Source organism: Melopsittacus undulatus, chromosome 1 (assembly GCF_012275295.1).
Source record: "Melopsittacus undulatus isolate bMelUnd1 chromosome 1, bMelUnd1.mat.Z, whole genome shotgun sequence".
Classification (NCBI taxonomy): domain Eukaryota; kingdom Metazoa; phylum Chordata; class Aves; order Psittaciformes; family Psittaculidae; genus Melopsittacus; species Melopsittacus undulatus.
The window spans coordinates 29,423,879-29,557,725 of NC_047527.1; the positions used below are offsets into that span (position 1 = coordinate 29,423,879).

At 41.5% G+C, this 133,847-nt stretch overlaps 1 protein-coding gene across 5 annotated transcripts; it reads left to right on the forward strand.

The window, feature by feature from the left end:
* The first annotated feature begins 1,187 nt into the window (after positions 1-1,187).
* Positions 1,188-114,276, forward strand: PAG1 (phosphoprotein membrane anchor with glycosphingolipid microdomains 1). Of its 5 annotated transcripts, none has more exons than XM_031050505.2 (8): positions 1,188-1,285; positions 69,035-69,099; positions 90,817-91,028; positions 93,360-93,411; positions 93,936-94,032; positions 97,266-97,852; positions 102,587-102,646; positions 104,255-114,276. In XM_031050505.2, the coding sequence occupies exons 3-8, from the start codon at positions 90,904-90,906 to the stop codon at positions 104,603-104,605; spliced, it is 1,272 nt and encodes a 423-aa protein (XP_030906365.2). In that variant the 5' UTR covers positions 1,188-1,285; positions 69,035-69,099; positions 90,817-90,903; the 3' UTR covers positions 104,606-114,276. The 5 variants fall into 5 exon arrangements, with proteins under 5 accessions (XP_030906365.2, XP_030906366.2, XP_005150881.2 ...); XM_031050506.2 differs by having other exon boundaries at positions 69,040-69,099; XM_031050507.2 differs by lacking the exon at positions 1,188-1,285 and adding an exon at positions 66,151-66,546 and having other exon boundaries at positions 69,040-69,099.
* The last annotated feature ends 19,571 nt before the right edge of the window (positions 114,277-133,847 follow it).

Here is a 133,847-nt window from a genome sequence, read left to right on the forward strand (position 1 = left end):
GTTGCCCCATGAGGACAGAAGTTGTTGAACAAATTGTTTAAAGAAGGCTCAGAAGGAAAAATAAAAAAGCAGAAAAAAAATAAACAGAGGAACCCAACAGCTGGTGATGCTGAAAGACGAGATGACGAAAGGATTGGCTCTAAGGATTCATTGGATGGATGTGTGCGGAGCCAATAAACGGAGCCAAAGATTAGGTGAAGATGAAAATGCTGACGGCACTGCTGTATTTGGATTATTAAAAACTCCAAAGAAACCTCTAGCACTTCCCTGCATAGGTAAACCTTTGCTTGGTAAACGTCAAATGCAGATTCAGACTCAAATCTTGAGCCAGCCATACATGTGACACCAGTGCTGCTGCAGAATGGAATATAGGGTTTGAACTTGTTCTCAGGAAGTAAGAAACTTACTGGGTGTTAGGTCAATCCTTACTTACATCTGGATGGAAATTTATAGTAATTGTGCAATTTCCCTAAATAATCCCCAGAGATCTAAGTTAGGCATTTTACCTTTGCAGCCTTTCCTGCCTTTGCTCCTACACTGCTTTTTACTCGAAGCCTCTGCACTTCCCTACACCATGTAAATATGACTACTTCTTTCACTTAAAGACCTCGGTACAACGGTTAAAGACCTCGGTTAAAATCTCACCAATAACTATGCGGAGGTCCCTTTTGTCATACTACCTGTCTTCATTAGTCACGGTCGCTTAAAGGGAGAACATAAAACAGAACGCTTGGATCCATCCCTTTATCCTCCTTCCCCACGCTGCTCACCGGAGCACCCTCAGCCGAGCAGCGGAGCCGCCCGTGTGCAACACCGGAGGGCGGCGGCCTCACCGAGCCGCTGCAGCCGCGGAGCGAGGAGATGCGGTACCAGCGCTGCCCGCGCAGCCTCCGCAGAGGCGCGCTGCGGTGCGCAGGGGCTGGCGGGCCCGCGCTGCCGCATCCTTCACCTCTCAGCGCCGCGCGGGGACATGCGCACTGCCGCGCGCCTGTCCGCGCAGCGCTCCGCGACCGCCCAGCTCCACCGCTTCCCTCCGACCCTCCTGCCGGGCGGAGGAGGGGAGGGATCGCGGTGGGGAGGAGGAGGAGGGAGGGGAGGGGAGAACTGGGCAGAGCAGAGGAGGGAAGAAGAGACGCGCCGCAACTTGCTGCTGCTCCTCCCTCCCTCCGTCCCCTCCTTCTCTCTCCGTGCCGGTGCCCGGCCCCTGCGGGCTGCACTCCCCGGGCAGCGCTCCGCGGGAGGCGGCATCCTCGGGCGCGCCCCTCCGCGGGGCTGGCGCCTCTCGGTGAGTTGGGGGCGGTGCGAGAAGTTGCTGTGCTTGTGTTTTGGAGGGTGGAGGGGGAAATGTGTGTGTGTGTATTGCGGGGTGCTGTCGCTGCGGGCGCGGGTCCCTGCGCGGCTGCGGGAGGGCGGTGGAGGAGCCGCCGCAGGGCTGCGAGGCTGTTCTGTCTGGCCGCGTTCTGTGCTGCGGGTTATGTGGTGACTGGGAAGGTAATTCGGCACGGTCACAGGTGCGGGGCAGGATCGTGTGAGACATCCCCCGGCGGTGGGATCCCCCGCGGGCGAGCCCCGCGTTTTCATTCACATGCTATTGCATGGTGACAGACTCCAGTTTGTTTGTCAGTGGCATCTGCTCTTGGTCTTGGAAACTCTTCTAAGAGGAAGGGATCACCAGAGGAGAGCAGAGGCTGTTTTGCAAAGCGAAGGGAGCTGAGCGCACAAATGAGTCCGGGCACCCCATTTGCCGGGTGTGCTGCTCGGTTTGGAGCATTCGCTTCCCTTAGTGCTTCTAGGATGGGAAAGGAAGAAAGCTGGCAAACGATCATACCAAGAAAGTTGTGTAGATTGAGATGTTACATACGCTAATGGAGCCTATTATCTAAATAAACAAACAGTGATTTATCGGTGTCTGAACGATAATGCTTTGAACGATAGAGCTCTTTAACCTTTCTTTCTAACCTGTCCCTTAGAGGTTTGGGTTTAAGGAGAGTAATGCATCATCTGTGATGATGAATGCTTGAGTTGATTACATTTATAAAAGGAAATAATGCCTTTGAAATGATACTGAGCCATTAAGTAATAAATGCAGAAAAAGAGTGAGAGCAAAGATAAGATTTTGGCAGAAAGTATTTCCTCACGTTCCTAGCAGCCATGCTCAATTGCCTTTTATCCAGCGTTCTTACTTTATTAAATTGTATGTCAAAAATATAAGTGTGCCTTGTGAAACCAGAAGCAAACCCTCCTCAGTCCTTTCAAAGTCTGCGTTGCAGTTAAATGGCTGGAGCAGTGCCTGTTAAGAGCATCTGCAAAAGTGAGCTCTGCTAAAGATACCCAGTAGGTAAATGGAAGTACATTTTCATTGTATTTGCTTCTCTTAGACAACACAGTAGCAGAAACTTCAAATTTCAGGGTTTCTTGTTTTACATCTTTAACAATTTTGCCCTGATAAATATACCTATATGTGAGGTGTGCAGCTTCATGATAGCAAAAGTGCCTCCCCTTAACTGGATAAGTGATTAATTCAGGTGTTAACTTATTCAACAAAGGCCAAATTCTGCAGAGTGTGAAGCATCTCATGTAAGGGGTGTCTCCTGCCCTCAGGGGAAGAGGAAACAGTGAGTACAGTATGGACAATATATTGCAGGCCTGAAGTACAGGAGCAATTTTATCTTTAAGCAGTGTCTCAATACAGGATTTTATTAACATAAAATCAGTATTCAGGTCAGCAGTGGGGATCTGCAACTTTTGAATGAGAAGCTGATCTAAAGGCAACTCATTGCTCATATGAGTAAAGGTTGTGGGATATGACACTGAGCAAGCTCACCTATCTTTTGTTCTGTTCCTTTTATGAAATGTCATTTAATGAGGAGAAGAAACAGGTAATGCATTGCATTTTAAGGCACAGTACTCCTGGTAAGCCTTACTGCCAGGCATTTGAACATGAATGTGGCTTTAGATCATGTATTGTATACAGATGACTGCTACTAGGTAACTTAAGCTTTAAGTTATTCTACTGTTAAAGTTATATTGATCAGAGAGTGGCAACTGGATTTCAAGTCCTAATAAGAAAATCTAGAGCTAATTTATATTTTAAGAAGCACTGTTCTGAGGAATTCACAAGAAATGTAGCTGCGTTCTTCTTACTGGCTGTACTGTGGCATTCAGTTAAGGAGCACTCTTTCCTGGGGCTTTGTGGACTTCGTGACACACAAAGGACTTAAATTTGTTTATCAGCTCGTTGATACCCCTGGTAAAATGCTGTAGAGTTCAGTAGCGGTAACAGAGGATGGTCTTTTTCTGTCTATTTAGGACAGGGATGGAGAATGGAGGGCCTTTTTCAAAGTGGTGCCAACGCTATTTCAGTTGTAACTGCAAAACATAATATAAGAATAAGATTAATAGACGAGAAAGGCTTGAAAACATTATTTAACGCTTGATTGAAACAATGAATCATTCAAATACTATTACCTAGGCTGCTGTAGTGATGCCTCTGCTTCTAGATGTTGAGAAAGGAACAGATTTTGAGTGCAGGCTACTAGGTAGCTCAGCCTAGGATGGTGGTGGGAGGGCAGAATTCCTGCCCTCATCTGCAGGTTTCCATAGTGGGACTGAGAGCCCCTTCCCGAGTTTGAGTGTATGCTGAATGAATGGCAGCTGCTGGCCTAAGCCCTGCCTGGAGCTACCAGGGAAGGTGTGTTGGATGGAGTCCTGGTTGTACAGCCTGTAGCTTGCAGACAGGCTACCTGGCTGCTTGCAGCCCATCTCTGCATCCCAAGGTTGCAGGTCTTAACTGTGTGTAACGATGCCAAAAAGCTTAAAGAAGTTCAGGATGGCTTCTTCCATAGGAAAATGGTGCATTTATAAATGTCTGTATGATCAGATACTGCTTACATGGAACATGGATAAAGGGTGAGCAGCGCACACTGTTGCATATACTACTGCTAGTAAAAATCTCTATAGACTTGAAACTACTGTGCACTCCTGTAGGCTTTTGGAGGCCCTGTAAAATCCAGATGAGGAAGCTGAAGCCTGCTGATCTGCCTGTGAGCTTAACTGAAAGGAATTAATATGTCCTTAGTTGCCGTTCCCCCATCTCCATCCTGGTATCCCTCATGCTCTGAATTGCTGTGCCATTCCATGAGTCCTCTGTAGGTGTCTCATGGGTATGTGCGCTGCATCCAGTTCATCTTCCCCCAGCCCCTCACCTCCCAGAAAACAGTTACCTGGGCTGGGGGGGCAAGCTGCAGGTGTTGGGACCTCCAAATGTTGCTCCTGCAAAGGTGCACCAAGCACAGCTGTCAGGTGAAGGTGATGAGAGGCATTCCCTCGCTTCCTGGATGTGATATAACCAAGTTGTAATCAAAGCGGTGGCGGTAGATTGTTAGGGAAGATAAATACTGCCTTGTTACAGCCCTCTTGGGTCATATGTAAGCAGTATTCGTTTAGAAAGGATGAATGAATAGTCAGTGTGAAGGATAAAGATCAGGGTTGTTAATCACTCTGGAAGTCTTCTGTGGGAAAGTGTAAACTCACAAGGAAAGATAGTGTCCGTAAACGTAATTTAAATATTTACATAATTCAAGGATAAAAATTTGATATTAAAAGCATGCAATTACCAAGTCATGTTTGGGTTCCTGTCGGAGATCCCTAGGACTTGTACTGCTGGTTGGTCGTGGGCTATACTTTTACATAACGCTTTGCTACCAGCAGCAAAGAGCTCTTCTTTACCACCACCTATGAAAAAAAATCTGATTGTTCTTGTTTAAGTGCAGGTATAAAAAAAAAAGCCAACCCACAGAAATTTCAGAGACTACGTTTGCTAAACTCTTGTGCTTCAGATTGGGTTAACTCCTCAGGCGTTCCTGCCTAAAGCAGCGTACCAGTGGCTGTAGGCTAGGGGCTTGGCGATTGGTCATTCACTTACAGTTTGGGGCTGTTGATACAGCTGCAGTTTGAAAAAGAATGACTCCAGGTAGGAAAGGGTGGTTTCCACTCCCGTAAATAACTGGGATTTATTGGAATTGTTTCTCTGCTGATCCTTGATTTCATAATTCTCACAGAAGTTTCTTTTGTCCTTTTCCAGCTCTCAGAATGTGATAAAACCCTTGAAAAAAAAGTGTGTGCTTTCATGTAAATATGAGGATCAGCCTTTGAAAACATATCTAAGCTGATGTTGATGAATAAACAAACGTGCCCAGAGTAAATCTTTTCATCCAACTTCAAGAGCCACACACTAATGAAGTAAATATAGATGTACTTAATGGGCTTCTTTCATCCCAACACATAAAAAACCCTCTAAAGTAATGCAAACACATCTAAAATGGATTTCTAAGTGGCTGGGTTTTGATTGGTTTTTGGTTTTGGTACTGAAGCAGTTTAGCCAGGCTAGGGTGGGAGTAGAGCTGTGGAAGTGCTGACGTGAGGGCTAGCCTAAATGGGAGGGGACAGAGTGTGTGAGAGACCTGACTCTTCTCCTGCAGTTCTGCAAAACAAGCAGAAAGTGCTCATTCCACATGTTTAGAACAAGTTATTTGAAGGGCTTCTCCCCAGACTTTTCTCTTTAAAAGGCAGCTTGCAGATGAGGCTTCGAGAGGCAGGGGCCTTGCTGTGCAGGGTATGTCCTGGCAGTGCTCTAGCCTGGTTTCCAGCTTCACAGTGTACCTGAATTTGGTGTTAAAGGTGGCCTCGGAACCATTGTACCACGTGCTATAACACAGTCATCGAAGTATAACTGCAGCAGCATCATCTTGTTGGTTGGAATCTGTGGAAAAAAGGATCTCAAAGAACAGTTCTGCAGATCTGGATGTTCACTGCATGACAGTAGACTTGGTTTCATTTCAAGACTTGCAGGATGGCTGATTTCAGTGATGGCATTTATAAATAGATTAACAACTTCTCGTGGAAAAAGTGCCTAGCAAATACAACTGTTTGGTCTTCCTGTCCTTGCTTTATGAAGACCAAGGTGTAATGTTTGCATTTCCTGTATGACAGAAAGAGTCTTCGGATCTTCTCTTTAAAAACACAGTTATGAAACAATTTTATTTTAAAGACAAGTGGTTTGTTTTGGAAAGGATAACCCTTGTGTTGAGGGGAAAAAAGCCAAAACCAAACCGTAACTTGGTCTTGTCTTAACAGGAAAAGTTCAGGTCCATTTTGTTCTGTGTGGAATAAAGTTTCATTCAAAGCTGGTCAGTATTAGACTACTTAGGCAACTGTGTCAGCATAATTACAGAAATTCTTTGATATGAGCTTTTTCTCTGCAGAGATCTTGATGAGTGGGAAATACTTTAAAAATAGTTTCTGTGAGTGTTGGAGGAATTTTGTGGAAGAGCTATAAATCCAGGAGACTGTTGTACTTTAAAAAAACATAACAGTGATTTACTAACACCCAGCTTCAACTCACTATTTGACTCCTCAAACAGTCAGACATCCAATTTAGCTCACATCTGGTTGTGTTGTGCCATGTGTATAGAAGTGAAACATATTAAAAACTGTTCAGCTTTGGATGTGTTCATGTGGGGATTTACTCATAAATAATTGATAACTCCCTGAAACAAACTCTCTTCATTACTTGGTGGATTGCTCACCTCTCCCCTCCCATGCTCATTGTTCTTGCAGGCAGGGGGAAGAAGGAGGCACTGCTTTAATGAAGGTGTATGTCAGCCTCTGCTGCTTCTTTCAAAAGGTCATCTACTAAACAGCAGCAATGAAATGCTTGACAAAAGATAAACATTTTATTTTCTTATGGAGATATGTGGCATTCCAGTGTTTTAGCAGAACCACTCAGCTGCTGTGTTTAAGACTTCTTTTCATCTTAGCACAGAAGCAGTGATGAATTGTTAGATCAATGAATGGTTGTGTCTGGTGCACTGCAGGACATGACGTCAAATTAAGGCTCATTTGATGTGCAGTACCAATTAGAACTGAAATATTTGGGTTTGATCTTTCAAGATTTTACCACTGTTAAGCAGCTCAGACTGTTGACTGCAATGGAACAAGTCTTTGTGAACACTGGTTTCCCATTTGAGCAAGGGTTTGCTTGGTTTGAGCTCCTGTTTACCAGACATTGAAGCATAGTGGCGGGTTTTCTTTCCTGGAAAAAACAAAAGGGTTGTTCTGCTATCCACTGACTTAATGTGTATTTGAGTTGATCTAACAAAATTTCATTTTAAGGGAAAAAGTCTTGATGAAACATCAGTTCATCTTACTGATGACTTGATTGCTGTAGTTAATAGCCAAGTTCTGTGATAGTCTTTAAAGGTGCTAACACTTGCTTGCAGTTTAATAGCCCTAACTATTGCTAATGTACAGGAAATGTTCAAATCACATCATTGAGAGAGCACCCTAACAAATCTTACAGCTATTTTAATGTGATGTTTCATATGTTGCTCTTTTTTAATTGAAAGGTGAATGCTATAAAGGCTTCGTCAATCTGCTATTTCCAGATGACAGCATTTTCTATGGAGTAACTGTAAGTCCCAGCGTGCTGATCCTAGCTTTCAGCTTCAGTGTCACAGCTCAAACTTTTTCACTTGGCAGAAGTGTGTATCTGTGGTGGTCTCCGGATTTGTGTCTTCCAAAAAAGAAAAAATTAAAAAAAAATACTGGTGTCAATCAAATAAAATGAGAATAAAATTCTGAAATAATAATAGCCCTCTGGCTGATACTGGAGAAAACAGGCCCTTCACTCTTCCTGCTAGAAACCAAAGATTAAGCTTGCTTATAGAGGATTAACAGAGCTCTCTTCTGTTAATTTGTAATGGTGTGGTCGAAATGCTTGATTCTACATCAGTGGAAAATCCATTCTCAGTCAATGGGAATTTTACAGCTGAAGCCAAAAGGATTAGAGACTCATCATTTGGAAATGACTGAAGGAAAGAAAGACCTGGATATGCTTTCTGTCACATGGCTGTGAGCCACCACCAGGCTGTGGCCATAGAAAATGGCACAGGAGAATCTTCAGTTGCCTCAGGCAAGCTATTTCCAGAGATGTATGAAAGGGCTGGTGCCACTTTGTGGAGAATCCTTACCTGGTGTCCTGCTGAGAGGGAGTTGTTACATGTGTCCAAGTAAAATTGCTTCAAAGGGGAAGAAATACACAGAGAAGGGTGACCTGGAGCCCTCTTCTAGAAATTGTACCATGGTAGGGGGGAGAGTTGGTGCGGAGGTCAGATGTGCAGTGGGAGCAGGAGTTAGGAAGAACAGTGGAAGAATGGTGCAGATTTGGGGTTGAGGGCTGCAGAGGAGCACTGGTGCCTACACCACACTGTCATACCTGCTGCCACACGAGCACATTGGTTCAGGGGACTGGAGCGTGAGGGAGATGCAGGAAGGATTTGCTAAAGAATTTGTTATTGATGGTATCTTAAGAACTGGACTTGTGCAAAGCTTTCGACACTGTCCGCATGACATCCTTGTCTCTAAAATGGAGGGACATCAATTTGATAGGTGGCCCACTCAGTGGATATAGAACTGGCTGGATGGGCGCATGCAAAGAGTTGTGTTCAATGGCTCAATGTCCACCTGGAGACCAGTAACAAGTGGTGTCCCTCAGGGATCGGTGTTGGGACCGGTCTTGTTACACATATTTGTCAGTGACATGGAAAGTGGGATTGAGTGCACCCTCAGCAAGTTTGCTGATGACACCAAGCTGTGCGGTTCAGTTGATACACTAGAGGGAAGGAATGCCATCCAGAGGGACTTTGACATGCTTGTGAGGTAGACTGATGCCAACCTCATGAAGTTTAACCATGACAAGTGCAAGGTCCTACACCTGGGTCAGAGCAATCCCAGGTACAGCTACAGGTTGGGCAGAGAAGAGATTCAGAGCAGCCCTGAGGAGAAGGACTTGGGGGTGGTGGTTGATGAGAAAATGAACATGAGCCAGCTTCAGTGTGCACTCACAGCCCAGAAAGCCAACTGTATCCTGGGCTGCATCAAAAGGAGTGTGACCAGCAGGTCGAAGGAGGTGATCCTGCCCCTCTACTCTGCTCTTGTGAGACCTCACTTGGAGTATTGTGTGCAGTTCTGGTGTCCTCAACATAAAAAGGACATGGAACTGTTGGAACAAGTCCAGAGGAGGGCCACGAGGATGATCAGGGGACAGGAGCACCTCCCATATGAAGAGAGGCTGAGAAAGTTGGGGCTGTTCAGCCTGGAGAAGGCTGCATGGAGACCTCATAGCAGCCTTCCAGTATCTGAAGAGGGCCTACAGGAATGCTGATGAGGGACTCTTCATTAGGGACTGTAGTGATAGGACAAGAGGTAACGGGTTAAAACTTAAACAGAGGAAGTATATATTGGGTATAAGGAAGAAATTCTTTACTATTAGGGTGGTGAGGTACTGGAATGAGTTGCCCAGGGAGATTGTGAATGCTCCATCCCTGGCAGTGTTCAAGGCTGGGTTGGATGAAGCCTTGGGAGACATGGTTTAGTGTGAGGTGTCACTGCCCATGGCAGGGTGGTTGGAACTAGATGATCTTAAGGTCCTTTCCAACCCTAACTATTCTATGATTCTATGATGTCCTAATGAATTGCATTGACTGCAGAAGTTTCTTCCTTTAATAAATACTAGCTACTTTTCCTTCTAGTACAGTGCAGAGACCAGCATTCAGACTGTTAGAGCCTACATACTGTAAGAAAACCTGGGGTTCCAGGCTTTCTTTGTGAGGAATATTCATCAAGCACATTCTGAAATATATATTTATTTTTTTTAGTGATGTCAGCTCAGCTTTAAGCTTAGCTTAAAAGTAGCTCTGGTCCAGAGCCTAGCTGTGGAGAAAAACATTATCTCCATGACCTCTGTTGCAGGATTTGGTAGGTACTTTTCCAGGGATGGAAGCTAATACATTGCAAAAAGCTATTCAGAGTAAAAATTACTTCTTACGATGATTTGGTAAATGTAAATGTGTTGTTTTGATCTGTTACAATAGGCAAGATTGGGTCATTTAGTTTGGTAATTACAAGGATGAAATTAATTTCATTTTCCTTTACTCTTGTTAAATGTGAAATAATTAAGCACAAATCATGGAAGGTTGGGCTCTCTTGTTTGTAGCTTCATCATTTATTAATCTAACACATTAGATGAGAGGCTTTATAGATTTGCTTGCCTAAGGAAGAAGAAGAAGAAAATACAGAAAGACCAAACTAGGTATCTATATTGTCTCACACTGGTACAGTCAGATACCATCTCATTTTCAGTTCAGTTTGTAACAAAGGACACTGCTTTTCCCCTCAGAAAGGTAAGTTATGACTTAATGCTTAAATAGTCTACGCAAGCTAATATTTGGATAGGCAAGGTCACTTGCATACTTCCTCCATCTCACGTCAGTCACATAGGGGTATAACGTTGTAATTGGGCAGGCAAAATAAATTGCATATGTGCATGCTGTAAAAATGTATGTCTTGGCCATCTTATTTGACTGTCCTGGTTACAGGAGGAACTGTGCCTTCCCCTAATTTAGCCTTTTCAGAAAATGATGTTGGTCTAATACAGGCAGTATTGCAGTAGCAGCCCAGTGGGGGTAGAAGCACTCTTTCTTACCTTTATGTAGCTGGAGGGGATTTGAAAATCGGGTGTTTCTCTCCATCTCTGCATCTCCAAGTAGCCCTGACACAGCCAGCCATGGATTAGTGAAATAAATCCTTCACATTCACAGTGAAGTGGAAAGCATAAAGAGCATTTTCTGCCCTTTCCCCCTCTTTTTAATGTGTCATTTGCTAGCTGGCACAGTGACCTCCATTTCATGACTCCTGTGACATAACATGTTGCAGAGCTCTTCTGTGTGGATTAATTAATCACTCAAGGGAATAGTAGCATGTGACACTATGCATGTGGACTTGAGGTAAACAATTACCTATAGACCACTTATAAATGAATCTGTACTTCAAATGTTGCCTGTTAATGCAGTTTGTTTTTTCCACTGTGATTTTTCTTTCCCTTTTGTTTTGTCTGTTTTCTCAGCTATGTCCCTGGGGGTCAAATAGGATGTACACAAAGTCACCTTCTGGTGTTGCCAGTGTAGCTGAATTTGGAAAAAAATATTCCTGGCAATTTAGTACATGAGATTTGCCAAGGCACTGAGAGGTGGTTTTATGCTAGTTATGTAGAGGTGCAACAGTTTTCCAGAGTATGTTGGTGGACAGTCTGTCAAATCTTTTAAATTGTTCCAGTCAATTATATTGACTGAAGTAAAAGCAAGAATTAATCTTTTTTTTTCCCCCATTCTTAACATGAAGATTTACTATCAAACTCTTGAGTTATGTTTCAGTATTAGTTGTGTATTTTAATTTGTGTAGTGAACCATGAAGCTCTTACTCACTTGTGACTCCATCTTTAATTTTGCCTAAGAAGTCCATCTCATTTCTGGAGAGCAAACACACCAGGAATTGATTAGCATTAACAGTCAGATAAATGGCAGGGAAAGAAGTGATGACTGGGTCTGGTGTGAGGTCTGACCAGTTACAGTGAATTGACAGATGCTAGTTCACAGGTGATCTTGTTATCTTCCTCAGCAGGTTTGGTGAAAATCAGCCCTAGAGAAGTACTGGAAAAAGCATGCTAGCTCAGAAGCAGAGGATTGATTTCCCACCAAAACTGAGGTCATTATTATGAGGAAATTACATAAATTATTAACTCAGCAAAGGGGCAGATAGCAAATAATTCGGCATTTGTGTATTTCCCATTTATGTGGAGCTCAGGCGTAGCATGCACATATAGCGTGGTGGGGTTGGTTCCAGACAGGCACATCAACACATGTTGCTAGCCTGGGAGGAAAAGCCTGGTCTGCAAAACAAATGGTGGGACCCCTGGGCTCCTACAGGGTGGTCTTGATGGACCCACCTGGCCATGCCGTGGTTTCCAGCACCTGCATAGATGCTGGCAGGGGAGGGCAGGGGCCAGACAGTGGAGTGGTGGGGGTCTACACTTAGGGAGCACTTAGGGGTTTTCTGGAGGCAGGCAACCTAGGGATTTCATCCACAGCTGTGGACCACAGAGCCTGGAAGTGCTGGAGTTACCTGGCACCATGGGATGTGGCCTCATGAAGAAATGAGGTGGCCTGAGGAGCTGTTTGTAGCTACTCCAGGATGCTAAAGCCCTGAAGGCTTGGACTTCATTGTTGACAGTCTGGGAACCTGGAAACCCTTGATTGATTTTTGTTATTTCTTAGCTCTCCCAGCTGTGGGAATTATTGAAATAGTAGCTCTTGGACAGTGGTAAAATTAGCACGAGTTATATGAACAGTAAGTAGTATTTTGTTCAGGAAACACAGTAACCAAGAAAACTTGTTTCACTTTGTTTTCGGAACTATGCAGAAGTGTTATGTTACAGCGCTATGTTTCCCTGAGAAGGAGAATTTCAGTTTGCAGTTTCTGTGTTCTAGCAGGCATGAAGTGTGCCCTGCTCCACAGAGCAGTTGTCTTTTCTATATCAAGTGTTAGCCTGTATCATCAATTACACTGATGCTTAAAAACAAACAAAAAAAAAAAAACAAAAGAAAGAAACAGCTTTAAACAGAAAAGGCTTCCTTTCACTGGAGTCAAGGAATAAAAAACCTTCAACAACAGAACCCCTCAGGAATTGCTGTGCTTAAGCTATCTGTCAGTAGGTAGTAATCGATGTTCTGAGGTATAACTCTGAAATGTTAGTGTTCATCATATAATAAAAGTCATGCTCCCTGCAGCTCATTGTCAGCTGGTACTTAGACTGAATTAATAAAAGAAGTGTGAAGATTGCTATAGGTAAATGACCACTATTGAGAGATTTAAACCCTTAGCTACCTGGTTTTATTACGCTCCAGTGCCTGTGGTGTGTATCTGTATCAGCCTGATTTTATGCAGAGAGGAGCAAGCTCTTGCAAAAATTAGTGCTACTGGGTCAGTCATATGCTGAAGAGCGAGGTTTTAGTGGCAGGGGGAAGTGCAGTGCTGGTTTCCCTTCCTGCAACTGCTGTTTCTGCTAAGCAGTGGAGAACTGCCTGAATTCGTACACTGCAAACTTGAACTTGCCTTTTCCTCACTTACCTGCGTGATCTTCTCTAGTGGATCTGAAAACAGGAGGTTCCCTCTGAACATCAGGAAACACATTTTCACTGTGAGGGTGACCCAGCACTGGCACAGGTTGCAAAGGGAGGTTGTGGAGTCTCTGTCTTTGGAAGTAACCCGAAACCATGTGGACATGTTCCTGGGCAAGTGGCTTTTGGTAGCCCTGTTTGAGCAGGGGGGATGGACCAGATGACCTCCAGAGGTCCCTTCCAACATCAGCCATCCTGTGGTGGTTGTTAGGAGCACCTCTGTGCCACCTTCTTTGCAGAGAGACTTCTTCTAAGAGAACCTATTCTAAACTAACAGCTTCCTAGTTTGTTCTTTAAAAGTTTGAAAAAGACTGTCCATCTCACTGCAGAAGAGGGATAGTGACATGTTCTTGGTACCTTATGTCTGCTTCTCAGGTCACTCCCCCTTTTTCACCTTCAGTTTTTAAAACAAAAAGTCTCTTACATGGTCTCCTGTAAAGCAGCAAAGCAGTATCGGTCATTGTCTCCTGTTCCTGCAGGGTGTATACAAAAAAGCAGTCATTTCATCTCTGTTCTGACCACTTGTCTGAAAAATAAGGAAAAATTTCATTCTTTGCAGTGACTTGAGCCTGTGAATACTGGACAAAAAGAGTTATTGTGCAAGCCTCCTGTCTTGCTTTTTTCTAGTATTTCCTTAAAAGCCTGGCTCTTGCTAGCTACATTTCTGAGCCATTTGTAGCTAGCGTTGTGTCCCATGTGCCTCTATGAAATAGCAGATCAGGTGCTGAGCTTAGCTGTTGTACTAATAGGCCTTAAGCGGTATCATGTCTAAAACTCAAAGCAGGGTACTTTTATCAACACAAGCCTACAGAGAGGGCTTTTGTTGTAAACCACAATGGTACGGTGTGCCACTGTGTGTTTCCTCCTCCTGGCGAGTTAACAGCTGCCTGGAAACAAACCCACCAAATGTGCTGCTTTTTATGCACATGGGAGCAGTGGAGCTGTTATCAGTGACCTTAGTCTTCTTACTTTGGCTTGGAAGCTAATTTTGTATTAATTACAGGCATGGCTTTAATCTTTGGCAACAAGACAGCAACAATAGAGTTACCCTTTGACTACTGATGTCCAATTTGCTTTTATTCCCTGACTCTGTTTGCAAACTAAGGACTGAAGCATTTTTCATATGAATTAATTTGCTATTCATGATTTTTAAAATTCACAAAGGGCCTGGTCTTAGATATACTGGTGCTGCCTTCTCAGTGTAAATACTATTGCTCTAATGCAATCCTTGGAGACTGTAAGAAGCTTTCCAGGACAGGGATAAAGTTTTTTCAGGAGAAAGAGGAGCAGTTTTAATGTAAGTTGTTTGATTTTCTCAAAGGAAGAGGAGGAGCGTTCACATTTTAGGACAGGATGAAAACTAAACCTTTATGCAGTTCCACCCCAGTTAAAGGCATACATGAGAGCTTAGGAACCCTTTAAGTTTTGAATATACTGGTAATATCAGAGACTTCAAAAGAGAAACAGCTGCATATGTGATAGAGTGGCCAAGACCTTACTGAGCTGCAAAATGGGTGAAAACTTCACTTAAAATCTGTCTTGGGAGGTGGGTGTAGACTTAGGAACATGTTCAGCCAAGAGAGATAATTGTTCCTACGAAAAGAGATTTTGTTCTTTGGGTTTGGTACCTAATGTATGTGGTGTGGGAAAGAAAAAATGCTTGGGGGAGTGGGGGGTGGAGGAGGTGGGAGTTCACATGGCATTCTAATTCATTTTAAAATGTTTAGGAAGGTTCAGAAACAAACCTTATTGTTAGCCAAAAGGTTGCGAAGGCTGATAGACCAGAGCGTACATGAATAATAGCTATGAAGAAGATTTCCATAATAACTAAAAAGGTAGATTTCTTATCACTTTGGAATTTGCATGGTCATACCCTGTTATGGCTCTAGAGCCATATACATTATACATTCAAACTGCTGGTGCAGAGAGGTGACTGCATAGATAAAGTGACAGTTGGTGGTACATTTGCTCTTTATTATAGTAGAAGTACATTTAATTTTACTTGTGTTCCTGTAAAAAACACAATACTCAAAAAACTGAGGAAAACTATTCTGTTATTACCTTTTTTTATTGCAGCTAAATGATATGAGACAGTGATGCTAATATCTGTAGCTGATAAGAAAAGAATTCAGAGGGATTTTTTTTGTCCTGTCATATATTTTGTTTGTCCTGCACTGCACATGTGGCATGGGCAGTGAACTCAAGAATTACACTCCTGTTGCAATTAGGCAGACGTACCACTTGTCATACAAAGAAAATACACACCAAGACTTGAAAGAATTTTAGAAAAAGTCTGAATCACGTGTGTATTTATCTTTTCACTTCTAGGGCTTTTTAGACACTAAAATACCTTTCCCACACCCGAACAAGGGATAAATTTAATATCCTCAGGCTTGGCATGGGAGGCTGCTTAAACATGTTGTAAAAGTCACATAAGGCATCTGCATCTGTCTGTAAGCAAGCAGAAACAGGGGTCTGCTGAAAGCATGAGTGTTAGGAGTTACTCAGAATATAAAAATGTTCTCAAACATATGGGTATCTGCCCCTAATGATTTCAACAAAAAACCCAGCCAGACTGTTGAATCAAATGCAAACTGAGCATGAAGATCTCAAAAGGACTTTGAAGACCAAAGAGTCTGCAACATAAAAGTCAACGATGAACTGTGTATGTATCTATCAAAAGGTGGATACCTGCAAGAGCACTGGTGGGCATACAAGGGTCATCAGGCAGGACATTAGAAAAATGAGAAGTTAGTTGAATTGGTCACAGGGGAATTTGAGCAGGTGTTTTGCGTAACAAAGATGAGAAGGTGTCAGGCTGCTGACATATCGCAATAGAAGTGCTGAGAGAAGCTGGAGAGTTGAGTACGGAGGTGTCACTGTGTTGCACACAGCATAGCCAGAGCTCAGAAGAGGCTCTGCTGACAGAAAACACACCACGCACGTGGATGTCCAGAAATCACAAATCAGATTCATGAATCACGCCAGCTGTGATTTGTGGATCCGAGCACTGAATCACACTTGAAAAGCTCTAAAGTTTTTAGCAGAAAGCCAGTGATGATTTTGAGCAGGCTGGCAGGGACAGGGAGGGTCTGAGCTCCCAGGGCAACAGTTTCTCTCCACAAGCCCACTGCAGCTTCCTCCTTTTGACTGCTACTGCTTTGCTCCAGGTGGATGGGCACAGCAGTCCTGCTGCATTCAGTTACTGGCCATCCTGCTTGCAAGCCCCTTAACTACTAACTTTACTGTCTAAGTCCATCTTCCTCCCCCAAAATGAGCTCATTCTTGATAAGATACTCCTCTTCGTCTTCCCTGTGACTTGTAAGTGGAGAAAAATAATGGGAAAAATGGGTGCCTGGCCTTTTGGATATTTCATGAGAAGGCTGTATTATTTATAAGTATTTTATGACCTTGAAGCTACATACTTTCTCCCCAGGTTATGTGTCTTGTATAACTGAACTGTGTGATTTACCTTAAATTGCCTATTTGCCATGCATTGTGAATCTCCGTACAGCACTGTTTCTCCTCTCCTGTACATCCCTCACTCATGGATAAGAGATTTGCATAAAATGATTTATTAACGTTAATGTGATGGGGCTGCGGCTCCAGCATCTTGTTGTAACTTATGTACCAATCCCCTGGAATTGGGCTAGCGTCTACCTTGGTAATTGAATCTATCTGTTGCTGTAGCTTTGGGAATTGGTATGGAGCAGGATGCATGCACTGATGTGCTTCTACTGCAGCCTTTGTAGCCATACCTTATCCAAAAGCTTCTTTGAAAAGAACAACAGGCAAGGATTGAGATGGGGGTTGGCGGTGCTGCAGCTCAGGCAGGGGCTGGGGCCTGAAGGGGGCTCCCCAGGGACACTCCAGTTATCTGCGCTGGTCCTGAGCCAGGCAGCCAGCCCCCATGGGGACAACCTGCCCAGGGCCCTGACAACTGCCGTAATTAAAATGGTATATAAGCCAGAGAGATAAGGAGCCTTTTCAGCTGGCATCACTCAGGATATGATGTGAGGCTTGCTGGGGGTCCAAGAAATGCTGGGGTGTGTGAAGTCCCTGCAGAGCAGCCAGAGCACCTCACAGACCTTTCCTGCACTCTGCTCCCAGCACTCTCAGCCTTGCCTTTATATGTTGGGGTTTCTTTTTAATCCCTGACCACTGTTTTTGGCTGAACCTCTTTATTGACGGTCTCTCTTCCATGGCCTCACTTTCCTTGCTCTGTTTGATTTCTCTTTCTATTCTTCCAGCTCCTTTTGTCGCCATCTTGTCCCAGCTTCTGTGATCTTCCTGGCACCTCCTAGCCTTCTCTTTACCTGAAGCATGTATAAATGAGATTATAAGACACAGACCAGTGGTCCCAATTACTTTGTATACGTATGCATATGTATGCCTTCAGCCACCACCTTGTCTCTCATCTTTCTGTCCTTTTCTACAGCAGTCTCTGGAGGATGAGATTATCTTTTGGTGCTGCCACAGTATGAATAATGGTATACATATTTTGAAGAACTAAGCTGTACTGTAGCGTTCATTTGGGCTAGTAATGCCTAACAAATTACCAAGTAGCCTTGCTTGTCATCAGCATCAATAAAATGTTTTCCGGCATTCAGGTTATCATTGCACAGGTTTATATTTTTGAAGCTGGAAGGGAAGATAAAATACAGTTGGTACAGCCTCTAATAATTATTTAATACATTTTATGCTAATGCTAATGTGTTCTGAATAATGGTTTATGGGAAAGATCTGCGAATTTAGCTTAAAGTGTTGATAGTATTTTCATCAGGTGTGTAGTAAATGCAGAAGTTGGAGGGAATTTTTTTAAGGCTTTTCCATCTTTCTGTAATTACCAGATAGATAATACAAACTTGCCAGATCCAACTTGCTAATGATTGCCTTCCAGCTTCTAGAGAGACAGAAATTACACACTAGCAGTGTCTGAACAAGATTCTGCTTTGGTAGTGTAATGAAACATACAATACCATGCTCTCTTGCCATTGCGTAAACATTCATGAATATACCTCCGGTCTTTCAATACAGAAAATAATGAAGATGAAGCTAAATTTACTTTAGGAGGACACAAATGGCTATTGATGGCTGGGGAATGCTGGGTTATCAATAGTAGATGAACTGCTTTGCTGCTGTCTGACACTTTGTAGGAGTGTCTCATGAATAATTTTCAGATAAAAGGTAAATGCTCTTGCTGTCCAATTCTGCTCCTTTTAAATTGCTGCATTTTTCAGTGTTGTCTGCAGATTTCCTGAAGCAAGCTCTTTGTGGCTGTGATGCAGGGTATTTTCTTAGTGAGATACATTTTTTGAGCTGGCTCTGAACTGTGCTGCCTGATTAAAGGCAAGTCTGTGAAGACCGTAGCATGCAATGACTGTCATCTGTGCTCTCTGTTCCATGGGCAGCTTAAGCACTGGCCTGTGCAGGGCCATTAGGAGGAAGGTGAAGAGAACTATGTTTGAGCAAATTTTAAAATATATCACATGACCTTGGTTCCTTGCAGCTGGGTCTGGACTAATTGGGAAGAGAACACTTTGGCTGTTGTGCTGTTAGCCATTCTGTTAGTTGTATCTTGCTGTACCTCACTTTTAAAGGAATAACTTGCATCCCTCTGAGATCTCTGAGATGAAGGGAGTTCTTTCTAGTATTTGTTTACCTTTAAGATACAGTCAGTATGGGAGATTACTACAGAGGAGCATGGAGACCTTTACTCTTTCATGCATATTTTAATCACATTGTGACTTTGTAGGCAAAGGAGCAGTCTGAGGTAGCAGATCAGCCTGTGGATGAGGAAGGAAAAAAAAGGCAAAAAGTGGTAGGAGGCACAGAAACAATATTCCTGAATCTGCAGGAAATCATCTAATCCCTAGTTAATATAAAACACTCCTAAAATTACCAGAACTTTTGAAATTGGTTTCTTTGTTTCAGAAGTAAATGGTGCAGTGTCAAAGCAAGGAGTGGCACGGATTCACTGGGATATTACTACAGGAAGGTCTCTGAAGACAATACCCTCACCTCTTAGTTTTGGCTCAAGAGCTGTGAACCAGATCACACACTGTTTTAGGGTACTCTGCAGGGTATGGGGAAATTCTGGGACAATATTTTTATAAGCTTATTCTGTTTGATTTAATTTGAAATCAGTAAATTAGATACCTCTATTAATAGTGGTCAGTGTTAGGATTAAAAGATGAGGCTGAAGTTCTCCTGCATTTCTTTCAAGGTGCATATAGTAAACTCTTGCTGGATACCTTCCTTTAGTGGAAGTTTCAGTATCTCTGACACTGACAGACTGAAGAAAACACTGCCGAAGGCATTAAGGGTGATTTGGGCACAGGACTGTGGGTAGGTGGAATATCAGGAAATCGACTTTTATGGTTTTGGATGCCTACTGCTTATTCTCTTGCCTTTCTTATCTCTCCTCCACCCAGTACCTTCCCTTGAACTTGCTCTAGCCAAATACATGAAATTAGACTTTATTGGAATAACTGCATCAGGCACATCACACACACGCTTTTTCCCAGTGGCAAAGAGGCTGCTGTTGACATCTAAGTTTATTGCTGAGTTGCTTTAAAAACTACTTCCATACTGGCTCATGGGAAAGGTTTTCAACACACTATTTCACACTGATGCATCTCTAACTCCAGCAGCAGCCTTCTTCAGCAGCATCAGTTCTGCAGCTTTTTCAATAGAGAAATAAATCTCACTGTCATCTTTCCTGGGCTCTGCACACCAGTTCCATAAATTAAAATGCACAAAGAGAATATGGCATAAGGGGAGTGGTTGTGTACCTACCAGTTACTATGGAAATAATTAAGGGCATGCTTAGAATAGAGGACCCACGAGCACTCGGATCTGGGTATACAGTGCATTTGACACACCAGGGTGACACTGGGGCATGTGTGTCCCCCACCTTCCTGTCTCTGTCCCTCCTTTGCAGTGTGGCTTCTGCAGGAGCAGCAGCTGGGTATGGGGTTCAAAGGCAGCCCCCCCCCCCAACCCCTGCTTCACTTGCCAGGCTCCAGAAACCTAGGCAGACCTGTAGTGACAACAGTGCCTGAGTGTTTCTAGCAGGGGTTAGACCTTTATTTATTTAGATGGGTGGTTTTTCTCCGTTCGTCACAAGTACCCAAAGGATCTGGCCACCCGTCTTGCTTTGTAGTTTGCCAGTCTTTTCCCTATCTTTTCCAGCAGATGCTGAGGGTCATTTATCCCACTGCTGTGGTTGTAACTGGAGAACAGTAGCTGTGCTGGAGGCAATGCAAGGATGAGACCTGTCAACACCCTGCAGAGCTGTAGCTGACTCCTCACAGCCTTCTGCAGACCCTGGGTGTGAAAGATTACAGGACAGGCCAGTCTGGTTTTCTGTGGGCGTAAGAATTCCCAGTGGCAGACCCTCCAGCCATTGGTGTGTCTAAAGACAGTTTGAACAAAATCCACAGCTCACATAAATTGGTATCATATCCTTAACAGGCACAGTGTTATTGCTTCATATTTTGAAAGAACTATCCTGTGATATCAGTCAATTTTATTGCTCTTCTGCTTTGTTCTATTAGTGTTAGCAGAGCTGGGAAACAAGGTAAAGCAAAAGATATATTCTGGCCCAGTTGTCCCCAAAGTCTGTATTTTCCTGTGGCTGCATACCTGCAGTCCTGCATGAACTTGGCTCTGGAGGGGAATGTGCTTTAGCGGTACAGACTTTTCTGTATAGTTCTGCCAAAAGATGGTCTCTTCTGACTTTCTGTTTTTGAGCAGACCTGTTTCTTTCTACCTCTATGTTGCTTGTTCTTTCCTTGGTTTTTTTACTCAGTCTCGGCTCCTCTAGGCATATTTCCCTCTGCAGCCACTCTTCCATGTTGGCAATCTGTGTTTGCTCTCTTTTGCCCAAAAGGACCTACATTACTTTCCTGTCATTTGCCTGACTCCCCATTGTTGCCAGTCTCCCACCCAACCTCTTAGGTCTGTGCTGCTCTCTCCTTAGCTCTGTCTCCTCCTGTCTCTGCCAAGCCAGTGCCACTTTCCCCTTGTACCAGTTCTTGTCCAAGAATTTCCTGATCTCACTTTCCTTTTTCACACATTTTTGTCTCCTTATCTTTTGCCTAAATTGACTGACTCTCACACCCTTCTTTCTCTCTACTCTTTTGCACTCCTTTATCCTGCTTTTCTACCAGACTCCTGAGCCAAATTTCTTTGCCTATTTTTATCCCTCATCTTCCCCATGTATCTTTTGGTCCCAGTTTTCCCCACTTTCCCTTACTTACTCCTGGAGTTTCCTCACTCTTGTTCCTGGGTTGTATACCTTTCCCATTTCAGAAGGCAGTAAAAAGAACTTCTCTCTGACAAAGCTTTTTCCTATGTCATGCCAAGTTCCTGTTTCAAAAAGTAGAGATACTTGGGCTTCTAGAAGAAAAAAGATGCCAAATTATTTTCACTCGGGCAGTGAAAAGTACTTTTCTTTGGCTTTATTTTCAGAAACATGTGTGTCGTTTTAGTGGAGATACACAAATTACTTTTAGTATGAGGCTGTGTTTTGTAACAGTTGAGAATGGCTCTGAAAAGGGGGGAATGCTGGGCAGCTTTAATAAGCAATGCTGCTGCCAGCTTCACCTCTGGTACTTACCATCAGGAAATGCTATTACAGTCTTCAAAGTCCTTTTTTCTCTCCATGTGTTGGCAGATACGTAGTCTTGGAAAGATTTAACGAGGTTTTTACAAGGCTGCCAGTAGAGTCAGTTGTCCAAAGAGGAGATGCATGAGCAGTGAACTGCTGCCAGCCTTGCTGGGTTGTAAGAGTTAGCTGAGGAGTGAGAGCCCACTTTGGAGTTGGGCATTGTTTGGGAGTCCCTTGATGGTAGCACTGCACTGATGGTAGATGTGCATGTGTAGCTCCTGATCATCCTTGTTCCAAGGTTGGTTCTCTATACATATATCAAAAAATTAAAGACACCTCTCAAATTACAGAAGCCTGTATCACTGTAGCCTTCCCATTTTATGGAAGAGTCTCACTGGGATGCTGATATCCAGAAGGTTGGTGATACTGAAGAAAATTCACAACTGTTGAAATAGATTTTTTGATTTTTAATGGATAAATTCAGACAGCAGTTCTGACAGCCTTATATTGTACAAGGTCTGTCTGTCATGTTGTACTTTTTCTCAGATAGTAAAAGGAAGACATGATCCCCAGTGAGTTAGTAAGAATAATTCTTTCACGCCAAGAAAAAAAAGTGAAAGGAAAAATGAGCTGCATAAGATTTGCTTGTGACATTTGAAGTCTAAATCTGAGTTAGTCTGAGTAATTTATCTTTGGGTATTTGCAGGAGAGAGAACAGGAATATGAATGAGTGCATCTCAGTTGTGTCTAAGCTTTCTGATAGATTAAGAGAATTTTTGGTGACTCCATCTGGCTGAAAGGTCTATCTGTGTGATCTCTTTTCTGGCAGATGGAAGATAACACTAGGAGAAGTCCTTTGATTATTAAAGCATGGGAATTACTCCAGTACAGTATCACCCTGGGACACTGCTTTCTTTCAGAGTGACAGGTGATGTTTCTGGGATGTTAGAGAGAGCTCATTTACCCCTGCTGCACTGAACATGTGTACACCAGATTTTCTGTAGTGATATTAAACCTATTCACCTTCTGTATCTGTTGCTAGTGAGGAAAGAAATGAAAATACGGAGTATCCATGTAGAGAACATAGCAAGTACAAAGGGAGCAAAATAAAAAGATACATTTATCAACTTCATTAATACTTCTTTTACAATCTGCTTGGGTTCTTGGAGATTCTGTGAACTACTTTTTGAAACACATAAAAGATTACCAGGCTGACATTAATTGGCATCATTCTTCGAGTGTAAAGGTACTTTCTCAGAGTGTCGCAATTTGTACTTCCTGCTGCTGTTGGCTTTCTGCTTGCACACATTTGCAGTATCCCATTGAGCAACCTCACACTTCTGTCAAGACTTCTCTTTGCAACATGCAGTGCTGCATGTGAACCTATCAGCAGTCCTTCATCCAGACTTTTATTTATAAAATAAAAGGAATAACATTCAGTTTATTCTTGTCAGTATCAGGAATTAAACACTGGAGTCAGTCAGCCTTCCATGAATTCCCTACCACTTCAGTATGTAACCTCTATGTACCTGTAGGAAGGCAGCTATGAGTGTCAGTCCTTGCTTGGAGGAATGACAAGAAACAACTGTGTAACCATGGGAGTTGTGATTCCTCTGCTGCCTTGGGAAGTGTGTGCTGTTCCTCTGGTGCCTGGGGAAGTGTGTGCTGGGAAAGACAGTCTTTGCCTTCTTCTGCACTGGAACATATTCTGGTCCATAGGATGAAGGTCCAGCTGCCACATGGTACTTTTAGGGGATTGCTATATTTCCAGCAGGTGAGACTGGAGCACTGTTTATTCTTCAGCCTGTGCTTGGTTCTCATCTGCTCTTCCCCACAGTTGCACATCATGTAGAGTCACTTGGAAGTAGAGCTGTTTTCACCAGCTGTTTGGTGGTTAAAGAGCTGGAAGGAACGTCCCATGAGGAATGTCTAGGGACTTTGGTCTTGTCTAGTTTGGAGAAAAAGAGACTGAGGGGTGACTGCATTGCTCTCTACAGCTTCCTGAGGAGGTGAGGTGGAGCGGAGGGTCCTGATCTCTTCTGGTATCCAATGACAGGATGTGTGGGAATGGCTTGAAGCTGTGTCAGAGGAGGTTCAGATGTGACATTAGGAAGCTCTTCATAGAGGGGTTGGCCAAACACTGGAGCAGGTTTCCCAGAGGGGTGGTCAATGCTCCAAGCTTGTCAATGTTTTGGACAATGCCCTTAGTAACATAACTTAGCTTGTGGTCAGCCCTGAAGCTGTCAGGCAGTTGGACTAGGTGTTCAGTTTAGGTCCTTTCCGACTGAAGTAGTCTATTCTATTCTGATGTTTTACAGTCTGGACACTGGCTGTGCAGTGGAATACACCTGTGCTAATGATACACAAAGACCATGAGGTTAACAAAAGCTGTACCTGTGAGAGCAGCTCTCAGTCTCCCCTTTGCTCTGGAGGAGGTTAGGAGGAAGTGCATTGGTGTAGCCTTTTCCTGTGTGCAGAGTGCCTTTCCCAGTTTATCCATACTTATCCATGCAGGTCAGGGTGAGGAGTTAATGTCTGAGTCACACCTTTGTCCAGATTCATAAAGATGTGTAGAGGTCATCTTTGTTCATAGGAAATACTCTTGTAAAGTGTCTCACTGTCTGTCCATGTGGGTTGGGTGTATGAACTTCCCCCTTTCACCACATAGCTACTATAGCTGCATCTGTGACATGAACTTACGTTTGTACAAGCATTCAGTGCTTTGTTCCTAGAAACTTGGCACAGATAGAGAACAGTCAGGTTTGGGGCAGGGCTTCTGAAGTAAAATGAAGAATTACTTGCTCTGTAGCTTCCCTGTGTAATTCACAGGTACATTTAGCTATCCGTCTGATCACTGTCTGTTTCATTTCATGACGTTCTTAATCACAGCTCATGTCCTATCTTCAGGAAATGCCATTATAGTTATCTCATTGTTGGCCTTGCACTGTCTTTCGGTGCTCACCGGCACCAAACAATACAGAGGGACAGTGTAAATATCCGAGGTTCCAAATGTCAAAACCTCAGGATGCTGTTACAAAGAAGTTTGGACAGCAGCTGGGTTACTCTACAAGCTTTGATTAAAATGAGATGTTTACCACGTCTTAAATATTTTCTTTGTTTTATTTTAATATTTATAAATATTTTTATGCCTTAAGTAACTTTTTTAAACTTATTTTCCTATTAATATCCTAAATGGCTTTATGCAATTGGCATGTGATTAATACATGTAATGGAGTTTTGGTCATCAACATGATTCTCTTGGAATTCTTTCTGATTTTTGTCTCTTTGCTATTCATGTTAGCCACCTGAGATGCTTTCTGATTTTTTTTTTGGTATAACATTCCTTTTTATTTCATAGTTGATAGTATCATTATTTTATCAAATAATCTGATAAATTGTTACAGCGAGACTGCAGCAGCAGCAGCCAAAGCACTGATGCTTTCTAATGGTGCACTTTACCTCTGCTCTATTATCACTGCCCATTTCATTATTTGCAAGTTGATTACAGCTGTATTTCTCAGGGGCTATGAAATATTCAGCAGCCTCCACTCGTCTGGGGAGAATCACAGTCCTTGCAGCTGAACACCTGCCCTCAAAGAGGAACCAAAAACTTCTTGTGATTAAAACTGATGGGGAAATTCCTTCTTTGTTTTAACTTTCCCACAATGCCAACTGATTGAAAATTGCTGCTCTGCTTATACTTGTAATTGGGTGAGGGGAAGAATAAGAATAAATACATGACTACTGCATTTCTGCCACACTTGCCTAGCTACAGCAAAGAAGGAAAAAAATGTTGGCATAATTGGTTGCCTGTGTGTCAGTGCAAGGCAGTTGGCATTCTGGGTGGAGTTAGGAAAAAAGCTCCCCGTTAAGGGCAAAAATTAACACTACTGGTTTTGTTCTCACACTTTGTCTCTCTGGAGGAGTAGCCAGCAATGATTGACTGAAATGTGCAATATTTTACCAAGTAGGAAACAGATAAGGTTTTTATAAACAGGATACTTCATCATTAAAGTAATGAAACAATTGCTTTGACCTTGACACTGAATGAGTAAGGCCAGCATTGTGATAATTGAGAATGTAGCTAAGCAACAGTTCTCCAGGAGCTTGTGCTGCTTTATTTTTAGTAGACTACACCAGTAAGGGAGGGGAGAGTGTGTGTGTGGTGTGAATGAGCAAAGCAACTGGTTAATGCTTACAAAAAAGGAATTATTTCTGTCTTTGTGCAAAAACTTTGAGTGGTAATGTGTGCTTATACTGATTTTAATTTGGGTCTGTGTCTAAAGAAAGTAATTGAATCAGTATATCCTTCTGTGGTCTGAACAAGCAGATAGTCTGACAGCATGTCTGATTTCTTAAGCTGCTTTAAAGACTTGAGCATCTTCTGAAAATTAATGGTGTAGAAGAAATGGCGTATTACTGCAGAAATAGTCTATTTTATATCTATTTCTGCTTACTTTGTCAGTAATTGCATTTCCTAACCATATTACAGTTAGCACTGTACCGCCTGAAATATTTATTGCTTTAGCTTTAGTCATACAATACTATAGCAAGCTAGTTCCCTATGAAGTTAACAGTGTTAAGACCTTTTAAATCCGAAATAAACATCCAAGGAAAGGAAGGTACTTTCTTCTAGCTAATTCAGTTTACAAACTAAGTTATTTTAATTTTTCATGTAGACAATGGAAAGAAAATCAGTCTGACAAGTTTGACATTTTTATCACGTAGACATTGCAGGAATGATTGCAACCACATGGCCACTCTGTCCTCCCCTAACTTAAAGTATTCCAAGGCTGCTGCTAGTGGAAAGTTTGCAGCCTTATTACCTTTCTCTGTTCCTAGTAAATCTCTCATCACTGAACTGGTTGTGCTTTCTTTAAACACCAAACAAATACAATTACTAAGTAAAGATGAATTTCTGCTCATAAAACCCAAGCAATTGCAGAAATCGCTCTGAAGATACTGTCCATGCATGGATATAAACTGCCCTGACTTTACATACAGGAGCCTTTAATTCTGATTTTGTCTATGAAATCCATATTTATTAGCAACATGATGTTGGTGAGAGAATAAAAGTATCTTAATTCTCAGCCTAACTTCTTTATCACATCTTTGAAAGTCAGATAGTAAACAGACAAAAATAATAAAAAGGAACTTAAAAACTGTATTAGTTATCTGTGGGTATTTTAAATACAGGAAAGAAACTTTTTTGAAAGTACTTTTCTCTGGAAACGATTTTAAATTTATAGAAACAGGATAATGAATATTGTCTTTTATTTTCTCATAGTGTGGCAATGTTGGATTCAAAAGTGTGATTTATTTTTTTTCTTCTCTTTATTTTTGTTTTGTTGTGGGTTTTTTTTGCCTAGGAGGAAACATTTGTCAAGACTGTATATCACTTCAACATCAAGCTCTACAGAGCTCCAGAGTAATTATTTATGCAACTGCTTTTTGTTTCCTGTGGTGATCAGATTGGCTTTAGTTCAGTTTTCTGGAAGACCCCTGTAATTTATGAAGGTGCCAGTGCTCAGCAATTAAACTGGGTAGCAGCAACAGCTTTTACAGAAGCTGTTGCATACAGCTTTATGATCCATGATGTGCTCTGTGAGAGATTGCTAGTGTGTGTGTATAAAATAAAGATGTGATACATTTTGAAAATACAGTTGTTGTTTTCATGTCTTAAAAAGCAGCAGTATCAGCTAAAAGGTAACATAGCTGGATATGGGTTTGTATATGGTCATTAAGAAAGTCTTTGCTTACCCCTCGGTATCCTGGTTTTCTAGCTGGTTGTCTTCTGGGAGCTGTGCAAGAGGCACCATGTGCTCTATAGCACTGACACAGGCTTTACTGGCCCAGGTGATGGGAGTTTTGGTCAGTTGATATGTTTTGGTCAAGCAGAGCACTGACTACCTCATTGGAAATCACCACCTTTACTCACTTTGTTTGCTAAGTTCTTAAAAGCTGTTTCTGCTGTTGCAACTGCTGTGGGTGCTGCAGATCTGTACATCACATTTGCTCATTTCAAAGACTGTTTTTGAGACCATAGCTCGTGAGGTCTCCATGGGTATGGTCAGAACTTAGATAACAAAATAGACAGCTGGGAGTTCATATTTCATGTTCAAGTTATACAACTATCCCACTGTGGCAGGTATGGGAAAGAATACTGTGGTTAGGAAGCTGGTCTGGGCATGCAGTCTGCAAAGCAAATTTGGTACCTTTGCATGGAGACCAGTGAGATCCTGTCTGCAGTGTGTAGGCTGGTGTTGCTTGCATTCATTTATTGGTTGTATTCATTTACTGGAGGTCTGATGAGATTTGAGCAGCATCTGATTTATACTGGGTTGCCACTTAAATAATTAACATTTCCCAGCACCTGGCAGATGGTGAATTTTCAAACACTGTAGTTATTTTTTTATCCCAGGTATCCCTGGGTGGCTGTTACTAATAAGTAATGTTATGGTACCAGACTGGATTTGCTTGTATGCAATGCACACAGTTTGCATCTGAGTTGTGAAACTCTGGGAAGATTTCAAGTCTCTTTCTTAGCACAATAATAGCTTTGAATCTTTCTGGGGAGCCAGTGCTTGCTACTGCATGCCAAACAGGTAGTGTTTACTTACAGTGTATTGATAATACCACAAGTAAAAAAACTTCCAAGGTAACCACATTGCACTAACTGAAGTGGTGCATGTTCCTAACTTCCTAAAGGAAGGATGGTTGTTCAGACAAGTTTACTGGTTTAGCTTTTCCTTTGTAGAAACAGAGAGCACATGTCTAGTAATGTACTCAGTTACCACAACTTGTCTGACCAGGCACCTCCTGAGCTACAGTGCTGGTTGTATGGGTTTGTGTGGACCTGCTGTGAGTTTTTCTCTCAGCCTCTTTTTGTTACCTGTACATAGTGCAGAGATGCTTCAATCCCAGATCTTGGCCCCATGAGAAATGCATAAATATAACTGACATATGGGTCATAGAAACATTGCTTCTTTGTAGTATTTGTTTTTAAAATAAACATAGAAATCCAAGAGGTTGAGCAGACACCTTAGAGATAAAGTTAATGTAAAATCAGTTTAATACCGCTCGTGCTTCTGGAGTCTTACCTTGTGGAAGTCAGAGGACTGTGATAGTTGGCTTCAAATCTGTCAAAGATGACGCGGTTTAGGTTTGAACTCTCATTCTCTGTGAAAGATTCTTGGATCTGGAAATGAAACACCTCTGAAAGGTGAGGGGGTTTTCTCTCTCTTCCCTGTTGACTAGCTCATCATTTTGGAAATTCTGTTTCCAATAAAAATGTGTTGATGACTCTGTGTGTGTAAAGGGCTTGGATAACCTGAACTCTTGACTCTTGCACAGGAAATCAGAAAATGTAAACGTGTTGTCATGCCATGTAATCCTCCATCGGCATTAAATGGTGACACAGGGCCATCTGAACATAGCTGTAGGTCCAGTGAATTATCCTTCTAGTTCAAGAAGGTTGGGAATCCTACAGCTGGGGGAAGGAGGGAGGAAGGAAGGTTGTTTTATTGGGGTTCCATGTTCTTTAAAAAATCCGTATATATTTCTCTTATTCTGTTCATAGTACAGCCTAGTAACAGCAGTTTGGCCTTGGGTGATGCTGGAAAGTGAGGACAGGATCCTTTCAACTAACAGTGTTGGTATCAGACTTGAGCCTGGCAGCACGGGTTTTTTGTCTCTGTGAAGAAACAAACCATCCCTCCATGGGTGATTTGACAGGTATGGTTTAGAGAGTGACCAAAGGAAGTACCTACAGATGGAGGTGGGAAGGCAGGTGTGGCCAGTGATAAAGGAAGTGGGTGAATTGAGGGCTTTCTTTAGCCAGTCAGGCTGCTGAGGGTCTCTCAGTCTCTCTCATGTCTTCAGGCACTACATGTACAGACAGGTCTGGGTATTTCACTAAGGGTTTCCTCCCCCAGGCTGGTATGGCTCTATTACATCAAAGGTCTATGATTCTGTGATTCTAAGGGGTGAAAAGCCTTTTTTCTCAGAGTGCCCTCAGTGCACAGGACACGTGGTTTGGCACTTAAAATTTACAGCTTGCCTGTGTTGGAAGTTACTCAGGTATAGCTGCTTTGCTTTCTGTTTATATCCTGCCCGTTTTGCTAATAACATTCACATGCAAATAGTCCACCACTGCACCCAGGGGTTGGAGTTTGTATATATTCAATATAAATAAACCATATAAACTTCAGCTTGAACCCTCTCCTTTTTACTTGCATGAGTTTTGGGGGGGGGGGGGGGGGGTTGAGGTTGGTTGTTTTATTTGAGGGGTTGTGGGTTTTTTAGTTTCTTCTGGAAAGCCCCCTCTCCTTGCCTTTAGCATTTCCCTTTCTTTGAGTTGATAAAAGCCTTTTCTGCCTGTGTCGATGCTAATGGGCTCCACCATGTTGGCTAGGACAGAGCCTCAAGACATCTCTTATTTTTGCTGCTGTCAGTGGTAGTTTCTGCATGTCTGTGGGTGTCCTTCCCTGAGATGTCAGGTTTTCTCTCCGTTTTCTTTAGATTGCCCTTCCAGATGGCCTGCTCTCCTGCAGGAGTAAGCACCCCCAGGCAAGGGCACTTAGCTGCAGCTCCTCAATCTGAAAGGGTCATAAATACATGAAGTTTGGGCTTTTCATTACACTGAATGAAACAGGAGGAGCTGCCTTGTCAGCATGCTCCCAAGGGGAGGATCTGCACTAAAAGGTCTGCATAACAGCAGGGGAGGCAAAAAAACACCCTTGGAGAGCAATGTCCCTGGGCTGGATGTTGGCGACTTGGAATCAGTGATCTCAGAGGTCATCCATAGGTCTGACTATAGCTTGCTGTCTCACCTTTGCCTCTTCATTTTATTTCCTCCTTTGCCATTTGTGTGACTGTGCTGCTATGCGTGGATGCCTGTGGCTGTTGGGAAGGCCGCTGGCTGTGAGCACCAGCAGCTTGCTCCCTGCCCAAAATTAACTTGAACATTTCCTCATGGTTCTTCAGCATGAGGCTGATGTATGCAAGGAACATGGTTCAAAGATGATGTTTCTGGGGAAGTGAGGATCCATGATACGTCAGCCCTGCTGGCCATCAGTGAGCCAGGAAGGGACATCAGTGAGAACTGACTGCTGTAAGCTGTTACAGGCCAAGCTTTCGTGGTGCTGGAGGACACATAGGTGGAAGGAAGGAAGTGCAGGAGTCAAGCTTGTGCAGATCTGCCTTCAACAAGGTGTGGGAAAGCAAGCAAACAGAGATTCCTACAATTCTGCTCACTATATGGTGCATTTAACATAACCCGCCCTTCTTGGATGTAATGTAAAGGAATTAAGGAACTGCCTCGCAACAGGAGTTAATGTTATTTTATTTAGGTCTGTCCTACAGAAGTGGAGTGATTCAAATATTCCTGTGATGGGTTTGCATCCCTGGGACTTCAGTGGTGGGTGTCTGAACTGCGTCGACTGCAAAAATAGGCTTACGCAGCAGGAATGACTAAGGCGATTACGGAGCTGCATGAATGATTAATTTAACCTGCTTTTGTTTCACTTCTGATCCCAGGCCCTCTGCAAAAGAAAAAAAAAAAAAGGCAGTTTTGGAAGATGTTTTTAAAATAAACCAATGTCAGTTGTAATAACAGCTTTACTACATAAATGGGCACCAAAACTACTCCAAGAGGAGCAGAGTAAAAAATCAGTTGCTACCATATCTCTGTAACATGAATATTTGGAATTTGTAGACAAGTAACCTCCAAATACTTTGCAACCAGAATATCTATTCACATTTTAGGAGGCTAATTGTTTTTCTTCAAATAGGATATGCAGTGACATAGTGGTAGTGCTTTCTTAATAACCCTCCTTTAAGCTCGGTTTAGAAAGCATTTGTCTTGTTCTTAAAATTACTCCACATATTTGAGACAGACTTCAGCTCAACAACTGCCTAACACGTGCTAGATGCGTATTGATTTTTATTTTGTCTTAGCCCAACATTTCCCCTGGGCATCGTATTATTTATTCATAAAGCAGGAATGATGTCTGACAGGCAGTTAGAGGGGTGTAGAGCTGTAGCCCAGAAACAATGTGAAGAGATTTGCAAGGACCCCAAGAAATCAATGTGCTGATGCTAAAGAGTAGCCTTTAAATTCTGAGCACACATTCTTGCAATCATTCAGTGTGGAAAAGGAAATTTAAATAACAAATAGTTACTATTAAAACTGCAGGCCTAAATTTTCATTCATCTTTATTCCAATTATCTGAGCCAAGGTGGAAGTAGGCACTGAAGGCAGCTAGCCAAGCCCAGACATCTCTCAGTCATAAAGCAGGGCTTGCTGCTCTAGCACTCATTTGCCCTTTTGTATGTAGATTTCTGTTGGAAGTAAGATATTTTTATCAATAAAGATTTAAAACCCAAATGTTGTTTAGACAGACAAGATATTTCCTAAAATGTGCATGATTCACAGCCACTTACTCTAATTGAGTGTTAGACTGATGTCTGTACAGCAGATTAAAATAATAAATAGCTGGTAATCTTAGAATGTGAGTTGAAATATTTTGATAAGCTAATCATCGTGATAGACCTGTTTGGAAAAAAAAAAGCAGGGAAAAAGAGATTTGTTCTGGTTTTGTTCTTTCAGAATTAGATCATAGAATACTCTCAAGCAGTATTTGCTGGTAGATGATATATTTTATTACAAAAATGCTTTCTTTACTGAAAAAAAATCACACTCACAGGTAATCTAAAGAAATTTCTTTATCTGATGAACTTTTCTGAGCAAGATAACTTCAATGATTGAAGTATTATATTTAAAATGAGATAGACATCTGAATATCTGGTAAAATCAGGCCAGTACAGAATTTGTTTCTTGTTATTTAAAACACAGATAATGCTATCGAAAAAATAGAATGTCATCAGGTAATTAGATATTTCATCTTAGTATATAAACACGAAGGAACTGAAATAAATTTGTTCTGGCACTTCTTGATTTTCTAGTACTTGACTTTGAACCTGAATGTTCTTTGATATATAGAGTTGTGAATTTCAACATTTGCTTTGCATATTTTAAGGGGGAGGGGGAAATGTGAGAAAATAATTCATTTCTACTCTATAAACATGAGGGTTACTGTCTTTCTCTTGGTTAATAAGGTCATGTTACTTACAAATGAAACCAAGGCACACATTAACCTCGTGGAGCTAAGAAGTTAACATATATTCCTTAAGTTGGTCTGCAAAACACCTTGTTGTTGTTTTCCTGGAAGAAGTCTTTGACCTCTTCAATCATGAAACATCACAATAAATGCAGTTTTAAATCACTGAGCTGGGGCAGTGTAATCTGCGCCCATCCAGAAAACGTAAGAGTGCCTGAAGCATGCACACACTTTTATTTTTTTTATTTTTTTTTTTTCCCCTCAGGAAGCAGGTTGGCTTTAAAAAGAAGGGGAAAATGTGATACCTCACTGCTGTCTTCTAGGACATCAAATGAACTTTCACATTTGGTGTTGTGACATGTAAAGATGGCATTGGGGAAGCACTACAGTGTTTTTATATGCCTACCTTTCAGGCATATAAATCAATGGATTTGAAAATCTTACTTTGTTTGACTCAATCTGAAGAAAATGTAGCAAAATGACATTTTTCTGGGCTATTGTACCTCTTGCAATGGCACATTTTTTTATGGTTGCTATCTGATGAGAACATGAAGTCATGAAAATACTTTTGTTTCGCAAAAATCGATGCATCTTGATTTGTTCTTGCAGATACATTCAAATGCTGCCCTTAACTTGCAAGAGTTGCCTTGTATTTCCAAGTATGTTTTAAATAACAAATTTACTGTCTGAATGTTAAGTAGTGTTTTTAAATGTCACTTTTCCAAATTGTTAAACTACAGCTGTAGTAATAATTCCTTTAATCTATTTAGATAGCTAGTAGCCAGCCAGTTAATGAGGTTTACTCATCCAAAGCTCAACTGCAACTCTCTGCCTCTCTGAACTCTGTTTTCTTAATTTAGTTCTGTCATTACTGTTGTCAAGAGCACAGCTCTTTGCTTTTGACAGCAGAATAATACCCACCCCCAGATAATGCGCTAAACCATGAATACATGCATTTTCTGCTTCACCAAACTGGAGTGCTCTTCAGGTCATTCAAATGGAGGATTTCTGCACCATAACTGGTCACCCAAGACGTCCTTCTAGTTAAGGGAAGGAAGTAGCTGTTTTTAGGACATGGTCCATTTAATGTATTCTGGGAGGCTGATTTTATTGTGTGGTAAATTGTATCTTATAAGGATGCTGTATTCTGAAGAGACTGTAGGTACCTAGTTGTGGGGTAGATTCAGCTTCAGGCTGACACACTCATGTTATGTTACTTCTGCCCAGTTGGGTTCTCGTGTGAGCACCACATCCCCCTTTGAATCAGTGGAGATGTTGTCCCTGTGGCTGGTGGCCAGGCACTGCACTGTGGGATTGCTCCCTATGGGCAATTTAGGAGGCTGAGCAGGGCACAGTGTTCTTGTCAGCAGGATGCTGGGACTTACTGTGCTCTTCCAACCTACAGTTATTTAGGACAGTGGTACATTAGAAAGCTAGCATGTTACCAATGGGCTTTACTTTGGGTGTTGATTCTTACAAGCTTTTAAAGGATATAACGAAGGACACTAAGCAAAAAAATGGAAGGTAAGCCATATTTTTAACAGGCATTTTGTTGTTCAGGTTTACCTGAATACAGTACAGCAAAAAGTTACCTTAGTTTTGTGATGTTGTGTTCCTGAAATTGCTTTCTTCTGATGCTTTGCTGGAATTTTCAATGGAAAGTGGTTGATTTGGAAACCAACATTAAAAGGGTTGCATATGGGAAGAGACCTGTTGCGTTTTGTATTTTTACCTTTTTTTTTCCCTAAGGAATAACTTACCATATGTAACATGTCTTTGTTTATATACCCTGCCTTGCCAAACAACAGATATTTCCAGTGGCTTAGTAAGAGGTTGGCAGATACTAGCCCATCTCACATGTTAGTTGGACAAAAGGAAGCAATGCTGTTGAGACTGTCAGCTACTGAAAGGCAAATATATTTTAAGGCCAAGGTTTGCTACTGAGCTGAAACGGACCTCAGATGCCTCTGGTCTGTTAACTTTGCAAAATGGCTGAGCTAAGGAAAAATGACAGATAAACTAGTATCTGAAATATTTTCTAACAGAATTAAACAGCAAGTACATAGGTAAATCAATTTATAAAAGACCAAATTAGTTGTGGAACACTGAAGTTTCCAACTGGTACATACAGATATTTTACAAGTCAGAAGATAGTAACTTACAAGAACAACCAGCTTAGCTAATGATGTCCTGGACTTAAGAAAGCAGCTGTGAAGGATATTGAATAAGGCATGTTCCTTTCTCCAGAGATGTCTGTGGACTGAAAGGTGTTTAGGAGCCAGCCCTAGAGGGATGCCTTGGTCATGAAGTAGTGCCACCCTTCAGTCCACTGTCAAGCATGGTCCACATACAGCTTGTGTAGCTTTTACCTTGTTTAAATCTGCTGTAAAAAGCAGCTTGTTTTCCCGTGAGCATTTCTGTAATATTCATCATTCTTTCTTATCACAATGGTAGTACAAAGCAGCCTGATGTCGTATTCAAAGTCCTTCGGGCCCATCCGTCCACATATGCCTCCAGTTCACCTGTAATATCAGATTCACTGCTGTCCTGCCGTGTATTCAAACCATCTGTGGGCTTTATTCATTGCTACTGCTGAAGTTAAGGATGAGCTGTGGGCAGACATAAGCACACTTAACCTCATTTTCTCCTTTTAAATCCCTTCTTAAAACATCCTCTGTGATAATCCCTGAACGAAACAAAAGTAGGTTAGCGATAGGTTATGGCCACTGCCTCTTGTGCTGGCTGGTGCTGTCCCTTTTTTCCTCCTGCTTCCTGGTCAACCATCCATGTGCACCTGCTGGACTTTTTTTCTTTTTTTAATGTTTCAAGGCAGGATCCATCTTTTTTTGTACTCTCTGAGTTTCCAATGTTCCTCTTGCCTGGCCTGAGACTCCACAACACAAGGAAGAGAAAATAACTGATGGCTCAGTGCTTCACAACTTTCAAAAGGTTTTTTCACAGCACCAAACAAGTAAAATGGGTGTTTTTGTCATATGACTAAAGTGACAAATGAAGGCTTATGTCCTTAATGAGGAATGTTCTATAAATACTTATGTTAATTTTGAAGGTCTGAGCTGAAGTACAGATATTTTAAGGGCTTGTGGCATTCTTAGTGTTTTAATATCAGAATCATAGAATAGTTAGGGTTGGAAAGGACCTTAAGGTCATTTAGTTCCAACCCCCCTGACATCAGCAGGGACACCTCACACTAAACCATATCACCCAAGGCTTCGTCCAACCTGGCCTTAAACACTGCCAGGGATGGAGCATTCACAATCTCCCTGAGCAACCCATTACAATGCCTCACCACCCTAACAGTAAAGAACTTCCTCCTTATATCCAATCTAAACTTCCCCTGTTTAAGTTTTAACATGTAACCCCTTGTCCTATCACTACAGTCCCTAACGAAGAGTCCCTCCCCAGCATCCCTGTAGTCCCCCTTCAGATACTGGGGCTGTCTCCATGCAGCCTTCTCCAGGCTAAACAGCCCCAACTTTCTCAGCCTGTCTTCATATGGAGGTGCTCCAGTCCCCTGATCATCCTCGTGGCCTCCTCTGGACTTGTTCCAACAGTTCCATGTCCTTTTTATGTTGAGGACACCAGAACTGCACACAATACTCCAAGCGAGTTCTCACAAGAGCAGAGTAGAGGGGCAGGATCACCTCCTTTGACCTGCTGGTCACGCTCCTTTTGGTGCAGCCCAGAATACAGTTGGCTTTCTGGGCTGCAAGTGCACACTAAAGCTGGCTCATGTTCATTTTCTCATCAACCAACACCCCCAAGTCCTTCTCTGCAGGGCTGCTCTGAATCTCTTCTCTGCCCAACCTGTAGCTGTGCCTGGGATTGCTCTGACCCACGTGTAGGACCTTGCACTTGTCATGGTTAAACTTCATGAGGTTGTCATCAGCCCACCTCACAAGTGTGTCAAGGTCCCTCTGGATGGCATTCCTTCCCTCCAGTGTATCAACCGAACCACACAGCTTGGTGTCATCGGCAAACTTGCTGAGGGCGCACTCAATCCCACTGTCCATGTCTCCAACAAACATGTTAAACAAGAGCGGTCCCAACACCGATCCGTGAAGGACACCGCTTGTTACTGGTCTCCAGGTGGACATTGAGCCATTGACCACAACTCTGCATGCGCCCATCCAGCCAGTTCTTTATCCACCGAGTGATCCACCTATCAAACTGATGTCTCTCCAATTTAGAGACAAGGATATCGTGTGGGACAGTGTCGAACACTTTGCACAAGTCCAGGTAGATGGCGTCAGCTGCTCCACCCCTGTCCCTCAGTTCTGTAGCCCCATCATAGAAGGCCACCAAATTGGTCAGGCGGGATTTCCTCTTAGTGAAGCCATGCTGGCCACACAGGCAGAGGCAGGACCACAGGATTAGGAGCTGTGGGGCAGCATGTGTTTTGCCACAGACAGGCGTGTGGCAGAGTCACAGGCTCCAGACACTGCTGCAATGCTCAGCTGAGCCTGGGGCCTGCTGCTATTGGGAGAGCATCAGCCTGGGAAGATTTTGGGGATTTATACTGGGACAGTGGTTCCTCCATACCTGCAACATGTATGGAGGTTTCTTACACTAGACTATCAAAATATAATACTACAAGAAATACAAATATCAAAGACATTTTTCAACATAAAATACATTAGTGCTGTTACTATTCAGTTGTTTTCTTAAAATTTAAGTTAAGCTTCAGTAGATTTTATCGTTGCAGTAAGGGTAGTGTTAATTGGAATAGCACGTTTAGTCAACAAACATTTACTGAGGGACAGTAGTCTTCCTGTAGATTGCATATCTCATAAAAAAACTCTCCAGTGTGCTTTTAAAAGCATTTGCTTCCTTTCATTGAAATATAGGGCCTACACACAATACATGGCAATGTGGGATAAAGTTTTTAGCTACTGTTTGGGATAGGAGTATTGTAAATGCCATTGAATCTATTTTTTAATGTCTCTGATGGCAAAGCTGGGCATTGTACTTTTATTATACAGGGTTTGATGGTGTTCCCTTCCTGAAATCATGCTAAATCTTAATATATTGCTTTTTTTTTTTTTGGTGTATAGGAACATAATGATTTAAAATATCACTTTGTGACACTTTTGAGACAAGTAGCATATACCAGGGAGAAACTAAACTTCTTTTTCAGTGATATAAATCCTCTTGGTGATGTCTGTAGGTGAACCATTGTTCTCTGTCATTAAAGCTGATAGTCTTCGAGGTCCAGGTACTTGGTGTCTTTTGCACGAAGATTCTCTCCATTTTGTGTGCTAGATAAGAGGAATGCTTCTATGGCAGGTTGACTCGTTTTATGATGGTGGATTGAGGTTGCTGGCATACGCTGCCAGAAGACTTAGTGAATAGGAGAAGTGTATAAACATTATTTAAATATTTTCTGTATTTGTGGAATATCTGTCTGTATGCGCACGCATAATGCATTTCTAATTCATGCTTGAACAAACATAACTACATCGCTTTTCATTGTCTGAAAGAGGTTCTAGAGTGAAAGTATAAGATATAACACTTAAGGCATAATAATACACTTCTTGCTTGTTGAGAAAGTCATACAATGGATCTAGAAATGGAAATAATCTAAAACCACAAAATCAGAAGTATTAGATCAGGCTTTTCCAAGCTGAATTAAAACATATTTGAAAGGAAGATCTCTCAGATGCAGCAAAGTTAGTTTATTTTTGTTACTCTGGAGAGTTTAAACTAGGTATTCATGTTCAGGGTTGAAGAGGTGGTCAGTACCTGTGGGACTTCTGCTGCAGGGACTTGCCTCCCTGTGGACACTGTCCACAAAGCTGCCTGTTACAATGACACTTCTGGTAGTGCAGACGCTAGGATACTTTCTATCATGCATAGGGATCCATATGCATCCATATTCAGTTTAAGCAACCATCAAATCATAGCAGCTTGGCTCAGTAGTGGTTTGGCTCCTCAACTGTATTTAGTACTGTGACTAAAACCTACTGTATTCTCTTCCAGTTATTTTATACAAGGCATAACTTAGCTGCTACTTGGGAATTTAGACTGACTATTGTTAATCAGTTTAATCAATGAAATATCCATGTAATGCTAATTCTTCTAAAGAAAAAATTGAGCACTCTCTGCCTTGACACCACAAGCAATGGATGTGGGCTTGGGCTTTCAGACTTACCTCTGCATGTTCTTATGTCTGTATATTAAAATGCTGTATATTGTCTGAAGCCATCAAAACCATTTTATGACCCATCCATTAAACAGAGCAAGCTGCAAACATCCCTTTGAATATAACCTTTCTTCAGAGCTATTGATGGACTTCTTTTCAGAGCTAGTGAAGCTGGAGTCTGCAACTTGCTTTGAGGTAATTGAAAAAGAAAATGGGAAGAATCAGTCCTGTCAATATACCATTGCTATGTTTCTATTTAGAGGCCTTTTAAACATGCCTTTGCAATTGATTGCCTTAAAGCTTTTAACGTTCTTGCACTGTAAGAAGCTGAGTAACATTGTCAGTGCTTATCCACAGCGTACTCTTGGCATATATTCCTGCAGTCCCCATCAGGCAAAAATCCCCCTCGAATTAAATGGGCTTTTTGCCTGACACAGTCTCTCATTCTAACTAAATTACTAGTAATATTTTTTGCTCTGAGCACATTCCCTAATAATTGTCCTCCACTAGTAAATACTTCACTCTATCAGTGTGATACAAGAGCTTTTAATTCTTTAAACCCAGCAACCATCTTTTATTTCAGGACTGGTTCTGTGGGAAGAGGAGGTTGGGGTTTTCTGTATTGTGCAAGAGATCACTCCTAAAAACAAACCTGCACAATTAGGATATTGCCTTCTAAAATTACTACTTTAGAATATGTGAAATTTGAAGTTCTTCCTCAGTGAGCACCTTCTGCATTAGGGATTGGGGTGGCCAGGTCTAGGACGGCTGTGTTCTTTTTTTTAATGCTTTTATTTTCCAGGTATGCATTAATATTGACAAGAGGCTGATTCATGCTAGACTACATTTTCAGTGTGGATTTAATTCCACTAGGAATCGGGGTAGTGAAACGTGCTGCATGGCAGCTGGCACAACAGCATTTTTAATCAAATAATAGATTCCAGCTGGTGGGGAGTCAACGGGGTTCTGAAGCAGACATGACTTAATGCAGATCTTCCTTATTTCTTTAATAAAGCACATTACCTTTCCATATTAAGCAAAGGTAAATGGAGGAGGGGAAGTGAAGGAAAGCAAATTTGCTAGGTTTGCTAGAAGTAAAACTAATCATTGTAACCTCATGAAGTGAGTTAAACAAGGGAGAATATGGGGGTCTGTGTTCTGAGGGCTACATTAACTTGGACTCTTCTCACGTATCATGAAATGATCTCTGGTTTGCAGGTGTGCTTGTGATTGCAAGGCTCATTTTCTACACTCTGTCCTTGAATACTGCATGGGTTGCTCTTTGGCTACCTACTACTGTTACCAGGAGTCATCCACACAGTACTTACCTGGCTAGGTTACAGTGTGGTGAACGGTTAACCCCAGCAGCCATGTGGGAGTCTTTCTGGTATCACTGAACCGAACATCATTTCAGACACACCTGTTTCAGTAATGCCTTTTTTTTTTGGCTCTCACTAAAAGTGTAAAGATTTTGATAGGATCAGATAATGAGGATCTTACTGATATGTACAGCTAAAACAATGTATTTGTGCTGCAAAGCTAAATCTAATGGTGCTGGAAAGGTCAGTGCATATTAGAAAATGCCTACAGTTGCTGCCTTTTCAATGATCTTTCTTGTTAGCTTATATCCCACGATCTAAGCTCGGTACTTATCCAGGACAAGCAACTCACTCATTGCATCTTGTTTAACGGGGCTTAGTTCATGCTGTTGAAAGAAATGGCAAATGCTACAAACCTCCCAGTACATTGGCTAAGGCTTTTTCTTCTCCTGGTTTTCTCCCTGTCTGGAAACTCTAAGCGATATATGCTTGCTAGTTGTCTTTCTGTTATTTCACTGTTTGGTGTTCTTCGCACAACTGAGGTGAAGTTCAGCATCATACCACCAGAATTAGCAGGGTCTTTGTGGGAGCAGGTATTCTGTTGTCTTGTTTGCAGCTGAGGAGCATGAACCTTTGTGGAGCTGATAACTCCCATCCCTTTAGCTCGGGCTGCAGAGATTTGGTATTTCACACAACCCAGACGGAAAGTAAATAGAGTACAAAAAACCATACCTGATGTGAGAAGACCATTTCTGAGCTGAGTGATCCTCATTCCCTCCCAGTCCCTCTGAGGTCACTTGTTTCAACCAGGAGCTGCTGCATGATAGCAAGATGAAAGGTGTTAGAAGCAATCAGACCTCTTCAGGACACCTGCTGAAAGTGTGTTGGAAGGTGAGGTTTTTCTTAAAAAACCCAAAAGCTTTTATTTTTACTTTTATTTGTGTTTTTATTTGTTTGTTTATTCAGAACTTCATCCTCAGTAGAGTCCTGTGGAAGAGTAATAAGGAATATTTTTATGTAGATGGCTGCATTTAATATAAATCTATCAATCCAAACTAGCAAGAAAGTATTGATTACAGTGGTTTTTGCACTGACAAGATGGAAAAGTGGTGAAAGAAAAACAAAGCCAAATTGATCTCATAATTTCAGGAGTTGTCTTGATAATAAAAATAAATATTCACATAGCTTTGATTTATTGCCTATTTTTAATATGATGTTTCTGTAGTTATTGTCTGTTTCTGACATTACAGTATACAGTAGAGACCTTTTGTGTCAGTTTTGGTTTTGCCATGTCAGTTGCCCCATTCCTTATGTAGCTTATTGTTATCATAAGTAAGTTTTAAAATGGTTTTGAATGTGGAAAATGCACAGAAAAAATAATCCAAAATATAGCCAGTACTGATAGGAGTTTGAAGGAGATGCTTAGGTAAGTTTTTGTATTGAGTGTTATAAAAAAAAATCATATTAATCTTCTGTTGTGCATTGGTAATTCATATGCGCTGGAAGCCTGGTTGCTTGCGTCTGTGGTCAAACCTAAATGCTAGATTTGATGCTTACTTTTTTCATACAGAAGCAATACTGGGCCTTTTTGAAATGTTAATGAAACAACATGGAGAAAAAAAATAATCCTAGAGCAGCCAAGTTTGTTTTGGACAGGGACTTTCCTGTACATCAAGAACTCAGCCTCAGGTCTCTCGTCTAACACAACCTGAACAAATGCTGTTTAATGCAGATAGTCAATGGCTTTTGGTCAGTAACAGTTATCTCCTGTTTTCTCCTGCTCTCTTTATTCATCTGGAAATCTTAATCCACATCTGGGAAATACTTCTAATATCCGCTTCCTTGGAGCCAGCTTTGGTAATTTAAACTAACCTGGCTGAGCAGTGGATATGTACACATTTTCAGAGGGACCTTTATGTTCTCTAAGGTCTATGCTGATGTACGTCCAACAGTTGAGGTTGTGATGACCAGGTTAAAGGTAAGGGTTTATCTACAGCCTTGTTGACTGGATTGGCAGTGGACAGGTTTTCATTTGGGTGTATTGAGTTTCATGTGCCACCTGCAAAGATTTGAACAGCAGTTGTTGGGTTTACTGAAGTTGTGTCAGATTTGCAGGATTCATTTCAATGAAAACTGATAAATGAAGGGTAAAAGATTACATATTGGTTTAAGAAAGAAGCTATTTCAGAACTAATTAGTCTATTTATTAAATAATCTAATAAATATTTAATTATTTGCTTGATTCTTATAAACAAATACTTGTGCTTGTAGATGCTAATTACTTAAGCAGAGCTCTTCACTTTGCATGGGCAGAGTTATATTTGTGTTGAAGTGTTTGTTGTGTTCATGCCAAAAAAAGACCAAAAACCCTCATTAGGATCTGATCCTTCAAATGTGCATGTGCTTAACTTGACTGCTCAAATAATGTTGCTTTGACAGTGTTGATTTCAATACTTTGATCATGAAAATACCTCATGTACAGGGGGGAATTAATACAGCAGTGGTGTTGATCTGTATAAACAGTCATTAATGACTACACCTTGCACCTTTCCCCGGAGGCAGAAAACCATGTTTCTGCTGAGTTGATGAATTTAATGAAGTTGCTCACCAGAGATATTTACTGACTTGAGATCCATTTTGCTGCTGCTATCTTAGCCTGAACTCTGACTTCAGAGTGACTCTTCCTGTATTTTGCTGTGCGTGGTGCTTTCCAGTGTTCAGGCTCTTACTCCTGTTCACAATGTATTGCCTGCAATATCTTTGTCTCAGTTCCGTGAGCTAGACTAGGGATAGCACAAAGACATTTACAAAGGTAAACAAGAATATTACTGGAGTGATTTTACAACTAACAGGAGATAATTTGTTTGCCCAGTGGAAGAAGAATGTTTACTATCTAGCAAGGAAGAAGTACTTTCCCTTTAGGCTTTTACTAAGTGGAAAAAATTACTGCATCTTAATGCTGAGTGGAGACCCTGAACCTCTCATGTAGATACCAGCTGAGGTTTTTGGGGATAGAAGAGTGTTGGGACCTAGTAGGGGATGGGCTAAGGCATGATTAAGAAAGAAGTATAGGAATAAAAATGAAAAGCCATGTAAAATTCATGAAGGGTGGGGAAAGGATATCAACAAGAAGATGACAAGGGTGGATTTCTGTGATGGTTGCTCCTGAAGGATGGCTGGCAGGCACTCCAGCTGACAGCATTTCATATGCATTTCTGCCTGGCCAAGATCTCATTTATAAATCTAAGAAGGTATTTGAATTTCTTCTGTGCTACTCCTGTGTGGGGTTCTTCCTGTGTTGGTTTCTGTGTTTATTTTCTCAAAGGAGAAAAAAAATTGCAGACTCCCCAAATATTCTAAGAAGAAAAGCCAGCCCTTTATTTAAGCTGGCTCTCAATATGCAGAAAGTTGCCTCCAAAGGAAAATGCTAATGTTTGGCTTTGGGCTTTCCTGGGAACACAAATAAACTCCTGTTTATTTTTCGTCTTTGGAGATTTTGTAGGTGTTTTTATTTCTTCCTTGTTCTTTGAAGCCTTTTTTGCTACTTATCTAGCATCTCACATATCTTTGATATTTATCTTTGCAATAGAGTAATTTACATGCAGGGGCTTGAGAATGTTTTCTTAACCAGTAGACAGAATAGGAAGTTAAAAATCATCTGTTTTCCATTTGGTGTCTATTTTGCAGTGCATGTTGAAAGAGACATATGCTGCTGCATGTGTGATGAGGCTAATTCTGTCTTTGCCTTAGTGGAGTCGTTGACACTGAGCTTCTATTCTGATGAATTAAATGAGGAATTACGAATTTAGGTTCACAGTAGGCTCTCTGGAGATAGCTTTGTTATTTGCTTGTTCAGAGCCCTGTGAAACTCACTCAGCCCCAGGTCCACCCCTGCCACTGTGCTCTATTTCTTGAGGGTCATCCAAAGGAAGCTAGGAGTGATTGAAGGCTTCAGGAAGCTGCTGTGCTCCTTTGGGTCCAGCCTTGCTGTGAAACTAAAATCAGTTTTACCTGGTGAAGTGACAAAACCCCATGTAGGTCAGACTATCCCAGTGTTCCCAGAGTTTTGTTTGCTGAGGCCACTGATGGCACTCCCAATACCTTTGAGCATCAGAGACTCATGGAAATGGAGTACTGTAAAGGTGAATTTGTGTGTGGATAAATTTGTCCTTGACTCCATGGCATTTGCAGATTGTCTAAGTCAAGGATACTGCAGAGGATTGGCCTGTGGCCAACCACATGGTCATTTTGACTATGCACATCTGAGCCTCCATGACTGGCATTGAAGGATTTCTTTTTAATGGGCATGTTAAACATGGGCAAATTTAATTTTAATATTGTCATTTAAAGTAATTTCTGATACAGATGATTTGCTGGCAAATGAGACATTAGGTCCACCCTAATTTGGGGCTCATCCAAGTTTCTGCTCCTCTAAATGCAACTGAACCAAATGATGATTCAGCTGTGCATAGTACTTTAATGGAGATGAGTTGTTCTGACTGTGATGATAAATGCAATAGATAAACTCCCTCTGCATTAATAACAGAAACGTACCTGCCGTCACCTCCTTAAAAAAACCTGAAACCTCAGTGTGGTTGGCTGTTACTGTCATCCACTGCAAGTGGAAACTGTTTTAAACACACAAATACCTCAAATATCCCCATGGGTATTTTTGGTGCAAGATATAGTGTTACTATTGAGTATCTGAAAATGTAATAAAAAATTTATATATAAGAATATTGAAAAATTGGCAAAACAATCTAAGTTGGTATCAAAGAAAAGAAACTAAAGCTTAGAATAAAACCCTCTATTATGAGGTATGTAATATTTTATACAGTAGTCACACTGTATAAAATATTCTGTCAAAATGTCCCAATTCAGGCAAAATTTCACTGTGCACTGGTATGTTCACAAGGATACTCATCCCAGCTTTACTAAAGTAAGGACAGTAAAATTCTTGTAGAACCTAAATGTGTTGTGCGTGTATAGTAGAAATGGCTATCATGAGATTTCATTGCATTTAGGCTCATGATGGCCTGTCTTTTTCTTTTTACTTTGATTTTCCCCCTGACTTGTAGTTACTGATGTCCCTAAAGATTACAGGGCAGAATGCCTGAAAGTGCTCTTTAATGCTTGACAGTAAGGCTCTGACAGTGTTATACACACATTTTAAGCATGCAGACAATTGAAGGATAGTGCAGTATGCAGTATAGAGGGCTTACTGAAGAGGTACATGGGATTTTGTGGCTTATGATGGACAGTCTTTGATAGAACAGTTTCAAAAATTAGATTAGGGTGTATATCATTTAAAATTCTTCCAGTTGTGCTGTAAATTTAATGGCAAGGTTTTGTTGAAATAAGCTCTTGTGGTCTGTAAGGAAGAAAATCAATCCATGTGCACCTTATCATTTTTCTGTATCCTTGGTAGGGATACAATTAAATTCAGTCTGAGAGGTCACAGTGTGGGGTATGCATTAACCTCCCACTAACCCTGTATATGATATTGCCAGTGAGAATGAGTTAATAAAGGTATCAGTTGGAGCTGTACGTTTGTTCTCTTTTTTACAAATCTATCTGTGTTCACACACACTTCTAATTACATCTTTGTGCATAATATTAGCAGATATCTAGGGTATTCGCAGTGCTGCTAATTAGGCTTTGGGCTAGTGTACAGTGGAATATACAGCAAAGTTCCACAGTTGGTAGCTGAAAACACTTAAACTCATTTGCTGAAGTTGATGTTAATGCAGGGATGTGTCAATGAGACAAAGCTTTGTTTCATTTCCAGACTCTGATGATATTTAAAACAGCAGCTGCAAAAGGCGCATTTAATTCCAAAATGCAGTAGTTTCTGAATGCCATTTGCATTATACACATTTGCTCCAGATGGAAGAAATTAAATATCTCATTGAGAATTGGACAAGTACTTTGGTGGTGAAGAGACTCTTGACCTTTTTAACCTTTAAATTAAGTTATGGGGAGGTACTTGATTTTAGGTTTGGTTTGGAAGGCCTCTTTAAAGAAGAACCACATGTTTCCCATAACAGCTATTAAAAAAGCCCAGTACAGAGAGACATTAAGAATGTCAGTGCAGTTTCAGAGACAAGTTAGAGAAACATATCCAGCGTGTCTTTTCCAGAGGCTAACAGTGAGAGGTCATCAAATTTTACTTCTAAAACATTTCTGCTCCTCCCCAGAAAGACATTTATTGTTACATGAGATTTCAGAATTTCTAATTAATATATTGAACAACGGGGCATGAGAATGAGAAATGCAAAATTCATACACCAAATTATGAGATAGATCCAGGGGAAGTGGATATGGGCAAACAGCAGCCTGTTAGGCCAATCTTTAGAGTATGTAATATTTTAGAGCAAATTTTGAACAAGATAGTAAAGTCAGGGAAGCAAACAGAGAGTGGGAGTAAATAAAAAGTTGTTAATAAATTTTTTGTGCCAAGGGCAGCCGTTTCATCTTCAGTTCTGTTGCTGAACAAAAGCAATAGATGTAATCCATCTCAATTTTGATAAAGAATTTGAATATGGTTCCCACATGGAGATTTATCAGTGTGGTAAGAAAAGAAGGAGATTTATAGAATGAATTTTAAATAGGTAGAGAATTTAATAAAGACGAGATGGCAACATTAGTCTTGAAACAGGAGTGTTGGGCCAAAAGGAGACTGCTAATTAAGTTTCTCAAAGGAGATTAAACATGTTTAATATCTTCCTATCACTGTCACAAATAAGTAGTAGTACACTTATGAATATATAGATGACTCAAAGGTAAGAGTCACTGACATTTCAGAAGAGTTTCATAGCATCATGCAAGAAGAATAAGGTTTTCTTCCAAGTTGATGTAATAGATAGGGCATGAAATGTAATTGTGACAGGTGCAAGGCTGTGCTTTCAGGGAATAAGCATCTGAATTCAGTCTGTAGCTTGGAACTCATCAGCTGAAAATCAGGAAAAAATAAATATGGCTAATGAGGTCATCTAGGACCATGATCTTAGATCTGTGGCCTATTGTAGATCCAGGATCCTAGGACCTATCCTATCTAGGATTAAGCTACCAGTATGATGCTACTGTAATAGGATAAATGAATGCTGATAGGATAAGGGATGAGGTATTTCTAGCAGGGAAAGAAAGTATTAACAACATATTTTGAAATGTTGACAGTGCACAGTGAGAATAGTGTGTACCATTCACATTAAAGAAAGACAGAGCCTTGGGTGACATGGTTTAGTGTGAGGTGTCCCTGCCCATGGCAGGGGGTTGGAAGTAGATGATCTTAATGGCAGGGGGTTGGAAGTAGATGATCTTAAGGTCCTTTCCAACCTTAACTATTTTATGATTCTATGAGTTCAGGCCAGAGCAGGCTCACAGAAGGGCTTTCAGGATAACCAGGGAGACAATGGATCATGTGTTATACCAGAAGGCACTGTAAAAAACTTGTCTTGTTCAGGTAATAAAGCAGATGAGATACCACTGTCTTCAGGAGGGTAAATACACAGGAGGAAAGTAAACACCAGGGGGTGAAAGGAGCTGAATTTTAGGTGAAATGATAGAGCAGGCATAAGGAAAGTAAACAGACCATGGGTGAAGTGAGGCCAGACAATAGAAAACGGTCCCTGGTTATCTCTGAAGTTTGTGACCAGCCTTTTCCTGGGTGTAGCAGAGGTAAAATACAAAGAGCAGCTTGAGAATGGAGTTTCTTCAGTTGATAAGAGGGACTCAGGAGCTGTCTTGCAGTCCTGTGCTCCTGTATATATTTAAGGTGTTTCTCTCGAGGAGTGGGTTGTGCATGTGCCTCTCTGTGCGTGAATGTTTTAATTAACTTGCTAGCTGCTTCCATGTGTTTGAAGCATTCCCCTGTGGTGCACGTGTCTGTGCACTGTGAGCAGCATGAACGAAGATGTGTTCTTGTGCATGCAGCTGCAGCACGGCAGAAAAAGGGAACACTTAAGAGACAGCAGACTCTGCATCTCCTGTAGGGGCAGTTGTCAGTCACATCCACTCACCTGGAGCCTTTTGCTGTTGTGGGAATGTGCTGAGTTCCTGTTCCTCTTTGGATGGCCAGTGATCACTGTTTATGAGCACAACATGAATATTGCTCTGCCTGCAGAGAAATAGCAAATCTTTCTTTCTACAGCACTTTGATTTCCCTCTTGGAAGATGTCGTAGGTTTAAACCAAGTCCCCCAACTCCCGGAGAGTTAGGAAGGAAAATCCAAAGAATGTAGCCCCCACGGATTGAGATAAGAACGGTTTAATTGCTAAGGCATAACACAAAACCCCTACTGCCATTTACTACTACAAATAATAATGATACAGCAAACAGCAAGTGAAAAGAATACAACACCCCACCAGCCACCGACCCATAACTCACTCCACCCTGCCCGGCCAAGCACCATGTGCTCCCTCCTCCATTTTCCTCCACAGCTCTACCCCTCCAGCCTTCTCTTTCCCAGTATCCATCCTGGGCATCACGTGCTATGGTATGGAATACCTCATTGCCTAGCCTGGGTCAGGTGTCCTGTCTCTCCTTCCTCCCGGCCTCCCCTCCTCCACCTGGCTGGAAAAAACCTTGAACAAAAACACCCTCAAAACATGCTCAAACCATGACATTATCCACCCCTTAATCCATACCATTCACGTCATGCCCAGATCCCACATTTTCAATACACCATCACTCTTAAGTCCACCCCTCGATCATGAGACATCTCTATGTTGCATCTCTGGAACGATGGCCTGAAGTATCTGGGTCCACCAGGCTCAAAATCATTCACTGTCCCCTTCAGCAGTTCTACAGCTTGCTGCTGGGGACTCCATACAGCTGCCTTCCACTTCCAATGCTTCCAAAGCACTGGAGGGGCCCAGTGGATCAGATACTTGGCCATATTGTCCCACATGCCCTGCCACTCATGACTGTCCAGCCTTGGGAACAGTCTACTGGTGCTCCTATATCCTGGTCTAACCCTAGACAAGACCCAGACCTGACTCTGCTTAACTTTTGGGATCAGACAAAATGGCCGTGGGTAGAACACACTCTGTGTGTGTGCCAACATGCCAATCACCATTACAATCAGCAGGCAGGTCCCAAGGGCACCCAAAAGCCATTCATAACCATCAGAACTCTCAGATGATGCTGCTGCACTTGTCACTGGGGCTGATGTAGCTGCCCTGCTTGCCAGCTCTCCCACCACCAGCTTCTCTTCTCCTGAGTCCGGATCTTCCTTCTCTGCCTTGCTGGGAAATGCTGCGTGGTCTCCTGCATCCTGCTGGGGCTCAGCGGGCGACTTCCGGGGGACACTCTCGGCCGTTGGAGGGTCGGGAATGGCCACGGGACTCACCTCCCCCGCTGCCTGATCCTGCTGCTCAGCTACCGCCCTGCTCCGCTCCTCCCCCGCCTGCTCCCGCTGCTCTGCCACAGCCGTTTGGCTCCCCGTGCCGCTCTCCCTGGCAGCCTCAGCTGCCGGCAGCTCCCGGGGCCGCTCCTTCCTGGCTTCACGCAGCTCCACGCAGACGACGACGAGGATAAGGACAAGGACAGCGAAGAGCAGCGGGACGGCCTGGTACAAGTCCAAGTCCACGGTCACGTCCATCCCCCCCTGCTGCCGGAGCCCCATCGTATTACAAGCCTCCGACACAAAGTACAGTGAAACAAAAGCTTTAGCCCAAGCCTCAAACACATCCAATCCATACACAAAGTACCCGGCAAAATCCCGAAACCGTGAGATCCAGAGGAAAACCTCTAAGAGCCAATAAATCAGCATTGTGACAAGGGACCATAAATCCGCTCAGATCTGTTCTTATCTCAAACCCTCGGGCCCCACGTTGGGCGCCAAAAATGTCGTGGTTTAAACCAAGTCCCCCAACTCCCGGAGAGTTAGGAAGGAAAATCCAAAGAATGTAGCCCCCACGGATTGAGATAAGAACGGTTTAATTGCTAAGGCATAACACAAAACCCCTACTGCCATTTACTACTACAAATAATAATGATACAGCAAACAGCAAGTGAAAAGAATACAACACCCCACCAGCCACCGACCCATAACTCACTCCACCCTGCCCGGCCAAGCACCATGTGCTCCCTCCTCCATTTTCCTCCACAGCTCTACCCCTCCAGCCTTCTCTTTCCCAGTATCCATCCTGGGCATCACGTGCTATGGTATGGAATACCTCATTGCCTAGCCTGGGTCAGGTGTCCTGTCTCTCCTTCCTCCCGGCCTCCCCTCCTCCACCTGGCTGGAAAAAACCTTGAACAAAAACACCCTCAAAACATGCTCAAACCATGACAGAAGACTACTTCTGCTGTGAGGGAAACTTCAGCAGTTTTACAGTATCTTAGGAGAGTTGCGGTGGGAACGGGCCTCTGGAGGTCCTCTGGTCCAAACCCTTGCTCAAACAGAGCCACCTAGAGCCCATTGCCCAGGTTTTTTAATATCTCCAAGGATGGAGATTCCACTGCCTGTGGACGTTTTTCTGTGGAAGTGGGTTGACATCACACAGACAGGCATTAGATGGGAAAATTCCTGACAGTTGGCAGGGAGGATTGGAGTTGGAGTGAGGTTTAGGTAGCTAAGATGCAGGAGATAAGAGAGAGACAAATCCTGATTGTGTGGTGAGTGCCACATCCTGCATTCACATAGTTCCCAAATGCAATCTGGAGCTCTTAAATTGGTTCATTGGTAAGGTTGACTCTCCATGCCAGGTACACCACGGATAACTACCAGCTGTGCTGTGCCACATTCCAGCAGCATGTGCTGCCAAAAGTAGACATATAGGTACCCTTAGATGTTGTAGTTGTGCCATCTATGCTCTGAGCAAAGCATGGCTTCTCTGATGCTTGCATACTGCCACTGGGAGAGGAACTTAGACGTGTGAACAAGAGAGATCCAGCATGAGAGGAGGATGTAGCAGGTGGTTTACTGGGGCTTAGAGGGTCAACCTACAGCCATACAGGCAGGACTAGGGGGCGGCAGCTCTGCGCCAGGGCTGTGCTTGTGATGCTCGGACCAGAGCAGGTGCCACTTCTCCACTCTTGTCACTGCTCATATTCCCTCCTTGCACTGGTCCTCTGAGGTTCGTAGGGCTCTGTGGGTTTCAGGAGAAAGCATGTGTCACGATTTCTGTTCTCCCTCATCTTGAAAAAGCAGAACTTAAGATTTCATAGGAAATCCAGCCATTTGTTTCATTAATTCATATGCTAATGCTTGTCTTTCTTTAACTGCCACAAAAGGAAAGAGCGGGGATGACAGTTTATTCCACTTAGGGCATACTACACAATGGTTATCAGTAGTGGGGCTGTATTCTGAAATATCTGCATCTTTTTTTTTTTCTTAAGATTATTCTCACCTAGTTTCCATGCTTACATTGTTTACCCTTGACATGAATTATTATTTCTTCCAAATATATTAAACACATTAATCGAGTTTTCATGGCTGAAGCAGGTTTAATATGCGTTTTTAGGAAAGTATTGGACAGATTTCACTGATTTTGTTCCAAGAATTTTACGTGCTGATTTACTCTGCTTTGAGAGTGAGATTGTCTTTTGTGTCAGACGGGCAGCTTGGCAAGCCAACAAACGTGAGAATCGAGAGTGACTTGATGCTGCAAACAAGAATGTGTGATTTTCTTTCCTTCCTCTAGCTCTGTTTCATACCAACAGAAATGGCACATCTCCCACCTTTGTGTGGGTACAACTTCTGCATTCCGCAGTGAATCCACAGTAGTTTGATCAGGGCTTTCCCCAGGGGGACTGAGGAAGCTGTGGCACTGTCCACTGAACCCACCACTTCTCTAAGAGAAAGCGGTTTCACAGTCCGAAGGAGCAAATAGATGTAACTGTGTATTTCATGGCACAAAAACCTATGAACATTCTCACAAACCGTGCACTTCACTGTATAATTTCCTGGTTGATGATGGCTTAAAATTGTAAAGCAGTTGTGTTAATTTTTATATGGCAGTATGATGAGGGATCAAGAATACTACTTAACCAGTACTGAACTTAAATTTGGACACGAGGTCCATAGGTTTATTCACTTAATGCCTCTTGAATTTAGTACAGGTGATAATTGCTGCCAACCTTAACATTGCCTGCTCTTGAGGAAAGCGGAAATACAAACTTGCTTGTTCAGACATGAGAGGTGATTTGACAATGGTTGTCATAAGCTCATCACACAAAATGAAGAAAATTATCCCAGAAGTTCACATCCTAATTATTGTTGCAGTTCAGATGTAGTGTGGAAACTACTGGGTTTCAGGGAGTAAGGGAATACTAGCTCTTTCAGTCAGAAGCCTTATTATTTTTGTATTATTACTGTCAGCATCATGATTCTGCCAAATGAAAATATGTATCCAGACATTACGTGGTCTTCTGCTTTTCACAGCCCATTTTTTGTCTGTTGATGAGTGCAAGTTCTTTCACCATGATTTGAAACTTCTTAATGGTGTCAGCAAAGAAATGTCCATTCCCACACTGTTAAATGAGAAATATGGGGCTGTTCTTACCCTTGGGATGGGAGAGGATCTAAGAAGATTGTATTACAGAAGATTGATTTCTGCTCTTAATGTAAAAGAAAAATCTGTTTCTAATCTGGTTTGAGATAAGAATTCGTAGTGACCATCTGTGTGAAGTTTTACTCATGATAATTTTAAAGAAAAAAAAAAGAAATCTGGCTCAAAATCTCAGCGCCTTTTGTTTTGTTTTGGGGCTTTTTGTTGTTTTTTTTTTTATATCCCTGAATAAAGTTTCCTTGTCTGGCATCTGAGGGAAGAGCATCTGCTTGAAAGATGTCTTTGGAGATTCTGGGTTACTACTCTTCACCTTTTTAAACAAGTTTTTCTATCATGCTGCCTTGTGCAGCCAGTGAGAAGTCTCCAGCTGTTGTGGACAAACTCCATACTATATAGACATTACCTAGTCTCATCTGACTTAATTAGAGAGAGAAACACACTTCACTCCTTAATATGAATGTCTTTGTTCATCTTGTCCCTAAAAAAATAAATTTGACACTGTGATTTGCTTTTGTTAGTCACAATTTTGAAAGATCTATTAAAAATTATCATGCCTCACATTTCATCCTATTAAAAAGAAAATTACAACAGAATCAGAGGGCTGATAATACTTAGAAAGTCCAGTCTGTGCTTAAATTTTTTATCGTCTTGACAGCCTGTTTAGAAAGTCTGTATAAATTCCAACATGGATTTTCAGTAGGTTTCAATTAATATATTTATTGGGATTTGCAAATACTTCATACTTAGGTTGCATTCTATTCCCACAGGAACTTTATGCCTTTGGACATTCAAATAATTATCCTTTATTCACAGAAATACTTACACTAATATTTAACATTTACTTTACATTAAATAATGTACTTACATTAATGTAATATATTGACATTAATCTCAATACAAATGTAAAATGTTAATTACGTTTGCTTGAACTCTATTAGGTTAAGGATGCTACGGGGTATCATAGGGGAGCAGTGTTCCCAAAATTCCTTGACCTGCTTCACTGCAGGAAAGCAGTTAAAAGCTAAATGAGGAGATGAAAATATCTTTCACAGCTGTGACAGCACAACATATGTTACTACGTTGTGTGAAAATGCACAGAGACAATTTAAACTCTGCATTTGGCTGATTAGTCTTATGGTGTCTTTTCTTTGACAATAAAGATGCCCTTGGCAAAACCTATCCAGAAAGGACAGAGTGGGTATTCCTGCAGAGGCTGCCTAGTACATTGGGATGTTTCTGGCATACAGATATTTGTAGCAGATGCTTCCAATTAACTGTAATAATTCTGAAAAATAAATGAACTTTCTTCAGGATCTCCTCAATGAATATCAATGTGGCAGCCATCTCCTCAGCCTGGAAGGCTTGCAGTCTTGGTGCTGGGGGTGGAGATGATAAAGAACTGAAAAACGACAATCTGACAGGTCCTTGTATAGGGGGAGAATGGGAATAAAACTTTTGTCTTAGTTTCTCTGTCTTTCCTGGTTTTTCCTCTTCCAGCAAGCCCTCCCTTGCGGTCATCGCCAAGTGCCTGCCAAGGAAGGCAGCCAGGCAGCCAGGGCAGTGCCTGGGGACAGGGCAATTCCACCACCTCTCCACGATGTACACCAGGGTGTCGTGTCCGGAGAGACATTCATTTCTGCAGGCCAGTGTAGATGGCTGTGTTAAGACCCTAGGGTGTGCATAGTGCCAAAATTAAAGGATGTTTTTCTTGGGCACTCCAGAAGAGTGTTCTGTCCATGGAGACTTATGAGCTCTTCCAGGCTCCAGCAGCTCAGAAACATTTCAGTGATGTATGGAGAGTTGAACTTGGTGTGGTTGTGCTGTGGAACACCAGAGTGAGTGTCAAGGTTTCTGGTATGGATCTCTTCAAGGCCCCAGGACTCTTCATGTCTGCTGTTCACCGGCAGATGGGAAGCTGTACTATTAAAGAGAAATAAAAGGCAAAGAGTCTTTCTGAGCTTGCACACAATTTTATATGGCTTTATTTTAGCTTAGTTACATTTCTGATTGAGTCTATATTGCTTTATTTTCTTCCTTATAGATGTATTTTTTTTCATACCTTTAGCTAGGTCTAAGTAGTATTGGTTTGAACTTGATGATTTAAATATTTTTTCTCTTTGTATTTTCTTGTAGTGCACCAGTACTTTTGTCAGTTTTAATTATTACTCTTTTCATAGCCTTGTTGCAAGACACATCTTTGCTCTGGTTTCACCTAGTTCTTCCTATACTCTTAAACTCTTACGGTTTTAATTTTTCAGCTCATATGGTAGATTCCACTCTTTAGCAGTGATTGCAAGCATCACCAGTGTCATTTATTTGCTTTTAATTTTGCTCCTTTAAAAAAATTAAAGCCATGAAGCAGATTATTTGCTTAGGCATGCTCTGTTTTAAGATTACAAGACAGGCTTCATGAAAAAATGTGAAAGCTTTGGCTTTCAAGGAAACTGGTGTAAGGTTTTGTGAAGGTTTCTGAAGCTTTGCTCAATGGAAAGATATTAGATCTTGTTTCAGGGTACTTTTCTTAAACTTTATCTGCAAAGCCACCAGACAGAAAGCTTCAGGCTGGTGAATCTCTGGTGGCCATCCAGCCTAGCCACTAAGCTCACTGATCTCTCTGTGTCTTGTTTTAGCACAAATACCCATCTAACCTGCTTATCCTGAGTTGCCTCTATCTTTCCAGGGGCTTGAAAATCTATCTTTTGCCTTTCTAGCTGCCAGACCCTCTTGCAGTGCATCAAGGAGTCTTCGCACTGATGGTACAGAAATGATGGGCTGTCCCAATGGCCAGAATCAGGTATTCTCAAGCAACAGGGAGAGTGCTGTACCCTTATATATTTTCCCCATTCAGCTCTCCAAAGACTCCTCATCTGTAGTGTTTGCAAGGTGTCCTGCTTATGATGCTGCAAAGTCAAGGTCCCAGTTTGGAGCTGGGGCCAAGCTAGCCATGGAGAACAAAACTTCCTGGCTGGTGTTGCTGCCCTGATGGTATAGCTCTTAGATATGAAAGCTACCAGGAATTAATCTTCCTTTTCATTCCCATTTATCATTCTGTCCTTTTTATGCGACAAGGGTATTAGTGCAGTTGCAATGCAGACCTGTTTTGCAGAACCCTGCCTGCTGCTGTCCTTTGACTTGAGCCTCCATGCTGCTTCTTTTAGCTTCTAAAAACTCAGCTTCATGAGCCGCAAAGGGCCCGTGTAATGTTTCTTTAGAGAAAGCCCAACTCACTGTGAGTAATCTTAAGCCACTTCATTTTCTGGTAGTTTAGTTCACTTATCTGCTTTCAGTAGAAAATTACATGTTAAAAGACAAAAAGGTTAACACTACCAAATAGTTCCTTGCAAGACTTTTTTAAGGGCATTTTTTGCTAGTTTTCACCATTTGGGAGTGTCTCTAACTTAAATGCAGTCAGGAAAACACAGAATATAAGGTCTCTGCAGTGATAGGAATCCTTCATGTTGCACATGTGCAGCTCTGTTTTGTTTTCACAGGTATACCTACCATTTGATGCTATTATTAAGAATGTAACATTATGTGGAGGAGTAGGGGTTTTGCTTTTATCTTTTTTACATACAGAGTTGAGGATAGCAAGATTATGCTGAGTAAAAATAATCATATCTGTGACTCTTTTAGGGCTAGCACCAAAATAAGAATGAGATGTGACAAGGGGTCATGAACAAATGGAATTGATAAATCTGAAAACACAAATGTGGAAGAGAAACAATTCCTGTGAACTCCATCTGTACTGAAAAAGCCCATGTCAAGAACAGGGTTTGAATTTTTTTGGCTGCGCACTTGCATGGCACAGAATGTAGTTAAAACAATTCTTGTAAAAGCTTCTTCCTAAGCAGGCGGATGTCTGGAGGAATAAATGACTGATACGGCACTGCAGGTTCATGGCAGGCAAAGCAGTGATGCTCCTGCATGCTGTATCAGGTTCAGGACTTTTCCACCTGCACAAAGCTAAATGTTTCTAATGATTTCAGCAGGGCAGTATTGAACAAAGATTTATATAGGAAAAAAAAATGTTTTAAAGTGGTAAACATAACAGGAATGCAGTCCTTCAGATTATTTGCAGTGGTTATCCCCATCCGTTTTAACCACTTCCTGGCCAGAGTTGAGTGAGAACAAAGCCACAGTTGTCTGAAATTATTTTCTAGGAGTTTTGAGAGATGCTCTTGCAGGACAGACAAAGCATTAATGTAGTGCTGCTTTGGCATGCCTGGGGGATTTATGTTGTGTTGATTCAGTGTTGAATCAAGTAGACAATATCCCGTGGTTTGAGTGGTACTGCTAATGCTGAAAGGGCTGGAGTAGCCAGCAGGGGAAAGACAGGGATGTGGCTGCAGCAAAGAATGGCTGAAGAATGGGAGTGCAGAGCAGAAGTAGGAGATGGTAGGTCACAGGTAACAGCAGAGCTTAACTGTCTCGTCTTTGCATCTGTTAACAGTGGGTTTGCACAGACATGTACGCTGGGTGATAAATACGTACTTTGTCTGGAGGTGTGACTTCAGTCACTTACCGTTTTGTGCCCTCTTCCACATTTAATATTGTTATAAAAAATCTAGGTAGCACTGTGAGAGTTTTACTTTTTGAAAAAGGAGCCATTGGCAGTTGTTACTGTGTCAGTAAGAACCAACGCACAGGACAAAGCATCTGACACCTCCTGTGCTTACTGACAAGGTTAAATTAATGTGAAAAAAGGCCTCCTATTTAAATGAGCAAATATCTAAATGACTGCCTAACATATTAATGTTTGTTCGTGTGAAGCTTTTCTTGGTCATAAGCTCGTAAAATACAAGCAAATAAGTTTTGCTTTGTCAGGATTTGGAATTAATGGAAAGATTGAACATAAAAAAATAAAACTAACCAACCAAACAGACAAAGCTGCCTCATAAAGAGAGGCAAGGAGATTTCTCTGTGTCTGCAAGACCTGTAACTTTTGGAAGCATATCTGCCAGCCAAGTTATATCTCTGTGCTAATAGCATTTCTTGGAGAAGATCTGTATATGGCTGCTATTTCACATTCTTAAAGTCTGTGGTTTAGTTTTGAAGGGGCTGCACATGTGGGGTAACCCACCCTTCTTTGAGTTTATTTTCACTATTAGCAAAGTAAAAACATCAAGAGACCCGCATTAGTTGGCCTGATTATTGGGATTGCTGGCTGTGATGCTTCAAGCAGCAGAGAATAGGAGTTCATTTCCCAGGGCATGCTTTCCAAGCTGATATTCCTAGGAGACTTGTTTGAGCAAAGATTTAAGGTTTGACTCACTGTGACTTCTGGTGTCTAATACAGAGAGTATGGTAGCAGCTACCCCAAAAATCTGATTTTTAAAATGACGGGAAACAAGAACTAATATTTTGTCTTTGGGGAGTGTGCAGATTGAACATTATTCCTGAAACACTTAAGAGAAGGTGAGGTTTTCCTAAACATACTGCATGATTAATTTGATTTCTCATAGTGTGTAAGGCACACTCTCTTGTTAACAGTGTTTTGCTGCCTGAGTCCCACAGCAGCAGCAAGTGATCTTATCTGAAGTTAAGATGCTCTCCGTCATCGTGGGACTGTCACTGATATCTCAGCAGCAGCAGTAAGGGTCCCCACTGGGGACTTCACAGCTGGCTGCAGCTGCTCTGATGCCTTCCTCGCAGAGGGAGGACAGTGCATGGAAAAGGAGAAAAAAACATAAGGAAATCCATTAACAACTGTTAGGAAGGAAACGAGCTATGGTTGATAAATTTTAGTACAACAGAAACTATTTCTACAAAGCCACCTTCTGTATTGCTATGACTGCTGGCTGTGAAACTGGGTGACACCTCTTCCTGGGACTGTGCTGGGTGGCAGGGCAATGGAGATGGGGAGCCCCAGGCTTGTTTTCTGCTCTGACAAATGCTTCCTGGCTGTGATAGAGGTGCTGGCAGGGGTACTGCCCCCAGCCACTGCTTTCTCTGTAGTCAAGGGAAGGCAGCTCTGTGAAAGCCAGGCTGTCAGTATGGAGGGGGGGAATGCTTTGGATGGGGGGAAGCACATGAGAGCTTTTTTACTTGTTCATCTCCCCTCAGGCTTAACAGAAAATGTTTTTTTCACATCCCTGTCTGCCCATCTGGCTGCTTTGGTGTGGGAGAAAACACATGCTGAAGCCTATACAATTCCCATGGATTTAATGCAAATAGTGAAGAAGGATTTCAGAACTTGGTTAAGTGTGCGTTTTTTTTTCTAAAAGTAGTCTTAAGTGATCCTCTGTCGTGTGCAATTACATCTTCTGGCAAAGCTTCCTTGATTAACAAATATGGTTTCTGATCTCTGGCTTAGGATTTTATTCTAGCATCTGTCCCAGTTCTGTAAATCGGCATAGGCAATACTGTTTAGTGCCTTATCTAGTGTATTTTGTCCAGCACAGAGACTGGAGGTAGTGAATAGGCTTCTGCTAACTCACTGGCTACCTCAGCAACTTCTGTAAAAATGACAGGGGCCACATTCAAAGATTAAAAAGAAAAAAAATCTTCGTCATCCACAAGTTATTGCAGGATTCCTTAAGCATCCTGTTCTGTTCCCACTGACAGTGATTTAAAAGGCTATTTTCCAAAGACAAGAGGCATAGAAATGTTCTGGGAAGTCCTTCTTCTCCAGGCACTGGTCAGAGCAGGGATGCTTTGTGCCCTCTGTCCATCAGTTCACTCCATCTGCCACATCCCATACGTGGGATGAAGGTGGTTGCTGGTGACACACAGACAGCAGGTGCCTGCAGAACACATCCACTGGAATGAAGGCATCAATGGTAGATGAAGGCCTGGTGATGGTGATTTGTCTCAGCCTCTTCCCTTTGGCTTTGCCTGCTCTATTGAGCCATAGTCCTGTAGTGGACCTAAAAATCACAGGATGAAGTCTCCATTGCAGATACTGGCTTTCCTGTATGGCTAATGGAGTAGAAGCATGTCAAAGGCCGAGTCTCTGCTGGCTCTTACTGATTCCTGATGAACAAGAGGTTTGGAGGTTTTGGTTTGGTTTTTAATAGCTAATAACAATGTCATAAAAACTAAACTAAAGCTTCTGTTACCACCATGGTGTGTGATGGGGGCAAAAACTTTATGGACAGATACTTTCAGAGGTTTTAGAGAGCTCCCCAGGTTGTCAGACACTGGCTTACTGGGCTACTTCACTCTCAGAAATGTTTGTTGAAGATATACTTGAAAATCCAGGCAGGGTCCAGTTTCTCGGCACACTTATGCAAGCCTGGCTTTATCAGGTACTAGAGAGATTGCCTATTTTAAGATTCCTTTTTAATTACTCTCTGAATTCTTTCAGTCCAGCCTTGTGAACAAGGTTTGGGTGAGGCTTTCAGATATGTGCCAATCCATCCATGGTGAGTATGTCCAAGTGAGAACAAAGTATCAAAGGACAATATAGTATCAGATACAAAATCAGGTCTGGTCCCTCACAAGTACTGTGGAGTTCAGGTAAAAATCACAAAATCCCAAGACAGCAGTAGCAGAAAGGAGCTGTAAATGCTTTCTCATACTGATCATCTGCTTCAGGAGCTCTATGAATTTGAGGTGACAGCAGATATTTAGGCCATTCTGTCTGGGTTTTTTGTTGGGTTTTTTCTTGTTGGCATAGGTCAAACTTCGGGCATTATTGCTAGATTTCAATCTAGTGCCATATGAAGCAGGTGCATGGGCAGCCAGGTCTCTGCTCTGTCCTGTAATCCCTTAGGAGGACAGCACAAACAGCCTGGGTTGCATTAAGAAATGTTTGATATAATTCACCAACTCTGTATTTATGGTTTGAGGGGGATTGAGGTTGTCCATCTTGCTTTTCCTGACTTTTAAACCAGATTTCACTGTGAAAGGCACAGTTATAAGCAAAGAGACCAGGAACTGTTACAATAATCAGAGACCAGGACAGTCTACATTCTGTTTTTCCTGAAATTAATCTTCCAGTATTAAACACTATTTCAATTCACTGTGGTTAAACAAAAGTTTCTAAGAGTGATTTCTTTTTCTTTTATTATATATTCCTTGTTTTATTAGTAAATAAATGCTACAGACATCTTTAGCACCAATTCAATACGTAAATGTGCTTCCACCAGTTCTTACAGAGAAGTAGCTCTGGTAGAAGGACTTGTATAGTTTGTGCAAATGCTTGTTCAGAGAAAATGACATCTTAATAATGACTTTCCACATAATGCAATTTTCTGAATACAGTTTTATCTGGTATGTTTTTGCTGAGTATGATACCAGAACTCCAGGCAGCAAAACTAGGATAATTCAGACAGGTCTAACAGGATCAGGATATGGAAATGTAAGTCAGCTGTAGGAGGCAGGATGCAGAGCAGTTATGGCTGGTGATGAAGTAGTGACACGGGTGTCCTTGTTCTCAGCTGCCCTAATGAAGCTTCTCTTTAAATAACAGGAGGATCTTATTCTTTGTCTTTTGTATTTGTAATCTCAAAAAGAAATTCTTGAATCACAACTAGATTTGTATTTTCTGGTGGCTGTTTTGCCAACTAGCATTGTGTCATTTCCATTTCCAGAACCGCTGCCCACTACTACCCTATAGTCTGGCCAATTATTTTGAGCACACTTTCATCAGATTTGATATTTTTTAAAATATATTTCTATTCTCTTGTGCATTACAGTTTAGCAATTTCATTTAAATAATTAGAACTTGTCCATATATCCAAATAATTCAGGAGTTTTTCCTGGTTAGCTGTGACAATGTAAGATAATGGATTTGCAAGACTTTTTAACCAAATCTGAAAAACATTTGAATGTTGTGAGTCAGAAAGCATTAACCTGAAATTTAATTAAGGAGTGGAAAATAGGAAAAGTGGGAGGATGCATGAGAGGATTCAACAAAAAAATAAGATCCCTGGGTCACTTAAGACTTTGCTCCTGTTAAATGGTCTAAAAAGCTCTTGTCATAGTTGGGCCTTATAAATGGAATAAATTTGAAAATTAGGAAGGGTGGAAAATGAAAACTTAGTAATGTGATTTCTTTCTTCATTTTTAATAAAAATGAGCAAGCTGAGGTTGAAGGAAGCACATTTGTAGCCAACCATGTCCTAATGAGTAGCATTAGGAAACCATATGTAAGTATTTAGTCTTGACTGTAGCAGATTGAATACTTTTGGTCTTGTCTGGAAAGCAAGCCCAAATCTATGGAGTATTTGGATGAAAACAACAGTTGGAAGTTCTTGTTACTGCAAATGGAAACTGAAGAGCTATGCTCAAATGCTTGATAAGTACTGGAAGCAGATGAGGTGAAAGTCCGAGTTCCATTATCAGTGCTAATCAAAGAGATGGAAAGGCAAGAAATAAATTTGTTTTTAAGAACATCAGATATTCTTAAAAATGTTTTACTGAATATGGAGTAGTTCATAATTACTGTAATGCTGCAAACCAACTTCCATCAGAAAAAAAGACTTAGAAAAATTATTTGCATTATTGTAACACATTAATACTGAACTTAGATTGTAATGGTAGACTTTAAATCTGTGTAGATGTGGTGCTTAGGGACATGGGTTAGTGGTATACCTGGCAGTGTTGGGTTAATGGCTGGGACTCGATGGTCATAAAGGACTTTTCCAAACTAAATGATTCTCATTCTATGACTTGACTGCTCTAAGAAGGGGCTTTAGACACATGCTAATTTGACAAAATAAAATCCACAAGGCCGAAAGTCTTACTTAACTTGTATAGATGATGTGTTCACCTGAGTTAGTCAAGAGCTGTTAGCAGAGAACAGACAATGTCCAAGTGAAATACTTCAGGAAGATAACTCAAAATGAAATATGGCTCTCGGCAATGGAGGCAGTCCAGCATATGTATGTCTTTCAGCAGATATAGGAGATACACAGTTACTTCCCAGAACAGATGAACTCCCAGCCAGAGCAAAAGGTGATGCTCAATTACATGTAATTATCTGTTTAACCTATGGATCTCCTGTAGTTGTAGAGAACCTAGTACATGCCAGCACTGTGATCAGGCTGGTTGAAGGACCTGATGAGGTGCACGTACTGATGCTGTGCAGTGCTACAAATAAAACTGTCACTAGAAGTAATGCTCTCAGAAATTTAATGCAGGAAGGAACAGTAGTGACAAGTTTGACTGAAAAAAAAATAAGGGAAATCTAGAATAAGCAATGTTATCAAATTGGTTTTCATCGACAGCTAATTTAAATTTAACTAAGATCTCTAGGGTTAAGGCTTCATTATCACTTTACGCAGGCTGAACACATTTGTCTTCTACTAGATGAAGATTTGATGTAACACCTATTTAGAGAAGTAATTTACAACAGTAACCCTTATCTGTATGGATAAAGATGTTCATAATTTGCTTAATGATGTTTGCTTTGTATTTGTAAAGGTTGAATTTAATATCAGGGTATTAGTGCAGCAGTGACAAAGCCTTGGCATCCTTCACTGCCGAAACTCCTGGTCTTGTGTTTTTGGAAAACTGAATGCTATATCCCACACGCTCTTGGTTGTAGATGTAAAATGAGAGTGTGACCATGTGTGTGTTACAAAAGTCTGAGAGCAGACCAGATTTTTTTTCAGAGTAGCAGTGAACTAAGAAATGTAATAATCTTTCTGCAACTCCAAAGACACATACTGCACCTCGGTGTCCTTGACAGTGCAGTGTGCTCCTTCATCTTGCATGGTTTTATGGAAAAGATCTTCTCTGAAACTTTCGTTCTGTGCTTCCTTAATTCATCCCTCCACTGAATGACAAACCTCTTTTGCTACCTAAACTGCCCTGAGCAATATCTTTGTGATTTTATATCCTTTGAGAGCTAAGGATGTGTGAGAGAGAGATGAGGGACATCTCAGATGGTGTAGTTCGAAAGATACTGGAAGTTAATGGAATTACTGTGGGGTTACACCAGTGAAAATTAGGTCATGTTCTGTACTTTTAAAATAATTGTGAGAATAGTCTGAAAGTACTCTTTTTTCCTGTAAAGCTAAAAGGTAATGGTCTTTACATGCCATAGATGGGTTTGAGGGGGAAGACAATAAGGCCTTTAAAATATCAAATAGAACATTAGACAGCCAATTGATGCTGTGTTGTGGTTCCCAAATGTTATGTAGCTAAGGAGGAAAATTGTATGAGAAGAGTGATGCTGAGGGCCACTGATTATTGTGGACTAAAAACTTAGGAGAAGCAGAAAAGGGAGGAGGAATAAAGTTGGCCTGTAGGACTTTGTTCTTAATTATACTTGACCTGTTTTAGCTGAAGTAATTCTACTTGCCTCTAGCAACACACATTTCCTAATGTATTTTACCTGTAGTTGTTTACTAGTTATTGAATGGTGTATTTAGGCTGGTCTCCGAACAGTTCTCATTTAGGGCATCCTTTTGACTCTAAATAACTCCCTCAGCACTTTTTTTAAGAGGTTAGAAATATCTGGATGTTTAGGATTTCTTAAATAATTCTGTAGAGCAAAATGAGATCACATTTGAGATCTATAAGCTGCGATACTGATCCGGAAGCTACTCTGAAATATGTTTTGGATATTTCCAATGTTCTGTCAAAGAGTATCTGATTTGCTGATATAAATCAATCCTGATCCTGCTCAAGTCCGTCTGGGAAGATGTTTAAGACAACTTGATCTTATTAATAGATAAAAGGAAGACACTTCCTTAAGAACTGTTATTAAAGAATAAGTTAGAAGAGACAGTTGCTCATCTGTAGTGCTCTGGTTTCAGCTTAATTTTGAGCACAAGATGTAGAGTATTACTAATCTGTTGCTATCTATTAGCACCACTGCTCATGAAAATGATGCTGGAACTTGGCATCGGTGAAATGCTTTTAAGCAGGTTATTTTCAAAAAAGTTTATAATTTCCCTCTAGAAATTTTAATTATATTTAATTTTATTTAGTTGAAAATTTAATTTAATTCCTCTTATTTTGGTGTCTCATGTTACAAACATATATGGATTACTTTGAAAGTGTCATATCTGTGATTGTTCATTATTCAAGATAGGCCTTGCCACTTCCCATGAAATATGGCTCAAAAAAGCACCCTGATTGCTGTGGCACCAGTGATGGCCCCACTGATGATCACGCCTGATCTGGTAGGATCTGCCAAAAGGGTGAGAGAGAGCCCCTGGGGGCTTGCCAGGAAGTCACCAATTAATACTAATTGCATGGGAAATTATTATAACACTGCAATGGTTCATCAGGGACCTGGAATGAGTTCACAGCTGTGCTGCACCCTAGGGCCGCATGTCCCTTGATTGTGCTTCTAGAAGAAAGCACATTGTTGCTCACTGCTCCATTTAGTTGCAGCATTTTAAGATCTGAACTATAATTAATATGGAGGAATGTGAACAGCTACCATCTATTGTGGAACTTGGCTTGGAAATATTAGAGTTAAATTAAAATTGCAATTGGTTTCAGCAGAGATCATCACTCAAAATTTTTTCACAGTGAGAGCAATCAGCCATTGGAATAATCTCCACAGGGAAGTGATAATTCCCCAACACTGGACACTTCTAGAATTTGGCTGGACAGGGTACTGAGACACCTAGTCTAGGTCATGCTTTGCCTAGAAAGGTCGGATCAGATGATCCTTGGGATCTCTTCCAGCCTGGTATTCTCTCATCCTATGACTCTTCTGGAGCTGAGCCAGATCGCTTCTCAATTTCTGATAGGAAAGAAAACAAAGCTGAAGTTATATGAAATGTGTGCATGATGCACATGATAATCCTTTCACAGCAAGAAAAATACAGATACCAGATTTTAAAAGGTCTTTCTGCTTTGCCTCTCTGATTTCCAAGGGGAGCTTTGCAGAAAACTGAAATTTAAGATGCTACCATCTTCCCCACTTCCTAGTGACAGCTGTAAACATCTGCTGAGGATGTCGTTCATTGTCTCATCCTACAGTCATTTGTTAAGATCATGGAGCATCTTTGACAATCAAACTGGCAATGCTGTGGGAAGGGAGGGGACAGCCAGCATGCTCAGAGGCTCTTCAGAGTGTGGCTTCCAAGGGGTGCGAGAGCAGCTGCTGCCTCCATGCTCCATCCCAGGATAACTCCTCAGCAGGGAGAGGAGCTTTCCCAGCCAGTTTGGAGAGGCAGGCAGTGGCAGGTGGGGTGACTGAGCTCACTGCTGTGTCACTGCACTGTGATTTTGCCTCCCTGTCCTGCTCTTGAGAAGGCAGACAAGGCTTCAAGTCATGCATTGCATTTCTGGTAACTCCTCCCCTGTTTGGGCTGCCTGCTCACACAGCCACCCACAGATCAGAAATAAAAATGTGTGAAGTGAGGCAGGGAGCACTCTCACCAATGCAGATTCCATCTCCTCTCTGGGCGCCAGGGTGCCCATCCTATGCCGACACCGTCTTGCTCCTCCTGAACACAACAAAGCCTTGGCTAATCACAGATCTGTAAGCATTTTTCTCCCACCCGTTCTCATCAGCCTGTACTCCAGAAAGAGGAAGAAGGAGGAAAAAGAAAGAAAGTCCAGGGCTGTGCATGAGCGTGTCTTTGTGCCACTGTTGGCTGGGCGGGCTGACAGAGGCAGCATTGTTCGCAGGCTGTGCCCGGCTTGGCAGTCAGAGAAGGTGGAGATCTGCGCCGTGCATACGGAATCGGCAAGCAGCCGAGGACAGGGGTCCAGAAACTCATAGAGCTGCATTAACAACAAGAGGCAGTTTCAGAGCACCACTAATAGCTTCTCCTGGTGTCTTCTGCACAATGCATATGAGGACTGGGACAAGGAGACCTTGTTAATCGAAGGTAATGTTTGTATCTTTATAGTAGCATGGTAGTGATTGCTGCTATTCAGTTATTAATTAAAATATGGTTGATACAATGGGAAAAGTTATGAAGTTGGCTGTACTCCTTAGGAGAATAAAGCTTCATGGTGGCATCGTCCTGCAGCTGAGGGTTATTGAAGTTTGTCCCCTTTGTGCAGGCTTAGTTCGGATTACCAGTAATGAGGAAATCTGTATGTGTTCCTATCAGAGGAAGAAGGTCTCTTTAGTCTCATTCTCCAGCATTTTTATTTTTTAAGCCAGAAGCTACTGTGTATGTGCAATATTAAATAGATTTTGCTAATAGAAATACATTAACATACAGCCATTAAGCAAGGTAAATACTTCTTCCTATTACCAGATAGTTCCTAACCCCTGCAGGTACTTCCTGGGGTATGAAACATCCTGTGCAATGGTAAAAATTAACATCTGTTCACACACCTCAGCAGAAAGAAAAATCATTGTTGCACTTATTTTTCCAACCACTTTGTAATAACTAAGATAATGCAGACTGTGATAAACAGAATTTATGCTGTTGTGCAGATATTTCTCCTGTGTTCTTACTACTTCAGTGATACTTTTAGTAGTTTTAAAAATTCTTATTATTTTTCTAAAGTAAACGCATTCTTTATCTGAGTGCTCCTCTGGATCTCTTTGCTGTTCCTAACACTTTCTGTCCCTTGCAATTGGCGACTGTATTTTTGTGAGGGTATGCTGCTATCTGGGGATGATAACGAACATGGTCTTAGAAGTGCTTGTCTTGGAGCTATGGCTGTTGTTAATTTTGTTTGCCCAGGTTGAGGTGAATGGCCTCAGCTGCAGTGGGTACCCCCATCACAACTCTAGATCTGGAGCTTTTAATGTTACAAGTGATGTTTGAAAGATATTGGTGAATTTTCTGTTGATTTTTTTTTATATTTTATTTCCCCAAGGGAGCATAAAAACAAGACTTTAATTTGTGCACAGAAGGACTTCACTGTTTTCTGCCAGTGCAGCACTATGTGCTGTGTGTAATTCAGGAGAACGTAGCTTGTACCTCCTGTTTCCTTGATGGCACGTAGCAGCCCCAGAGGACACACGCTGCTTTTGTACTCCTGCTCAGTTTTAATCTTTAGGGAGCAACTGTTTCAAAGAATAAACATATTGCCTTGTAGGAGAAACTCTGGAAAACATCCTGCTAGTGACAGCGGCAGCAGCTGCCTATCATACTGCACGTCCCTCTGCCAAAACTGGCGTGGCTTTGCTAGCCAGGCAGCCAAAGCTGGGAGCTGCAGGCTCTGTACCCATGGGCATGGCTGGGGGAAATCACGATTTAAAGAGTTACATTAAAACTGTGAGGTTGTTAACTGCTTGCTCAGAATGTGGTATCTGGGTTTATCCTGCCTCAACCTGGGGATTTGCAGCATCCCCTTTGTGCGGGAGTGTCCACCCAAGTTATCCACATGCAGCTCCCCAGGCTGCTCTGTGATGGGGCAGTGCAAGGCACCAGGTGGGCAGGTAATGAACCTGTTTACTCCCTTCATAAAGGCTTTCACTATGGGTCCATCCTCACTGAGTGAGAGGGAACTGTGGTCTCCAGCAAGGGGCAGCGGGGTCCCTGCTCCCCAGCTCCTTCAGTCAGCAGCAGGGCTGGAGGGATGGTGCTGAACACTTCATCCTGCCTTTTGCGCATCAGCATTTTGGCAATACTCATCAGAGAGAGACATTACAGACAACACCTGCTATAGTAAAGGACATTTTAAAGTAACAATAAGGATATTTAGGCTTGTCTCATTTTTTTTTCCATCAAATGTGAGGTATTTATGGTCATTAATTCCATGAGAAAAAGAAGTGAGACCCCAGATTAGATTATGTGTCTTTCAATGATTTTCTTGCACTTGTCAAGGACCACCGAGTGTGGAAATACCAAAGCAGAGCTGTTCTGCACAAGCAAAACAATGGGACCAGAATACTTAAAGGGGTTGCTATTCATGATCGTTTTCCAATCAATGCTTTACTAAAGGCAGTCATATCAGGAAATAAAAATACATGGGAATAAGCACAGGTTTTTAGGTTAAATCAAAATTGATCATTTATTATTGTGACATACTGCTTTATATTGGTGTAAAGTGTTACTTTATTTTTACTGCTGTGTTTTAACTGGCAAACACAAAGTTTCGTCTGCTGTTAGCTGAATAAAATGGAGCAACTGCATCTCCCACACATAAAATAATCTTGCTTAAAGTTCATTTTCTAAATGCTGCATGCCTCATTTTTACAGTGACTTTTACAACCCATTTCCTCCCGAGTATATGACACTAAGTGGGCAGGGTCAGTCTAAAATAAATAGCTTTTGCTTACACAGTGAACTTTCATCTATTGTATATATTTCTGTAAACAAAAAGATGCAGCAGAGTTTGTGATGGACGTAAGCACAGGCAGGGTCTTCTTAACCAGTAACTTCTTAACCAGCACATCACCATTTTTTTCAGCACAGAAGCTTTTGCTTCCTCCCTGGGAGAGCCTGTATGAAGACCTGTGTGTATGGTGTTGTAAGGTAAGGAACACACCCACTGAGAGCTGGGGTTTTTAAATTTTCCCTATTTTTGCATTGCTATGGAATACCTGTGTGAGAAGTTGCTTCACTCTGCATCTGGTTTCTTCTCAGAAAGATTTGCGTATGGTGGTCTTTTTTGCTCAGTAGTAACAAATGCATGAGCAAAATGAGTAAATACATGAGTTTACTCTGTTCATGTTAGTATGTCTTAAATGATGATGAATTTCACTATCATGTGAAGTTTTATATACATACTCTTTCTCTCCCGTGAGGCTCAAACAGTGTCTTTGGAGAAAGGATCATGCTGTCTGCAGCATCGTTTGCAACATTTTATTGAGCTCTGTAGTGTTAAATTAACATAGGGAGTTCAGTGTGTTTTCTGATTCCCAGAAATACCATGGCTTTGTGGCCTTCTGCTGACAGCTTTATTGTTGCCTTTCCTTTTCAACTTCACTTCTGTCTTCTCCTGCTGGGTAGCAGCCTCCATCATTTCTGCAGCCCTTCAGACATGGTGCACTCAAGGCTTTTACTCACAGGCAGATTGATGCTCAACAACAGCATCATTCTTGTCTCCTTTCCCAGGACCTACATCTGTCATGTTTTACTCTGCCTCATGTACTGAATGAACAAATAAATGGTCAGTAAATGAATCTATTTGAAATACAATGACTGGAAAATGTGTAGCTCTTCTTATTTGGGATCTTGAAAGGTAGGCTTTCATGCAGTACAGATTACACAGCCTGCATGGTTATTACAAACTCCAGCAGTGTTAGCATAGCATAGTTGTGCTGCTTGTTTCCTTAGTCCGCTTGTTTAGAGACACCCAGAATATTCATCTTAATCATCTCTTTCCGCTGCATAGTAGGTACAGGAGGAAATACCACAGAGAGCCCTGTCACTGAGAAAATGCATCATTTGAATGTGCAATGTAAATATTTTAACTAACCAAATGTAAACACTGTTTTGCCTTTAGGATGGGAAAAGACTGTCGCAGTCAAAAATGAGTTGACATAGGAATGACCCTGTATAGATGAGATACAAAATTGTGTTCACACATTTTGGTAATCAAAACAGAGCCCTTAATGAATTGCCTAGTGTGAAAGGAATTACAAACACAAGCGTGCCTGACACAAGACGATCGGAAGTCGCTGTTGTATTAACATTAGAAGGAAGGACTTTCAGGATTCATGGGGATCAAGGTCCAGGGGAGGGATGATGTGAGATGATAGAGATGAAATGATGAGAGATGTGAGATGGTGAGAGCTAGAGAGAGGCTGGAGACCCTGGAGGAGAATCTAAACTGTAGTTATACCCTGAATATTCATGCTCCTCTGTGGCTCTGGCTGTGACTTGTGTTCACCATGCCAGGACAGTTAATTCAGAATTTTACAAGGGTTAGAAGATGGTAGAAGCAACAAAGATGCTAGATACAACAAGAAGCACCTTATTTCATTCACAAACATTCTGTGGATTTTTCACTTGGTGATTTCAAAGGAAGGCAGAGTTCTTGGGGAGCTCGGAACAGTTGCTCATTAGTTTTGCCTACACTAGCTTCATAAACTCTTGGAAACATATTCAAGTCGTAGTTGACAGAAACCAGACGTGGGGTTTAACTTTTGATGATGAGTATGTTCCTGAAAATAGTCCTATAGCATAGGATTCAAAATCGTCCAGATATCACTTGACTTTACTTGGCAATAGAGACTCTAAATGTTCTTTGAGTATTTATCAGATTGCTAAATGGAAGAAATATCTGGACATTATTTCATTGCCTTTATGGTCTAGCCCATGGATTGTTAATATCAGAAGAAGAAGAAATGACACAGAGGATTCGACTAGACTCCATAGATTGCAGGAAGCTAGTTAGGTCTTATTTCTGTAGGCAGAGGCCTATGTATATATCCAAGCAAGTTAGCTTTCATTACTGAAATAGCTGGGTGACTTTTAAAGTTGATTTTTGCTTGTATTACCAACAATGGGTTGTATATTAACATCTGCCTCACATTTGCTGTTTCTTTATTCTAACAGCTGTAAATTTACATTTACACATAGGGCTCAGAGCTAAAAATGTCATTCCCTGGGTTAAAAACCCATACTGATTTTTGTCATTCTCCTTGTTAGGAAAGAGAACTGGAAACACAGGCAAAAGACAAATTGGAAGGATAGCCCCCAGATGATAAGTGGTTTTAGTTGGAGCATGGTTTAATCACGTACAGTGTAGCCTAAGAGCGCCATTGTCTGCTATTACTACTGCAATTTAACTGTAACCAAATGAGCAAATCTATTAAGTGTAAAAATTATCCAAAGAAAGTAGAAGAAACAAAACACTTCAGTCAACACTGAAGAGAAAAATACAACTTTTTTTTTTTCAGGGTAGAGGAAATTAGGAGCCTTTTTTGTGTGAATGGATGAGAAGTGTTTTGCACTGATGAGAATAACTTTGATGTTATCCTTGAATAAAACTTCTGTTGCTAGAAAATCGATCATCTTATGCAAGAACTCCATGTAACTATTCTCTCAAATACAGATAGTCCGAATCTTCTTTACTGCTCAGAGAGATGTGTCAATTTTCATGGGAAAGCATGAATACATTCAAAAGTAAGAGCTTCATTTTTCTCTTTAGAAGCAGGAAGCTCATATACTTTCATTGAAGCACTGTATTGTGTGATTTTTTTTCTTGCCATTTTCTTTTTTCCCTTTCAAAAAAAGTCTCTAAAATGGTTTAACACAGGAGAAAAGGCAGGAAGAGATTACTTCGTGGTGCTGAATTCGTAGTGTCATTTCTCTAAAAGAAACTAGCATTATTTGAAGAAGGGTTTTAAATGGCAATGACAGGGAATTTAGGAGAAGGGAAGTGCATTTGAAAAAAATTTGGAAGGACATTGTAAACTTCAGGGAGGAAGGGAATTAGATAAAAGAATCTGTGAGAGTGGGAACAATAATGTGAAGGGGAACAGACTGTGCTGGAGAGATCTTTTGACCTAGGTCTTGAAAAGAATTCAGAATATGATCTGCAATCTCTGTCTTTGGGAGGGGGAATGGGAGTTTTTCCATTTACGGTAAAGTGCAGTAATAAGGTCATTGCCCCAGCTGTTAAAATATTTTAAGATCTACTTCAAACTGATTATTTATTGTAGTGTTGAAGTATAAACTGTTGTGGTCAGAAGAAAGAGAGAAATTGGAATTGAACCCAAAAAGTGGGGTGAAAGCATAATTTATGCTTCTCTGAGAGGGGATGGGACCGCTAGTCCAGTCCAGGTCATTATCACTGGTGACACTGGTTTTTAGGAAGCCTCTTTAGGTATAGCTGTAAGTGAACAAGTCTCAAGGTTCAAATCTGCAAGAAGAACTTGGAAGCCTCCAGCAAAGCCAAGGGTAAATAGGATGCATATTTTGAGCCTGAAAGTGCCTCTGAGTGTGGCTTTGCAAAGCACGTGAGAACCACGGCATGCCAAGCATCTCTGGCGTATACTTGAGGACTGGCTTGTGTGAGACAGTGTACCTGTGGAAGGTAGATGGGCTACACAGGAGCTCCTTTGCCTACATCTGCTTCAGAAGCCACATTTTCCTTGTGGTAGAGAGTAGCCTACAGTTTGCCTACTTAGTCATTTCTGTTTAGCACAGTATTCACATTCGTAATCTATATATAACCTGTTCCAGATGAACAGCAATAACTTTCAGCATTAGATAAATCTCTTTGTGAGATTAATCTATACTTGTGCTGTTATAGCCTAACAGTAGTTTAGACAATCCTCTATCATCAGGCTAACTTGGTTCCTTAGCTCTGCTCTTGTGGCACAGCCAATTCCATTTCAGTGCGTGTGAATTAAGGAGAGTATGCTCTAATAATATTTTACATTTACACAACACTTCTCATCCCAGAGTACTTTATAAATCATGTATAGTCAACACCACTGACCTTTCACAGTCCCATATGAGCAGAACAACCATTTTACAAAAGCAATCAAACCACAGGAATTTTTTCTCTACAATACTGGGGGGAGCCAATTAATTATAGACTGTATTTTATGTTCCCTAAGATACAGCTTCAGTTTGTAAAGACCTTTATTGAAAATTTGCTCAAGATAAAATGCGTGATCCTTCATTTTGTGTACACTGTGAACAAAGAGTTAATCCATCTTTTCCAAAACGGGACCCCTGGAAGCATCTCACTCTTGCCTCTGAATAAACACTGAAGTATCCCTGCTTCTATACCTTAGCTGTCATTTTTATCTGTACATTTTCATCTTTTCCTGCAGAATCTGTCCAAAATCCTATAGTCTGCATTCCCCTCTGCTGAGGATCCTCCCATCTCAGTGTGAGAGGTACAGCAAAATAGATACATCAGGAAACCTGTTTAATTGCTTTTGAGGATTTCAAATGTAGCTGATCTTCTGGGTATCCAGCTGAAGAAATTCAGCATGGCTATGCAGTGGGCCAGGGTATGCAGAGGAGGGATGAGTAAGGCCAAAGGAACAAGGAGGAGGAGGACAATGACAATGAATTAAGCTTCCTGGCATTCAGTTTTCCTTCCCATAAACATTAAGAGGATAATCCAAAGCCTACTGAGATCAGTTAGTTTCTGTCCCAGCAGCACTGGAGCTATGGGGAATGGCAGGGGTTGCTGAGGGAGCATGCGAGGTCCTTTGTCTGCCAGGGCATCCTTCTTGTGATGTGCAGAGGCTCAGCTTATGAGCAGGGCTGCCTTGGTAGGATCAGATTCCATCTATTTCCTTTAATAAAAAAAAGTCTGGGGGAGCTGCTGTCCTTATTTTTAAACAAGAAAATAGGTATACTGCCTGTTCTAGTACAGTATTTACAAAAGCAGCTGTTCTGGAGGTTAATTCGGGCCTTTAGTCTTTGTTTTAAAAGGAAGGACAGCACATTTCTATTTTAGTTGTACAATTCAGCAAATGGATTACAAAACTGCAGTTAACTGTGAATGCCATGGATGACAACTCAGTTAACAGTGAATTAAAAGAATCTTTAGGTTTTCAGTGCATTGTTTTCCCATTTATCCCTCTTTGTAGCTTGTCTGGATTTAATGTAGTTTATTCCATTTAGGAGCATTACTGAGACAAACCCCATTAAAGCAGGCATTGTAGTCCTTGTTTTGATTAGCACTCAAGGCCACTAGATAACGATGCTTAGAAAAAAATCTCTCATGGTCATTAGCACTGTGATCACCACCAACCTCCCTATGACAGTGTAAGTCTTTTTTTTTCTTTCTAAATCCCAGAGCCAATTGTGAATGCCTTTAATATGGTCTGTGGCATTTGAACTGTAACACTGGTCTCAAAAATAACAGTTCTTGCTCCTTCAGTGCTCATGCTTGGAAGAAAACGGATCTTTGTATGTAAGACTTGCAGTCAGAATCTATCATTATTAGCTAATATTTTGCAAAGCTATTTTATTTGGGTGATTTTCTGTCGGTTTATTTATGGTGAGGTTTTTCTAGGTATTTGGGTATGTGCATGTTCTTCTCCAGTACCCTGATCAGGGAGAGATATTTGCATCACTCCTACCAATATAGGACCAATTCTGTCCCTGACCGATACAGGCAATTAAAATAATTTCCTGACATCGTGTTTAAAGCAGTGACATGTAATTCTAGGACAAAGCCTCTCAGCACCTCTTTCCAACACTTGTCTGCGCTCAGAGGATGAGCAGCTGCTATTTCATGCTAATGTCTTTTGAAGGTGAATGGCCATTTTAGGACATGCTATTAACTCTGTGCAAATGGGTGCATTTTCCATCCTACGGAGCTGACCTCACATGCTGTTCCTTTTGTAGGTTTTAGTTTTGCTGACCAAAAAGAAAAATGAGAAAAATTATGAGTTTGATGAGTTAGGGTTGGCATCTTGAAGGATGGGGGATGTCCCTGCTCTGGCTGTAGGGAACAGACCCCTCACCTTACATGTGTGTTAAGTTGCAGGTCTTTACAGCTATCCAGGATAAGTAGTATTTCTAATAACACAGCTGCTTATTTTACCATTATTGATGCATTTTACCTACTGTGGATGAACACTGGTGTACCTGAAAAGAGGCACTCACCCTAGTCTTTGTCCTTTATTCCTACAGACCAAAGTCACCCTGTGTTTACAGTAACTTGCTGGCTCCAGGTGCAAGAGCCTAGCAGCCTCCTGAGATCCTTTAAGCTGCTCATCAAAGCCTCAGAGCAGGCTGGATGCTTGTCTTCATAAACATACTTCTATATAGAGATAAAAATTGCTTTCCCCCCCAGCCTCTTCCTCCTGAAGAGGAGAATTGTGTGTACCAAAACAGTATAGCATACAGAACTTTATCATACATTTGCTTTGGCTTATGACTCTGCCATATTACTACTGACAGTGTGTTTCTGGATGTGGCTGTGATCCCCCAGCCCCTACTTCAGTGTGTAGGGGCTATGTGGGGGATGAATAGCCATCAGTGCCCAATTTATAGAATACTAACTTATGTTGGACTGTTTCAAGAGTCTCCAGAGCTTCTGAGCACAGAATCTCTTTTTGCCCTTTTATCATATTGCAGCCCAGGCTGCCTAATCTGTACTCCTGTGGTTTGGGCATTTTTTGACAAATTTTGCTCACTAGATCATCCTGTTCTATTCTATTCCTACCTTTTGTTTTGTCTAGCCTTGCTCAGGGTAGATAGCTAATGCAGCAGTTAAAATGCCATCATATCAATGTTCTTTACCAGGAATGGAAACCTGCTTGTCTCAGGAGCGTTACACATGAACCAGGCTGCAGAATGAGCTTCAGAGTGGAATAACCTTGGATTTAGTATTCAACCAGTCCACACTAACTGGATTTTTCTGTTATTATTTTTACCTAGATAGTTGCTGCAGGTAAATAAAAGACATCTCCCAGTTTCTCAGTTTCTAAAGAATAGAAAATAACCAGATCTCTGGAAGATATCTCAAAATCCATTTTTAAAACTATGTAAATCCTCACTTGTGAATTCCTGATAAATGCAGAATAAATTCCCACAGTTCATTATTTCTCCTTATTTATTTTATTTATATGTCATTATAACTATGAATGAGGCTTTACAAAACCACAGGGACACAATCTTTCCCCAAAGGAGATTGTAGCTGAAATTAGACACAGCACAAAACCAGCAGCTTCAATAGACAAAGCAGAATTATACAAAATAAAAATGTTTCATATGGTGTATATTATATTCATTGTAAGCTTGTGATAATACAGTTATTTGGAAAAGATCTGATTGTCACCCCTGAAAGTGGTGGTTAATAATAAAGCTCTGGAATAAAGCCATCATTAGTATTTGCTGGTTTAAAGCAGAAAACCTGAGACACTGATGACTTGCTTTCCTAAGGGAAACTTAATTGAAGAGATAGATTTAGTGGAGGATCTTCATTTTTAGGCCGTTCTTCTAGACTAGTGATGCTGCCTGCCTTGTGTGTTTTATTACATGAGAAAGGTAAAACCTCTTGGGGGTTGTATCAGGACTTCCACAGATTCTTCAAGGTTCATTTTGAGTACACAGTAGATTCCTCTACTTCAAGTAAAGGAGTGTCTTACTCCACTCATATAGAGCTCTTCTTCTACTCTTCAGTTACAAGGACCTGTGTAATATTTTGTTCCTGGGAATAAGCAATGATTGTGCAGTAGTACATAGTTATTTGAGTGTTTCTCAGCACAAGAGGCTACCATTCACATGTATATATTATCAAATCCTTAGGCTTTATTTTTACATTTGAATATCTAGACCTTTTGTTTAACAAGACTGCAAATAACCAACTGAGGTTTGGCCACTGTTTCCGGAGCTCTGCTAACACAGAGCTCATCTCATCCCCTCTCTGCACATCAGTGGAGGGAGCAACATGGACAAGGGGCAAGGGGCATGGGGCTGGAAACCTTGCTGCCTTCTCAGCCCCTTCAGCAGGCAAGAGGGGTTAATGTATCTGCTCACCTACCCCACAGGATTCTGGTGTGGCTAATTAGTCAATATTTGCACAGTTCTGTGAAAACACTTTAGAAGTGCTAATTATGAATTATAATTATCTTGTGAAGATGATTGGGAGTCTGTGTGTGCATGTTGATTCAGGCCATGGGAGTAAGCTTTTCAAATAATGACTCTTATTTAATGCCTTGCCTATTCCTTATCTCTTGTTGTGTGTGGTTTTTCTTAAGGATGATGATGAGAAACATTAGTTTATCCTCAGGAAAGACCAGGTCTGACTGTTTTTAATAATGAGTTATGTACTTAGTCACAGTAGGTAAATTTACAAACCAAGCAGGACACACTGAGAGATCAATTCTATCTGTTTGGTAGATGTTCTACATAAACCGTTCAGCAGGATGAGCCTGCTGAGACTTTAAAACAAATACTTCTAAGTAACATTGCCATAGGCATGGTAATATAGTGGCACTTCCTGTTTTAAACTCTACCGAGTTCCTACTTTAGTTATATCCTATCTATTTACTGAAGTGTCATAGATTTACTCTGGGAAGAGACTCAGTCTCAGCGGATTTACACTGAAAGATGACATTTAAGTTTCAACTTACTTTTACAAAATAGTAACTAATGTTTAGCACTAACTGCAGGGCACTTAGCTATTTACTTTTGTTTTTTTTTTCATAGCAGCACACCAGTATTAAAGACAAAGCAAGAAGAGTCTACAAGAAAAGTCTGTGACCTGACCTATTTGGAAATTTCCTGTTACAGCAAGAATGATTCGGTATTTTTCTTAAGGTCTCTGAATTCTCGAAGCCTTTTAAATGTTGTTGGGCTCTTCAACTGGATAGTAAAAGGCTTTGTTATTTTTTCTACTTTTGTGTAAAGTAGTTGGGCACATAGGTTTTTTTAGCACAGGTTTCATATTTTAGTGTGGAGATGTGTATGCTAATGTTGCATTAAATAAAGAGAAACCTAGAATTGCATGCAATTCCACAGAGAGGACAAGGTTCTGACAGCAGTTACTATACAATAGCAATTGGGAACAGGTTTGGGCCAGAAGCTCCCTTCCTACCTATCTCTTTGTGGTAACATAAAATTTTAGTAGGGAAAAATTACATGGAAATGAACACTTTTTAAAAACTATTCATGAATGGAGAAGAACTTTTTTTCTGAATAGGGGCCTTTTGATGGTTGTTTGCTAGCCTTATGCTTACACATGCATTCTGTAGTGGCATAGGGATGTTTAACACAATGTTGATATGAGCCCACACACTGATGCTCCAGCAGAGGGGTCTTAAAAATTCATACAGTGACTAGATTCGTGTGGTTTTATTTGCTGCTTTTCTTCTGTATTTGGGAGTCCTAAGCACCATCAGGTAATTAAACATTACAGGGTCGGTGGTAATGAATGTTCCTGAAAATCTGGACATTCATTTTTCATCCTGCCAGCTGGAAGGAGTATGATGCTCTGGCATTGTTCTGCTTGGAGAAAAGTGTTCTTCTGATATTAGACTAAAATGTTTCATCCCTGCATAAATCCTTACAACTTTCTGAGAGCAATTTAGTGCTAAAAGCATTCAGCCTTGTTTAGGAAATTATTGTAGAGGAGGATGCTTGTACCCGTGTAACAGTTAGCATGATGTTACTGCTATGAGATTGAAGCGCAAATGAAAATTCCCAATTTAGGCAAATACCTGTAAGGCATCTTCAAGCCCTGTTACAGTCAGTGGCAATAAGGGGCCCCTTCAGATGCCCATGCAGAAGCAGCTGGTGCCATTTGAGATGCCCTGGGATGTTTTTTCTAGCCTCTAAAAGCTGTTTGAGAAACATGAGAGTTTTCTGCAGCTCCCATGCCAGGTCTGCTGATGGCATCCAGATGCAGGTTTCATCTACCTCGAGAGAGGGTACTTAATGCTGTTTTAAATGGCATAGGCTATGTCCCTTGACCCCCAGCTGCCACTTCAGAAAGGCGTGAATGTCCTGCAGCTCCTGCATCAAATTGTCCACCTCCATGAATATATCCGCACAGGCATCCAGATAGCTTGGATGCCCTTGGCAGCTCAGGTGGTCCTGTCTGCCAGTGTCTATGCAACTAAGTAGCATTCCCATGGGCTGGTCAGCTGCATCCCCTGTGAGGCTCCATTGCCTTGTAGCCTGTCAGAGCACAGAGGCTCAAACACGTTTGCCCATAAACACACTTGGGCATCTCACATCTCATGGTGGGTGGCTGACTCCCACCCATCACATCACACGGGTGACATTTCACTGAGCCTGCAGTGCCACATGGGGCTTCATTGATAAGAAATTAGAAAACTGTGGAAGGGTTGAGAGGAATAAAGGAGAGAAAACTGTAGTTGCTGTCCATGTTACTGCTCTGCTGTGCTCTGTACCTCAGCTGGTGAGACGTGCTGTGGGTTTGACCCCTGATCTCCCTGTCTCATCTCCCTGATCTCCAGTCTCATCTGCAGAGCCACAGAATGGCAACACAGGCAATCAAGCCAAGTCAGAAAGCTGCACCAGGGGGAAATTAGTGGCCCTGAGGCTTGATCACTGGGCAGCACCACCACAGTGGAATAAACTGGATGTCCTGAAATGGGTCAAATGACTGTCCTTCTGAGGCAGCAGTAGGTACTCTATGGTAACTTGCTTGTTTTCTCCATCTCTTTTGGGCTGACCTTTTGATTTTCATGATCATTTTGCCTTTTCCTAGCCTTTGCTTCACCTGTGTTTGCCAGCAGTGCTGTCTTTGCCTATTAGCAGTTGTGCACCAGCTGCTGTGCTTTTCTTTTTTTGGCAGTTTCTGTGCAGATTTTGCTGGCATTTTTGCCTGAAACCGTTTTGGTGCACGTCAGCATTTTGTCTGTTTGCATGCACTAGGGAATGATAGGAGCCACAATCTATTTGGGTCAGTGCATGGCTGTGTGGAACCATTCCAAAATGAGGGATTTTCCAAGAATAAATTTTCCCTTGCTAGTCTGGTTCTCATTCTTGCCCGTGTTATATCTCTTAGCTCCCTTCTGCTATTTTTAGGCTTGTAAAACTGAGGTAAAGAGAGTGATGAGTCCTTCTGTTGGTTTTGCTTTCTTCCAGCCAAACATCGTCCTGTGTTTCTTCTGTTGGTTGAATAGCTCATGGGAATACATAGCAACACAGGTAGTTTAACAGCTGCCCAAAACTAAGGTCTGTGGTCATGTGTTACAAGCCAGCTGAAAATTCAGAGAGGGTTCTCTAGAAGGATGGCACAGTTTTGTTTCTGCAGGTCGCACCCCATTTTGGTATTGTGTCTGAGTAAGCGCAGAGCTGGTGACCTCTGCTCTTCAGGCGGTTTGCCAGCTGTTCAATGCACCTGAGAAAATCTTTCAACAAAAGGAAAAATTAATTTGCTATTGCTGCCACCAGGTTAACCTGTAAATGTTTCAGCTTTCAGCGACTGATGGTCACCCTCTTGATTTGGGAATGGTGTCTTTTGAAACCTGTTTCTTCCTGCAGAATCTGCTTTACAATAAAACTGTATCCTGAAGTGATGGAAAAGGATAAAAGATAAAGTGTTTTTCACCACTTAGTGTTAGGTTGTCTTTTGAAATGAGCCACATTCAGGAGGGTATTACAGCAAGCATGAGCATGGCGAATTTCTCAAAGAATAAAGATAAAGCAGATGAAATCCAGACTGCTTGGTGAAGGAAAATCAAACCTGAAGAGGGTATTACAGCAGTGAAGTAATGGTAAATTGTAAAAGATAACTAGCTGTTGAAATTGCTGGGGTGTGAGGGGTGTATTGTAGCTGTATATGTTCTTGAGCTGACTTCTCATTAGTATTAATAGGCCATATCTGAAGTAATCAATAGATTGGTACTTTATAATTTTACAAGGTACTGGTAATTTTATAAGGAATTTGTGTGATTTTGCTTGATCAGTATATTATAGAAAAATAATTAGGGGAAGAAGAAGTGCTAAACCAGAAGTGTTGGCCAGGGTGAGAAATACTCAGCTAATGCCCTCTTGGAGCTGCGGCACTGGAGCAGCACTGGTGTGGCCTCTGGGAAGGAGGAGGTGGTGGTTATGGAAGAAGGAACAAGGCTTCACTGGTGGTAGAGGGTGGGTGAAGGTACCAGAAGGAAGCGAGACAACAGAGGTCAAGGCTTCCTGGCTGTGCAGTAGTGGAGACAGTAGTTGCTTTGGTGTGCATGCACACTGTGGTTGCATGTGTGCAGCTGAAAGACTCTCAGCTCTGTGTAAATCAGACTACTGTACAGAGGTTTTGAGCTTGCTTTCTGATCTGATCTTCCCCTCATACATCACCAGTCTGAAACTGTTCTTCATCTTACCTGGTCTGTGTTGATTGCTCTCCTGTCCCTGGGGAACAGTTATCCTTGTATCCAGTATAGGGTTTTCATCAAATTCGAGTCTTATTCTTCTCCTTCAAAGCCTTAACAAGACCAAGTTCTGTGGGGATAAACTATTGATTTGGTCAGCACAAAAGCAAAACATGTAAGAAGAAAAGCCAGGCTGATTACTGACTCTGTGATGTGGTGCTCTCCTTGTCCTGCTTACCAGCAATCGCTTCTCTGTCATCATGCTTTGGCAGCTTGTAACTCAAAGTACTAACTCAAACTCCTTGCAGGAGGCATGATGTATTTACCCTTCTATCTGCAGTACTACCCATATTGTAGTGCTTCCTGCGAAAATAAGGTTAATGATGGTTCTGTGGGAAATCAGAGAGGCAGGGGAAGTCTTGGAGCATTAGTGATGCTTAAATTGGAGAAAAATAGGTGCCAACAGGCAGCAAAAAGAACTGACTGGAGGAAAGGGAAAAATGTTAGGGTATTTTTTAGTCATTTGTTATTCAAGTTTACAAGCTGTAGGCCAAATTCTGTCTTCTGATTCTTGCTTAGATGGAAGAGGGATGTATTTTAATTAGTGATCATGATTTATTTATGTTGAGGAAATGTTCTCTTTATACTGAGTTCAGATTGAAAAGTGGTAGTTAGTAGGTGATACTAAAAATGGTGAGTTGCCTTGAAACAGTGTGAGAAAGTATGCATCTTTGGAAGTCCATTTCCCTTCACAGGTAGTTTCCTACTATTAAATATCCAGCAGTCAGGAGAAAGAGTCCAACACTGTGACAGACAACTGCATTTGCTGCATACGTAAATGCAATATTCATACATAGCTTTATGGACAGTTTCTTTTCCACAGCGTATGAACTAAACATCTCAAATCAAGAAAGGGAAGACCTGGTTTTCATTAGCTGTGAAGACTTTCAGAATTACATTAGCTGCAGTTCATTAGATCTTATAATTGTATTTGCTGTGAGTCATGATGAGGGAGTGAAGGGTTTGGGTGTGCATGGGGGAGATCATTCCCACAGGATGCATGATTAGCTTCTGCTGCTTCCGTTCATCAGGATTGAGCCCAGAGTTTTTTATTTCCCTCCCTGTAGGATAAAATGTGCCATGTGCTGGGATGTTGGTGTGGGGAGCAGGAAATGTTTGGATTTATTTTGCCTCACTACCCCATGCTGCTCCAGCTGTCAAGAAGAGCAGTGCCTGCACCTCAATGGGGAGGTGAAGTTGCAGGGTGTGCTGGACTGTCCCAAGCAAGTAGTGTTTTCATTTGCCCCAGCTCTGCTTCCCATTGAAAGGACAGAATGACATCATTGTGTAAATGTCAGGGAGAAATTACAATGAAATGGTGCAACAGCATGAGGCCGTGAAAAGCCCTGGTCTGACAGAGCTGCTCCCACTACACAAAGGCCACATTTTCTGTTCTGACGTGTCAGCCAAGGAAGTCAACTCAAAGGAGAAGACCTCTCCCAGTTGGTCACCTCACATTAACTTCCCTGCTTTTGCCCATGATGTAAAGGTATCTCCTCTCCTTATTTTAGGGTTCTGGAAGTTCACTGGTCTGTAAGAGGAGACTAGGTATGACCAGCTGTGAAGGCCGTTCCTAGTCTCTACCTGAGAAGGTACTCCTCTCTCTGCAGGCAGTAGTTTGTCTTTAGTGACCATGCAGACAATTTAGATTATTTTTAGATGAGTGAAGTTAAGGCAGCACCTTTCCTCAAGGCCCAGATGGTCCTTGAGGACCACATTTCCAAGTTCCCAAGCCAAAGAAGAAAAGAAAGATCATGTAGATGAGGCACTGGCAAGGGACCCCAGGTAACTGGGAGCAGTTCTCATCTCTGCCAAAGAGCTCTTCAAAAAACACTGAATCCAACTCTGTCTTGGACTTGTTCTTTTATTCATGAAAAGGGAGTCTCTCCTGTGCTACCTTGGTCTTACCTACGTAAAATATAAACTCTTCAGGACATGGATCATTATCAGCAATGAAGAAGACTTCTGCACCTATATCTGCACCAAATATTTAAGAAAAGCTGGCATTCCTAATAAAATACAAATGCTAGAAAGTTTAAATTAATTTTACTGAATTAATTAGAGTGAATAACAAGAAATTTGAGCTTGAAATAGCCCTTCAGCTTTACAATGCACATCACAAGCTGAACAATGTTTCTTAAAATTGGTCTGTCCCTAACTTACTGATTGCTGCCTGTCTTGCTGTGGGATATTATACTGTTCAATTCTCACTAACTTCTTTTGCTTCAAGATTATTTGAGCTTATATGTAATAGGTCCCTCTGATGTAATTTGTGCTCTGCCTCTAAGGACCATCACTTTTCTTCCCTGGAACACTCTTGTCTTGCAAACTTTTATATGTATAGATGCATGCTGTCTTTGGCACTCAGTAATCTGGGCTTTTTAGATTAAGGCTGTAATTCCCTAACAGTTGGATACAAGGCACTTTTAAAATTTCTCAGTTTAGGTAGAATTGATCAAACTATTAGTACTAAAATTTTAACAATATGGAAGTGAAGCATCAATGGAAGTCATTTAGCCTTCTGTTGTGATGGGAACAGAGGTATGATCTCTCGGGTAGGATCCCATAGGTAGCATCTTGGTGAAAAGAAGCCTGTTTTTAGAGAAGTAAACATACAGAAGTTGAATCCCACTCTAAGTAAGAGCCTTGTGTTTTAAGAGAAGTTCCGACTTCTTCAGCAGCATTTTGCTGGTGACAATCAGAGCATTGTGGTTTGCTGTTGCATATTTTGCAATCTTCTGTATTTCTGTGTTCAGGGTCCTTTGGAAATTGGAAGTGGTCTCTGGAAAAGTACTGTCTGTTGTGTTTTATGGGCCTGATTCAGACATCATTTTGAGAACAAGTCTGATTGCCATGGGTTTTAGAGGTCTTGTAGGTCAGATGACAGAGGCAAACTCTGTGTGTTTGCATTTCCCAGGCTAAAGGAGTTCTGTATTTCTATTATTACCTGAGTTTGCAAAAGGGTTGCTCAAAATTTTCTTTCACTGCAAAGACTCAAAGGGGACTTGGGATGGTAGAATTACATAAACAGTAAAGTGCAATTATAAACAGGCTGTGCTGAATATGAAATAGCACCTCATTCCAGGAAAAGCAAAGATATCAGGAGTAGTTGTGTCAGAGCTGGAAAGCACTTCACAAAGACAGCTTTCATTTCTATATACTCTAAAGTATGCAGTAATCGTGGTCTAATTACCTCACCGCAGCCAGAAAGCAATATGGGATACTGTGGGGGTGTGGGAAAGAGTATAATATGCTACAATTAAGCTATAATCTTTGGCATGGTCACTCATCAGATAAAGCTTTTCTGCTGCTGCATTCTAGACAGTCATTATTTGGCTGCTAAAGCCTGGGGAAAATATGTGGTGGTGCTCCTAGGAGCTGATTCACAGAGGCTTCATTATCGGTTTCTTCCTCAGCAGCTGGCCAAGTCTGGACAGCTCTGCATTTGCAAGTTGTGTCCACAGTGCTCCGCTTTTCCTTGCTTGTGCTAAAGGTTTTGTACTGCTGGCAGTGGAATGGAATGGAAGGAATTTGTGAGCTTTAAGTTATTAGCTTAAAAACCTGTTTGCTCAGGACCTGATTTATAATGGAAAGCAGCTTTATCAGAGATTTGTGAGCGTGTGTGGTTTATGCACAGAAAGACCTTGTGAATGTGGGAAATAAATGTGCTAGCTACATGACAAGTTACGTGCATGATTATGCACATGTATTAACCCTGGAATGCAGACTGTGTTTCACAGGGACATAATCATGTTCACATGCAATAGTGCTCACCTTCCTTTGAAAATCTAATTTTACAGTCTGCTAGAAAACCTTGCTAGTGACATCTCTTATGTTCTGAATTTCTGCACCATTTTAATGGAAACTATTCCACTGCCTTAAAGCAAGCTCTTGAATTCACACACTTGATTGTTCACACAACTTCGCTGATTCTTCCCACTTTCCCAAATGTCTTTCTGAGGAGGAAAGGGAGCCTGCAATGCAGGCTCATGTGGACTTGCTGTAATTCTAGTAGGAGCACAAAGGAAAGCATAGAAAGAGAAGTCAGGTCAACTTTGAATATGTTGACCTTGAGGTGATGTTGTCTGACAAAGGCATGAGTGAGTTGATTGGAGTCTAAATGCAGATTACGGCATAGATCAGCATTTACTGCTGCAAAACCTTTCTTTTTTTTCTGCAGTGCCACAGATAGATGTTTTTAGAGAGACTTGGTTTCTCTTTAGAAACTGAGACTTAGAAGGGGTTAAAAGTGACCAGTGGTTTGGGCCTGTTCAGTTTTGTCTTAGATCTCTTTTTGCATTATAGAGCATACATATCCTTTGATAAGCCAGCTATGATTTCTGTAGAAGTAGATACAGTGGGGAATTAGATCAGAACCTCATTATTCTACTGCTTCACAAAGCAGAAACATGAACTGTTTTGAAGGCTTACGGCACACAGTTTCTGCAAGGCTTGTCTGACAGCCTGCAATAGCAGTGCAGTCCGTATCAGTAATTCCTTCCAGCGCCAGGCTTCCAGGACCAGGCCTTAATTACTTGCACATCTGGTCTTCACTGCCTGGAGTAAGATATGTCTGTCTTAAACTGTTCTCATTCAATGGGTGCTGCCAAGCCAAGCAGCTCAAAACACAACTGCAGTAGCGGAGCTTTAATCTGTTGTAGGGAAGGACTTGTCCTCGTTTAAGTGTATAGGAACCCCAAGAGTTAAATGCAGTAGGTACTGCATGAAACAGGGGAGCTTGGTCTTAAGGTTTGAGTAGTGCTGGATCTACATACAAACAGCTAGAAGCCAAAAAAAGGTAACACAGGTGCAGAAACAGTAATGCATATTGGTCTTACAACTTTGTTACAGGGCATTTGGAGAAACCTCACAATCTTGATTCTAGTGACACTGTGGTGGTAAGAGATGTTCTGTCAATCCTGACTTCAGCCCAGGCAGCAGTCCTGTCACCTGTTGTCTCCAGAATCATTTAATTGTGCTTATCCTCCTAGCAGCAAATTAAATCAAGGATGATAATGTATTCAGGCTATTCCATAGTGCTATCTATTTTAATATATCAATTCCTGAAAATTATCTGTGTGGTATCTTTTTGATAAAATTTCAGTATCTCTGTACTATATTAAGTACTCATGCATGCTTATTGCTATTTTGATATCTTAATATGGTTTTTGTCACCTGTAATAAGAGGTGATTGTCCCTGACAGCAGGGAACTGGGAGAAGAGAGAGCAGCTAGTGAGGGGAGCTGGAGTGGGTAGAACACTGGGCATGTCCTGTGGTGGAGTGCCGAAAGTAGGGAAGGAGTTCTTGCACAGTGGGGCCAAGGTCAAAAGGGGACCTACTGTTATCAGATGTTCAGTCTGAGATTTGAAGGATCTGCTTTTACAAAGTTAGAACAGCACTGTAATAGACTGCCTTCCTTCAGGTGTTTTCTTTAGGGTGGCCTGAGGATGTCACATACAGGGATGCATTCAGTCTTTGGGCACTTGGAGATACGCTGCACCCACTGATGCCTGAGCTGGGTCTGAAGTTGCAGAGGGAGAATTCTGGAAAGGGAGTAAGGTAACAGAACCTCACTGTGTCTCCAGTAGGATGCTTCATAGAGAAAGTCCATTTCAAGGATTTGGAGGAATGAAGGATAGAAGGATCTAGGTTCAGGGGCATTATTCACACCTGCAGGACTGTTTCTGCTACTGCGTCTTCTTCATAGCCCAGGTTTGTGTTCTGGTTTCGTGTTTGAATGACCATGTTTGCAGCTGGATGCAGACAAGGGGATGATAGTTTCGTACTTGTCAGCTCCTGCCTCAGTTTGTGATTCCACATATCGCATACTTCACCATTTCTGGTTTAACACAGCTCTTGAGGGCTTGCTACCAGAGCAATAAAAATCTCATTTACAAATTACAACCTTCTTCCCTGCTCCACCCTCTCCCTCCCAGGCCTACACTGCTGGGGATCTTCTGAACCTGGTGATCTCACTGATCTGTTCTGCAGTTTAGCAGCGAATAACTGAAGGCACTGAAAACATGAGGGGAGGAGAGGAGAAGAGAGAAGCAGGAGACCAAGCAGCCTGAGAAGGAGCCCAATAACCGAAGCTCTGCACAGAGGCGAGCATGTGAAGCTCCTGGGTAGTGCCTATGTTAGCCGAATCTGGCCTGACAGCCCAGGACAGGGAGTCGTGATCCTGCAGCCCTCCCCAAATCTCTCCTGTCCTGTCACATTTGGCTTCTTGCATTCAGAGTCACTCAGTTGTCAGAATAATTTCTTCTCTTGCCTTTGCTCCATCTATAATTCACTAAAAACCCGGAGGGGTGAAGCAGTCAGTTTTTCCCACTCCTTTCCCTCTGGAAGACATGGGCTGAGTGTGTCTTGCAGCAGGGCATGAATGAAGCAGCCATAAAACCCAGAAGCGAAGTGGAGGTTGGTGGGAGAGGGACATGCTGCCATCTCCTGCAAGGCCACCAGGGCATGTTGTCTGCCTCTCGCAAAGCACATCCCATATGTGTTCTGCCACAAGCTTGGGCAAATCTTTGCTCAGAAAACCCAGGTCAGATGCTGGACCTGAAGCACACTGAATTGGTAAGTTTCTGAGCTTCAGAAGTCCAGGTTTCAGTCCAAGTTTGTGCAGCAGCTTCCCCACTAGTTAAAATTTTCACTCCATGTGCTCCCTAAAATTGCAGCCTACATCTTGAGCTCAAAATTGCTTCACCCCAGATACAGCTTTTTCTTTTTCTGCTTGGCCACAAACTTATACTTGCATGTTGAACACTCCCTACATCACTGCATCTGACTGCGCAGCCTCAGCTCTGCTTTATCCCTCCAACAGCTGCAAGGAAAAATAACATTCTTCACCGTGGAAGTGCAGGTCATGCAGTGAAATACCTGTCTTTCTGAAACTACCGACCTAATTGGGCAGTTAAGTGCAATTTTGAGGAAATGGCTACAGGTATTATTTGTTCCACTAATGGCAAATATTGATGTCTAAAAAGCAAGAGAAATTTCCCACAAGTAGGAGAAATTTTATTCAATATAGTGTAAGAATTGGTTTTCTGAAGTGATAGTGGCTCTGAAATGTGAGTGCAAGCTGTTGTTTGCATTTTGTCTTCAGGGAAATAACCAGGATTCTTATCCAGGTATTCCAGGCTTCTCTCTACTACACTTTTTTCAGACTTTGGCATCACCAGCAATCTGTGTGAGATTTTGTGGACAGGGCACAATGCAAGAAATCTTCATCTTAAAAGGTCATCACATAAAAAAGTGATCATAGTTAAAAAAAATACAGTTTAGTTGACTGTTATTCTTTCCTAACCATGTCTCTCTGTAAACTATTCAATTCTGGCACTCTGCAAGGGTGGAGGTAGGTCTTTTTCAAGCCCAGCAGAAGAATGGCCCCATGTAAACTTCATGGCTTGCATCCATCTCTGAAGCACCCCCACCAGAACCACAAATCCCTGTCCCCAAATGGAGAGATTCACCAGAGGGCAGCACAATATCACTTTATGTTGTAAAAGTAGGCATTAACTATTTCAGCTGTATAAAAGCTTTTTGAAATTAGCTGTTTGTTGTTCCATAGTCATGATTGCAAGTAAGATTCTGTTTAAAGCTGGCCTCTGAATCAGCTCCACAATCCCTTGTATTACACATGCATTAACATTTTAGGATCCAGGGATTTACCACATGGAAGCAAGGGGAGCCCAGGCAGTTGTGTTTTCAATGTATCTCTCTGCCAGGTTTCTCTCCAGGGCTGGTCAGGGAACCTAATGGGTGCTTGTCCAGCTTCAAGGATTTCAGAAGCTCTCCTGTGTTAAAGGCACCAACCTGAGTGAATACTATTTCAGCCTCATTGTTCAGGCAGCGTTAAATAGTAGGAGTAAGCCCTCTGATGGCACTTCATGAGAAGGGTGCACAGAGGATGCTTCTTTTGTATTCTGTTTTCTTCTGGTTGTTCTGTATGCTAGGCAGCTTCTAGGTCCTCTAGCACTTATGCCAGATTCTCACCACTCAAGGAGCTAAGAGATGTCACTGGTCGCGTCTTGCCTGCTCAGCTTCCCTCATGAAGGGCTTCATCTGTCATCAATGTGTTCCCATTTATTAGTCTATTCTGCTTGCACTGGTAACTGGTGTCTCCAGCAATTGCCTCCCCTGGTTCAAGTGCCACTGTACTCTTCTGATATTTTCTGACCTCTTTCTCTCAACTTACAGCCAAAGCTTTGATGTCTGAATTCCTGCTTTTTTTGCTGTACGTTAACTACATCTTCTGTCCTTGGTTGTTCTCTTTGCTCCATTTAGCTTCTGCCTGGTGGGATGTCTTGTGTCAAGCATCAGTCTTGCACTTCACTCCTGACATTCACATGTAGGTCTCCCTTGAATCTCTCTCTCTGATCTCACTCCTCTTTATGCTCAGCCTCAACTCCATTTGCTCCTGCTCATCTCCACATTTCCTCACTCTATACAGAAGTCCTTAAAGATACAGCTTTTCCATGGAGCTGCTCCCCATGCATCCTTAGCTTTTCTTGGATCAGCTATTATCTTTATATAAAGGCCAGCAGCCTGAAGTATATATAATAAAAGAATAACTTTTCCTACCATGTTAGCTTATGATACATTATTTAGTCATATGAGAGTAGTGTAATATTGTTTTTCAGAGTAGGTACAAATTCATAAACTTAGAAATTATTTAAATTGTATTTTTCAAAACAATTTTGTGTCTGCTTTTAAAAAAATGAATTTGCGATTCTGGTTTAAGAAAAAAGAAAAATATTTTGAAATCTCTGCTTTCTTTCATATATTTTTCTTTGACCAATATTTGAAAAAAAAAAAAAGCAAAAGTTTTCTTTTTTTCTTTTTAATTTGCATTCTCTCTATTTCTTGGGAAGACTAAATAGAGAAGACTAGAGCTGAACCACTGCAAGATGGTTTTTGTGATACTCCTTTTAAAGGTGTACCTAGCGTATTTGTCACTGTGTACAAGCACCGAATCAGGTGGAGGCAGGAGACATTAAGAGAGGAGGAGGTGAATGCCTGCTTCAGTTCTCTTTTTGGCCTGTAACTTTGCAGAAGTTGTAGTTGGTTTGAAAGCTCACTTTTCAATGAAGTTAACAAATATCACTGCAAAATAGACTGCTTTATCCTTCAAAGAGGATTTATAGTCTTTTTCCTCAAAATAAGAGTACGGAGATACTGTACTACCTTTTATTCATGTTGAGATTGTAGATAAGTAACAGCTTGTGTTAATATTTGACAAGGTTTGTTCTGTGTCACTGTCAGAAACGTAGCTGAAAATCTCTTTGGCTGGCTGGCTTGTACTTGAAACTGTCTTTGTGTAAGATCTGGATTAGAAAATCTCTCTTGCCAGACTTGTAGCTTTCAGATTCATTATCTTAAAAAATTTACATTAACCTCTTAATGGTGTTTTTCTTTCTGCAGAAACAGAAGGTACACGCAGCACAGATGCCAGCCTTCTCCAAGGAATAACCTCTTCATCCCCCAGTGACTCCAGCTCCTGCTAGTACCATGGGTCCAGAAGGTGGTTTCTTAGGCAGTGGTCAGGTCCACATCATCTTGTGGGGAAGTTTGGCAGCAATGACAACACTCTTGTTCCTCACCTTCCTCATCTTCCTCTGCTCCAGTTGCAACAGGTGAGGTCAAGAACTTAGCAGGCAGAAATGGTTCTTGAGTCAAATAGTGTAGGGATTGAAATAGCTTCACTAATAACTAGTCAGAAAGACAGTGAGGACTTGGGTACAGAAATAAAAACGTACAGTACAGCATGTTTTTGGAGCAAACCTGAGTTTGAACAGTTCTGTTCATTCTAAAATCTTCTTTTTTTTCTTTTGCTGTGAAGGAAAAACACTGTTGTGTTTGCTTATGTGCTTTCTCCTACACTGAAGGCTGCAACACAGGCAGACAGTGACTATTAGCAGAGCACACTGCTAACCTGAAACAGTTATACTAATTAATGCCTTATATTCATACCTTATCCTTATTTTCTTCTCCAAAAGAGGGTTCAGTTTTACCAATACAGGCATTTCTACTAACTTTGTTGAGTCATATTTCAAGGCCTCTTCATGACACTTAAGCATAGCCCTGCTGATTGCACAGGGAGCTGGGCAACCTGTGCTTAATCCACAGCACCCTTCCACCAGGTCAGACCCTTCATAATGAGGAGCATGACTGCTGGGGTCCAAATTGCTATATTTTGCCAGCATAGCTCAATCAGTCAAGTGTGTGTGTTGGGGGGGAAACTTATCCATAACTCAGTACAGCACCACCCTTATGCCTGTAGGAGCATGTTCTTTCAGCAGTTCAACATTGAGAGCATTGAGGAACCTGCGCAGCTATAACATATACTGTATTGGCTTTAGGTGTGTCTACAGCGGAAGGTTTTCAGCAGGATTTCTCTATTGCCAATGTTGTAAAAAACAGTCATGGGGAAGACTAGACCCCAGAAGTTGATTGAAACCCTAAAAAGCATAGGTTGGAACTTGTAATTTCATGTGATTCAGGAGAAATGCTTTTGTAAGCTGTAAGATAACATTTCAGTATCTTAGAATGGTTTGGGTTGGAAAGGACCTTAAAGATCATAACGTTCCAATCCTCCTGCCATGGGCAGAACACTTTCCACTAGACCAGACAGATCAAGGCCCCATCCAACCTGGCCTTGAACGCTTCCTATTAATTCCTGTTTATCACAGTACCCTGTGATACCTGTGTAAAAATAGTAGAAATATGTAATTTTTTAATTTATTTAAAAGCATAAAATCAATTAAAAATCCTTACACCCACAAACATTGCATTTAGGTACCATGTTTTGCCTTGTAACACTCCAGTCTTTGAAGCTAGAAACATCTCTAGAAAGGTGTTTTTAAAACAGAGTAAAACTGCTGAATATGTCTTCGCAGTTACAGAGATAGATTATCAGAAACTATCTGGTAACGCTCTTTATTAAGTTCTTGTGTTGCTAGTCTGGATGACTATCTCTTATTTCAGATCATTCTGTAGGGCAGATTGTGTATGCATAAATGCAGTTATGTAGATTTTCAACAAATGGTTGTGGATGTGGAAAGCTGAACATAATCTGCCCTTTCTGTAATGCCAGAGTCAGAAAAAAACTTCCAGAGAGGAAATAAAGTATTTTTGAACTCTAGCGCTGCTCTGCATTGATCCTAACTTGCTCTGATTTCTTATTTCCCAATTAGGTAGAATTTTAACAGTTGCTAATGTGGGAACTACAGTGCACTGCAGACTTCAGAAGCAGCACAGACTTCATATTGTCAATATTTCCTTGCCTTTTTACTTGGCTTTTAATCTAGGGAAAGGACTGTAATAATTTTAAATTCATAGTTTATTACAGTATTTCAGAATAAGAGCTGTATTTCCAAAATGGTAAAAACTGAAAACTTGATCCATATTTTGAGTCCTGTGAAGTACCTGGTGAAGCAGGACTCATTTTGAAATGAAGGGTTCTGCTGCTATTAAATCTGTAGGCCTTCCTGAACTGCTCATGCTTATTATTAACTGTTACTAGCATCCTGAGTGGGAATAAGCTAGATTTTATGTGCCTTTTCTAAGTCTTCATACGATAAATACCTTTTGCTGAACCAGTTTAAGGAATTTCCCAAGTAGTCTGTCACCAAAACATGTGTCTCATTTATCTATGAGCATTTTGGATATGATTAAATTGAGGGTAATATTATTTTTATTATCATCAGTTACTCCTTACTGTGACCTTCTACTGAACGAGAAAAAGGATGGTGATATATGTACCTCTTCAGATACCTCCCTGCCTCTCTTGACTGGGACCTCACACAGAGGTCATACCAGTCCCTGTAATAATTTTCAGTTACTCTGTTTTCAATATTATTGTGAATCACAATTCTATTCCCTGTAGAAGTATAAGGTCTGTTAATGATTGACATTTGTATATTAGCATAATCTGTAGTAACAGTTCATATGTCTTTTTCATTAAGGGAAAAGAAGGCCAAATATCAGAATGGAGATCATGAAAATCTGATGAATGTGGTAAGCATTTATTTCTGGCAGCTTGTGTCTGTCTTGTGGTTTGTACCAAGCTCCCTGCAAAATACTGCAGATTGGAAAATAGCTCAGGAATTTGGAGATGGTTGAGCAAGGGAAACTTCAAAAGTTGCAGAACAGGAAGAGGAGAGGATCTGAGTAGACCTTGATAATCCGCACTTTCTCAATGCTTTTTCTGCCACTGTTGTACTCCAGATCTCCCACCTGCCTTTCACTCCATTTGCAGCACAGGCACAGTGTACTCTTCCCATAGATTAAAGCCATGGTAATGTCTATTATGACAAAGGTTGAAATAAAGATCACTCTGGACATGCTTGCATTTATTTGGTTTTGCATCTGTAAACACAAGTACCTAAATCTTTGGGTACAGTCAGCATGGTTTGACTCTTCCTGCCAATAATAAATGTGAATCACAGCTCTCAAGATCAGAACAAAATTTGTCACCTCTGTATTTATGCAGACATGTATTCTGACCCAGCAGTGGTTAGATCTCACTATTTGTCTTCCAGCCTTCTGACAAGGAGGTGTTCAGCCACTCGATCACAAGTTCAGCTACTGAACCCCCTCCGAGCACCGACCAGAATGGGGCACTCAGCAATGGTGAGGGTGAGTAGCGCAGACCCTGCAGGTGTGATAAATGAGCATCACCATCCCCTTGCTCACAGCTCCTACACTGGTGAACCCTCGAGTCTTCTGGATTAGCTTTCCAAGCACAAAGTCGTGCCATTTGTCTGAATACCCTTTGTTTCCCTTTGCTCATCTCTGGAGATCTGACACCAGATCAGCTTCTGTATCCCAGGGTAGAAGAGGCTGGGCATGCAGCTCTCTGGAGGGCAGTCAGGGCACACAGAACATAATTCACATGAGCATGTTCGTCTTGCTGGGAAGTAGCCCATCCCAAGGAGATGTTGGAATTTTAGGCAGCATCTCCAGTTCCCTGCTGGGCATGCTCTGGCATAGCACTACACCCCAGCTCCCAGTCCTCTACACCAGCCAACACTGAGGAAGGGCTAAGGGCCTCCTCTGGGCCACCAAAGCTACACCTGCAGATTGGCGAGGCCATCAAGCAAATACTGCTGTTCCCTGATGTTGGCCAGCAGTGGAACTGGGATGTGACCATAGGATGCCGTCACACCTTAGAACTTCCAAAGCACTCCAGGAGACTGTGGAAATCTTTCAGGTCCTCATCCCCACAAAGGATGGGGAAGCCTGCCATATGAGGAAAGGCTGAGAGACCTGGGTTTGTTCAGCCTTGAGAAAGGAAGGCTCAGGGGATACATTATCAGCATGTTCCAGTATTTAAAGTTGGGCTACAAAGAAGAAGGAGACTCCCTTTTTACAAGGAGTCAGATGGAAAAGTTGAGTGGTAATGGGCATAAATTGCTCTTGGGGAGATTCCGACTTGACACAGGAGGAAATTTTTTCACAATGAGAAAAATCAGCTGTTGGAATAATTTTCTCAGGGAAGTAGTGGATTCCCCAACACTGGACACCTTTAAGATTTAGACGGACAGGGTGGTAGTCTAGGTCATCTCATCTAGGTCATGCTTTGCCTAGAAAGTTTGGACCAGATGCTCTCTGAGGTCCCTTCCAACCTGGTAATTGCTTGTGTTTTTCTGTTTTTTTAAACAATCAACATAAATAGGCTTTTTTTTTCTTTGCTAGTCTTTGTTTTGCTGAACGCCCAAAATGATTCACACTGATGTATCACTGGAAAATATTTTTCTCAGATGCACCTAAAAATAAACTGGCTGTCAGCCCAGAGCCACTGGGAACCAACTGTTGTCTCCACACTAGGCACTAACACTGGGACCATGCTCCTGACTTACAGCTCACCTCCTCATCTCCTTTTGTGGCCAGAGGTATTCAGTCCTTCCGCCTCAGAGATGAATATGCAAAGGAAATTTTGAAGTTTGGTTTGCAGCTAATTGCTGCTCCCATCCATTGGCTTGTTGTATATTTAGGTATGTGGCTTACCAAGGGACTTGTTGTGCAGAGCAAAGCCCTGCAGAAGGGAAGTATTTCTCTTTGCCATAAGTCACCACACATGCAGCTGCCAAAGCTGCTACAGAAAGGTGTGCTGTCAACCAGAGACAGTTTTCAGACTCTCTGATACTACTCAGCTTACACTCTGCATAACCACCCTTTTGACTAATGGGAACCAACGTGCTTTGATGTCTTATTTATACTTTATGTGTTTTTTTTGTTAATAGTTCTTCTTATTTTGCTGTTTCTAGCCTTTTGAACAAAGGCAAGGCTATAGAAGTAGTACCATCAGATGGTTTTTCGTTTACCCAACCTGCCAGCATTGTGTTTATCCATGCCAACCCTTAGTCTACACCAACCCCTTCTGTGCTACTACCCATAATCACAAGAGCACAGAAACATAAGCTCATTGCTTCTGATTATCCCCCTCAAGCTGAATGGGGTGGGTGCTCTCTGGGGCCTGTGATGGTGCTCTGCACAGCACAGAAGTCCCTGGGAGCGAGGGCCAGGAAAGGAGAAATCTTTTAGCTTCTCCAGGGTGGTTCCTGATGTCCTCCAGAAAGTCTGGAGGCATCCTGGGGACTGAGCAGGACACCTTGTCTATCTCCCGTTCTTCCCCAGGTGGTATGTAGGAGCCAAGTGAATGGAGAAGGTAGTTCTTCTTTTCTCCTTCTCCCATCTCCCATTCAGACAGCAACTGCCATCTCATACCTCCCAGTTCCAACCTGAGTTTTGCTGTCATGGTACAGCTTCCTGTGGGTGCTGACTGCTTGAGTCTGCATGTCCTGAGCACCAGAAAAAGCAAACCATGAAATCAAGTGTATTGATTGCTTCAGCAATACTTTATGTCTTCATGTCAAACATGCTGAAGGAAGAATGGGTTGATTTTGCTTAGACAATAGGAGCCATAGGAACTGTACTAAGAAAAGTAAAGCTATTCAGAAGTGATTTTTCAAAGAATTGTGTGACATATAGTTACATGCTATATACTACCTGAAACATGCTTGTACATGCCCACGCATACATCCTGAATGCAGGCAAATGTCATACATGTGCACTGTAAGATGAGAAATCCCATAGATCTCAGGCCCTCTAGTGACAGCAACACGTGGCCCAGTCTGGGATATAAAATAACATGTTCTGCCTAACACTGCTTTCTGAAGCCTAGTCTTCTCTTTTGTGTATATGGCTGGCTCGTTAGTAGGTTGTCAACCTACATTATGTGCTGTGAGACTAACAGAAGTATGGCATAGCCATACTATGGAGGAGCTTCTGGTGTAGCATGCAGGGAGCTGACTACAGGAGGGCTGAACACAGACAAGAATTTGTCCAGCATATTAAACAAAGCAAGGGCTGGGCAGGGAGGAAGCAAGAATGCTTTCCTTTTTTATTCCAAAGGATAGGGAAATGGAAGGAGGAAAATCTAAGAAGGCTTTTTTCAAAGCCGCTTGGTTTGAGGCCTCTTACCAGCGTTCCCCATCTGAGACTACTGGGCAGTCTGTAAGCATTCAGTATAACTGAGTACAAGCCAGCTGACCATGCATGCCCCTCTGCACCTACCCACCTGTCTCCTGTGCTCACTGTGAATGCTGTTGCTATATAATGTGCCTTGGTGCTGCACAGAGTATTTAAGATACTGTGAGAAAGATACTTTAACAGTAGAGTGCAGAAATCTCTGTAACTGAAACCTTTTGATCAACTAAAAGCGTGATGACCACTAGACATTTCCAGGCATTAGAATCATTTATCCTCTCCAGTGAGATGCAAACCTAAAGTGATGTAGAAAGGTACCAAATTATACTCACCTTATAGCTACACACTTGTTTTAAATACTTCTTTATAATTTTTTCTAGTACTCTCAGAGGACAGTGCAGCTGCTTGCATCCAGCCTTATGAAGAAGTACAGACATCTGATCTGCTAGATCAACAGGATAGTCTTGGAAAGTCTACAAAATGTCACCAGAGCCGGGAACTACCCAGTATTCCTCCTAATACCACCATGGAAACCATCATCTCAGCTAGAAATGCAGAAAATGATCAAAGTCTTGGAATGGAAGGGCCTTATGAAGTCTTGAAAGACAGCTCCTCTCAGGAGAACATAGTTGAAGACTGCTTGTACGAAACTGTGAAGGAAATTAAAGATGTTGGAGCAGCAGCCAGCATGGAAAGGAGCTGTAACAGCAAATCAGAGGCTCCACTGACAGTTTCTGAAGGTCAGAATCAGATTCCTGAGTGCAAAATTGAATCAGCAGAATATGCATCTGTTGACCGAAATAAGAAAAGTCGTCAAAGTGCTAATTCAGAAAGCCCTCTTGACAACACACCAGACGCAGAAGATGAGCTTCCCCCACCAGTACCCATGAAGCTTCTCGATGAAAATGAGAATGTGCAAGAAAAAGAAGTGGAAGAAGTGACGGAAGGAGCAAGTAAACCAGAGAAGGTAAATACTGCAGATACTTGTCCTTGTCAAACAGCCAAATAATGATAGAGAACATATGGGTGGGAGAGGATTTATTTTTCTTTAATAACAAAAAAATGCCAAAGAAACAAAAACAATCAGGGTGATGCAAGACTGTAAAATACATAAATATGAAAATGTACAGTATAGTCTTTGCATTATAGGCATGCACTCATTCTGTTCCTATCCATATTTTGGATTGTTGCAGTATGCACTTCATTAAGGCTTTCCCCAAATATTAGGCAGAAATTGCACAGGAGGACTCTGCTTCTTCATTTAATGGTATCTATATCGTGTTCAGAATCCTTCTCCCTCCTTTTTTTTTTCTTTAATGAAACCTCAATTTACAGAGAGGGGAGGGGAGAATTCTTGGTAGATTCCCTAACTTTAGATGTGCCTCCTTTGTTGGGCTACCTTGACTTAGCTTGTGCAAGTGTTAAGCATCTGCTCAAAGCCCCTTGTCTCACCTCCCGCTGTAGGAGAGAGTGACAGCAAGAGAGAGAGAGCACAACTGTAGGCTTTTATATTTGTCAAATTCAGCATGTCACGTGTAAATAGAGTAATTAATTTCTACCTGCTGAAATCTTGGCCAAAAGTTATGTTTTCTCAGCAGCTTGTTCTTATCCCAGCTTAGGAACTCAATGAAAAATAGAATGAAATTTTCAACGATTTATTTTCCCATATTTAGTTTTAAACCAGAATTAATTTAAAGGATGCTTTCAGATCATTGCATAGATTTTTCCTAAACTGTTGATTTTGCATTTTTCAGAACGAGTTTAGGTCACTTCTTATTAATTGTGAATGAAAGAACTGTGATTTTTAGCAGCTTCATATAATTTTAGTGTCTGTGGCATCAAATAATAGGCACTGATGAAAACTGGAAAAAAAATCTTTAAGATGCAATATGAAATTTTAATGTAAACATTTACCTGGAAAATCATAGCAGAGCTGAGGTGTTGTTGTTACTTGTTTCTGGTTGTTCTCTTATTTGAAGTATTTCAGTAATCCAGGCAGAGGGCAGGAAAACACCTTGTTAAATAACAGATTAACCATGTAACCTATGAAGCACAGTACAGTCAAAATGAATTAACTGAAGATTTTACTCCTAATATAAAAATTGTTTATCTGGACTCCTCAGTTCTTATGTATAATGAGCTCGTTAAGCAAGAAATTAAGATGTGATTGTCAACAATAACCCACCACCACTCCCCCCTCCCAAATTCAGGCCATATGTAATTTCTAATTAAACTTTTAGAGAAACAGCTTTCTGTAACAGTGACATTTTTCCTACCAGGTGTGAAAAGACTTGCAGAAAATCATTGTATTTCCCAGGCACCAATACAAAGGGAAAGCATTTGCAACTCTGTAGCTCCCCAGCACACCATGTATGCAGTGTCAGTAACTGCATGGAGTGGGAATTGATTAAAATGGTTCAGGTTCTGAAGGATTAATCAAGAGATGACATATGCAGTCCCCTACATGCCAGAAAAAAAAAGGTGTTTGTCTAATTAAAATTTATTCAGAGCTAAAGCCATCCTGAGTTAAAGCTCCGGCAGCATCAGATCATTCCTGCATTCACTGCTAGGTACATGCATTATGCATTGAAGCGTGTTCCTGTCCTGTCCTTGAGAGCTACAGCTGCAGCAGAGTTGGAAATGGTAATTGATGGAATATATAAATGTCATTATTGTTGGCATTGTGTGGAGAGGTGGTTGCAGGATTGTTTTTTGTTGTGATGATAATTTTCCCCTCTATTTTGCTGCTTCTAACAATGAAGAGCAATGCGTATTATTTCCAGTGTGGCAACCAAAAGCAAGATATTTATGGAAATGTATGTCATATTGATAACTCTTTTAGTTAAACAGACTCCAGAGGTGTCTCTTTTTGCTTCCTCTCTTACAAGTCTACTTAACCTCCCTGCTCAACATTACATCCATATCCCAAACTTTTTCAGCCTTCTGCCCTGACTGTGATGAAGAGAGAGGGTGGGTGTAAGTTGTGGGAGTCTTTCTCCCCACAGTTAGGCTTTGCTTTAGTAGGGCACAAAGAAGGGAAAGGCAGGAAGCCTGTTCATGTAACTGAGACTTGTACCTGCCAACAGAGATAAAACAGACCATATCCAAGCTGTTTCAGTCTCACCCTGTATGAGGGCAGCCAAGATGTTCCCCAGCCCATGCCAGTTTCTGAAGCACACTCATCTGGGAGAGAGCTGGGTGGATCAAGACAGAGACTGTTCCAGTATATAACAATTTGAAAAGGATAAATAATCATTTCCAGAGGCAAATGTGCAAAATGGGTGGAAAATAATCTAACTTGGTTATTGGCCATGACCCAACCAAATCCTTTGGAAGGTTTTGGTGAAGCAAGACACCTTTAATAGCACAAGGCTCTTACAGGCTTCTATCACCTGGAAAAACTTGGACATAGTTCTAATAAAACTAGAGAGGCACAATAGTTTTTCTGTAGTTCTTCCTTATTTATTGAAGAAAGGAAGTATGGATCTCCTTTTTCACCCAAGTCTTTCCAGAGTGAGCACTGGTAGAAATGCTCTCCATGCGTACATCTGGCTGCTGCCATCTGATTTCAGACTTGTACAGCTTGAGGATGGGCAAAGCGTCTCTTACAGATGCACCAGAAGAGAATGGTCTTCTTGTTCTAGTGCCCGAGTCTGGAGCAGCAGCTGAGCCAAAGAGTGAAAAATCAAATGCTGTCGAGGAACAAAAAGAAAGTGGAAGGCAAATAAGGACACATGCTTGTTTGTGTTGCTGTGCTGAGGCTTGAAGCGTAATTTATAACATTGCTAGGTACAAAATGTTTAGGAGCAAGTTCGTGTTTTGTTTCAGTTTCCAAAATGACAATATCCTTCAAAATTGATGTGTCACAGCTTTCACGTTTAGAAGAAAGAACTCTGGGTCCCAAGGAAACAAGAACAGGACTGCCAGCACCCTGGGGTATTTGTCAATACTTGAGTGGGAAACTGTAGAAGAGGTCCTGACATGTGGTGCTTATAGACAAACTGATGAGAGAAAATAATTTCTGAAGAATTCTGCAAGCACATGTTTGTTCTAATGTGTGAGGATGAAATTAGTAACTTACTCCTGAATGTAAAATATGTCCTGCAAATAAAGACTAAACTGAGCTGTTGTACTGAAGCAGAAAAGGCCAAAATCCTCTTGAACTTCTCCTTTTCATCTTTCTTTTTCTGTTGTTGTGAGTAAACAAACCACAATTTAAAAAGTTCATTCTCCAGACAGTGATAAAGAAGCAAGGGAGTTGTTAGGTGAGAGGGAAGCCTCCTGGGGAGCAGCCCACAGACTTGCACTTTGGGTCAGGGTCTTCATCACAAGTGCCCCGGGTGTTTGAAGTTTGGTATTTATCAGGATTAAAAACAACAAGAAAAATTGAAGTAGGAAAGAATCTGTTGTAATGAGCCTCTGTGGGGGAAAAGGAAAAAAAAAGGTCTTGTGTGTCTAGTATGTGGCTGAAAGTGATATTTAATTGACTGTGCTGAGAATGGCTCTGCTTCTCCACCTTGGTCTGCACTTGGAGGAAGTCTGAAGTATTTTAGGTGGAGAATTTGTATGCAACTCTAAAATATGGCCCTTTAGAAACAGTGCTGGAAGGTTCCCTCTGAATCACTGTGGAGCAGGAGTCCAGCAAAGCCTTCTCACCCCAGGGAGGAGGAATCACACAGCTGCTCTGACGAAGCAAGGGTTTTTGTTGCCATAAAGGCCATAAGACATTTTTCAAAACAGAAAAATCCTTTTCCCCCAGTGTTTCATGGCCTAATTTCTACATGGTGCTTTACATGTTTGAAGTTAGACTTGATACCAAACCAAACCCTTCACCCTTTAGGAACTTTGAAATGTGAACTGCATCCAGGCAGATGCTTTGAGGGTTGAGCTGCCCATCTCAGTGTGGTTTGCAGCAGGCCTTTTCTGAGTTTGCAGTCTGAGCAGTTGTGATGTGCTGCTGCCATGCACCTCTGCATGTCTGCTGTGCATCTTCCCTGTGAGGGTGGTGAGACAATGAAACAGGTTGCTCAGAGAAGCTGTGGCTACCCCATCCCTGGCAGTGTTCAAGGCCAGGTTGGATGGGGCTTGGAGCAACCTGCTGTAGTGGAAGGTGTCCATTCCCATGGCAGGGGGGTTGGAATTGGGTGGTCTTTAAAGGTCCCTTCCAACCCAAAACCATTCTATTATTCTATGATCTGTGCACAGCTGCTGCATTTCCTGTGGGAAGACAACACAGCACCTCCCTTGCAGCACTTCCAGGATCCGCTGGTTGCATGGTAATAGTTGTCAGGAAGGTGTCAGGTTTGTTCTTTTGTCATCTGAAAACATATCTGAAAATTACATGGAAGGCCAAGTAGGTGACTTTTAATAGTTCAAAAGCCTTTGCAGACTCTTTCTTGCTTTATTAGAAATGTAAAGACAGGGATACAGTGGAGCAGTTTGTTTTAACCATTACATTATTTTTACCCTTTTCAGGTCAGAACAAAAGCAGATACATTAAAAAGCTCTAGTATCCTCAGGGCTGTTATCTCCAGAGAGGTACTCTGGATATTAGGGATATTCACTATGTAAAATTGAACGAGTGAGCAAATGACTATAAAATATAATGTATTGATTGTAATAGGAAGACTTTATTATAGGTTTCACACTGTTGACTAGTAATGAGCTTTTTCTTCTTTCTTTCTTTCTTCCTTTTTTACAGAGGCATAGTTCAATGTCTTACAAGTCTCGAGAGGAAGATCCATCTCTTACAGAAGATGAGGTAGGTTTCTTGCACAAAATTCAATAACCAACTAGAGACCTTTTTACAGGCAGAAATTAGCATAAGATATGCATGATCAAGTAGGATCTAAGAAACGTGAAATTTGTCTGAAGGGAAAATGAAAGCCAAAGTCTCTCCACACAGTTTGTATGGCCACATTCCTGAAATCAGGACTATTCTAGCATATGGCTATATCAGGCCAAAGAGTTAAAAAATGGTGTCATGAAATAACAGGAGGCCACATTTAGCTGATCATTGGCCAGGTGATTCTTGATTTGGATTACAAGCTTTATTTAAGGATAATAATCAGTAGCCTTTTGAAATATGCTCCACCTTCGCCACACAAAGTGTTTGGGGCTCTGGGAAATAAACAGAAGCACAATAAAAGCACTGGAACATAAACTGGTATTAGAACAAATTGAGGAGATTGAAACAAAGACAGAAAAGTGAAACAGAAATGAGGTTGCTTGTGATCATCTCCAGTAGACCCATGCAATTTATAAAAACATTTCTGGACATAAAAGTAAACATAAACTTGGCAATGAGCTTGGCACTGCTTAATGGCAGTGGATGTTTTCATGCCAATATACTATTTTAATTGCATTGATACCTAATCCAGAGTGGCCTTGCATGCTTGGGAAAGACTTTAAATGTAAGAGAAGAGCTATGTTGCCATTGCAATATTAGGTAGCAGAGAAGCAGCACAGGGAATTTCATCCATCTGCCCTGTACAAGGGCTGGTATCCACTTGGGCTGGGAGAGGGAATCAAGGGTGGCTCCCTGCACTCAGCACCTACCCTGGTGAGCCCTGAACAGAGGGACATGTGTGGACGTGGGCTTCTCCTTCAGCTTTTCGTTAAGGGCCACCTAAGTGCACTTATTTAAGCCTGCCACCTCCTCAGAGACTCCAGCTCCCTCTCTTGTGTTTATAGTAGCTGAAAGGTTTCAGTCTCTAGTTTTAAGTGCTGATACACAGTGAGTGAGATGCAGCTTCTCTCTGTAGGCAGTTTAGTCAGTGGAACAGACTTTGTGTTTCAAGATCAGCACTGACTATTTGCTGATTTCTGCTGTGGGTAATTTATCTCCTGATTTTTAATATTTTCTTCACACAACTTGGTGCCTCTTTGGTCCTGCCTATGAGCACAACAAATAACTACTCTCCTGTTGGGGTCTCTAAATGTAGCCACTACCATTGGAATTATTAATAATTTTTAAACCTACAAGGATCAGAAAGCATCCTTTTTCTACATTACAGCAGCTAAACCTGATCATCCCTTTGGCAGCTGGCTCCAGGACCATAGCAAAAGTTGTAAAGAGCTCCTGCTCATAAAACCATTCCCTTTTGTCCCATGTCTAACGTGCCTGCAAGGGGTTTATGTTCAACCAATTTTTATATTTATAAATATTCTTTCCTTTTTGAAAGAAAATCAGTTTATAAAACACATTCCAGAATTGAAAGGGTTTGTAAGAAAATTTTTTTCAGATACGTTTTATTAGAAGATCCTGTCTTTTCTTAAGTAACTGACAATCTTGTGGTGGAAGGGGTACAGACTGACACACAAGCTTTATGCCATGCTTAAATACTTAGCACATGTCTCCTTTTCCTAGATCTCAGCCATGTACTCATCAGTGAGTAAGCCAGGACAGGCCCTCAAGGCACTGGATTCTCCTTACACCTGTATTCAAGAAATTGCATCTGAGAGGTCCCCGTCCATTTGCAGTGGCCTCTATGCAAGTGTGAAGGACTTTGAGAACACCCTAAATGCTACCACTGTGCCTCAGTCAGCGGACAGACCAAACGGGGAGCTGGAGCCTGACTATGAAGCGATCCAGTCAGTGAGCCAAGAAGAAGACAGGACCTTGTCTGTGCCTAACACAAACCACTCTGCTCTTTCAGGAGAGAATGACTATGAGAGCATAGGGGACTTGCAGCACCACAGGGATTTCACCAGGCTTTAACTACTCCGGCAGGCAAATTTCTCCTCTGGTATTTTTAAATGAACATGTGAAACATGGAGAGAGAAGTTTTTGTCTCTTTGAGGAGCAAAGCAAAGTAGGGAACAAAAGTTGTGAAGAAACAATGTACGTTTCAGCCAGGGTGTGATACATGCTAGGTTATTCTGGGTGGTGGATGGAGGCTCACAGGAAAGGGTACGTCAGGTCAGAGTGATGACCAGGACAGCATAAAAGCTTCTTTATTTTTAGCTCCAAGAAAACCAGAATTTGGGAAGGAGTGCCATGCTTGTCATCCTGATAGGATTACATACCAAAAAGACTGCTTTACATAAAGCTAGCTTTTAATTTTATGTCATTTTCTTCAAAGTGTTTTTCAAGCATCATTTTCATTCAAGTTTGGCCGCACAACATTGAGCAAATCACAGGTCATTGTACCTCAACTCAGACTTACTTTGCAGGGCTGGGGAAGGCATGCTCAGTTCTGTGTCTTTTGGGGAGCTCTGTTCACATTCATTGCAACTGAAGTGCAAACAGCACTGCTTCACAAGGGACCTACTCCAAATGTACTTGAATTAATTCTGTCAGCTTTTTTTATATGTCAAGGGCTGCAGAATGTGACTTGCAATATTTGAGATGTGTACTGGTGGTTTTGGGTGGGGTTTTGTTTGATTATTTGTGAAATACCACTTTAAAATGGCAAGTGACACTCTTCACATTCTTGCTGTGTTCCCCTCACATGCACACATATACCTACGTAAACATGCAGCAGACAATTGTCATGTTGAAAAAAGTTGTGCAAATGAATGCATTGGTATAATGTTTAGTCTAACCTTAATAGTGTTGAGTCATTTTTTGAATAGCTTTGCCCTTTTTTAAGACTTGAAATATTTTAATATGTTTGTCTAGTTTATCATGTAGGAAAATCTACATATTGTGTTCAGAGTGGATTATATTTTTTATTTTTACGTTTTTCATCTTCAAAGTTTTTGTAGATTAACTTACTGTGTTACGTAACAGGAGAAATCCCGTTCTTTTGGCTTGTTTTTTTTCTTTGATTTCTATTTTCCTATTTCAGAAGTATGTAAATGAACAACTGCCTTTGTTGTTGTTGTCTTCAGCAGGGATGTGGAACACATTTTGCTGTTTTTAAGCTTAAAATAGTGGAGTCTATGAACTGCCAGAGGGCAAAAGAGAGGCAGAAGGACAGTGGGATTTAGTCTGGGGCAGCCAGTGGTCCTCCTTATTCCTCTGCTAAAAGGAACATGAGGTCAACCAAGAACTCCCTTGGGCTCTGACAAGCAGTTTGAAAGCCACTGGCTTTGCAAGGATACCAAGTTATTCTGTTACTGTTATAAGCAAAGTACAGATCTTGGGTGAAGTAAGTAGGTGCTGGGTTCATAATTTTGTTTTCTTCAAGAACAGTACAATGACAACAAGTCACTGGGACAACTTGTTAACCATAAGCCAGCAATGTGCCATTGTGGCCAAGAAAGCCAATGGTATCCTATGGTGCATTAAGAGGAGTGTGGCCAGCAGGTCAACGGAGGTGATCCTGCCCCTCTACTCAGCCTTGGTGTATTGTGCCCTGTTCTGGTCTACCCAGTTCAAGAAAGACAAAGGAGAGGGTCCAGCAGAGGGCCACAAAGATGATCAGGGGTCTGGAGCATCTCTGCTATGAAAAAAGTCTGAGAGAGCTGGGCCTGTTCAGCCTGGAGAAGAGACAAAGGTCCCTGAGAAGGGATCTTACCAATGCACACAAATGCCCAAAGGATGGATGTCAAGAGGATGGAGCCAGACTCTTTTCAGTAATGCCCAGCAACAGCATAATGGGCAAAGGGCACAAACTGAAACACAGGAAGTTCTTTCTGAATATGGGGAAAAACTTCTTTACTGTGAGGGTGTCAGAGCACTGGAACAGGCTGCCTAGACAGGTTGTGCAGTCTCCTTCTCTGGAGATACTTAAAACCTGCCTGGGCACAATCCTGTGCAGCTTGTTCTAGGTGTACCTGCTTTAGCAGGGGGGTTGGACCAGATGATTTCCAGAGGTTCCTTCCAACCCCAACCATTGTGCTATTCTGTGAATGAACAGTACAATAGTACAAGAATAGCCCAACAGTAGTGAACTGGTTATGTGTACACACGTGCATATATCCCCATGTAAATAAGCATACACGTGTAAGTTGGACACAAGTATAAATTATAGTCCAAACTTGGTAACATTCAAATACATTCACGTACATAATATCTGGCATGTGCTTGAAGAGTAGTTTATTTTTTATTAGAAATAAACAGTATATAAACTGAGGTTGGCTTATTCCATAGTAGACAAAAGAGGTTTCATTTCAGCTTACTTGGTACTGGGTTTTGATATACTAGATTGAGTCCTTCTCAGACCACTAGCCAGCATTCAATATCACTTGGTACTGTAGAGAGCAAACACAGATCTGGTTACACACATTTATTAGAAATAACTTTATAACTGAAAGCAGTATACTGATCTATGGGCTTTGCCTGTAAGTACTGCGGCTCTGAGAAGCAGTGCAAGTGTGCAGTCAAACACAGGGTGATTGAAACTGCATGAATCCTGACCTCGTACAAGAGTGCAGCATGCTTGATCTATGACTCTCTTCCTTTGAGGAGAAGCAGTTCAGACAAGTCTACATCCATCTTGTTCATGACCATGCTGCCATGCTTCCACAGGTGCAGCAAATCATTGCTTCCACTTCATTACAGTGCTTTTGAAAGCTGACTTTGGTCTTCCTTTCTGGAGTTTTTCCCTCAAAAAAAGTTTCTGTTTCTGTTCCCTTGAACGTGAATTCGTGAATTTCGCCTTTGACTGTTCTTCTACTTCACATTGTTTAAGGCCAAAGATAAAATACACCATGTTTCAGAAGATCTGTTGTGCTAAGTCTAGAAAATTTCTGAAGTCCTTAACTGTGTTTTTGCTGTCTGTTCCTTGCTCAGGGGTATGGGTTTGTACATGTAGCCGTCAGTCTGACTCCTGCAACATAGTGGCAGGCATACCTCAACTGCTGAAATTCCCAAATACATCACAAGATGTAATTATCCCTTAAGTTAGACCTTAAGGATTGTGTAACTTGTTACGTAGATGACTGCTTTTGGAGAAACAGTAACAACATGAAGTCTATCAGGATCACCAGCTTAAGACCAGTTTAAAGAAAAGAGATAATGCCAGTTAACAGCAGCAAAGAGTAACACTGACCTCTTGATTGTAAAATTTTAAGGTGTAAAAGAAGAAAATCAAACATCAGAAGTGCCCTCATCAAGAAGCAAGTCAAAGAAGGAAAGAGGGCTTCCCAGCCGTTCTTTGTGTCTTTTACCATAGGATCCAAGAGTGTTGGTTTCGAGGAAGGGACATGAGACTCAGCTTCTTCCTTCCTTCCTTTCCTCCATTCCAAGAGCTGCTCCTTGAGATCCCCCTGATTTCCCTTTTTCAGTGAAGCCCCTCCCCTTATCTTTTTGCTTGCTTCTATTTTTAACCTGTCTCGTGCAGCCTTGCACTGGGAGCTGGTTCTGTCTCTGCAGTCCTGTGACGCTGGCATGTTCCTTCCCGTTTAAATGACAGGCTGGTCACAACGTCTTCATCATCCACCAGACCCTCAGCCTGGTAGGGAAGGAGCTCAGATTTTTGGGTTGCTGCTTGAGCGGTGTGTACCTGCCCTCAGCCATTGAGACCCCACATACATCGAACTCCTGAGAGCTGCGAAAAGAAGTTAATCTCCCGAACAAGGACGGGTGGGGGAGTCTGTAAGTCCCCTACACTATCCATTAGATAGTCTAATGCTAAAGAAAAATGTTTTAGAATTCAGTCCAAGGTTCTTATGTGAATAATTACATCTCTTTACTAAGAATCAAGCTTATGGTTTAGTTCCCTCTTCCCAGAAGTAAGATCTGTTCTTGTATGACTATTACCAATGCTTCCTTTTCACTAATATATTGGATGGAAAGAATTTTCTGACAGTAAGCCCCAAATAGATGAATCTGACTGTAAAGTAAAGGGAGTCTCTTCTGCTTGTCTCTTCATTGCTATTGTTTCCTCTTTTACTATATCCCTGAGTAAAATGTCAGGATCCAAAATAAAGTATTTATTACCTGGGGATCTCTCCTGGGGAAGCTTCAGAGTCCATTTCTTTGCCCCCATTTTTAAGCACAACTGTATAAGAAGATCTGACATCAAATTGCCACAGTAAGGCCAAGACAAGCTGTAAACTGTAACGTGCATAACTGCACTAGTGAAAAGGTCTTTTCTGGTTTCTTCCTGGAAACCAGTAGAAATAGGAAATGCAGTTTGGACATCTCTTCCATGAATCTGTGTCTCTTGTGGGAGTTGTTCTTACCACATACCTAAACCACAATACCTACACCAGTGCTAACCCCCATTCATAAACCAGTCCCCCTTTCCTACCATGATGAGTGCAGAATTGCTTTCTCAGTCACAGAGAGAAATAGATTCTTTACAGATACCTGTAGCATAGGTATGTACCTTATTACCACAGTTAGATCAGCTATAGTGCCTTTTTCACTAAGTAGCTAGTACTCCCATACACCTTTCCACACTGTGCTTTTTTAATTCAAAGGGACAACCCCAATTTTTACTTGTTTAAGTTGGAAACTGCTTTATAGAGACACAATAAAGGTATTGGACCTCAATTTGGCCCTACAGTAGCAATAGTCTCTTGCAAACATCCTCCAAAAAGCCCAGTAATGTAGCTATGATGACTAAGCTTTGCAATAAGAATTACCAGTTTCCTTTTGAAGAACCTAATTTTTTGAACAGTGAGCATTTAGGGAGGTGGGGGTCTTTGTTCATGTCAGCTGTGAACAATTAGTTGCTTCAGTCTTTCTGTTAATATCAATTGCAGGCTTGCTTATATGTAGCAGGATTCATGGAGTAAGGGAAGAGTAGGTGTGGGTATTCATATTCATGAGTCACCCAGAGCTGGACCATTCCCACAGCAGCACCTGGCTGAGGACCAGCTGCCTTGTTCTCTAAGCCCTCATCTATTGTGCCTTCAGGGAATCCATCCTGCAGGGATTCTTCTGGGCTGTGTGCTTCTCCATGGCTCCCTGAACAGCTCCTGTCCACTGTCTTGAACACAGTTCTGCCCAATGCTGATCACAGTGCTCTCTATTCAACCTTTTAATGGTGCTTTTATAAGATTCTGGGTAATTGGGTTCAATGTGCTTTCTGGAAGCTGACATGTAAAGCTGTGATGCGGAGTGCTCCCTAGTATTGTCTGCTTCCCAGAACTTATGTTAACTTTGTTACTCTGACTACAAAAGGCTGGCAGCGCTGTCCTGTCTTATCCCACACACATCCGGAATGTAGTTACCAGTGTAACAAGCCTAGATTGGGCCACAGGTGCTTCAAAGCAGCCAATTCAGACCAAAGGGCTTGACTTGAAAGCAGTGAGAGACATGCCTCTCATCTGTGCAGTGTGGGATTGGAAACGTCATAGAGCCCAGCTCAAGGACTTTTTTCTGTCTCCTATTGTTCATATATATTTGTTTGCAATATGGCTGTAAGAAATCTGTTTCTGCAACAAACATTTCCATTTGGGCCACACTCCAATGTGGAGACTTTTGCTGTTAGGCAAATTACCAGTTATTTCAGACAAGTGTTATTTATTTAGGTTGGTACATGCCTGAATAAGGCTGCTATGTGCCTCACAAGTAACTCAGTGTGTGTAGTCTATTGCAAAACAAGAGACTGCAGAGAGATGATCAGCCAGACAGGTGCTCCTGTGGTAATGTGCTGAAGACATTCAAGGGCAGGTTTCTTCCTGGGAGCAGAGAGCATCATTGCTATCAATATGATGTCATGCCCTGGTGCTGGAGTTGATTTGTTGCATCTCTCTTGAGCAGATCTCGGCCTCAAAAAAAAAAAAAAAACCAACCAAAAAACAAAAAACAGAAGTATTTTAAATGGTTTGCTAGCAACATACATTGGGGATTATGCTAAAGATAAATGCTATGGTTGGAACATCACAGAGGTAAAAGCACAGGGTTCCCTTTCTTAAAGGAGAGAGAACTCCTTTTGGTTGGGTCAGTATGAAAGATTCCAGGGTTACAAAAAGTATTAAACAACAGAAGTATTAAATGAATTGCATGTATGGTAATTTTCTGGGAGTGCAGTAGGGTATCATATACACTAGACACTGTTTGTTTCCTGTGGACAGCAGGAAGATGAAAGCTTATTTGTAATACAAGGTTCCTATTGATTAATTGATGAAATTTACTTTAGATGTAAGCCAGAGGTCAGCAAGAGTGTCTACACAATGTAGATACATATATGTAAGCTAACTATAAATGATACAGCTCAGGTGTTGTAAGCAGAATCACCAGAACAATTTTATGCCCTGCTTGGTCTGACCCACTCGCATAGCCCATTCCAGCACCCTGATTTGTATTATATACCCATTGGCCTGTGCCCAGTCTAAAAATAATATTAAACTTCCAGTTCTGTTTTTTCAAGCTGTGAGGTTTTGTTTCTGGAGGTGTTTGCCTTCAAACTGGCGGGGCCAGTCACTACAAACATAATAGCAAAGTGCCTAAAAACAAAGATGTTTCTGTTAAAATGCTCACTGTTACTGGACAGCCTGTTGTCTACTGTATGTGGTACTCTCTTGCCGTACACATTCCTAAATACTGGCTTTCATTTGTTCTGTTAACTTATGGTTATGTTCGTATAGTCTGACAAGGTTTTTGTCTCTCCAAATTAATTGTCTAATTTTAATGAGCATATATTTGTTACAGAAAATATAAGATGAGATTCTTTGTTCAGTTTAGGGGGCAGCTGTTATTTCTTACACTTTAGGATAATGCAACAATCTGCTTAGATGAGTTACAAAGTATGTAAGGATCACTTGACTTCAAAACGCTTCATTTGGATTTCCATATGCATCCCATTCACTACGGGACTTTACCAACTCTTGTCATTTTAATCTTGCAATACTGGGAAGGGGATTTTAAACCTTACAAATCTTACTATTTTAAAAAAGAAAATACTGCACTGATGTTTTCACTTCCTAATGTCTACAGAGACTCACATTTTAACTTTCAGCATCAGTTACATTTGGATTACCCTCTTATTTATGAACTCCCCTCCTCATCAGCCATCACCATCAAAGCATCTCTTTTGTCCCTGATGAAATATGGCAGTTGTCCAGAGAGGACAGAATTTGTGTCACATCACACTTCTGAATGAGACCTTTTTAATGGGCCTGTGAGATTTAGGAGCCTGGACTTAAGTCAGATGTTTTGTGGAAATTGCCTCCTGTCTTGCAGACTTCTGTGGAGGTCTTCACTTTCTTTCAAAGCAAGAAGTTCTATAGCTTGCAAGCACTCAACTGATATGGAAAGATGTATGTAAGAGGTGAAATGGTACAATGTTTAAATGTGTTAGTAAAAAAACCCATAACAGCACAAGAACCTTCTTTCTCCAATGTCTGAGGATACTGGAATTTGGTCTTTATCTCTGAGGCTATTTGAGAACGGTCATGTAACCAGTCTCACATCCTACTGTCAGACAAGTCTTTAAATGAGCATCTGGATCACTCTGGTGGCTTCTGAGTTTCCACACATACCACCTTCATGACTTGCGGCAGGGCTTGTCTCTGTGGCAATGACTACTTAGGAATGCCTTTTGCTTCACAGTCCTGACCCCTTTATTGAAGAAATGGGGATGTGAGTTCTGTCTCCTCAGTCTACCTAGTCTGTCTTGGTGAAAGTGATAATAGCCCAGGGAAGAATATTTACTGTAGTAACACAGGGATAGCCTACTGCAGTATCTGGGAAGAGAGAGGTAAAAGAAACAACTGCATTTCACCCATATCACAGACTACCTGTTCAGAAAGATTTTTATGGTAGAAGAGGCTACAGTTAAGGGTCAAGTTGCCAAAAATCTTACAGAAGATAGATGGAATTATTTATTCTTTTCAGTATTCCCTGTACCCATAGAGGCAGGGTCAAGTCCTCTCTGCCCCACCATGATGCAGTTTGCTGATCTTTTATCAAGCCTCCACATCAACATAAATTAAATTAATAAATGAATTCTAAATACATGGTTTTGTTCTATCATAAACCCTAAGAGGACAAATGTAGATGTGCTAATGTAAGTACGATGTGCAGATCTGGACTTGCACAGATGGTTTTTAGCAAAATCAAGCAAGCAAACAAACAAACAAAACCCCTAACTTTATTTGAAGATGATTACTTGCATGAGATAAGGGTGCAGGGTTGGACCCTAAGAGAGTTTAAAAGACATTTTGGTTTGGTACTAGGTATTTTTCTTGGTATTTTCAGTGAAAAATACTTTCTTTTATGTTAGTGAATTGGTATAACTTCCATAGGAGAAATAAAAATATAGTCTGGTATATGGTTAATTATCTCTAATAGCTATTATTAAAATCATGCCTCAGTAGGAGTCACTTTAAATTGGGTGCTATATGAGCTTCAGCATAAAATTGTTTTATATATGGAACATTGCATACTTAGAACATAGTGGATAAATATTTGTAATTACAGACACTTTCATTTACTTTATCCATTGTTTCATAATAGAAAAAATACTTATTACTGATAAGTTTTCCAGCAGTGTTCTCTTACATAATGTTCTCACACAAAGTGTGTTTCTGGACAACCATTTGATTCTCTGGACACTGACGCAGAACTGCAAAACACCCTCAAACCACTATGAGGTTCTGAAACTAGAGGATTAGAACTATCTCTGGCTATCTTAGTGTGAATACAGTTAAATATCCTGTATAGTTCAGATCTGTAGGAAGTGAGAGCAGTTCAAAGAAATGACTGTACATTAAAAAATGACTGTCCATATAAAGCTGGAGTCAGTGCATGCAGACTTCTGAGATGGCACTAGCTGAGGCTTGCTTGCTACATGATGGGTTATTTGGCTTGCTACCTGTTTGAAATCAATATAGTTTTATTAACACTGCTGCAGACACTGAAATACTGTAGTTTTGCAGAATGTATGTTCCCTAAATTGTAGCTTGACTGTAATTGCAGGGCTTATCCTACTGTTAGAGAAGATCAGATCCAACACTACATTGCATTTTGTAAGTTGATAAATGCCATGAAATTCCGCTCAACATTTTGTAGTAGTATACACAAGTTGATGTAATTTAGTCATACCGTTATTCCAAGAATCTTCATCTGATGTTTCTAGCCAATTCAGCTTTTGGCTGCTGAAAGCACAGTAGGTAATTATGGTTATTTACTGTAAATGTAGATAAGTTTTATGTAAATATTTCAGGGGGGAAAAATGCTACATAAACATATGAGGCAGTTACCTAAAAGTAAGAACATAGGTCAGTAATATAAAATACTGGTTTTATTTATGTACAGTAGTATCCTAATATTTACTTGTTTATATGCAGGAAAAAAAAATGAAGAAACTGTACTGTATTCTCTGAAAGCTTTTAAAAGGGGCTCTGCCATTTTCTCTGGTTAATATATTTGCAAATAACTTTTGAACTTATTGGAAGTCTGTGTAAATTATGTCAAATGGGAAACTTATTACATTGCAATGAAATGAGTTTAATTCAAAAATCCTGGCAAAACTCATTGGATTGAAATCCCTATATAAATTCAATAGCCAGGCAGAATAAAACACAATAAATAAGTTTTTTCTTCTGGTTTGTTGTGTTTTGAGTTTTTTAACCCATGCCTTTTTTAATGTTTTCTTAACAAATATTTAATCCAGTCCTTGTAGTCACTTCTTCCTGCAGGTTTTTAAAACTGCATTATTTGATAGAATTCTGTCTTGTTCTGTGCATTTTTTGCTGATTTCATTACCTGACAAGAACTATTAAGTCTTCTTTGTGTTATATAGCATCTTACTTCTCCCAAAGCCACAATCCCATTAAGACTCAAGCATGCACACAACACCAATTTCAAATTGTCTCTAGACTAAAGCAGGAACTTCCTTAAATATAGTGGCACCAAAATAGTGGCACTATGCTCTTTAATGCAGGTAAGTATATTGGATTTAAGCCTTTGAAAGTTGTGCAGCTTTCAGCATTTTTAAAGGGCTGAAATTACCAGCCTATGGATTATCTTCTGAAATTGCCATGGCGTTTGATTCCTTTTTGTTTGCTAAAGATGCTCTCCAGGTAACATTCCCTAGCCATTTGCTGCACTGTCAATGGCAAAACTAGTTTGTGCAGAAACATTTTGAGAGCATCCTGAAGCATTTCAGAGGCTGCTGAGTTAGGACCACAGCTGAGTATGTAACACAGATTCTGCATGTAAAGCTAAGACAAGGAAATGTCACCTTTAAAGAGTGCCAGTGGAGCAAGACTTCTTTGTATGTTAAAGCATGAGGCTGAATTAGTACCTAGCCTGCTGGGGCTTGCATTCTCTATGAGCTGCACCTTCCTCCTCATTATCTTTAATTACAGATAAGAGAAGAGCAGCTTTATCCTTTTCATACTGAGTAGTTACTGATGAACAAGTTCCTGGAAAATTAACAGTGCAGCCATGGATTAGTTATGCTGAGCTGAGAGGCTGAAAAAAATGAGTCAACTAGACAAATACTATCTGTTCACTGTGAAGGTGATGGCTCTTTAGTCTGAGTATATTTTAATACTCAAAGATAAAAGGTTATAGATCTAATGGGAAACATATAAATCCAAAGAAAAAAATAATGTGAAATGTCATTCAGGATTTGATAGTTTAAAGGAAGATTGCTTTTTACTGAACGTTTGCTTATGAATCAAGGAGCTACAAAATATATAATCTGGTGTCATTTTCTTATGAAGTAACTGCTGAGTATTACTCAATACAGGCTGTTCTTCTGCAAAATGCATACATTATTATTATCAAGAGAACTGTAGCATAGACACTATTTTTTCTTCATTCCAAAAAGTTGGTATCAGCCATAAAATAGTTCTATTATAGTGACTAGGTTTCAGGCTTGAGATATAAATGTGTCTGGTTGAAGTACTGGACACTTTGCCCATATTCTGGCTAATCATGTAGCTGCATGCACATACTTGGGAATAGAAAGTATGAGCATCTTTGTTCTCCACTGATCTTTCACACCGCTTGAAAGTAAAGCTTTAACCTAAAGGGAGCTTGGTATGCAATCGAGGGTATACTGCAGTGACACCTGGTGTTTAAAACAGAATTATTCTTTGTGAAGTGTGCCTGTCAATTTACTTGTAATTGGGTACACATTCACTCAAAGACTCAGGGTTCACCCTGTGTTCATGGAACATAACAGTATATTGAACTAGAAAGTGTCGGAGCTAAAGAATGGCTTGACAGTACTTGGTAGAAAAGACCTGACAGATTAGATTCAAAAGCCCAACTTTGCAGTGACATGATCTTTCATGAATGGCTGTTCTTCCTAATAGTCTAGCTGAGTGCTTCTTTAACACTACTTCTTCTCAGCCAGTTATTACACAAATAAGATTGACCCTTCATAAAATTTACACAACTGGAATTTCTGTGCAGCCTTTGTGGAAGAACTGATAGGCAAGAACTGCCATTTCAGGTAGAAACCAGGGATCTTATGTGTGTCATTGTGCTAGAAAGCCTATCAGAGCTGTAATAGATACTTCTGAAATAGTCTCATCTAAAGAGTTTATTGACCAAAGTAGTCAAGATCTGCATATTTACAGATGTGACTGAAATAGAATGTAAATCCCATCGCCACTTCAGTCAGCAGTAGAATGACCCTTGGGCTGTTTCTGGGTTAGAGAGCAGCATGCTTGGACAGTGTTGCTATATTCCTCATAGGTTACCTTTCCCTGTTTTCACTTTCTGTATGCTTCCTTTTTATGCTTCTTGTCTGCGTTTTATCAGGAGCCTCTTGTTCACCCATGCAGGCCTCCCGGCATTTTTGCCTGACTTCCTGCTCCTTAGGATGGATTGCTCCTGACCCTGGAGGACATGAGGCTTGCATATCAATCAGCTTTCTTGGACCCCTCTTCTCTCCAGGGCCTTATCCCATTGGACTCGTTTAAGTGCAGCCCATCCAGCCACCTCATTCACCAAATAAGGGAATGCTTGTGGAAAAGTATTATTGTGATCTTATTTTCAATTCCTTCATCTTTAATTGCTTGATCGTGTGTTTTTGTGACAGTTTCTGTTGGTTTTGTTTTGGTTTTTTTTTCCCCAAAGAAACTTTCTTAGTGAGTTTTAAGCATAAAAGTAGCAAGAAACTATAGAAAATACCTGAAGGTATTTGTAAATGTAAAACTTTTTTTTTTTCCCTCCAGATTTTGCAGCCTAGGTAACACTTAAAGGTTTAATACATAATTGAAAGATGATGAGGGCCACATGCCTATGACATATCTGTAGGTGATGCTATAATGACTGCTAAGTGAAAAGATAAGATGTCAAGGATCCTGTCCTTTTGTAACCAGCAACTAAAATGCCTACTGGGGAGATGAGTGAGTGTGAAGTCCATTCTCCCTTGTTCATTGCAATAGGATCGTTATGATAATCTAGACAGTGAGATTAACTTTTTTCCATGGCTTCCAAATCCCTATTAGGTCCTCCTGGGTTCATCTACAGTGCTATCCAATACATGTGGTGTCTAGAGCCTCCTAGCTCACATACAGCCTGCTTTTGAAGCCCGTGTTACCAGAATTGTAGTTGGCATACTACTCTGGCACACAGCATAACAGCCTCTGAGCTGCTGCAGCACAGCTCCAGCCTTGGTCCTGCAGATCTAGCACCAAGCCCCAGCTAATGAGTCTCCCTGCAGCCAAGCAAGCCTGTGCAGAGGGAGCTGCTATGTCTGTGGTTTGGCCACAAACTTAGTAATTACCATACTTAAGGGAAGTAATTAGGTGATTTTATTTGTTTAATTATGTGTGTGCATGTGTGGCAAGGGAGAGAAGACAGAGAATCACAGGTTTGATATCATGCAACTTTCAGTCATATACATTTTAAAACCAACATCACTATACTGGTTCCTGAGGTGGCTGTAGAGGCATGTTCTTAATGAATTAAGTAATTTTAGGTTAGTCTAAAAAATCTTCAAATGACAAATTATTCCTTTTAGGACCCAAGCTGAGCAACTTTTCATTTGATTTCAAAGAACCAAACAAGCAAAAGAAAACAACCCAAATTTTAACATTTATGGAGGATACTTGTGAGGATATTACAGGCCTAGATGTTTAACACAAAATAAGAGTTGAGTGCCTGAGTCCCCCGTACCACTAATGGAATTTGATGCCATCAGTCTCAAATGGGCAATGTACTGAGAAAAAAAACTGCTTGAGGTAGTCAGTGAGGCACACAGAGCACAATAATAATGGTTTGTCAACCCCTTTCAGGGACCAACCTAAGACAGACAGATGCTTCCTGGTAGTCACCTTTCACAGACACAGACTGTTCCAGTTTGTTCTGACAGCTTGTGTCTTGAAACCTGTATGTGGGGTGAGATGATGACAACTATTTGTAGCATGAAAAAATTAGCCTGAATAAATATTTAGCACATATTCTCTTCTGGAGAAGTGCAAGTAAGAACTCATTTAGAGACTAAGCAACCATGACTGCGCCCCTATGGGAGCACATGTACTTTCAGTTAAAAATGTCTCTATCTGTGCACCCTTGCCTTCCTGGCAAATCTGCATGATTTCAACACTTTAAACCACATATTATCTCCATTACAGTATATTAAGAAATGTAAAGTGCTATGTAACACTGAAGACTGCATTCAGAATTGATTTAGAGGAGTGCTTGAACTCATCTGAGATTAAGATCTGGTCAGGCCAGGATACCCCTCATAAATTTCAGTGAAGTCCAGATATCCTTCTAGTGTTTCAGAACTAACAACAGAAACTGCAGATTGAGGGACTTGTCTCCAGTGATGCACATGCATTTTTCCTACTGCAGGAAGAAGAAAGTTGCAGCACTGACAGGCAGGCAAGTCAAATAGTGCCATTGGACGTGTAGTTAATTCATGATGAAGTTGAATCATCCGTGCCTCTGTAAAGTACATTTTCAAGAGAGGAAAAAGAATGAGAATGCTATCACATCATGAGGAGTTCTTGCTACTGATACACTTACTCTTCATGGCCGGAAAGGAGAGTTTGAGCTAGATGAATGAACTACAGGAATTTTCTTCAGACAGAGTCAGACTTTATCTAAATTTGCTTGATTTACTTTTTTTTTAAGTACACCTTCACTGAGGGGAACTGATAACCCAGCAGTTCCTGTTTTTATCTTGAGATATCCGGTTTGGTAGACTTCAGCCATGTTAGAGTGGCGGTGTCCTGGGTTCAGCAGTAGCAGTCATTTTTCTCCTTAGTAGCTGGTGCAGTGCTGTGGTTTTGACTTTCAGCCTGGGAACAGTGCTGTTAACACCGATGTTTTAGTTGCTCCTCAGTAATGTTTACTCTGACCAAGGACTTTCTGAGTCTCATGCTCTGCCAGGAAGGAGGGGAAGCCAGGAGGAAGCAGAGACAGAACACCTGGCCCAAACTAACCAAAGAGGTATTCCATACCACAGCACATCATGCCCAGTACATAAGCTGGGAGGAGTTACTGGGAAGGTCCAGATTGCTGCTTGGGTCAGGCTGGGTATTGGTTGGAGGTGGTGAGCTGTTGTATTCTCTTCCCTTGTTATTTCTCTTATTATTATTGGTGGTAGCAGTAGTGGTTTGTGTTATACCTTAGTTACTAGACTGTTCTTATCTCAACCTGGGGGAGGAAGAAGGAGGGGAGTGAACAAGTGGCTGCATGGTTCTGGGTTGCCGGCTGGTCTTAAACCACAACAGTTCTTTGTGGTGCCCAACATGGGGCACGAAGGGTTGAGGTAACAACAGATCTGGCCAGATTGTGTCTAATTGTATTTGTGATAAGCATTTGTTGTTTTGGATTAATAGTCACTCATTACAATGCTGATTTATTGGCTCTCAAAGTTGTTACTCTTGATCTCACAGTTTCCGCATGTCGTACCTTACTTACAGCCAGTATTTGCTGTCTTAGTGTTTATTGGCTTGGGGGCCTGGGCTAAGCTTCTTGTTTCACTGTACTTTCTGGTAATGACTTGTGATACAATGAGCTTGAAATCCCAGACATTCAGGAATGCTAGAATCCATCATGGATGGGCCAGAGGGCAAAGATTTTGGAATGTCACCAGAGGAGGAGGTGATGTTTGCTGAAGAGGCCCCATCTCTTCAACTGTCAGAATGTGAGAAGCAATGTACCTTGTTTATTGATGGGTCCTGCCGTATTGTAGGAATGCATCAGAGGTAGAAGGCAATTGTATGGAGTCCCTGACGACAAGTTGCAGAAACTGCTGAAAGAGAGGGTGAATCGAGTCAGTTTGCAGAGGTGAAAGCCATCCAGCTGGTCTTGGACATTGCTGAACAAGATAAGTGGCCAGTATGTTATCTCTATACTGACAAATGCCCTGTGGGGGTGGTTGCAGCAATGGAAGCAGAGCAACTGGCAACACAGAGGTAAACCCATCTGGGCTGCTGTACTGTGACAAGATATCGCTGCCCTGGTGCAGAACCTGTTGGTGAAGGTATGCCATGTAGATGCTCATGTACCTGAGAGTCAGGAGGAACACCAGAACAGGCAACTGGTGGATAAAGCTGCTAAGATTGAAGTGGCTCAGATGGACTTAGATTGGCAACACAAGGGCAAATTATTTTTGGCCTGGTGGGCCAAAAGACCTCAGGCCATGAGGGCAGAGATGCCACATACAGATGGGCTCGTGGCTGAGGAGGGGGCTTAACAATGGACACTATTGCCCAGGTTATTTATGAGTGTGAAACAGGTGCTGCAATTAAGCAAGCCAAACTGTTAAAGCCTCTTTGGTATGGAGGACGATGGCTGAAGTATAGATATGGGGAAGCCTGGCAGATTGATCATATCACACTCCCAGCAACCCGCCAAGGCAAGCGCCATGTGCTTACCATGGTGGAGGCAACCACTGGATGGCTGGAAACATATGCTGTGCCCCACGCCATTGCCTGGAATACTGTCCTGGGCCTTGAGAAACAGATTTTGTGGTGACATGGCACCCCAAAGAGAACTGAGTCAGACAATGGGACTCATTTCCGGAACAGCCTTATAGATACTTGGGCCAAAGAGCATGGCATTGAGTGGGTATATCACATCCCCTACCATGCACCAGCCTCTGGAAAAATCGAACGGTACAATGGGCTGTTAAAAACTACACTGAGAGCAATGAGTGGGGGAACTTTCAAGCATTGGGATACACACTTACCAAAGGACACCTTGTTGGTCAACACCAGAGGATCTGCCAATAGGGCTGGCCCAGCCCAGTCAGAACTTTTACATACTGTAGAGGGGGTAAAGTTTCTGTGGTGCACATAAAGAATTTGCTGGGGAAGACAGTCTGGGTTATTCCTGCTTCAGGTAAAGGCAAACCCACTTGTGGGATTGCTTTTGCTCAGGGACTTGGATATACTTGGTGGGTGATGTGGGAAGATGGGGAAGTTCAATGTGTACCTCAAGGGGATTTGATTTTAGGGGAAAACAGCCAATGCACTCAATTGCATGCTGTTGCCTGCTATGTAGCACTTTTATAGCCCACCAACTAGATGTCTTCAGGACACCAGCAATTGGCCCTGACTTCCCTCTGACCATCATCCCAACAAAGAATCAACTTTGACAAAACCAGACAAGCTCAGCAGTGACCAGATGAGTTCTGTGGTGTCATCAGCAGGCAACAATCCAACACTGCACACAGCCTCTCCTGCTTGAAAGACTGTTTCAAGAGATGGAGCCTGACATCATGGACCAAATGAACTCAGCAGCTTTATAGGGATTGGTCCATGGACTAAGAAATTATCTCTCCCTCTTTGTGTCTGAGTGGATAAGTAATGTTTAGTCTGACCAAGGACTTTCTGAGTCTCATGCTCTGCCAGGGAGGAAGGGAAGCCAGGAGGAACCAGAGACAGGACACCTGACCCAAACTAGCCAAACGGGCATTCCATACCACAGCATGTCATGCTCACTATATAAACTGGGGGGCAGTTAACCAGAAGGGTTAGGTCACTGCTCGAGTCAGGCTGGGTATCGATAGGCAGGTGGTGAGCTGTTGTATTCTCTTCCCTTGTTATTTCCCTTATCACTATTATTATTATTGGTGGTAACAGTAGTGGTTTGTGCTATACCTTAGTTACTGGAGTGTTCTTATCTCAGCCAGTGGGAGTTACATTCTTTTGGTCCTCCTCCCCATCCCTGCAGGAGGGAGAGGAGGAAGAAAGGGGTGAGAGAGCAAGCGGCTGCGTGGTTCTGAGTTACTAGCTGAGCTTAAACCACGACATGGGGCTAGAACCGAAGGACGATTTACATACCAAAAATTCACCCAAAATCTGGAAGTACAATTCAGGCTACTGCTGTTTAGCAGCTGCTTGGTTAGCCTTAGAAATACATAAATTCACTACATATTCCCCTGTATGACCTGCAGGTCCTCTGAGTACTTGTTTGCACACCAACTGGACCATCCCAGGAGTACTCTAAGTAATTAGGTGTCTGATCAATTATGGTCCTATTCGAAGGGCACTGGTCCAGCAGCAATGGTCTGAGCACGCTTAGTGCAACTCTGTGTCATGGAGTTTGCATAAGAACAGCCACAGGCATATTCAGAGAAGGTGGAATGCTTTTTAGTTAAATGCTAGGCAAGGTGTGCTTTATTCCAAGGCAAAAAGTCTTTAAACCCACCTTCCCACCTCCAGAAGATATCCAGCCACTGTGTTACCTGACATAAGGGAATGTTTTACCTTTCCTGTTGAAACACAGCCATGTTAGTACATCCAGCTTGTAGACTTGACATGGAAGGCCTAACCAGTAACAGCTGTTGTACGTTTGCCTTTCCTCACCACACTCAAAAGTGTTGTCTTTCCTAGACAGCTGAAAGCCCTTGGCATGATTGGCTCTGGATCCATTAACGGTCTCCACAGGGTCATAGATTTCAAACAATCAGTGCAGTCCTGAGGGTTCTATCATCCTTGTTCTGTAGGGTTTGGGGCCTTCACATAGCTTTCCTCATGCATTAGAAAGGTACCTTGGCTATTTGGTTCATGAACTACACTCCATGTTGGGGCAGAAATAAAAAGCTTGCTATTAAGCTACCAATTATTCCCTACCCTGGTTTTGTACCTGATAAAGATTCTGTAGCAAAAGGATGAAAAGAAACAATCCCCAGAGTCCATGGTCTTGGACAGCTTTAATGTACTTACTATTTATACAACATATATCTGCTTGTAATAACATCCACTAGTGAACAACTTCTGGTCCTACTCATTTTATTGTGAGCAATATTTGTGCTGCAAGAGATGTAGCCCTCACTCCACTGAGACCAAAAGAAAGCATGCATCCTAAAGACAATTTTGGACCAGCATGGCCATCAAGGGAGGTTGTCAGTCTTCTGTTCCAAAAGGGAAGAAGGTGGGTACTGAAGGGTACAAGGAACTATTGTTTGTGCTTGATGCGGTGGAAGATCTGGGAATGGAAGGAAAAGCACAGGAGGCAGAACTTGGTCAGGATTAATTTTCATTTCTAAGATTCTAAAGCTGAATCTACAATTAAAATTATCTGCCAGAACTCAAGTTCTGGCAGATACACAGGGCAGAAAGCACCCTCCATACAGATGTCTCAGTTCTGAGAGGTTTTAAGTTCAAAACAGTGACTTCAGCATTCAATAGCCCTGGCAAGTGTTAAGAGGAAAGCTTTGGCATGTGTTAAGCATGTCAAAAACAGGGGGAGCAGGACAGGGACTGCTGCCAAAAGCTCTCTGTTTCAAACTCAGTTTCTCTCAGAAACTCCGTTTCTATTGCTGTTCATCACAGCTGCTACTCCTACACCTGGAAAAAAAAAAGACAAAGGACAGGGAGAGGATGCACTCCTTTGTTCTGAACAACTGTTCACTTCCTGCATTCTCACCCCATGGTTTCTGGTGGTACATTGGAAAGTGAAATAATTATTAACTATGCTTCTCAACTTGAGTTCGGCTTAGGCAGCAACGAAGGCTTTTTTGGCAGTTGGGCTTAATGTAGAAACTGAAAACAATGCTCAGTGTTTCATAAAAAAAAAACAATGTTCTTACTGTTTGTTAAGGGTGGTTTGGTTTGGGATTCGGGTTTTTCTTTTTTGTCCTCTGGTGCTATTTTGAGTTCTAGCATGTCAATTGTACACAGGCTGGAGTGCTCACTCTGGTTGTTTACAACTATTTCCCTTGTGTTGCCAGGCTTTTCTTCTGTGAAGTGTAATTGTGTAGGCAACATACAAAACAAGCTGCAGTGTAAATAAACTGAATATGTGTGAGAAGTGTTGGCTCAGCACCCCTCAAAATCGTCTCTAGCCCTAAAACCATCACAAAAAGCATGAAACACAAGTCAAAAGCACAGTAGGTACCTATCTGGATTCAATGTTAAAAGATTGTTTCATTTGTGCAAATCTGGAATTGAAAAGATTTCTCTAATTTCAGTGTCTTTAGGATAGATAACTGGTGGTTATGCAGATTTTACTCTGGCTCTGCTGAGCTCACTGCAGTCACAGCTGTCGTTGCCATCTGTACGACTGAGACTACCAGTTTCAGTGCTGGATGAAACTCTAGGTTGCAGTAGCTGAAAATTGTTTTTGTGGGGTAGCCGTGCCCAGCTGGTCAAATCTAAGAGCTAATAAGGGATAGAAGTGCTTTGTAACTTCCATTGTGATTTCATGTTCTCTGTAAAAGGCCTGTCTAGCTCACTGATGCATACCTAGGAGTGCCGTCCTGGTCATAGGACAAATCCAGCAGTTGCTGAGTTTTTCATTAAAATTTTCTGGGAGAGGGTTAAGCAATAAAAAACCTCACTGTGATGTGGGTTCTCTGGAGAAACAAGCAAAGAGTGAAACAATGAGGAATGGTCTTGATATCAGTTCCCTCACTCAAAGATGGCTGTGTAGGTGGCTACAGCATAGCATCTCCCCAGCCATGTAATCCACCATGCACATCAGGCACTTCTACAAGCTCAGTTCTGCACAGTGGGCCCCTCATCAGACACCATTTCTGCAAGGAAAAGAAGATCTGAGAACCACTGTCTGAAGGTTAAAAGGGGAAAAAAAGTGTTTCCCAGCCCCAAAGAAGAGTGGGGACAATGCAGAACTGGAAGAAAAGAATCTCTCTAGGCTATGAATAAACCAGTTATTGGTGATGAAAGTAAGCCAGCTCCCACAACATATCCCACAGGTGCTCCCCCAGAACTGAATGGGGCTGTTTATGTTGATCTTGAGCTGTTTTTTCCAAGCTGCTCCTTGATCACGGCTCTAGAGAATATTCTGCAGGTGGCATATGGATTCTGCATCCTTACCTATGAAGTGCTGCCAGGGTATGGGTTTCAAAGCACAGTGAAGTCAGTGCTTGTTAACTTTGTAAGCTGCATTGAAGAACTCCATCTCCTTGCTTCAAAAAGACCAAGATGAGACCAAGGACAGTTCATGAAGTGGTTTACAATGTGCACACACAAATTACTGAATGCTCCCACTCCCCCCCACCACTGTAATACTTGCTAGTCATTTTTCATTGCATAAAATGTCTCCTGGAAGGTGCTGTTATGAACACAGCCAACCCATGTACCAAATACAGTGCCTAAGAGGGTCAATCTATGACTGGACAAACTGTCTAGGCTGCAAGAGAAGGGTTACTTGCACCTAGTACCAGCATTGCTGTTTTCTTGCTGGGTTTGCCCATCATGTCACATGCACTTGCACATACTGTGTTGGGGCACACATATCATTCCCCACTCTTTACCACCCATTTGTGCCTATGGCTTCTAGCCTAATCCTCCAATCAGGTGAGCCACTCAGCCACCGGAGCAAAGAAACAGATCCAAGGCAAAGGGAACCAAGCAGTTTACTAAGCACTGTTAGCAGAAAACTCCAGCTAGAATGTCACCGAGGTATCTGTGTGTACTAAGGGCATCATACACAACCTTGTAGCAGAAGAGCACTGTAGCAATTGTAAGCTGAACATGGGCGGATCAGGAAAAGCCTGAAGTTAATTTGTGCTTATGTCATCTAAAAGTCCTTACAGTCACATGCTGTCTTTAACCACTAGCCCTTTGTTTGACCCAGTGTACAGAACAGACAATATTCACTTAATAAGCAGCTAGCATGTGGCCCCATCCTTTGTTTACCACATGCTTCTCAAATCCCACTATAAAAACCTAATGATTTAGCACCCTTGTTTGGTGTTTCTGTCCTGCCCATCATTAGAGCATCTGGTTATTTCATGAACTTTAATGCCATTTATTTCCCTAACTCTTTGGCATACTTATTATTTGGTGAGTGTGTGGTACAACAAAGCTGAATGCAGTAATACTAAAAAGGTAAAAACAAGCATGCAAAGAAAAATTGGTCCAAAGGGCCAAACATGAACTGCTGAGTATCTTCAAGTTAGAAGAATGTGGTCTAGAACACACCTCAACCAGTCTACAGGAAAAGGGCTGCTATTCAATGGATGTGTTATCTTCACCAGTGACAGCTCTAATTCTTGTTAACTAGTGATATCTTAACAGCAAATTCGATATGTGCATGGAAGTGTATATGTATAACACAAGGAAGATGTAGGAGAAAAATATTTCACAAAAGAATATTAAAAAATAATAACAATAATCCTTAGAGCACTGAAGCATACAATTACCCTGTAAATTCTCCCGATTAGCTTCATGATCAAAATCAGGGGGTAGCAGACAAAAGCTTGTGTCATTCTCCTGGGTGCCCCTTTTCACAGTTATGTGTTGTCACATGCTCATCCCTGCAAGCTTGGGGACAGCCACAGAAGTCCTCACTGATGGCTACTGCACAGGCATATTTTCATTTGCTGTCATAACCACACTGGTGCACAAGTTAGCCAAGAAATGCAGCTCTTGTGAACGGGTGTCTCATCTCCTCCACATGCTAATGTGTGCACATTCTTCTCAGCGTTAGAGAAAAATTTCACTTGGACATGCCACCACAAATGGACAAGAACATGGTCACATATTCAAGAACTAGGAAATTTGTTACAGCATTATTAAAACAAAAAGACAAAAGCTTATAAATTTCTCACCAGGATGGATGCCACTGTCCCCAACATAAGAGCTACCCCAAACTGAACATATACTTCCTTGGGAGCAGTTTGTGAATGCCCAGAAGTAATCCTCATTGGAATTACCCACCCCTGAATCTGAAATGATAAGGCTGGCTCCCAAAATGGTTAAGTTACACAGAAATGGTGTTTTGGTAGAATGTATGTATGTAGGCCCTCTCTGGAAGCTATCAGGAGAACTGGCTACCCTGGATTTGGAGAAGGCTGAGGTTCTTAATGACTTCTTTGCCTCAGTCTTCACTGGCAAATGCTCTGACTGCACCACCCAAGTCTTGGACGGCACTTGTGCAAAGTGTTCAACACTGTCCCACATGACATCCTTGTCTCTAAATTGGAGGGATATCAACTTGATAGGTGGACCACTCGGTGGATTAAGAACTGGCTGGATGGCCACATGCAAAGAGTTGTGGTCAATAGCTCAATGTCCAGCTGGAGACCAGTAATGAGTGGTGCCCCTCAGGGATCAGTGTTGGGACCACTCTTGTTCAACATCTTTGTCGCTGACATGGACAGTGGGATTGAGTGCACCCTCACCACAGAAAAGAAAATCCCCTTCTATTTACCAGCTGCTTGTGACAGCTAACAAAACTGTTCTGCTTTCTAATGAGCTGATAAAAAACTGTTTCCAGAATGTCTGAGAATTGGCAGTTTCAGTGCATCTTATATTGCCTCAAGAAAGAGGTCAGCTGCACTGTGACATCAAATGTCAGAAAGAATTCTGTCTGCTATCAGTGTCATTTCCCAAATAGAATATGTACATATCCTACGTTGAATGCAGGAAATGCAAATTCAAAACTTCATGAACATCTCAAATTTTCTGGAAGGTTGCAACAGACCCTGTGTTTCCTAGAGGTGGCAGAGGCATTACGCATACTGCATGGCTGAACTGCCCGTGTGATGGATATAGCTGACTTTGACCAAAAAAAAAGATGTTTTGTTTAGTTCAAATCAGTATGGACTCTTTGGTGCGTTTGCTCATGTTAGTCTTGTTTCCATCACCTCAAATGTATGTTATAATTTGCTTTCAATATGCACTTTTCCACTTCTGTGGAAAGCTAAGATGGACGCCTTTTTCTAGAAAAGAGGAAGCTTTCCAGCAAGGAATTGCAGTGAATTGCTAGAGGAAGTCCATTGGCTTGCCAGCCTGAGGATTTTGAAAGGGAAAAGGATTCCTTCTCCTTTTTTTTTCTTTACTACTAGGTCTAAAAAAAGAAACTTCTAACCACAGTGAGACATTGATTTTAAGTCTATTACTGAATCAGCCTCCAATTTTTCAGTTGTAAGAGCTACCTAAATAGCAGTGACATAGTAAAAGAACTTTATTTCTCCAGATACCACTTGATGTGGTTAAAGAATACTGTAAAACTGAGACTAATTTGCTGTGAATGCTGGTGCACTAGACCATGAGGTTGTGTGTCAGTGGAAAGCTGCATATGACACACAGATTACAGGCTATTTTTTATTGTCAAACTCAATTCTTCATTGTCAGAACCCTAATTATTCCTGTTAGAAGTGCTGCAGCTTGTTAAAAAAGGGGCCATAAGGTGTTTCTCTGTAAATTCTTGATCACTGCATTACAATTCCAGTCCATTTGTGAAGTGTTCCATCATTTAATTTATAGCCTGTTTCTCTCTATGTGGTCTCTGATTACAGAATCATCAATCATTATATTGTATGAGCCCTGTGATGAACATGCACTGGGTATTTTTTTCTAGCTCTGGCTCCAAAATAATGCTATTACTTTCTTCCTCATTATCTCCCACTCCTCATAATTGCTGACAGGCAAAATTCAAAACCTTGCTTTTTATTCAAACATCTTGCTCTTTTTCAGCAGTGGGAATTTTGGGCAGATTCAGTAACAATCCTTCTGGCTTCATCTAATGCTACCATGTTTCATGGACAGGTTTTTAAACTGTTCATTATCAAGCAAATGTTCTTCACATGCATTGGAAGCTGCTTCCCCCACTGTAACTCTGGAACTCAAGTTCGATCAACTGGAAAACTTCAGCAGGCTCAGGCCCCGCTGGGACATGCCTACATGCAAAACTTGTGGCTCAATTATACTTTGAGGAGAAAAATGCACCAAAAAATAGTATCTCTTGCTATTGCTGGTACCTTAAGGCCAAGTCAGTGCACTAGAATCATGGTGGCTGGCGCATAATCGGAACTCAAGGTGCAGAGGTCTGAATTTTTTTACCTTGGATGGAAATGCTGACAGCTGAAAGATGGTTTAGCTACAGTGTGACTTGAGGTGGAAGCTATGTAAATCTGTAAAGGTGATGTGATCCCAGTGAAGCACAGCCCAGAAAAAGCATATGGAAACACTGGATCTGGAGGTGGCTACCTGAGCAGCAAAGACCAGGGTTACACTGCAAGAAAATATCTATTTGAGTACAAAAGCAAAACCCAATCTTTTTAATACTCATAATATAAAACCCACTAAGATTTACTACATTCCTGAGCATGAAGGCAGTGGTGTCCTCACATTGCTGGGTGGCAGTTTAGACACTGCCTTTAGTGAAACCTTACCCCAGATTTAACAGCCCATGCTACAGTATCTTTCCCTCCCCAGATCATGAGCACAAAGTGGAAATGATCAGTGGTTCACAGCTCAGGCTGAACAGGCACTTGGAGCGAGAGAGAAGTGACAGTAATTCTTCCAGGCAAGCTGCTGCCAGTGAACATGTTGTTTGTGGCTTATTGCTGTGTGTAGCATAGCACTGATATAGCTTTCCTGCAAGGTTTTTATGCCACCTCCTTTGGTTTTGTGCTGCTGATGTCAGAGTGTGTTATGTAGAGAAGTGAAGGCCCTCCCTGATCCACTGGATTCATCAGTGGGAAGCTGTATCTCAGAGGACAGTATTCTTCAGAATACAGGTAGATACTCAGTAGGACAGATCTTCAGAGATCTGTTTAGAAGAAATCTCTCAAATACTACAAATATATTATACCCTTTGCTGCACATGGACTGGGAGTATGACATACAAATCCTGAACTGGCAGCAACTTCCTGTAGAGAAACTACCAGAGTCTATTTGGTTTGGTTTTTTTTTCCGCATTACTCAATACTTTCTACTCCTCTTACTTACTTTATGCTTGTGCTGGTGCTGGTAGATCTGGGATTTCTGTGAACCAAGAGCTCTGAACACTTGTTCTTTTATTCTTTTGAGAAAGTTGATTTATTAAATTTATTTGGTTTAATAAGGAATTCATTGCACTCACCCATTTTCTGAAGCCAGACACAGCTTTGGTGATGAACTGCTGTGCTCCTGGGGCAATTAAGAGTAGTCTATAATTTGACCTGGTAGCAATACAAGGCTTTTGGGGTCTGTTTGCTTCCAGAAATTTAGCTTACTATTTTTAAAGGTTTATAATTTTCTCTCATACATCAAGATAAAATAATACTCCTTAACTTCAGAAATTTTTGGGAAGGAAAGAGGCTGATCACCTTTCTTGAAGATAATTTTAAATTTATCATTACAGGATCCTACTTTATTATACAAGGTTGTGTTCAATACGTGAACAGAAGTAATGTGCTAAACATCAGTATGAGATATTGTTTAGCCACATGATATATCTTACTAACATGAACTAAAATAAACCCAAAACTGCAAATACTCCTTAAAAAAAACTTAACCCCTGGGCTTACTTCTCTATTATTGCCTAGTTCTAAACATTGAAATAAATGAGCAACATAAAGCTCTGCTTCCATGAGAGATTTATCTAAATTAACACATTTTCATGTTTTAGGTGATGATAATGGTGATGCTTTGCTCTAGCTGCAGTGAGAGAAATACGCAAATGGAACATCTTTTCATACTTGGACCACCATACCATCATTACACATTAGAAAATCTTACCTGTGTGACCATTTTGCAGTGAGTAGTATAACACAGGGATGACTTTGCTAATAGCTGTTTCATTTTTAAATGGAAGCTATTCAGAACCACTGAGCTTTGACTACACAAGAGCACTTCTTCACTTCAGAAAATAAATATGTCTTAAAACTAGGGGCAAGAGCTTTAAACCCCAAACATTCTAGTGGTCAGAAGTCCCTAGAGAAGACTAGGGATTGCTAACTGGCAAAGAAGTTAGTTGAGATACTGGCATGAAAAAATAAAAGAGGCTGCTAATATGATGTCACCTAAAGTTTTACTCTTGCTCACTCTTTAATTCTTGTGGCCAAATGAGACACAGGGCCACATCAGGACATGTAACTGGGACCTCCCTGCTTTAAAACTACTGGCCTCTTCTTGCTCATTTGAAGAACAACTTCTGTTAATGTTGCCTTGGAAAAGGCAAGATTTGTTTCTACTGTGAAGAAGGAGATAATACATAGACATTTGCAATGTATTCACCCAAAATAAAGAGGTGAAAGAAGGTTGTACTTGAGGATTAAAACCACAAAAGTGTTTATGTATCTCAAAGAAGCAACATATGAGGAAAGAGAATTTTTGAATTTAAACCCTTTTCAATGAGATGGAGGATCAAACAGCAATGGAAAGCAGAACTACTAAGGTATTATCCATTCAAAGGCAAGAACATGTATGAAAATGACTACTAAATCCATTGTCACAAATGTCTTTGAGATCAGTGAAGCAGAGATATTTAGTGAGTTGGCATTGCTCAAAACCCACTAATCTCCATGAGCAGACTGAGATTCAAAGCAGACCAGAGAGCAACTCTTTGTTAATCATAATAAAGAATTTGCTGTATTCAAATGAAGTCACAGCAAAGTGGATGCGTGCCAGTGCAGCATCAGTGTTCCAAGAGAAAGGCAAGCTGGAAAATTATAGACCCTTCATCTCAATGTCTGCAATTTGCAAAACAGAGAGTACAACCAGGGACTACGTTTGCAAAATGCATGTGCAAAAGCAGTATCATTCTCTTTAATCTACTTACAGATAACTAGCAGGGATAGACAGTGGCAGTTAACTAATTCCTTCTTGAAAGAACTATGCTACACGTTAGTTATTAAACTTAAAATGCTCAAAATAATAATTCATGTGACAGGCTGCTCACCTAATGCTCTGTGGCAAAAGAGGTTAATTCTCATCTAAAATCAGTGTTCTGTAAGAACTCCACACTGTTGTAGGGAAATGGCAATCTAGGTCCCAAGTCTCACAAATGTGGGCTTTGCAGACAGCTGAACTTGTGAGCAGATTGAGGGGCAATGTGACCTCAGAAACTGAGACACAGAAAGAAAACGATCCAAGTTTTTAACAAGAGCTGCATCAGATACCTTTGGGACACTTACCTGTGTCATGCATAATTATACCAAGCCTCTTTTACAAGGGCGTAATGTCAGTTTTATTACCTACTTCTTCCGTGTCCCAATAAACTCCTTTGAAGGAGAGTTGTGTTCAAGGGAAAACCCTAAGGAAATAAGTATTAGAAACAAAGTTACTGGTTTCATCAACATCTCTGCTATCTTTCACTGCCCCAGGATTACGCTTCCATTCCCACTACTTGATGCCCTCCTCCCTCACTCCTCTTTTGCTGTCCTTCCTGTGACTACAGGAATCTTCTGCCATTCCTGTTGCTCCTTCTCTATGTTGTGCTTCCCTGAAATGCTTCACTCTGCCTTTGTTTTCTGCTTTGAAACTGTGTATCTAAGTAACGTGTTCCAAATCACTAACTCGGGTAAGGCAGTAGATGCTTCATTCAACTGCAGCTCAAGTGAAACTCATTGTCTTGCCATCTACACCAAACTTGTGCATTGTGTTAGCACCTTTTGATCAAATATCTCCAACACCAAGAGGAGGGAAAGCCTCCAAAGGGAATAGGGTTGGCTTCTCCTTGTGCTCCCCTCCTCCTTGCTGCTCCGCTCCTTCCACAACAACTGCCTGGTATAGCAGTTTGTTCATATTAAAAAAAATAAAAAAAAAAAACCAAACAAAAACAGAATGTTTATACACAAATAAGTTTGTTCTATAAACACTGGAAAAGAACCGTTTGTAATTTAGTAACACTTTCAGTACCCACAAGGTTTTATTTTTGCTTACACAAATCATAGATTAAAATACAACACACCACTACCAAAGGAAACCAGCAAAACAGGATAGCTCTAGTGTGTCTAAACAAACCCCAACCACTTAGACACCAAAATTTAATTAAAATACCTCAGAAATTTAAGCCAAAACATTACACTTGATAAAATAATCACAAGAAAATGCTTAAAACATCACCACTTCAAAACTGAGTTTTTCAGTTTCACAAGATCTTCCCTCCCAAAACAAAACCAAAGCCCTAACCACCACAGCCAGAGAAATAAATGAAACTTAGTATGCGAAATGTAAGAGCTTTTGCCATTTCCTGAGGGGGTTTGCTGCAGCTGAAAAACTGAACTTGCCACAGCAATTAGTTGTGACCTTGATTGCATTTTATACTAAGCATATTCTACCCAAAACCCACAATATGTTTAATATTGGATGCTTACACTTGTATTATGTATTAATCGCTGGAGTACATATTGTCCTGATACAATTCAAGTCATAAATTCTCAGTTATTCCATTTTAGCTCAACAATCATGAGGTGTGACTGAGCCGAGTTTGGGTCATTTTACGTATTTGCTGATTTCTGAGCTGTTTATTTTTATCAAGTTCCCAAACGTTTTTTTGCCCTGAGAAGATTACAAAGATTTTGTTTGCTTAAGGGAGCTGAAAGTCTTCCAGAATCCTCCCATTTCAGTAACGGGGGGAAGTCAAGATGTTTATGTATACCCAGCTGCAGCACTGATTACCGCACAGGGCAAGCGGAGGGAGCTGAACAAGTGTGGTCTGCGGAAAGCGGTGGGCCGGCGACAGAACCGAGCCCGAGCCCGAGCCCGAGCCCGAGCCCATTCGCCCACCTCCGCCATCGCGTAGGAAAGGCAGAGGAGTGCGGCGCTCTGAAGGGTGCCCGGGTCTCCGCCTCTCCTCTGCCCAACGACGGAGCGGGACCGGGGCTGTCCCGCCCTCCCCTCCGGCCCGGGCCGGGGCCCCTCGAAGCGCAGCCGCCTCCCATTCCCCTTAGCGCAGCCGGCGCTCGATACGCTCCCACTTGTCCCTGCCTTACTGCTGCGCAATGGGCTGCGCGCGGCCGGCGGCGGCTGGGCCGCGTAGCGGAGGGCGGGCATGGCGGACCCCGCTGACAGGG

Excerpts from the sequence above, each read along its gene's own strand:
- PAG1 (XM_031050505.2), top strand. The coding sequence starts at position 90,904 with ATGGGTCCAGAAGGTGGTTTCTTAGGCAGTGGTCAGGTCCACATCATC. Across the intron at positions 91,029-93,359 it reads CTCTGCTCCAGTTGCAACAG|GGAAAAGAAGGCCAAATATC; the intron begins GTGAGGTCAAGA and ends TTTTTCATTAAG. Across the intron at positions 94,033-97,265 it reads GGCACTCAGCAATGGTGAGG|TACTCTCAGAGGACAGTGCA; the intron begins GTGAGTAGCGCA and ends AATTTTTTCTAG.